Source organism: Calonectris borealis, chromosome 15, assembly GCF_964195595.1.
Source record: "Calonectris borealis chromosome 15, bCalBor7.hap1.2, whole genome shotgun sequence".
In the NCBI taxonomy this organism is placed as follows: domain Eukaryota; kingdom Metazoa; phylum Chordata; class Aves; order Procellariiformes; family Procellariidae; genus Calonectris; species Calonectris borealis.
Window position 1 is genome coordinate 6606418 of NC_134326.1, and position 125025 is coordinate 6731442.

The 125025-nt window shown below is 45.5% G+C and overlaps 3 protein-coding genes across 7 annotated transcripts; 1 reads left to right on the forward strand and 2 right to left on the reverse strand.

The window, feature by feature from the left end:
* The first annotated feature begins 12288 nt into the window (after positions 1–12288).
* On the forward strand, positions 12289–22121 carry LOC142088621 (rho GTPase-activating protein 7-like). Its single transcript, XM_075164112.1, has 7 exons — positions 12289–14094; positions 14544–14714; positions 15433–15592; positions 17557–17755; positions 19444–19663; positions 21463–21577; positions 22038–22121. The coding sequence occupies exons 1-7, from the start codon at positions 12617–12619 to the stop codon at positions 22053–22055; spliced, it is 2361 nt and encodes a 786-aa protein (XP_075020213.1). The 5' UTR covers positions 12289–12616; the 3' UTR covers positions 22056–22121.
* Positions 22122–24977: 2856 nt separating this feature from the next.
* Positions 24978–43448, reverse strand: RARS1 (arginyl-tRNA synthetase 1). Of its 5 annotated transcripts, XM_075164109.1 has the most exons (17): positions 43381–43448; positions 41426–41525; positions 37574–37708; positions 36873–37061; positions 33080–33191; positions 31956–32056; positions 31343–31464; positions 30895–31015; positions 30454–30583; positions 30019–30123; positions 28910–29088; positions 28265–28374; positions 27440–27545; positions 26413–26585; positions 25894–25965; positions 25498–25745; positions 24978–25125 (listed from the first exon to the last, which is right to left on the reverse strand). In XM_075164109.1, exons 4-17 carry the CDS (start codon positions 37023–37025, stop codon positions 25016–25018), a joined length of 1842 nt encoding a protein of 613 aa, XP_075020210.1. In that variant the 5' UTR covers positions 37026–37061; positions 37574–37708; positions 41426–41525; positions 43381–43448; the 3' UTR covers positions 24978–25015. The 5 variants fall into 5 exon arrangements, with proteins under 5 accessions (XP_075020210.1, XP_075020212.1, XP_075020208.1 ...); XM_075164111.1 differs by lacking the exon at positions 25894–25965; XM_075164107.1 differs by lacking the exon at positions 41426–41525 and having other exon boundaries at positions 43381–43440.
* A 973-nt stretch (positions 43449–44421) lies between these two features.
* On the reverse strand, positions 44422–117797 carry WWC1 (WW and C2 domain containing 1). Its single transcript, XM_075164116.1, has 23 exons — positions 117592–117797; positions 84356–84465; positions 78321–78524; positions 76523–76599; positions 75520–75599; positions 74452–74581; positions 73740–73886; positions 72599–72672; positions 67101–67343; positions 65536–65625; positions 62625–63163; positions 58348–58456; positions 56498–56578; positions 55484–55570; positions 54532–54724; positions 52139–52291; positions 51429–51529; positions 50486–50633; positions 49618–49782; positions 48071–48163; positions 46986–47216; positions 45698–45819; positions 44422–45166 (listed from the first exon to the last, which is right to left on the reverse strand). Exons 1-23 carry the CDS (start codon positions 117708–117710, stop codon positions 45100–45102), a joined length of 3363 nt encoding a protein of 1120 aa, XP_075020217.1. The 5' UTR covers positions 117711–117797; the 3' UTR covers positions 44422–45099.
* Between the last annotated feature and the right edge of the window lie 7228 nt (positions 117798–125025).

Here is a 125025-nt window from a genome sequence, read left to right on the forward strand (position 1 = left end):
GGGATGCAGGGATTGAGAGCAGCCCTGCCGAGAAGGACTGGGGGGTACTGGTGGATGAAAAGCTGGACATGAGCCCACGATGTGCGCTCGCAGCCCAGAAGGCCAACCGTACCCTGGGCTGCATCACCAGCAGCGTGGCCAGCGAGTCGAGGGAGGGGATTCTGCCCCTCTGCTCTGCTCTGGTGAGACCCCCCCTGCAGTGCTGCGTCCAGCTCTGGGGTCCTCAGCACAGGAAAGACATGGACCTGTTGGAGCGGGTCCAGAGGCGGCCACGAAAATGATCAGGGGGATGGAACACCTCTCCTATGAGGAAAGGCTGAGAGAGTTGGGGTTGTTCAGCCTGGAGAAGAGAAGGCTTCGGGGAGACCTTATTGCGGCCTTTCAGTACTTAAAGGGGGCTTATAAGAAAGGTGGGGACAGACTTTTTAGCAGGGCCTGTAGTGACAGGACAAGGGGGAATGGTTTTAAACTAAAAGAGGGTAGGTTTAGACTACATATAAGGAAGAAATTTTTTATGATGAGGGTGGTGAAACACTGGCACAGATTGCCCAGAGAGGTGGTAGATGCCCCATCCCTGGGAACATTCAAGGTCAGGTTGGACGGGGCTCTGAGCAACCTGATCTAGCTGAAGATGTCCCTGCCCAGGCAGGGGGGTTGGACTAGGTGACCTTTAAAGGTCCCTTCCAACCCAAACTATTCAATGATTCTATGATTCTATGAACGTCTGCACAGCCAGGTATCCTAGGTAGGCAGGTATCTAGGAGACACCCACCCTGCGGTCCCGGCAGCGCCACGGGGTGCGGTGCAGCGCATCCAGGCTGCCAGGAAGGGACCCGGGACAGCTGCAGGCCAACCCAGCTCACCGTGCCACGCGGGACCGACGTGGGCGCCCGAATCCTGAGGGGCGGCTCCACAACCCCTGCCCTTACAGCCCCGACGGCACCGCAGCTCGGAGCGCAGGGCGGAGCGAGTGCGGACGCCCCGCCCCGCCCACCGCCGCCCCGCCCCGCCCCGCCCCGCCCCCGCGGGGCGGGGCGGGGCGGGGCGGGGCGGCGGTGGGCGGGGCGGGGCTGCGAGGAGGGGGCAGCTGTGCCTCGGGGCAAGAGGGTCCGCCCGCCGGAGCGCAGAGCCCCGCGGCGGCGGGCGCAGCCGGCCGTGCTGGGGCAGATGACATCGGTAGGTGAGAATTCAGGTGGGTGCTGCGGGGACCTTCCGTTCCTCCTTCGTGGTGTTGGCTTTATTAGCGTGGCGATAGTTCCCCGCTTCAGATCGTGCTCTTCCAGTAGCTGTTGCTTTTGCTTCATTGGATACATTTGGGAAACGCTTAGGAGGTTTTCTGACTTTGCTGCATATCTTTGAATATCAGCAGGCTTCGTCAGGGTACATTGACCAAGTGAAAGATTGTCCGTTGGCCTGGACTCAACAGCTGTAAGCAGGCTCAGCACAGCATACCCGCAGCAGGGCTGATAAACTACATTTCTTTTAAATATAATCACTGAGTGCCCAGCCTCTGTTGGGTTAAATAGTTCCTAATATGTAGGTTGAACCTATATCACACACACAGAAGTATTACTGGCATTTTGTAGAATTAAGGAAAACTTAGTGCTACACGATGAAAGAGCACAGACAATACACTTGTTTTGGGTTTTGCTACTTCTGTGCTATAGGTTTACTGATACTGGCTCTGTTGGAAACCAGCAGTTACCCTTCCTGATACAGTTCCTCCTAGGAATTTTACATCGAATATTTCTCAATCATGTACAAGGGTCCTGTAAAAAAACAGCCATAAGGAGCTGCTGCATCAGAGAAATCTTGTACCTGTTCCTGTTTTACAGCCAGCAGGACCAAAGCATAGAGAAGCAATGTATCTGGGATTAGCCTCAGGGACTAAATCCCCTGTCTCTTACTCCATTTGCTTGGATAAGAATTTTCAAGTGTGGATTTGGAAATTGGAGGGTTACACTCCCATTTCTCCTAAAGCCGAAGGGAGTTAGATAGCTAATTCCCTTGAGCCCTTTGAAATTCTTGTAGAGCAAACACTACCTTCTCTAACTTATGTAGAAGCAATTAAAAGATCAGCCAACACTGCCAAGCTAGTTAATGTGGTCTGCAAAGAAAACGCCTTTAAACTTGTCTAGGTCCCAGTAACCGACACGGGAGGCTAATCACAAGGGCCCGAGTAAAGATCCTAATGTCAGCTTGGGAGTCCTAGTAATCAGCTTGGGAAGCTAACGCCAAGGAGCTGGGTAAAGATGCAATTAAGGTTGCCACAAAGTACTGGGATACATTGCAGCTCCCAGCTGTGATAATTGAAGAGTTGGCTGTGGTTCCAAAACACCAGCATGACAGTAAAGTAGGAATGAAAGGACAAATATTTTGGCCTTTTCGTTTTCCAGACATTTATATTCACTATCTGCATGGAGCCTAAATTATCCTGGAAAAATTCCAAGCAATAATCTCTTTTTTTTTCTCTCTCCAGTGGGTTAATAAAGTACAATTAGACTTTTCTATTTTGCATTGCACAAGGGATAACAGAATAAACATTTCCACTTATTTATGATCCACCTCAGCTTTTTCAGTTCTACAAGTCCCTGACTGCTTACCCTGGTCAGCGCAAACACCCTGCGTTGAAAGCATCACATTTGAGCCTTCAACACTTCAACAGAGTAGGCGACATGTTCAGACTCTCTCTTTAAGTAAGAGGAGATAACTTCAGAAAAAAAAGTTCTTGAAAATCCTGTTGCTGGTATAATGTGGTTCTGAACATCCTCGGGAGATCATAGTTCGAGCACAGCAAATGCATTTTTCATAGAGGGTGTATAAAACGAAATATCTTATTAGCAGCTGTAAGTCATAGGGAAGTAATACAAATTTTTATAGCCCCAGGAAGATACACAGAGCAGAAAGATGCAATGAGAAACTCGTAATTTTATCTCCAAATGGACCCTGAAAAAGCCTTGTCACTTCCACTGCTGCCAGCACACCCAATAATGGCAGGCTCTAAGTCACTGTGTAAAGGACTTGCCAGCTCACGACGGCCCGTGAGCTCTAGGAAAAATGCATTGCAGGGTTTGACATGCGGCTGCCAAGCATGTCTGGTGCTTGTTGACTCCCGTTGCGGAGGAGGCTGCGGGGGCCGACAGCTCGGGCTTGCTGGTGAGGAGGGGAGGCAGCAGCACCTCGCTGGGCTGGAACCGTTGGCCGTGCTGTGCCAAGTCAAGCAGGTTTTGAGGCGGGGGCTGCGGGCGTCTGCTGGTCTGTTGCTGTTGTAGGAGGATTTGTGCCATGTGGGAAAAAAATCTTCCTATAATGACGGGAAAGAACAAAATTCTCTGGATTTTTTTCTATTTCCTTTCAGATTGGTGTAATACGTGGTCACATTCAGTCAGTTCAAATTCAAATGAGAGTCAGTCCTACCCTCTTGTCTGCTCTCCTGTCCGTACTCGCGTGGCACGGGGAGGAGAGGCTGTGCCAGTGCCTCCTAGCTGGCACGCTGAGAAAATCTGTTCCTTTTCGCACTTGCACACTGCAGAAAAGTGGACAAGTGGGGTCCTGGAGTAACTAAGGTAGAGGTGCTGCAGACAGCCAGAAAACCTCCCAAACTGTTAGCTCACTGGCGTGGTTTTGGACAATTCAGACTTAAACACAAATCCCTGTAATGAATTAAGACCTGATCGCCATGTGATTCTTATCTTTCAAAACTGGAAAACGTTTTGTATGAAGAGAGAAGTAAAAGTAATGCATCTACCATGGTTTTTAAAAATATCCTAAAAAACCACTTTGAAAATAGGAGAGCTGCAATGAGACCTCTGTGAAAAATGGTACCTTTAGGGTAAGGCTCCGTACTACGCTGAGCTGCCCTAAGCGCAGCTGCGTGTTCCCATGCTCTCCCCGCACGTGCCCACCGCCGCCCTTGTCTTGCCGCTGGTGCTCATCTGAACGTGTGGTGGCCCACTCAGGAAGCTAAAGCGTCACAAACCTGATCATGCCAAAAAAAGTGAATCGTTTCTTGGCTGGCCGGGCCTGCTCGCACAGGCTGGGCCGTGGCGGTGGGGAGGGGAAGGAACACGCAGCCAGGGGAGAGAAGCAGGAGTCCTGCTTTGGCAGCAGGTCTGTGCCGCTGAGAAGTCATGCTGCAGCCTGAGAATAAGGTTCGTTGTACTTACGCTTCCAAACAGAAGTTTGCATTCTCCCATTTTATTTAAAGGAAGCATTTTTAAAAATTTGAAGTACGGTTTGACACTTTTCTTTAGTTGAAGTTTGTGATCATGTAGTTAACACTGGCTGGCCTCTTTCATGTACAGCTTCTCGTTGGGCTCAGTTGCTGCCTCTGCCTTGTTGTCAGGAAAGTGCTGCTTCTTGTGAGGAAAACATCTCAGAGGGAATGCCTAAACCTCAGCACAGATGTCTCTTAATTATTGCAAGCGTTCCTGTTAACGTTGATGTTCGTTCTGATCGGGGTTTAATCTAACGTTTAATCTAACGTTGTAGCATCTGGTTTCTAAGTACCTGATGAGCCTGGGTTTGCTCTCCAGTCTGCAAACAGGAGAGTGCTCAGATGGGGGAACGTGGTTTTTCAGGTCTTAAGCCCACGCGGATGGAGGCGAGGAGGTGTCAGCCAAGCTGATGTAGATATTGGGGCCCCGGAGCACAGGGGGCACCACAGGGGAGAAGAAGGAGGAGCAGCAGCCGCGGAGGGCAAGGTTTGCGGGGGCCGTTGGGGCAGGCAGGCTGTGGCACAGCCATCGTTTTGAGTGCTGTTTTCGGTGGGACTGGGCTGAATCATCTTCAGCACAGATCGGCCCTGTGCAACGGAGTGCGGCCATCGGATTGCACAGCTCACGGACTTGGGTATTGTTTCTCATAAACATCTGGTAGTAACCTGTCACCCGTAGCCCATGGGGAAACAGCTGGCTTGGCATGGAAATTTTGCTGGCAGCCTCTAATCTAAGACAGAATATTAAGCTTTGGAGGAAATGAATTTTTTTTCATCTGCTTAATTATGAAATCAGTTAATGAGAAGGAGGTGGCATGTTTAGGTTGCTCTGCTGTTTCAGTTGCGCAGATAGCGCCCAAAAGATCCGTTAAAAAATTGTCATCCTCTTGTATGACATCTAGCTCACAGGCAGATACGCTGCATTGCAATAGTATTTGGGGGTGCAGCTTCGTACCGGCTTTCTGAAGGCTCCCCCGTTTCCAGTTTCTGTTGAGGAAGCACTAACTTCTCTCCAACAAGCATCTGAGCAGCTATTCTAACATCAAGAAGGACGAAGCAATTGCTGCCGGCTTGTGTCTATTAGTACATCTACTAATAGATGGGTAAACCTGGAAGGTTCTTTTCTAGTGACTGTGCGACTATAGAAATGGGAAAGCAAATTCTAACCCGTCGGTGAGGCTGGGTTTGCATGGTGCATGTCATTGCATGGCGAGGCGGAGTAGACAGGCTGTGAAGCCAAGCTAGGATCAGAAGCTAGGAATGGGTCTTCTGCACAAATGGCTCATCGGTACTATTTGTCTTGCCAAAACAATAGTGTGAGGGTCCTTTCAATAGCTCCAAAGAGTCTTCAAGAAGGTTGTCTCTGCTTTTTGTGAAGGAATCTTACATAGGAAACCGAACTTTGGCCACTTTTAAATGCATGCCTTAAAGCGTTGTGCAAGTTGCCAGAACTGTGATCGTTACTTTAGCACCTCCATTAGGGCAGGTTCTGTAAGTATCTGTTGCACGTTCATAACAGTTGCTGCCCAAGGTGGATCTGTTAGTGTTAGCCATTAATCTACTCATGATTATTGCTCTTCTTTTACATCTCTTTTGCGTCTTCTTTACGTGACTTTTATTCCCAGATCTTAAGAACTCTCCGAAGTCCCTGACGGAGAGCACTGCTGGGGTGCTTCATCTGTATTCTGCCGTTACTATCTAACGAGTTTTCACTTGTCCTTCAGGCTGCACATGCCATAAAAGCCAAGCAGTCTTGCACGTCAGTACTGAGTGCAGCCCTATGGAGAGCAGTTACTTCTTTTTGAGCAATTATTTCTTATTTTCTTTTTATTTCCTCCTCCCACATTGATCATCATCATAGTAATACAGGCTGGTCTGGGAATTTCCTTTCATCAGAGGAAAATTCCCAGGCATCCATTTTCCCTTTATGATTTCAATTTCCAGTAGGATTGGGAGGAGGCAGCATAGACGTCCCTGAAATACAGCGGTTTCAGTAGGACACTTTTGGTAGTTATATTAACAGTGAAATAATCACCGCAAATCTAATGGCAAATAATTGTAGACATGCAGGCCAAGAAATTAGTAGGGCTTCATGTGTGGTCTCCTAACACAGCAGTGGCATTGCAGCATGGGGCTGTGCAAAGGTGTGTTAAAAGGCCTGAAGATTTACATTAGCAAAGAAAATTCCCCCAGCTCCTGTGTCCTTGTCCTATGGAAGAGGCCACCTCTAAGTGTGAGAATGTCATTGCATTTTCAGTCATATGCATTGAAAATGTCATCACTAGCTGCAAAATATTTTCTAGCCTGTTCTTATTTGCATCACTGTGCGTGGCTTGGTTTGCTCTAAAAATAGAGTTGTACTTTTACCGCGTTGGGGACTGGGGAAGCTTCACCTCTCGCTCTCCTGTGTGAGCTCCGGAAAGCGTGCGCAGGCTCCAGTTGACTGGTTTAACGTGAGGTCTGGCATGAGGACAGCTACAGTTTCTCCACAGCTGAGCTGGTTGCGTGAGTCTACTGGGTTTTTCTAAGTGAGAGTCACTTTGTCTTTGTGAAGACTTTCGCTGGTCATCCTCCCGGCTCTTTTTGACAGATTTTTTTTCTTTCCTGTTTTGCTCTGTGAGTACAATGCTTGGGTTTTATCAGTCCCCTGTCTTGGTATTCAGTAAATGCTGTGGTATGATAAAGATTATGATAAATTACAGCACTAAGTATAGTAATAAATGTAGGCATAGTGTATATAGGCTATTGTGGAAGAAATTAGTTTCTGTTCTGCAGTTTGGGAAAAATAAGGAGTCATGCATCTGTTTTATGTAGAAATTTCCTTATCATCCTGTGGTATCGCCTTATTCTCAGATGAAAAAGCCATAGAGTTTTGTGCAGGAAAGCCTTTGTTACGGTTGGCATTGTCCAAATGAATCAAGTGATAATGGAAATAATTTAAAGTTTAGAAGTAGAAGAATAAAATCATGGAAGTTCTGCAAGTTTTTTGATGAGTTTCTTCAGTCTGTTGCAGTGATGACTTACAACTGAGAAGGTAGAGCAAAGCAAGCAGCGAATTTGAATAGGTATGTATGTGAACTGCCTTGGAATCCTAATCTTTGAGTGTATGTGCAAAGAAAACAGTTTTAAGAAACAGGTCTGTTTCTCTAGCCTAGCATGCTACATTTTAAGGTGCTTTAAAAACATTTCTCTCTACTGACCATGCTTGATTTTGAGGTACTTTTAAAACATTTCTTTCAAAGCAGTCTTTGCCTTTTGGTTGGTGTCTGTTGTAACGTGTGCTGGAGTTAATAGAACTCCAGGCGTACAAGAAGTGTAGTATGGGAATCCTCTCCTCTTCAACAGACCCAGTGATTTCTAGTATTTGCCGAGTTTAGAGCCTGCTGGCATGTACTCACGCTAAACATCTTTATGTTTTTGAGGCATCTGGTGAGTGTGCTGTGATTCTGTGAAGTTATATTCTGCTCCTGTTCCTGTGGGAATGTTACAGTATTGGCCGTGGGGCTCTATGGACTGTCACAAAATGAGCGGTTGATTCTTGACATCTGCTGCGCTGACGTGACTGCCAAGTTGCGTTGGTAGTTGGCAAGGAAATAAATATTGATAGACCCTAGCAACAGGTACTCCTGAGAACTCTTGTTCTGGGAATGCTTAGGCTGTGTCCAGGGTTATTAATGTTGTGATAGCATTTTCAGCTTATTTATAGGATTTGTTTGTGTCTTGTCACCATCTCTCAGAACTGGAATGCATGAATGGGCTTTGCTGCGCGAGGGCATAGACGTGTGTCATACGCCCTTCTCTGGCGATTCTTTCGACATATACCAGATGCTTCACTGCCCAGATCTCAGGGGTAGTTGATGCACACCGATGTATGACATCTCAAGTATGCACTCACATCTAGGCTCTCGTATGTGTGCTATCTATCCTGTGTTGGAATGACTACTCCAGAGCTATGTACATATAAGTGTATGGGATACAAGAATTTCTTTTTAGTAATGTATTAACAAAAAAGTCATATAGAAGAGCCTCTGAGAATCCATCAGATAAAATTAGCTTGCTTTTATTGTGAAAGCACTAACTCTTGTGAGCACTGTAAGCGAACAATTTTATGTTCTCATTGCAGAAATTGAAGCCAGAGAAGCCTGCGCCTGGCTGAGAGCTGCTGGTTTTCCCCAGTACGCTCAGCTATTTGAAGGTATGATCCCAAAGACTTGTCAAGCAGCTGACACTGAATTCAGGTAGAATTGTTTACGTAAATAATCTTTCAGAACCTGACACTTTTGATGGAAGCACTTCCAAATTCTGCAATATCTTCATGCAAACCTGTAGAAGAAGAGTAACCTGGTATGTGTTCTTGCAGAAGTGAGATCTTAATTAGGTTAGCATGGACTCAGTAGAATTCTGTAAAGGACCAAATCTTTCCTGGTTATTACCATAGACTGTAACTCAGTCAAATTTCTGCTTTTGTGCTTTTTAGTTGCTTATAATTTTCTCAGGCTCTTTTGCTTGGAGTGTTGGGGGTTTTTCCGACTCACTGATTGCAACCAAAACTCATCTAAGGCTCCCCAGCCTTTGGTCTTGAGCAAGATTGTTTTCTATTGAAGAAGAATGTTGGAAAAATCATCTTGCAATCATAAGTTTTTAAAACAGATACTGAGAAGCAGCCAGCCACAGTCAAAGAATGCAATTTCAGCATGTTTTCGTGTTGTTAAAGCTACAAAGAGTGCTTATTACTTGTGTGGCAGATAGGGCTTTGTTGAGAACGGCTATAATTTTCAGGCATTTATGCTTATACCTTAAAACTGTTCTTTAAAATACGTTTATTGTTACAAACATTGAATGTAACAAAAGCTAATCTATTTTTAAGAGAGATTTTATCAAAGAACTACAGTTAAAAGAACAAACAGTAACTTCTGCCTGCTCTCATTCCCACCTCCCCGGTTCACTGCAAAATTAAAAATTGGAAGTCAAGCAAGAAAGCCAAATTTGAAAGCTGTATACTATGAAACGTGATGTCTCGTGGAAATGCTTCCCGTCTGACTGCAGCAGATTTTATTACATAAGCTGTCAATCTTACAGCTTGTTGGAAATGTACGTTGTCGTGCTTCTGGATAACGAATCCCCTGTATTACCTTGCTGTTTATGCAGTGTCCTGACTTGACTAGGTAAATTATGTTTAAAAAGTAAGCCAAGAAAATACCGATGGATCTCACTGGTTCCCTCATCTGCAAGGCTAAATCTCAGAAGCTGGATCATTCAGCTCTCAGCTGGTGTGTTGATTAGCTTCAAGCACAGGCTCACTACACCTCAACGAGCATGTGTCACCTTACCATCGGCAAAAGCTCATGTCAAATACTCCTAGTTTTATACTGTACTTGAAGGCAGAAGGTGCAGAGAACCTAACCAAAGTAAAACTTTAATTTTGTATTTCTTGGCTATAGTACTTAGTCACCGCAGGCTCCTGGAAATGCAGCAAATGCTTGTCTACCTGTAGCTAACAGCAAGCAGATACCTACTTCTATTCTCCCACTTGCTGTAAGGAACCGATCCTCACTTGAAGGACATTTGTGTAAATATATAGCTATAGAAATAGATTTAGATTGATTTCACCTACGATAAATATGTTGCAAAATTCAAAGTCTCTGCAATTATAACTCAGATTTCAGACTCGACTTCTTTTTGTTTACAGATATGCAGTTTCCTATTGATGTAAAAACTGTGAGGAAAGATCATGAATTTTTAGATGGAGATGCGATTGAATCACTATTCAGGTAAACATTAATTATGAATCATCTTTAATACCTCCAGGCTCCATAGTTATTTGTCATTCGTCTTCCATGCCTTAGTTTTTGTCAGAGACTAACAAAGTCACCAATGCTACGACTGAAGGAAAATGCTTAAGCCCATACTTTAGTTCCACTGAAGTTGGTTGTTTTAAGAATTTAAAGGTAAAGTAAGCATGTGTCTGCAGGTCGTCTTCAGCCAAGGTCTCAGTGACGTTATACTAAGCATCAAATCTGTATTTTCTGTAATGTGAAATGTCTGCAGGCTGGGAAAGAATAATCAGTTCCCTGCAAGCATATGGTCGCATGACAGTTTGCTCTTTAGAATTGCATATTACAGAGTGCAGGGATTTCCTCTGACTAGCGAGCTTCCCCAGAGCTCTTCCAGGAGATAAACAGCAAAAATGATCTGCACAAGAGACACATCTTCTGTTTTGTTTTCCTGAATATTTTTTTGAGTGAGAAGCAAAGGTATTTGATTTGAAATTATTGTTTTGCCACAGCCGTTCACAGCACACAAGTGAAATTGCATCGTCAGTGCAAAGTCAAACTCACTGTTCTTTGGACTTTCCCCGTGGAAGAGTGCCAGGGTAGGGTAGAGGCATTCTACATCACTACCTACTGCAGTTGGGGAAGCCTCCTCCTTATGCGATTGTTTAGCAGGTGAGGTGAACTCCAGACTGTCCGTGCCACACCGCGTGGCTGATCCAAGGGACGCAGTAAGTCTTTCTAACCCTTAAGGGACTGGAAAGTTCCTCTTCTGGCAAAGTGGTTGGATCCTTTTCTGTATTGGTAGGCCACCTGAATTCAAATTCGGCTTGTAACGGGGGCACCAGCAGGAGCTGTTTGCATACACATCCCTGACGCGCAGCAGATATTAGAGAAATTTGGATAAGTTTTGTTTCTTGATATGACTTCTGTCCTGAGTGTTCCTTGAAGGCTGCCTCCCTGTTGACACCACATACTTGTTTGACAGATAAGTGACTGGCTAGTTTGGGGCCTTATTGATTCCACGTGTTTTAATTAAAATGATAGATAATAAAGTCCTTCCAAGGATACAGGGTAATGTCTTCATTTTTAAAATTTTTTTCAGAAGCCCACTCAGAGTTTCTTTCATTTTCAAAATCTTAAATCAATATACAGTTTTTCACAATCATTAAAGCTCATCACATGATTTTAAATTAACTGATTAATTATGGTCCTTTTCTCTAATTTTAAGATGGCAGAACTGGAACTGTGAACATCATGGGGTTGTTAGTTGGCGCTGTTTTTGGCAAAATGTATGGAGAACCTCTAACAGAATGTCAGTCTTTGACACCAATAATGAAGACTCTGTGGTAGAAGTTCACAGCTAGTTTGGTGCATGCTTGTTTTCAAGAAATAAAATAGTTTAAATTTAAAACTTCTGTCTTTTTTCTTATACCCTAGGCGGTTGAACACATTGAACAAGTGTGCATCAATGAAAGTGGAAATAAGCCGTCAGAGGAAACGGGTATGTTTATTAAAATGTATTATAAAATACAGTTAATTTTCTCATTAAAAATGTGTTTAGCTATTATATCAAAAACCTTTTAAAAGGTCTATAAAGGATTAGCAGTTTCTGAACTTTTCTTTCTATTCTTTTCCATCCTGCAAAGCTCTTCCATTTGCATTTTCTGCTGAAAAACGTAGTAATGGAGATTGAAATTATGTAATGTTCATTTTGTAACTTTGTAAGGTAGGTTAGGTGTGGGTTTTGAAACAGTTTTTAAAAATAATTTGACACACGTTACTGTCCAATAGTTGCACCAAGGCCCCACCTCAGCATGTCTTTTATTGCTTTCCTGAGTGGTTTCATATCTTATTTAAGGACTGAAAGTGAAATTTCGCTCTTATTGACTGAATGAAGGATAAAAAATTAAAATGGACAATCCAAATAGTGTCAGCCAATGTCAAATGTCCAGCCAATAGAAGCTAGATAGGTTTTAGCTTTGTCCTCTCCTGCAAAATTACTGTAGATAAAAGAGTTACAGCCACAGCTTGGCTGGTTAACACCAGGATCATAAAGCGTCTTAGGTACGGATTAACTGCAGGACTAGCAAGAAAATAAGGTCATCTTTTGGAAAAATGTCTAGTATTTTGGAAAGTTCTGCTCTGCCGTCAGGAAAGAATGGGGCAGGGTCCGCAGAGGAGAGCCAGGTCATTCCCGAATCTCTCACAGTTTGCTGGCCAGGCGCTCACTCGGAGGGGGGACAACTCAGCAGACGGAGCACCTGGGGGAAATGGCCGCTGGGGCTGAGGTCTCCAGGAGGGTGCTCCAGGTATTGGTGCGGCCACAGTCCCACAGCCAAATGCTTCTTTACCTGAAAATGGGTGAGGTTTAGTCACAGAAGCGTGAAAGAGTGTTTGATTTGTTTGGCTTTAGGAAGGGCCGTGTAAACCCAATACAATTATCTTTCAAAACCTCTGGATTTGCCGCAAAACAGAATTTTTCATCCTCAGATCAAATCTGTCATCTTTTCCTGTGTAAACTTACCAGATTTGTCAGCATGCTTGGGAGTAATTTGTCAGCATGTTTTTCAACTAACAGAACAGAGCTCAGGGCAGACCTTCAGTAACTGAATGGTTACGTTTCCATATGTTGTTCTTGGGGGTTTTGGAGGTAGGCAGAAAAATTAAGTCTCCTTTTTTGTTATGTTTTTTGATAATTTCAAGTTTGCCAAACTTTGCCCTTGAACTGTACTTTTTTTTTTTTCTTCCTTCTAAGAGTGATGACTCTGAAGATGATGAACCTTGTGCAATAAGTAACAAATGGGCTTACGAGAGGTGCAGTCAGAGATGGTGTCGTATCGAGAGCCTAGAAGGTTTCCCAGGAGAGGAAGGTGCTAGTGCCTCCGTCCCAGGCAGCCCAATACTGAAGAGCATCAGCAGCGAGGCTACTATCTTTCTGGATCAGGGCGAGAAACATGACGCGTCCTCAATTCACAGTGCTAGCAGTGGTGACAGTGACGTTGCTAGCTTCCCAAAACCTTTTGAAGATGTGGAAACCAGCACGAGTTCCTCAAGATGTTCCTCAATTAAGGTGGCTTCACTGGACTCTACCTTTAGTTGTTCTCCTCCCCCAAGTGAATTTTCAAGTATCGCCAGTGAGGAGAAGCTTTTGGATAAATCACCATATAAAAAGAGGAAGAGCCTTCTAAAGAAAATGGAGAAGTTGCACTTAAGGAGCTGCAACTTAAGGAGTGGTCAGTCAAAGGCCAAACCCATAATAAGTGAACCTGTTCTTCTGGAAGGACTTAATGAAGAAAAGATGAAGATGCTGAACTGTGTAAATATTTCCGATCTCTCTGGCATCCAAACAAAGAACAATTCTTCCTTTTCTCCCCAGAGTTGCAATAGCAGCAATCAGTCTGAAAATAGCAGCACAGTGAGCACTCCAAGTCCTGTTATAAAACCACGAAGCCACTATGAAGGAAGAGGGGGGTATGCAGAGGGCTTGGATTCTAGCCAGCTCTTGCTGTGGAATGATCTATCTCAGCAAATCCTAAAAAATGACATGAAGTTACGAATGAACCAGATGTTTCAAATACCACAAGGCCATAAACCTGGCACTTTCCCCAAAGCACTTGCAAACAGTTCCCTGTCTCCCGTAGACAACTCTTCTGTCAACTGGAGAACTGGGAGTTTTCATGGGTGCAGAAGGAGCCAGAGCAGAAGCAGTTCCAAGGACTCCAAAGCCCCCAGGAGCCCCCTTTCATGCACAGATAACAGGCTAAGTGTATACGACAACATGCCCAATATTGAACTTGATAAGCTGGAGGCAACAGAGGTTGGTGATGATGATGTTTTTACAGAATTGAACAATGTGATAGAAGATGTCAATGGTCTCAAAAAGTTGGTTGATCAGTGGACAGAGAAGTTCTCAGATGATGGGGGTTTGGACTTTGCCAGTGACTTGACCTCTCTGTATCCATCCGCACCTAAAGAAATCTGTCTTGAAACAGAGGGCTCAACAGCAGACCTCCCAACCACCGAGGGAGAGAGCAGCTGTGAACTGGGCAAGGAGATCAGTTCTGCAGACCTGGCTTACATGACAGACTCTAGAAAGACCAACAGGTCAGCCACCCTTGGGTTTCCCTAGCAGACTGCCCCTCGGGAACCTTTCCCCATTGATTCTCCCCACGCAAAACGTAATTGCTTTTCCAGAACAAAGGATTCTTAAGCGAGTCTGCTCTGGTAGCAGCGCGGCACCGCTGGTGCCAGGTACTGCTGCTCTGTAGGCACTCTGGTGTCTACGTCTGCCCTGAGCTCTGTGAAAGCAGGGCGCTCACAGCCTGCATGGGCACTTAGACATTTGGAATCAGACTTTATGGCCAGCTTGCGGTATTTCTCATTGAAATGTTCTGTGTTGCCAGCGTAGCTCCTGGATGAGAAGCGCCTTGTTTAAATGCTACTAACCCTATGGTGCTTGGGGACTGCAGGTCGTTCAGTCTTCACAGATGCAGGCAGAAAACTAACAGGGACAACGGAAATAGTCCTAATATTGTTTAATATTTATCCCGTAGGCACGGGAAGCGACACTGGCCTGTGGAGGAGAGCGTGAGCTTGGGAAGCCTTCCCATCCAGGCTGACGGTCAGTCAGCTGCCCAGCTCGCCCGGACACAAAAGCTGGCCTTGTTGAAACTCACTGCTTTAATGGACAGATACTCCCCTTCCAGTAAGCAGGGCTGGAACTGGTAAGTTGTCTAATATTAAAGCAACCTGTGCTGGAAAGAGGATTTGCTGGAAGCAGCTGAATTTCCTTGTCTGCCTAGATCACACATGTTCAAGATGAGGAATTTCATCCTGTTAAATTGCTGGCAGCTTCCTGGGTATTTCAGTGGCTCCAGGATTTCCTCTGCTATGGACTGCGCTTCTGCTCCTCGCTGGGGGTCATGTTGTTACTGATTTTAAAGCTCGTTATAGTTTCCTCTTTAAATTTGCCCATTTGCAGGTCCTTCAGAGGTCCTTCTGCAGGACCTGAGGTGAGAGCTGGCTGGGCTGAGAATCCATCTCTTCAGTATCAAGTCCCAGTTTGAACTAAAACAACGACAAAGTCAGTCACTCGTAGGACTTTTACTTAGAAATATCAGTTAGCATCTTGTGATAGGGGTCTGGTACCTGAATATAGAAAAAAGTGAAAAAAGCCTGCAGTGTCCTAAAGGGATGGAACGTATTTCACATGAGGATGCTTTATTAAAGCTAATCTCAGTTTTGAAATGAGGAAGTCATCCCTGTAATTGCTCTTAATGATTTTCTCTCTTTCTTACGACGCTATGTGTACAGGTATGTGGCAGGATTTGGGGATGTGGCAAGTATCACTAAATCCTTTCCCATGCTAAAGTGGCTAACTAAAGTAGCAGGCGGAACTGGGCTGGAGAGCTAATAATTGGATGCACTGGTTTTTGTTTTCAGGACTATACCAAAGTTCATTAAAAAAATAAAAGCCTCTGACTACAAGGACAAAAATGTGTTTGGGGTTCCTTTGCTTCTGAATGTTCAGCGAACAAGCCACCCACTGCCCAACGGCATACTGCAAGCACTGGACTATCTAAGGAGCCACTTTCTTGACCAGGTATGAACTTGAGGCAGCCCAGAGCAGCTCTGCTCCATAAACGGATCCGCTCCAGGGAGCCAGTCTCTGCTTCCAGCTTTTGCGAGGGACTTTCTTGCCTCCTAAGGCTCTGAATAGGCAGAAGGGTGTAGGTCTGAGCAGGTGGCCTGTGAGGAAACACCAATGCTGTTTCCTTCTGGGGATGCCTTTAGTCCTGTATTGTATTTTTGTGCCTTGCCCCACTGAAATCATCTGCAGTCAGTTCTCGCGGTGCAGGAGGTCAAGCTGTCTTCTCCTGGTGCGGTGGCATGTCTCTGCTCCCTGGGGAAGTAAATCTACCACACAATGTCATTAGTCCCTCTGTTCTGTGGTTGCTGGTAGTGCCAGAGTAATGTGATAATTAATCTTGTTTCAGCTGAAATGTACCACTAAGTAGAGATAAGACATATTAGAGGAGTGCTGTCCTGGCTTCAGCTGGATAGCGTTAATTTTCTTCCTAGTAGCTGGTCTAGTGCTGTGTTTTGGATTTAGTATGAAAATAATGTTGATAACATGCTGATGTTTTAGTTGTTGCTAAGTAGTGCTTACGCTCGTCAAGGACTTTTCAGCTTCCCATGCTCTGCCAGGTGCACAAGAAGCTGGGAGGGAGCACAGCCAGGACAGCTGACCCAACTGGCCGACGGGGTATTCCATAGCATATGACGTCATGCTCAGTGTATAAGCTGGGGGGAGTTGGCCGGGGGCCGGTGAGCGCTGCTCGGGGACGGGCTGGGAATCGGTCGGCGGGTGGTGAGCAATTGCATTGTGCATCACTTATTTTGTATATTCTATCATCATTATTATTACTATTATTATTTTCCCTTCCTTTTCTGTTCTTTTAAACTGTCTTTATCTCAATCCAGGAATTTTATTTTTTTTCTGATTCTCTCCCCCATCCCATGTGGGGAGAGCAGCGAGCGAGTGGCTGTGTGGTGTTTGGCTGCCGGCTGGGGTTAAACCATGACAGTGCCTATAACATCTTTTTCTGGATCTCAAATCCATATTTATCCACTAAGTGGAGGTGTGTGTGTGGCAGTGAAAGTGTGTGTTGCATGTGCTATTTCCGTAGCATAGGTGCAGAAATAGGAGACCCCATGACACGAGAGATCCTAGTTAAAGAAAGGGCTTTCTTTTTCTGTGCTTGGCAATTGTGTAGGTGTGTAATAGTACAAAAATGTGTGCATCCTGTGAAGTTACAGTGCAGTTTGGTGGCACATACTGGAGTGTGAGCAGTCAGTTTCTTACAGAGGGAGTGTGTTTGAGGTCGTGGTATCTATTCGGTTAATATAAATAAACCAATGAATGTAAATACCGTCTCAGTGGCACACAGTGAAACTTTCAGCAGAAGCTTTGTTGCGGTCAAGTTCATGGGGAAACTTCTAAATCTAGGTTTTGTCTGAAACTGGATTGGCATATTAAAAATAAAATCATAATTTCCCTCGGAATGGCAGTTGCCCTTTGCCAACCTGTAGCTGTATTAGGTGTATCAGACATACCAGATGTTCACCCTGAACCTTGTGGCTCTCACAGTCTGAGTTTGTTTGCTCCGCCACGGGCATCAACGTACATTTGCTTTTGGATGAACACACACTGGTGCACTAGAAACTTGCCGTTCTAATGTGTGAACATAGCCTGCTCAAGCAAACTGACAGATGTCAATAGTAATGATCTTGAAAGTAAAAACGAGTAATTTTGCATTAAATAAAAAGCAAGCAAACAAACATGGAAATTGGTGTGTTTTTCACAGCTAGTTCTGTGGGCAGCAGTCATGGTTTGCCTGGGAGGAATATCCGTGCTGCTCTAATGACACAAAAATGTTCTGGTGTTAGATCCCACTACCATAGGGTCTTAGCTATCCAAAGGAAAGTGAAGGATCAATTATTTGTCAAGAGTTTTGATTCCTGATGAGTCCTCTCTTTGTCTTTAATATTTTCTTTTACCTGTAGGTTGGCCTGTTCCGAAAGTCCGGTGTTAAATCCAGGATTCTGTCTTTAAGAGAGATGAATGAAACCAACCCGAACAACGTATGTTACGAAGGGCAGTCAGCATTTGATGTGGCCGATATGGTGAAGCAGTATTTCCGAGACCTTCCCGAGCCTATCTTTACTAGCAGGCTCTGTGAATCCTTCCTCCACATCTACCAATGTAGGTCACAAAAGCTATAGTCCTCCAGTTCCTTGAGTATCTTAATATTCAGCTGTACAAGGCAGTGGCCAGTGCCCTGTCCCCTTGTAGTCAGAGGAGACAAGTCAGGCAGGACGTTTCTGAAAAGATGAGTTCACCGTGGCTCCAGATTTACGAGCTTCACATCTGCGTCCTGTGGGCCAGCTGTTTTCTAACATTGGTCTCTTCTGGTCTTTAAAGGATGAGTGTGATAACAAACGTAGCAGCCCTCCTAAACTGTGTTTTTAAATGGTCATTTCCTTATGCAAAATTAAGAAAGAATCCAGTCCCCTTGTCCATGGTATGAAATAGCTCCTTGTGCAAGAAGTCATGTTATATTGAAGAAATTGCTTTATTAAGGTGCCCAAGCACAGTTGCTGTGAAACATCATCTTTGCCTGGAAACACCAGCAATTTTCTGCCTGTGCTCTCGCTGTTACTGTCCTTGAGACTCAACCTGGAAGAGAAGGGACCGTGAAGCTGGAATCTAGCATTGAATGTAGTTTTAAACAGGTTCCATCTCCAGTACTTTGCCCACGAGGAATTCATTTTCAAAAAGCAGCTGGGTTGGGGAAGGAGCTTGCTGTAGGGACTTTCGATGATGTTGCTAGAGGCAAGCTGCTGCTTCTTTTGAGAAAAGGTTTTGAAAGTCCAAGTACGGGATTTCTGAGTGGGCTGGTTTTCAGCCTGTTTTATGTTACTTTTACTGACGTGAGTACATGAGCTGCTGCCGTCCTGTGTATGGTGCAGGCTCGTGAAAGTTTGGTGGTTGTTTTTTTTTTTAACCTGTCAGGCTTTTAGAATTTTGTCTGAAAACGGTTTATTTGTTTGAAGCAAGTTTTCTTTTTACATCCACAAAACCTTTTTGTACGGAGGTCCATAATTCCTATGTCCAATGGATGTGGAACCGTTTTCTTCCATTTATTATAACCTGGCCACTGTCCACCTCCCGTCTCTTGTTTTGGGCTAGAAACAGCAAGTGACTGAATTCTACTCCCCCTAATCACCCATTTTGTGCCAGGTGTGACGTCAGCAAGTGCCCTGATTAAATTACTATCTTTGGAGATAAGAAATGTGCTGCTTTCACCAAGAAGCGTTTTGTGTATTCTGCTTGAATACCGCTTTGTAGCGGTGTAAACTGGCGAAATCCTCATGACGGGGCTGCGTGGCAGGCTGAATCATACCTGCTCTCCCGCAGGAGCTGTTTGCGCACACAGTCTCAGTGGGTTTCAGTGAGAATTCAAATCTCTTGGCAAAACATTGTTCTCTCGATTGAGTTATCCGAGAGCATCTGTCCTCGTCATGCCTGAAGCTGAAAGGGAAAGACAGTAGAGTAGCTGTCTGCTCCAAAGTGTCATCCACAGTAGTGTTTTATGGGGAGACAAGCCGTTACTTGGATTGAGACCAGAGCTGTTCAGGAGTTCATTAGCATGGCGTTCAAGATCAATTGGAAGGCAAGCACCAGCACCCGGGTGTGAATGTGCACCCTGACAGGCAACAGGAGAAAACCCTGCTTGTGTGCGGTGACTGTGATAATGGCCTTTGTGCTGTCTGTTCTGAGCTAGAGCGGCAGGAGGATGGGTGAACCTACAATGCCCTGCTTGGGACCCTGTTGGTGGATGCTTCCTCTGCGAGTCACATGTGATTTTCATCATTTTTTTCTGTTTTCAGACGTGCCGAAGGATCAGCAGTTTCAGGCTGTCCAGGCTGCTATTCTCCTTCTCCCAAAAGAAAACCGAGAAGCTTTGAAAATCCTCCTGTTCTTTCTACGCGATGTGGTTGCTTTTGTTGAGGAAAACCAGATGACCCCAACCAACATTGCTGTCTGTCTTGCACCGTCATTGTTTCACCTCAACACCCTGAGACGGGATAGTTCCTCCTCCTCCACTAGGTATTAGCATCTTAATGCTGGCATTGCTGCTGTCCATAGTGTTCCTTGCTGGAACAATCTCTCCTGGCCTAGGATCAGTGTCTGCTTTTAAGGGGGAAATCGTGCAAGTGTCTTGGGGTGTGTCTCAAATACGGTTGTTCAGGTCCAGCAGGAGCTGACCACAGCGCAGCAGCGATCCAGCAGCTCATTGTCCAGCGCAGGGAACAACGGCAAGGCCCCGTTGTCACGCTCCTGACTAGCCTGCACGTGAGCTCGCCTGCCTCCCCCACAGCTGCTGTGCTCTTTGCCGTTGCCCACAGGTCCAGCGGCCCAGGAACCCAGCGTGTGGCCACTCTTTGCATTCAGGTGGTGCTGGCCATTGAAAATGTAGCTCCTGCACTGGCAACCTAAGGCCAGGTGCAGCTTTAAGGCCCTGCAGATATCTGGCAGAGTGCAGCAGTTGCTGGCACTAGTTCTGCTGGGTGATAAGGGGATCGCTCCTGCCAAACGGAGCCACAGGGATGCTGTAAATTTATCTGAATAAGTAAAAGTATCTGGGTTGCATAACATCCCGTTTGTACGTGCAGGGAGGAAGGTGCCCTTGGGCCAAAGTAGACAAATAATCTCTGAGAGCATTCATGCCTTATCTGGTCTCCTGAGGCAGGGCTGTTTGCTTTACTCCATGCTCCTGTGTATGGACAGACACGTATCGGGGTAGAAGAGGACAGCTGACGTTGATGGAAACATTGTGCACCACCAGAGTAGTGAGTTCATCACCTCACATGAGGACTGGTTCCAAAGCAGAAGCTGTCAGATATGCTATTGGCATCTTTGAGGATAATAACGCAGGCTCTGGATAGCACGGAGAGGGGAAAGAAAACACTAAGGACTTTTCTTTGAATGGCACCAAACATCTGGAAATGCCTAGAGCCCAGGGCTGAGCCAGCACGTGGCCGGGAGCCGTGTGGTCGGTGCGAGGGCAGCTGGGGATGCGATGGAGCTGTAGTGGCAGCAGGTCCTTCCCAGATGGCGGTTGCGTTTGAGCACCTGGGAATCATACTTTGAGAGTTGTACCTCTTTGGTTTACATAAACATTATGCTGAAATATTAGGACCAAAAATAGAAACTGAGTTTTCTCTTTGTTGTCACTGCTTAGAAGCCAGGATGCTTTGAAGTTTCAGCTTTTTTGTAACTGGGCATTAATGCGGTAGTGCAGGGTTCTGACTTCAAAGGGTAGAAGCTGACAGGTCTGACTTTGAGGAGCAGCGCTGAGGACTCTTATCTTCCACCCAAATTTCAAGCCATTTGGCAGGAATGCACATAGATAAAAGTATCAGAAGCCAGGATTAATGATGTCATATAACGGTTATGAATTAAGAGGGGACTGTTTTCGAAACGTGTTTGGTGTGGTTTGCGCCAAAGGATTTAGAACGTGCTGCATTGGCTTTGCAGGGTATCAAAGGAGCTTGGTATTTGAAGGCTGCACACAAATCAGTTTGGAGTCCTGGCTGTCTTTGGCCAAGTGTGTGATGATGTGTTTGGGGAGTAAAAAGCCTTGACTTGCCTGTCTTGGCCCTGTATTACAACTGGTCAGTACTGCCCTGGGCACTTTCGGGGTGTGCTGGGAGGGAATGCTGTCTATGGACCTCGCTGCAGTAACGTAACATGAGCCCCTACACGGCACGTAAGGGTCCTTCAATGCAGCTGCAGTGTTTTTACTGAAGCTGCCGGTTCCAGCCCCGGGCAGAGTGGGCGTGTTGTACCTGGGGTCCGCAGCACCTTGCTCACACAGCCTTCCTTTCGCCTTCCCCTCGCCGTAGATCTAGTCAGAGGAAGTGCAGCTTGGGGAAGCCAGACCAGAGGGAGCTGAGTGAGAACCTGGCAGCAACGCAGGGCTTGGCCCACATGATAATGGAGTGCAACAGATTATTCCAGGTACGTCACTTGGTGTAGCGAAGCAAAAGCCCTGAGCAGCCTGCTGTAGGTGGCCGGCTTTGAGCAGCGGTTTGGACCAGAGCCCTGCAGAGGTCCCTGCCAGCCCAGCTGTTTCTCTGAGCCTGTGATAGGTGTGAGGCCTGCTGACTCCGGTACAGAGAAAATTAATGTCACTGCAGAATTTACCACAACTATTTGTAAAGGCTGTGAGAGCGTTCCTCCCTCCAACCCCTCACTGCTATGGGGGTTTGACTCCCTGGGCTTGGGGCCAACTGAGAGCGTACCTGTGGGGCAGAGGCTGCCATGTGCTCTTGCAGGAGGCCCCGGCCAGGGCCGACCACCCCTTCTTGTGGGAGCGGGTGGAAGTTGAGGTTTTGCTGCTGGGGCCTGGCTGGAGCAACAGCCATGCCTGTGCTTGGCCACGGACCCCAGTAATCTGGACCTGGAACTTGACCCACAGACTGACTTCCCGGCTTGATCTCGGCCTTTCCTCATCTTTATGGACTTGCCTGGCGATCACTAGACTGTGGCTGACCCTGGTTGCTGTCACTGGACCTGATCCTGACCTCCCTTACTGACTCACCTTCCTGGCTCAACTTCGGACCTCATCACCATGGATCTGTCTGACGATCTGGACTCTTGGCTGACCCTGGCTGCCATCCCTGGCCCGGCTCAGGTACTGTGGGACCAGGTGGCTGCCCTGCCAGCCCACTCGACTCCCAGCCCCTTTCCCTCGGGGGGGTGCCGGCCCTTGGTGCACCCGGACAGTCAGCTGGGGCCTTCTCGCGCTCTGCTCCAGCACCTCAGCTGGGCAGGAGCTGATGCCCCGTGGCTCCCCTGAACTGACACATGGCCCTGCCCCAGGGCTCCCCCAGCACTGACCCCCCCCAGCCAGCCCCTTGCTTCTGAGTGACACCGGCCCCCCAGCCCCGCCTGGGGTCAGATCTCCCCTGGCATCAGTCTCCAACCTGGCCAGGGCTCCTAAGTGACCCTCTTCAACCCCAGCCCAACCGTGCGTCCCCCACTTCCTCAGTGGTGGCCTGAACCCCTCCGCCCAGCCCTGAGGGCCCTTGGGGTGCCCTGACGCCTGCTGCGTGCCCTGCACCCTACAGTCAGCCCTGGCAACATGGGAGCTGGCCCCATCCCTGGCTGCATGGCCCCCCGGAATAGCCCCACAGGGACTCTGAGCTGCCCTCGGACCCGCGGACCTCCTGCACGCTCCTGCCACGACCAGGGCGCCTCACAACAAGCGCCGCTGACGCCAGGCCTGTGAGCTGTGGGGTTGCCCCTCCCCGAGGGGTGCTGGGGCCCTGCTGGTGTGCCCCCTGCCCGGCCAGGGAGGGTTTAGTGCCGGCACCCAGGGACCACCTGGGCAGGGCTGTCCCCCTTGCTGGTGACCCCGAGGAGAGGCTGCAGGCAGGCTCAGCCATGCCCGTACCTGGACACGCACCCGCTGCTCTGGACCTGGACCCTGACGCTTGGCCCTGCCTGGTCACTGTGGCTGTTGCTGGCCATCGCCGGACTGCGGCTGACGCTGTCACCGCCACCGAACCTGACCCTGCCTGGCTTGGCCTCGGCCCCACCTCGGCACCGATGGCTGCACCTGTGACTGGGCCTCTCGGTTGGTCGCCACTGCCATTCCCTCAGGTACGGTGGGACGGGGTCCGGGCTGGTGAGGCGCTGCCCAGCCCTACCCCACGGTACTGCACTCAGCGCCCTGGCCCCCCGAAGCAGCCGGCCCCTGCTGCTCCCTGACTCCATGGTGGGTGCTCCGGAGGGGCCTGGCCTCCTGCCGGCACCCGGCCCAGCCTAGGGAGGAGGGAGGGCACGGCCACAGCATGGGGGGGGGTGTGCACAGGGGATGGCCAGGTAGCACAGCACGTGGTTTGGGCAGTTGGTGAAGCCCCCAGCAGCTACGGCTGTCATGATGTTGCCAGCGTAGCATCAGAGCTAGGTCTAGTTTTGTTTGTGGGCATTGCTCAGCCAGCCATCAGGAGCGCATGTTTGCACAGGTGTGCGCTTGTGTAAGTGCCAGACCCATGCCCATTAGGTGCTAGGCGCTGTCTAGCTGTCATAGCTGAGCCCTCCCCGCAACTCTCTAGGGGAAGGAACCTGGGACATCAGCTAAATAGATACCTTTTGTGTGTGTATATATATATACACAAATATATATATATATATATATACACACACACGCATATGCCAGCGAGCACCTAAATCAAGTGCAACACCTACTCTCTAACTCTCTAATGGTAGCAAAGCTGCATTTCTATGCTGCTTTACCTCGCACAGCAGAGCTTCCAACAAATCCCAAAGCAAAGGCAGGAGCCACGGCCCGCTACCTTGCAGTTGGCCTTGTGGTTACTTGAGATAGATACGCACCCAGCAAAGAGGTTTGCCAGCTCTGTAGGGATTCAAAGCATTGCTGCTGCAGGGAAAGGCATTTCCCCTGTGTCGTCCTCTGAGGGAATGTAGTTAATTGATCTGCTCCTCCCCTGGGCTTCCTGCTGCTCCAGGTAAAACTGCTGCCTGCCTGCCTACACCAGTGCTGCTGGCAGCTGCTGGTGCTGCTCCCACAGCAGGCACCCTCACGCTGCTGTCCTCTGAGAGGCTCTCAGGAAGCCACCCCTTTTTTGAGGACTGGTACAGGCCACCTGCACAGGGCAGTGATGTGGATGTGAGCGTTTGCTTGTAGGTGGTACACGCCACAGCCTGTACTCCATCGTCCTGCTAAGTGTGTGTTGTTTCACACCTCCCTGGTGTGTTACATTAAAGTTCAATCCTTGAGTGTGATGTTCGATCTCTTTTGCAGGTACCTGACCGTTGCCTGGATCAGCTCACTACCACCTTCCAAGAGACAAGCACCCTGAGCACCAGGGCCTCGCGCTGCTGGGCTGGGATGAGACTGCTTGGCTCCCTTGAGAGCTCTGTGCTTTGCTGAGGGATGCCAGAGATGACACCAAAAGCTGGGTGATCTGCTCACACCTGGCAAATAAGGTAAAGAGGATGGTGGGAGTTATCAGAGTAAGGTTGGCTCTGCAAGTGTAGTTGGAGGGTTTCTTGGAGGTGCTCTTGGGCATTCTGAGTTCTCAGTCCTTAAACTCTGCAGACTGAAGCAGAGCAGCCCTGGGCATGGGCCTGTGGGGTTTGGTTCCTGCGCAGAGAATTGCTTTGAGCTGTGCCCACGGCCCCTCTTGTCTGCCTCTGTACCTGCAGCTTCTGCAGCCACGCTCCTGTTCTCTCCCTTTCTTACCTTCCTTCCTTCCTCTCCCCTCCTTTCCTTCTTCCCTTACTTCCTCCTTGCCTTTTACCTTCCTTCCTTTCTCTCCTAATGGGGTGCCGCTTCCCTAGAGCCTCTTCCCTTATCACAACTCCACCCCAACAGACACAGACACCTCCAGTTGTTTAGTCCCTTTATTGTCACCCCACAGGGAACAGCTACATCCTCTGCACAGGCTTAATCCCCAGGATGTCGAATCCTTTGGCCATGATGGTGGCAGTGGCTTCGCACAGCAGCAGCCTCCACATGTTCACCTTCACGATCTGGCCTGCAAAACACCAACAGAGGAGCTGGAGCAGCTGCTCAGAACAACTAACGCTGCCTTCCCCAGGGAGACCCCATCCGCCCACAACCTGGGGCTCGGCACACTGAGCCCCCTCCTGTTCTCCCCAAGCCAGGCAGACTGACCAGCCCTCGTGTTTCCAGGTGCCTGGTTGCTTGCAACTCTCTACTCCACCCTCCTGCTTCCCAGGCAGATGATGACACAGGCTGTGCCAGCCACCTTCAGTCCTCCCACATGGACAACGCTTGTTCTGCAGCAGCAAGTAGCGTGACAACGGCCTTCCCAGCACAGGGAACCACCCTGCAGATTGCTGTACCGTGACACAGGCACACGCAGTACCCCTAGGCTAACACTCACCACTCTGCCTGTCCTTCTCAACGCAGTAGCAGTTGTCGTAGAACTCTGTGAAGGTGGTGGCCAGCTCATAAAGGTAGTCACAGAGCGTGTGCAGTAACAAGTCCTCCAGGATCTTCTGCAAGATCTCAGGGAACCTCAGGATGCACTTGCCCAGTTTCCACTCCTTCTCATGGTCAAGGATGAGCACCTCCTCCCTGGCTGCCTTCCGCAGCATCTGCTCGTCAATATTGGCCAGGCGAGCAATAGCCCTGAAATGATCCAAAACACAGCCTGCTTGTGAGGATCTCACTACTCAACCTGCCCCGGGGCCAGCTTGCAGCTGGTCACGCGTGTGGCCTGTCTCACGGCTAGCGCAGGCCACCCACCGATCTCCTCACTTGCCCAGTCCTGAACTACCAGGCCAGAAGAGAGCAATCAGCCCTGGGAACGCAGGGGGAGGCGCTGCCCGTGGAGCAATCCAGCAGGGCACTGCAGAGGAAGAGGGAGGGATGTGCTGTGGGCATGTGTGTCCGCAGGGACAGCTGATGCTGGCAAGCAAACCAGGGCTCAGGGTGCCAGAAAAAATGTGTGGGGTACGGCGACACCTGAGGAGAGAAGCTGCTGGCACACAGGCTCACCCCTCTCCAACCACCTAAAACCTCTAAGGGAATTACCAGAAACTCCCACAGTTCCCTCCCTGCTAGCTAAAAGCCCGGGATGCATGTTGCACAGAGGAGCCCTGTTTCAGATAACAGAGGACACCATTTCCAATGACAAATAAAATCTTGCCTATGGGGCCTACCAGTGTAGCTTGCTTCTCTTACCAACTACCCCTAACAGCACTAAGTAACCCCTTTCCTCACATCTCCGTTTGCGATAAAGAAGCAGAGAGCATCAGAAACCAACTCCAAGCGACCCCCAGCACACTCAACCTACCTGATCCGTGTGAAGGCATACAGCAAATATGCAGCTGTGTTTCCTCGGTCATCCAGCATCTTGTCAAAGGAGAATACGTAATCGTTTAGTCTGTTGTGGGAGAGATCTGCATATTTAATACATCCAAAAGCAACTGACATCTGGGCAGCTTTCAGCTCTTCTGCCGTAAGGACCTGTTGCAATTTCGAAACAGATAAGAGTCATGAGGAAGAATGCAACGTTGGCATCACAAACCGCAACACGCAGCCTTGGCCACTCAGCACGGCTCACGAGGAAAACCCAGGCTGTGAGGGGATTTTACCCACGCAGTACTCAGTGAAAGGCTCCCACCCACTTCTCCACCTCGAGACACCACATAACCCCTTATCCGCCCCTCACTTCTCCTGCAATCAAATGGCACTGCAGCCCTGCCCCGGTAAAGGCTGACTCCCCCTAGTCCTGCAGGACTTCTGTGCCCCATGATGCCATACAGGTTTCACACTCACACTGTGCTCCTGCTTCTTACAAACCGCACATACACATAACAACCACTTGGCCCTCCTACCCTTATAGAGCATTTTGGGCAGTCCAAACACTCACAAAACCCCTCTCTGGTGGAACAGCACCATCCATCACCAGAAGTCACCGCTAGCCCAGCAGGCCAAGGCTGCAAGTTTATATTCTGCCACCACCTGCTGTATCCTGGGGGAGTCACCACTGTTGCCATCACACCAGTGAGACCTGATGGTACCTGCAAGGCCAGCTACCCTGCCAGGCCCTGCTCTGCAGCACCAGCCAGAGGCCAGCGTGCTGCCTGCAGCTCACATTTTCTCACTGCTATGTACTCAGGGATGCTCTTCTTTCCCCATGACAGCACCTTGCCTGAACTGCTATCAAATAATCACACTGATTGTGTGCACAACCCAAGGTATCTCCTGGGTGGTTTGGTGGCGTCCATATTCTCGGCTCACACCCAGAATGCAGAAATCGTAAGCCTGTGAACAAATCTGGGAGTTCTCAGGAAAGAGAAGCAATTTGTCACAACTACCTTGTCCCGTTCCTTGTCTTTCAGCTTGTCCATGGCTCGTTTCAGCCCTTCTTCCAGCAGATCTATAAGACGCACTGTATCCCCTGAACGAGTTTTGAACTTCTTCCTGAAAACACACAGCTAAAATGACCATGTGCGTAAGAGGCAAAACACTCCCACAAAACATGGGAATCTCAGAACCCCCATGGGGCGGCCGGGAGGGGTGACCAGGAAGGCTCCAACAGTCAGAACTGTCCCAGTTCCAGACATTAGGCAGGACCCAGTGCCTGACCCCTGCCCTGCCCAGCAAGTCACCTTTACTTTTGTAACAAAGCTACAGCAAAACCACCCAGTCCGCAATGGCACGTGACCGTCAGAGCGCACTGGTTTAGCCACACCTTCACAGAGACACAAGAACACCTCTGGCGCACAAGGGTCTGGCTTACAAGACCAGGACAGAGAGGTTCTTTTCCAAACGTTCATTTATCCACCATGAGGCAGGTAGACAACAATGGAAATCATGGCCTTTACAGTTTCCATCTCCCAGTATTCACATCAGCTTCCACTGCACTTCCACCAGCCGTTCCCAGTGCCCCTCCCCAAATGCCAGGCAGCAGAAGCCAGGCCCAAGAGGGAACCTGACCACAGCACCAGTGACTATGTGGATCAAGGACCACGACACACAATGAAATGACACAGTTACGAGTAACAGTATGGATGTGGTACTTCTTTTTTTTTTGGCATGCCACAAACATACTTGTCAACAAACAAGAGCAAGTCTTCTGCATTCACTCAAACAACCTCTTCAGAGCACATATAGAGGAAAAACGATATCCAAAGACTTACTTGTCTTCTCCCAGCACCACTCCGAACGCGGCATGGGCCACCCTGGTTACTTTGGGATCATACCAGCCAATCATCTGTCCAGCTGCAAACACCGTTTGTAAATGCACCGACTGCAAGGAACAAATACCAACAACTGGTTCTCAACCCACTCCTCCAGGTACAGTTTTTTTCCCAGCTTTATCTCCTTCACAATGCTGCTTTCACAATGAGACTTAAAATGTTTCTAGCTCCACAGGAAAATTCCACTTCAGAAAGTTCAACCTTTCAAAGAGTTTTCCTGGCTTAAAGAAGCAGAAACCAGCAAATTCCCATCACTGCTCTGACACAGAGCTGACAACCTTGCATCTCCTCAGGTAAGGAGAGACCCAAGTATAAGCAGTACAAATCTCATTCCAGATCTATTGAGATTTAGGCTTCACCCACCTGCAGTGGTAACTAGGTCTCTCCTAATCAATCAGTTAGAGGGGCTCTTCATGGAGACCACCAGCCACCAAACTAGTTTCACCATTACACTGATAAGGACAAGAGTACATATACCACACTAAAAACCCTATGGCGTTCTACCTATGTTATTGTTGCATCTGTCATTTAACACACTTTCTGATGATCTGTACCAGCAGTGACAGCAGAGGTTGGCATACTCACCTGGCCGCTATCGACAACATAAATAAGGATATCAGCCTTCTCTTCACACAGCCTGTGTTTAAGAGCAGCTAAGTCAGATGTGTCGTATGTGTAACCTCCATCCGATTTCATGATTGTCAACGGGACAGGGAAACCTGGGACAAACACGATCTTCCGGCCATCATCGACCTGGACAAATCCTAAAAAAGCAATGGAAAACATTCTGTGTCGTATTGTAGGGGGAGGTTTGTGGGCCAGCACAGGCAGAAACACTTGCCTTCCCGCATGCTACCAGAAAGGCCATGCGCTCACATTATCAAATAATTAATGGCTCAAAATATGAAAAAAACTAAATGAGAACTCCCTCGTCAAGCAAGTCACATTCTGTACTGCACTTCCAGAACTCACACTATGCACAAGGAAGCGGATCTGTACAGATCTGGCCTTACCAGAAGAGACCTAATTGGATTTAAAAAATCCCGTCACTGGCATCCCGATCCACCTTTACAGCCACAAAAACAGCATCACAAAGTATGGCATTAAAGGCAACAGAAACTCTACGGAGATGCAACGAGGCATCAAAGTCTTTCAGAGATAAGGCTAGTCAGAACACTTCAGATGGTGAGATTCAACAACTGCCAAATCCAGACAGGAAACACATAAAACCAGAGACTTGTTATCGTCCATTTGGCTTCTTGCCAGTCTCAAAGTCAACAAAATCCAAAAATGCCACTGTCTTCGCAGAGATTTCTGAGACAAAGTTCCCATAAAGGCACAACATTAAGACCGGGAAGTTTGTCATATATCGATCCGTGACTACTAAGGATACAATAAAATCCAGTAGTACCTCATGCTATTGCCTACAAATATCACAGACAAACTGCTTTTGGTGTCAGCAAGAAAGATTCAAGCTTTCTGGAATGAAACATACAAGAATCAATTCTGGTAATGCTCCTCTGGGAGGAAAGACCACAGAAGATCCACTCAGGAAATGTGGCTGAGAAAAAGAGCAAGGGTGGGGAACATGCAACTTCAAAAACATCAGTCCTAAGCCTCGCTCAAGAGGGGTGAGGTTACCTCGCTCATCCTGACAGCTGCAGAATTTCTGACTCTGAGACCAACAGCCTCACCTTTATCTTCAAATTCTTTCACGATGTCTTTCATCATCTCGTGGTAGAACGATTCCCCTCTCTCTATGAGTGTGATGTCCAAGCAGTTGTAGATTTTCTGGAACTCTTGAGGAGGGAAACAGAACAAAATACTTCCATTAAATGCACACAGGGGAAATTAGTGGCATATGTTTACCAGTGGGCACAGCAAGTCCCTAAAGGCATTTTCCTTCTCTTGGTGAAGCCATCAGACTAGCACTCGGGAGACAAAAGATTTAGCTGAAAGCCTCCACAGACAACCAAGTACTTTGGTTGTATCAGCATTTTTCTTTAAGCTTCTCATAGCAGTGTGGCAGTGATTTTCAAAAGAAAACTAGAGGATGGACTCAAACATAAAGGTGAGGAAAGCCACACTGTTCTCCTGCTGAGACATGTTTCCGAATCTGGCAAAGTCACCTTTCCGCGACACGTCACAGATCAGTTCCCATGCTTTAATGAAGTCTGGGTTTTTGCTCTGCAGCAGCACCACACATTGGTAGGCACGTTTCTTAAATTCCTCCTCTGTGTCAAACCTCCTCTTGGATTCCTATGGTAAAACACACTACATGAAAAAGCACCTCTTTCTCCCCTGGAACAAGCTAACATTCATACAGGTTCTCCAAGCATACTCATCTCAAAAGATAGAGAGGCAGCATGCTTATAAAGTCCTTTAATCATGCCCCATACAGACAACTCAATACCCGATACTGCAATTCTTACCCAGCGGCAGGTTGTTGCAATGATCTATTAACATGATTCAATTCTTTTGTTTCTCCAAAACTATGCTGCAATTTGTAAAGCTCCTCAATCTGCTTTTCAGATGTTGACATAAATATCACACTTATTTGCTACAAATACCTTGTAAAAAGCTTGGAGATCCCCAATGGGAGGAGAAACAGTTAAATAATCTGGAAATTTGTCTTGGAGGTGAGCAATGAGCATTCCAAACTGGGTGCCCCAATCTCCTAAATGGTTTAACCTTGAAGCAATCAAAGAGCACAATAATAATGATTTCTCAAACGTATGCTTTAAAATACATGCATTTTAAAAATATATATTCTAAAAGAAGAAACACACATAATATCAGAAATCAAAAACAGGCAAGCCCCCCCAATTTCACTGTAATGAAGCTGCTGCCCATCTTGATTCCTAACCCTGCTACCTTGCTCAGCTTAGTATCTTACTACACATAAAGGATTATTTGTTATGTGCTTATAAAAAAAGACCAATACAAACCAAAGCATAGAGATAGGTATTGCATAAATTTAGTCAAACAAGCCCACCCCATCCAAAAGTCGACTCTCACCTCAAAACATCGTAACCTGCAAATTCGAACAGTCGGCACATACTTTCTCCAATGATAGTAGACCGCAGGTGGCCAACATGCATCTCCTTTGCAATGTTAGGGGATGAAAAATCCACCACCACCTTAGACACAGTACCAGAGGAAAAAATGAATAAAAGGCAGCAGTCATTACCACACCCCGTGTGTTTAATCTGGGTTTTGCTGGGGGGCGGGCGGGGGGAACAAGGCTCGCTTCCGCTGACCCTCACACCCTCCTTGCTGCCAACAGCACACAGCAACAGAGAAGGCCCAGCGGGGACACCAGAGCAGGCTTCCAGCCTGGGGCTCTGCTGCACCCGCCAGCAGAGGGTCAGGGATCACTCCCAGACTGACCTTGGCACAACACGCTGTCCCCGGGGAGCCCTGTCCCTCACCCACCAGAGACCACACCAGGTACACGTGGCCTACCCCGTGGCCCCCAGTCCCTAAATCACATCCCATTTGCTCTGCTGTAACAACCAGCTGACACGGAGATCTGCTCAACAAATCGCTTCAGGGGGAATTTCAAAGCTACCTGCAGTCCAGCGCGTTTCATCTCTATGGGAGCAGAATGCCTATGCGCTTACTGCGGTACCTTTTTCCTTTTGCCAACAGCTGGTGGTTGAACTCCGTTCATCAATAAACTGCTCAGCTGCTTCGACACAAAATCCTTTCTCAAGTGGACATTGATAAAACCTTTAGAGGAGAAAACCAGCAGTGAGTGCTGGGGCTGCACAAGTGCCTCAAACCACTTTTTGTTTCCTTCCCCCTTCGATTTCTGTTTCCTCGCGTCAAGGACAAGAGCATATGAAGTTAGCTTGACAAAACAAAAAATTTTTTCACAACAGGACAACAGAGTTGTCAGTAGAAGACAATTTCTGTTCCCAGATTACAAGAGTCTGTTTCACACCGCTACACCACTATAGCCTTTACTGTAGGAGTTAGATTCTGCAAGCTGGTCCACTGAATAACTCCTTTTTGCACACTGTCACTCAAACGTGAATTTATAAAAACATTCTTTTATGAGAAAATAAATGATCTTGCCAGGGTTTGCAGAACGCAAAAGCAAATCCTGCTTTGTCTCCTTTTTTTAAATTAATATCCTAAAACGTAGTTACACCCGGGATAATCCATGCTTGTGGAAAAACACTGTTTTACTTCTCCTGCTTCACAGAGCTAATGAACGAGCTTCTGCCCAAGCACCTGAAGGGCTGCGCCATGTGATTTTTGTGTTTATGCTGCAGCCCTAAGGAATATGAGCCCTTGTATTTCTTCCTGGGTCACAGGGACAAAACAGATGCAGCAATTAATAACTTCCTTGCTACTCCAGCACCTCAGTGCTGAGAGGACAAGGTCTCTTCACCATACAAGCAACAGCAAGAAGGGCATATTGATTTTTCCTGTTGATTTCATGACTGTGGCCTGATACGCATCACCAATATTCGAAGGGGAAAAGCTGGTCCCTTAAGGATCAGTGGAAAAATTGCTAATTAAAGAGCTCAGGATTGCACTTGCCAATTCTAATAGAGAGGCGGATTTTCTGCGGCTGCACAAGTCTGAGGGCTACAAAGCTCACCAAGAAAAAGCTAGTTCACCCCGTAACTGCAGTTTTAAATCACAAAATAGTTAAACTCAACTCGGCTTCCGTGATCACCATCCAGTATAAAATCGCCCTATCAGCTTTAAACATACAAAGTGTGTACCATGAAACTATCTTACCAGGACCGGCAATTTCAACCTTCTCAATGCATTCGTTGGCAGGAATATTTTTTGATATTTTCTCAGCGATTTCTCTTGGGCTAACCTTCTGTTCCTTGGTTTTGAGCAGTATCTGAAAGACAACAAGAAGATCAAGTAAAATTCAATCCTCCAAAACATTCTACAGAGTGAAACAGAAAGCACAGGTACTGCGGCATTGAAAGATCCTCACGATCCTTTAGCTTCATAATGCAGAGACACACACAAAGAAAAACATCTCTAGCAAATTTTACAGATTAGATCAGCTCTTTCTACACAGCAGAAGCCTAATTAGACCAAACATGTTCACTCCCTTCTGCTAAGGGCAATTAAAGGGTAGTCTGTATGTCAGAAGAAAATCTTCCAGGCCATTTTTCAAAACCTGTTAAGTGGTTTGGCAAATTTGTATTTCTCTAAGCTAGTAAAAGGGACAAACTCTTTAAAAATCAACATAGCTGGCACAGTCCTTCACATTGCTTCAAAATCCTGTTCATCAGTCTCACGGGTATCCTCAGCTCTGCCAGCATTTATATTTGAAGTTTTGAGCTGTGCCTACAGTATATGCTGAGTGTGGTTTCAGAGCAAGTCTGCTGATCTATGATTAAGAGCAACCAAAGCAAACAGCCTTCAGTCCTAACTCAGACTCAAACTTGATAAATAAATAAATGAATAAATAAATAAAATCCAACAACCCAAGCAACCAAAGATAATCCTAACACTGCCCCATTTTCTTCAAAGAGCATCAGAAAAACTGCTGGTAAAGTAGCTCTCCTTTTCCCTCCAGACATAAATGGCACACTGTGAGGAACTCCAATAACACGACGCAAGTTCACATACAATGGTAGAATCAGAATGGTTTAGGTTGGAAGGGACCTTCAAAGATCATCTAGGCTGCCATTTCTCTGCCCATTCCCAAAGCATCTTCTCACATAGCTTTTTGCAAATCTTAGAAAAACACCCTTTAGGATGATTCTGTGAGCTAGCCCAACCGATCCCTTGCAAAACACTACATTCACACTGTGTAAAATTACCACAACTACTTGTTTTGGAGCACGTGATTTTCCATTCTTTCTGCGACGTCTTTGAAAATAATCTATCACCTCCCGTCCATCAAGGCCACAAAGAGCACATACCTCTTTGTCAATTCGGAATTTGCACTCACTACTGCTTGTATTTGCCGCAGTCTGCCGCGAAATGTGACTTGTACTTAAGTTTCAGCTTCCTGTTTAACCTGTTGTACAGTTGATCATAACAGGACCCTTACAACATGGTAAAGGCTTAGAATGGGCAAGAAAAGAAAACCTCTGTAGCCTTTAATGCTACTCAAAGTGCAAATTACAGGAAAAATAAATGCAAAACCAGATTACGGGCATGTAACACCAGATTACAGGCATGTATCTGAACCATTCCAAAAACAGTCACCATACTCCTATTACTCTAAGGAGCAAGCAGAGCTCCTGGCTCAAACCCCAGGCATTAATATGCTAACGAGCTCCCAGGAAAACAATATGCATTTGTGAGGGCTGTTTCCACATCGGCGCATTGCAGGGAGAGGTTGCTGCCTGGCACGTACTGCGCAGGGGACACCTTGGGGGAGCAAGGCTCTACGGGGAGACGTGCACCACAGTGAAGTCCCTAAAACTTAGGCCGACGGAAAGTACATAACCTGCTGCTCTCAGAGGGAAATGAGTGCACTGCATCCCCTGGCTCTGCTGCGCTGATACACTCTGAGTGTGCTGCGTGTGCGAGTATTGCCAAGCTCAGGCCCAGCTCATACGGCGTGCCTTTCCAGGGAACAAAGTCTATAGCCAAGCCCAGTACTAGGAACCCTTATTCACCATTACAGCTGACAATCTGCAACCTGAAACCCTGGCTTGAAGGGGACTGTTCAGACACTGAGTTATGCAAACAACACCAACACTGGGAAGCCAGGACTGCTCCAGAATCCCAACCGCGACTTAATTGGGGTAAAGCAGCGGTCAAAAAAATGGCAAAGCTCTGAAAGCCCATGTCAGTGCAGTCACCCAGGGTGCTCCTCCAGTCACAATATGCTAACGAGACCAAGGGAAGACGACACGTATTTGTGAGGGCTGTTTCCGCCTTGGCACTTCAGACCAGGAGCCTGCTGGCTGGCACGTATCGATGCTGCCCGGGAGTCAAACTCATTGTGGCAGGAAAACAGACATAGAGGCTGCAGAAGACAACCTGGGAGAGTAGAATTCCATGCATGTTGCTGCGAGTTCGATGTCAAGATTACCAGTCTAGGAGATTAATAAAGGAGAATAGAGAACAGAACACTTAAAAAAAAAATGTTGCTTCTGTTGAGATTGCAAAATAAAAAGATTTGTAATTACAAAGAGTCTATCTATTTACTCAAAGGCATCAATGCATTGAAAGTTTGGGCACTTTAGCACCTACGCTAGAATGCACTACCTTCTTTCTCCCCCACCTCCTGGTTTTACTTCAGCACAGTCCCTGCCCACTGAGCAATTCCTGAAGTGTCTCTTATTCTGTGTGGGTCATCTTTGGCCTAATATCTTCCAGAAAGCAGCAATGCCATAATTTTCAAAGTAACTGTTGATACTAGCCAGGTTAAAAAAAACCCATTCCCTCCTTTCCACACATTTAACAGGTGTTCTGTAAAGTGGAACCATTCTTACAGTTGCCTGAAAACCTCCAAGATCAGAACATCATAAAAACCCCCCATGTTTCCTGCCTTTTGCTCAGTTATAAGAAAATATAGATGCCACCAACCATAAATGTGGGGATGCCCACACAGCCTCCCCTCAGCAAATGCTTGGATAACAACAGCCAATAGGACAGGAACATGAGCACAAAAGGTGTGTGGAATAGCACACTCAAATCCGTCTGAAAGAGCATTTGTCACAAAACTGAAAATGCTTAAAGGAACACAACACCAATCAGCCAAATTCAGCTGTAACCAGGTAATTAACAAGACACTTTTGAAACAGAAGAGTCAGCTAGAGCAGCACAAAGGACGGTGCCTGAGCAGCAGCCTCTGCGCAGGCCCGACAGTGACCCGTGCCATCAGGTGCCGCGAGTGGCCCGCGCCGGAGCTCGCGGAGGGCAGTTCAGGATGCAGCACGCAGGGACCCGCACCCCACTCGGGTGCGCAGGGGAGCGCCCGGGCCCCTTCTCACTGCCGTGTGCGTTAGTGGGCGGTAGGAAGCTGCAGCACCCGCACCAACAGGAGGAGTGTGCAACGCGGGGAACCCACGCTCCCAGAGACGGGGCGCCTGTTTGTGACCCACCTGCCCTGTGAGAAGGAGGCGTGTGCACATAACGGAGCAAATGTGTGTGGGGACATCATACTTCCCTGGCGTTACAGAGCATTTAGAGATTTGTAGGTGTTTATCAACATTCTGTAACTGTCCAGAATTGTGATTTATTGTTTTGTTGATATTAGTTCCAAACATATAGCTCACTAATTGGTAGTTAATTGCACATCATTAGTACATCAATGCAGCACTTAAATCCTGATTTGATTTAGATCCCACGAACTAAGCAGTTTTTCTGTGTGACACACATGTAACTCTCATAACCAGTCATCCAAACAGAGGTTTAAAGGTCTACTCTGTAAAGGCCAATGCTTCCCCTAAAATGCCATTAGATACTCACTGAATTCTCAGCCCAGAGGCCTGCAACAAGGCTGAAACAGGACCAATATTGCAACTCTCATTGTGCTGTCTATCACCTAGCTTCCAACAGACATCATCCCCATTTTTTCCTCTCTTTGTAAGATATTCAGGTTTACCTGCGTTATGCCCATGGCGCTGTTACACTGGTAATCCCCAAATTTGGGCTGCTGACTGGGCGTCACCACTAGTGGAGGGTTTTCTAAATCTGGGTAGGCAGCCTGAATAGCAGCTCCAAAAATCTCCTGAAGACAACTGTTGATATTAATCATGCTTTTTGCTGTTTTACTTCTTTCCTCTTGAAGGCTCTGAAAAAACAAAATCCAGAAGGCTAAATTCACAACATCTGAGGAGTCGTTACATCCCACTTTTTCCCTTGGCTGCCTGGCAAAGCATGGCTGACAGCTTTGGCTGACACCCCTAGGCAGAGGAGCAACATACAAAACATAAAAATCATGTGATTCAAGAGCTACTTCTCCCTTTGAACCTCCCAGCACAAACACTTCCCCTGCATGCAGGGCTGCTTTACTTCTCACACCTTTGTCAGTGATCCTGGTAGAGACCTCAGCCGGGCTGCCCATTACGTGACTAGCCAAGATGTGACAGTGTGGGCTTACTAACCTACTGCCATTTTTCATAAAGTAGGTTTCTGTTTAAGGAACCAAGAAATATCTGACGTGCCACCAACAATTAAGGCGTCAGAATGCAGCGTGAGCACGCTGTCACACATCACTAGCTGTAACAAACTGACATCATTTATTTAGCTTGTCTTAATGAGAACAAAAACACATGCTACAGCATTAATTCTTTATTCCCTTACCTTTCGAAGGAAATTTAACCGATACTTAAGTTTTGCGTTTTCTTCTCGCAACCCTTCCAAACTCGGGGAGACTCCCAAGCATCCAGAGTTCTTCAGACGCTCAATTTCTGCAGTTAACAACTTGATCTCGTTTTCCTGAAACGCAAATTAAATTGTCACACAGTAATTCTTGAAGTGGGGGGACAGAAGGTGAGGAGTTGCAAGGTCTCAGGTACAGTTCTAGTTTTGCCTCATAAAGGTAACAGCAATGACATGTAAATTGAATAATTCCAAACAATTAACGTTTAAAGGTGGTTTCTATTTGTGTCAAAAACAGGGATTCTGAAATATTCTTAGAAAAAGTCAGTGAGATAATAATCTCACTAATATCAAGACAGAAGTGCAAGAAAGACAACAGGTCATGCTAATAAAACACATTCCCAAAATAAGCACTTTCTCCAGCTTTTTTAATCTAATAAAAATGTCAAATGTTTTGACTCAAAATTCCCTAAAGTCTCCTTCAGCCAGTTTCACCATCTCACGGGCCCCAGTTTCTCTTCCAGAGGATGAAACCACAATCACTCACACCCCAGCAAGCTCAAACGCCAACTGGAGACAGAAGTGCCAAGAAGCACAGCATGCTGCTTCACAGGGGAACTCGCAGGGCCATTCCTGCAGCGAACGCTCACTTCCACCTCGCCACACAACCTTTCCTTCCCTACCTCCAGCTGGCTTCTCCCTTAAAACTGGCATAAGGCATTCAGGAACAATCAGGAATTTCAGGTGGACCTCTATGCTCCGAATAAACAAACTTCCCCGTGCTTCCCTGTGCCCCTCCAGACTTCACAGCCCAGCACACCGGGCAAATGCTCCAACAGGCAGTCTTAGTCCAATGGTTGGAAGCTGCTGCAAGGAGCAGTAATTTTCCTCACCCCATTGCCTAAAGGAACCAAATATCCGAAACATCACCTCTATTGTCCATCTCTTGTCCTCCCCCATAATAGGCTTTGTGCCCATCAGCCACAAACCTGGCTCACAAACAGCAGTCTGGAGGCTATTGAAAATTTAAGCGACTCAACGCGGCTATGGAGAGGCAGCTAGAAGAGGCAGGGAGTGCTCCCCACCCTGGCTCGCCAGCCACTCCTTCAGGCTCTCCTCTACCAGAATTCCCACAGCAGGAGGCAGTTCAGGCTATTGCTGTAGTCAAATGGGCCACCGAACCTTAACAAAAAGGGCTCATTTACTTTGTTGCTCTTGAAACAATCAGAATATTTAAGTAAGGGAAAAAATTGGGTCACCAAATCTTCTAGTTTTATATGTCCACCTGAACAACAGCTCCCATAAATGCCACTATAACTAACTGCAGATGCTCAAAAAACCTAAGCTGAGCCAAAACAATCTTAAGATTGGGCTGTTTGTGGAGCAAGCTCAAAATGAGTGCTTTTGAGGTCATTCTTCATTTGTGCTTCAGCTTCCAGCACACTTTATAGCCTCAAGGTCTCCTCTGCTACAGCAGAACAGGATGCTTCCTGCAGGTTCAGATGTGAAGGAACAGGACTTTGAGAAAAAAAAAGCTTTATCAAAATGTCTGGTTTGGCATTTAGCCAACTAAAATAATTGAACAGCACAGATGTATCTCAAAAATAACTCACTTCAAATAGTCCATCGCAGCTTTTCCTTTTGCAGCCTATTCTTTTTTTAACCCAAGGCAGACCCCCCCAAAATCAGACTGTTTTTCTCTCACATACATATACCACCATATAACCAACAGAAAACATATTTATTTTCGACTTTTCTTACTGGCCTGACCTGGTAGCATTTCTTGTAACAATGAGCAACCTGATCTAGCAGAAGACGTCCCTGCCCATGGCAGGAGGGTTGGACTAGATGACCTTTAAAGGTCCCTTACAACCCAAACTATTCTATGATTCTGTAACTTACAGACCCATTTGAAAAATTTTCAGGCTGAACTTCGAGTTTAAAATAGCGCAAAAGAGATTTCATTGCATTATTTTACAGTTGTTTCACTGTAAGTTTAAGTAAGCATTATTGCTACAAACTGACTGTGACATGCATAACTCATTGCCCCCCACTCTAGAATGTGCTTTAAGAAAAGCACAAAGATATGTTCTATTCTTAATATCACATTATCTGTCTCCACCCAGCAAGTCACCACCTTCAGGACAGGTTAGCAAGTCAGACCCTTAGAGAGTTTTGCATTGAGGACAAACATTGTCCAGATCCAGAAATCTGCATTCTGCTTTTGAAATTAAAATCGCTACATATCCAAGCCAACAAGCAGCTCACATTTATTCCTCCTGCATTACAAGATTCCTCCAAAGCTACAGCCACTGAGATATTTCAGTACCATTGGCAAACTTTTCAGAACAGAAATTCGATTTGGATTTTCCTCCACAATCACAAATGCCTCTGGCCACCCAAGTTAAGACTCGCAGGAGGTGAGATGACCAGTACCTTACTGGAGCTTCTTTCCATATTGTTAGAGTACAAAAGCGGATGAGGAACGAGGTTTATCCATGTGCATGGCCGGAACCCAGAACAAGGGTTCTCAGGAATCACTGACCCCTGGGGCACACATCTGGCCCAAACGGCTTTTCCCTGGATTTGGCCAGGAGGTAAAAAACTTTAAAACAGTGGCACAGTTCAGTAAGTCTCATCTACTTCTTCCCCATAACTGCACCAAAATAGTAAATTCACAGCACAGACACCTGCAGAAAGGAGGCATTCAGGCTGGCCCCAATTCAGATCTGACCAAGCCCAACGCGTCAGCCCAGACTGGCACATCTTCCTATCACGTTTTGTGCTCCTCTTCTGCAGAAAGTTTCAGCAGCAGTCTTTATGTTACTTGAGGGTGAACTGAAAGCAAAAGGTTTCACCACGGTGGTCCAGCTGCCTATCCCAATATTGCTGCTGCCATTTAAGTCTCCCTTTTTGTGCTCATCAACAGCTAATACAGATGATGAAACGAACTTTTCATTCAAAACCACCCAGCAGAAAAGCCTGAACTCAGCAATGATTACACTGACTTCCAGAATCGATGGGGTTAAGATCACAATAGCTGGGCTGGGAGAGCCGCACGGCTGAGTACAGCTAACAGCTCCAAAACTGGCAACAGGCAACACGGGCACCCTGGTTCATGGGCCAGTCAGGAGGGGAACGCCAGCCACAACCCTCCTCTCTCTGGTGACCAGCAGGACACGAGGAAATGGAGTGAAGCCACGTCAGGGGAAGTTCAGATTGGACATTAGGAAAAGGCTCTTCCCTGAGAGGGTGGTCAGTCACTGGAACAGGCTCCCCAGGACACGGCACCAAGCCTGTCAGAGTTCAAGGAGCGTCTGGACGACAGTCTTGGTTGTATCGTTTAGTTTTAGGTAGTCCTGTGACGAGCTGGGAGTTGGACTCAACGATCCTTATGGGTCCCTTCCAACTCACGATATTCTATGATTCTATGACCCCCACACCCACAACCATGTTGCCGAGCTCGCATGGAAGAAGGTCTTTAGTTTTTAGATGTTCACATCTTGCCCCTTATCATAGCAACCTGTGATAAACCTAATTCTCTTAGCAAATCACCTATGAATGCTAGGTGATTATTAAAGGGATATTATGAATTCTACATTCTTTCTGAAAAACAAACTACCACATTGAACTACAGATACCCCTTGTAACTCCTCTCTCACAGTACCATCCAAGTGAGGAAGGGAGACACCACCAACATACCTCTGATCTACAAAACGTGTAACTGAGAAAAGGAAGGAAAAAGCTGCTGTTCAGAACATAAAGTTTCACCCCCTAGATTATTCTACCTGCACAGCCCTGGACATATCACAACTTGTCAGTAAAGGGTCATACCTGATGACCACCTCATGAGAAGCTGCGGGAATTACATGAGGCCATGCTGACATCTCCAAGGGCTCTTTGGTCAGCTGAGTACTAGAAATCTTCCCCTCACCTGTGAATACAAAAAAACTATAGCTTTTTCAATAGGACCAAAATCATCCTTACATTTTCCCTTAGCACGTAAGAATGTGTTCCAAAGACCCCACTGAATTAACATGAAACTTGTATAAGCTTCTGTCTCTGGGCTTTAATGTGATAGAGCTTTTCTCCATCACATTTAAAAAAAAAAAACAAAAAAGAGAGAAAATGCCCTGGGAAAGCATGGCAAAGTGGTCATAGAACCTCTCTTCCTTCCCCTCCTTCTTGTCTCCTGCACAGTTTTATCTCTGCTACTACTCCACCAAGCCTTTGCTGAGCCGGTTCAGTGCAATAACTCGGGACACGCTCTTTGCTCTTTGTTGGGTTATTTTCCTAAAGAGCTAATGATTCCTGCCAGCCGGCTCACAAAGGGCTCCAGGGCATGCTGGAGCTGGCACCAGGGAGCACAGTGGCTGGGAGCGAGGTGATGGGTAGGTTCAGGCTCAGTAATTCCACATGGCCTCCTTCAGCCTCCCGGAGTTTAAGAGCTGAACACTATCCCTCTTGCTTTGCTTCAGGGTGACTGGAATTTGTTTATGGACTAAAGACCAGATAGCAGCGACGGCAAAGGGAGAACCACCTTGCCAGAATACCTGAGATGCCCTTCCTCTCCTAGCAGCCACAAAGGAGAAACGCAAAAACAAAAGCAAAAAGGAGTTGCAGAGATTCAACAGTCAGATTTATTATTTTATGGCAGTGCTTATTGTATGTTTGAATTGTGAGTACAGAACATACTGAAAAGTTGCTTAAGAATGTGTACGGGAGGGAAAAAACCACAAGCCAAATGTCCAGAATCTGTCAGTGACATGCTCTTGAGGCAATATATGAGAAGTTAACCTGTAAGATTCAAAGTTTTCCTGAAGCTGCCTCTACACTCTACTGTCAGTATCAGTCATTAGCTAGGACAAACCTGACAGTTGGATTATTCTTTTTAGTCACTGAAAAGGGAAAGGGCTGTCACCATCTTTTTCCCCAACCCTAAGCACCTTATGGCTGCAATAATCTTGTTCGAGAAAGCCAGGACTGCCATTCGCATACCTGCCCTCCAACGGGTCCTCTGAAAGCGCTCCCCTGGCTGCTCTGGGCTCCAGGACCCACCGGACCCGGTGCGGCCCCTCCCGAGGGCGGGACACCCTTCTGCCCATCACCCCCCCTGGCCAGCAGGGCGATCCTTGCAAGGCAACCACAGCCAGCTAAAGTAACAAAGAACTAGGGCAGTAACACACAAACCGGGTTTGACATCTTCCTGTTGCCTTTTTTTGGGAAGTTTTTTGCAGAAGTTCATCTTGAACCCTCAGCCTCGCTGAGAAGTGCCATGAACTGAACCACACCCCCGGCCTCAGGACACAGGCTCTCAGGAACGAGAGACTGCTTCTACTCTAGTTTTTGTCCCAAGAGAAACGGAGGCAGCTGCGGAAGGCGCTCCAGCCCCTGCCCGCTTTCTGCCCGCCCGCCCGAGGCCAGCCCTGGCCTCCCCTGCACCCCCGAGGCACAGCGGGGCCCTCGCTGCCGCTCAGAGGCCCGCCTCGGGCTCTGCTGAGGCTTCCAGGCAGAGCCGTCAGGTGGGAGCCTCCCCCCGGCCACACTAGCCAGCCCGGGGGCTCGCCCGCCACCTGCGCCCCCCAGAAAGCCCCGGAGACCTTCCGCGCCTTCCCCGCCGGAGCCCTCCGGGACGCGCCGCCAGGCCCTGCTCTGCCCCCGGCCGAGGCAGCCTGCACGGAGCCGGTCCCGCCGGGGGGCCGGCGGGGCAGGGCCGACCCCGGGGTGGTCCCGGCCGCCCCGCGCCGCCCCGCGCTCCCCCGGCCCGGCCCGGCCCGGCCCGCCCGCACCTGCCGCGCCAGCCGAGCTGCGGACTGCGCCACGCGCGCCTCCATCCTCGAGCGGCCGGAAGCGGAAGTGGCGCGAGGGGAAACGGAAAGCGCGGGGGGAGGGGGAGAGGCTCTAGCGCGGCGGTAGCGCCCCCGGGCGGCGGGGAGGCCCCCGGCAGCGTCCTGCGTGTGGGGCGGGGGCGGCGGGAGCCGGCGGCGCTGCGCCTGGGCCCGGAGGCCTTGACGAGGCGCGGAGGTGGGGTAACGGCGCGGTGCTCCCGCGGTTGCTTTGTAAAACCTAAGGGGAGTAGAAGAAGTAGCTCCGCACGCCACGACAGTTTTTCAGAGGGGAAAGGCGCACCCAAACCCCCCAGCCCCCCGGTCCAGTGTGACCAGCCAGCGCCTTCGAAGGCGAAACACTGATGAGGCGCTTCCGGCGGGACGGAGGGCTGACTTCTAACGTACCTCCTCCCCGCGGCCGAGGGTCGGCTCCCCAAGGCTGCCCGTGCCTCCTTCCAGTCAAGAGAGGCCCAAGGCACCGTAACCGGCACCCCCAGCGGGGCACGGTGAGCTGCTGGGAAAAGGCCGGGAATGGACAGGGGCAGGGAGGAACAATAACAAATGCTGTCAGTTACAGTGCCTCGTGCGACACAGCCTTCGCAAGCCTTCGGGGCGGGGTGGCGGGGAGCAGAGAGAGCCCCGAGAGCAGCAAGGAGAGGCTTGGTGCAAAGATGCTGGGGCCGGGGTTAGCAATGCATCAAATGACTCTTACCCAGCGATGTGCAAAATAACATTTTTCTGTTACAAACCAGGGAGCAGGTGAGTTACATCTCCAGCACCTTTAGTAAAACCTGTATTTGGAACAAAAGGGAAAATCCCAGGAGCACCCAAGCTACTCCAGAGTATATCCACCAGCTACCTCTCAAAAATGCTTGGTCTGAAGGATTTACAGAGCAAGACACGTTAAAAGCTATATAATTCCAGCTAGTGACAGAAAAAAACACACAAATGAGGTGCCAGGTGATGAGAAGATTCACACAAGACAAAAAGGGAGAAGGCAGGTTTGTCCAGAAAGGTCACTTTATTGGAAAAACCTAAAATGGACTTAAAACCTGCAGCCCTCCTCCCACAGCAGTGGTTTCAATGGGCTCCCCAAGTTACCTTAACAGACCCATTACAGACATGAGCTGCAGTACAAGTGTTAAAAGTGCAAGTATTCTGAACTTCACACCCACTTTTATGACCTGGCAGGAAACACAAACGCTTCACAGCTCACAGCGAATTCGTTCACAGCACTGGGGAGTCACAACTGGCTCCCTGCATTCCCCACAGGATACAAAATACATCACTCAGAGGAGAGTCCGATGCAGAACATCATAGAAGGTAGGGGTGAGGTTCCTTCAAATGTATTTTATTGCAGTAAAACCTCTAAAAGGTAGAGCTGTACAAAAAGTCTAAACAGCATTATTTAAGAATAACAGCACCTTACGCTGCATTTGTTCTTATTTAAAATTCTATTTCCCAAAAATACATTCCTAAATATACAAACTATACAATCTTGTCACTTTAATGCTGGTTTCTGTGATGATATAACTTTAACCTAAAAATCTTCAAAACATCCACATACTGACAAAAGCTCTAATATACAAATGCCTTGGTACCTTCATAAAACCACATAAATAACTTCAAAACCCAAACTGCATTTGTAGAATTGTCCAGAAAGCAAATACTTTATGGTGATCACACATCGTCCGCAGAGAGTGTTGGAATGTTTATCCTTGGCCGTGTGAAAAATGCCATTTTCTCTCTAAAAAAAGATGATCAGTTGTTAATGCAATGGAAGTCTTGCCAGAAATGTCCATCATCCCCATTAAAATTTATCCCACCAGCTGTCACCACAAGGAGCAGCAGCACGTCCTCTCACAACCTACACCTCTTATTTACATATCAGACACAAGGCATCCTTACAGTTAAACTCACAACACTGACCTTATCAAAAAGCCATTTCAGAAAGGCTCGGGTTTTTGGCTTTCTAGGCATGTTACTTAGGGAAGCAAAGGGCTGCTTCTGTATTAAACAAAGGATTCGTGAATTTGTTGCCAGGTGGGGAATGATTCGGAGCACTGCCGGTTGCTTTGAGGTCACATGCAGTGCTGCAGCTAGTTTCCCTGACTCTCAGACCTCATACTTTGATATAAAAATACAGAAATTTTTGTTTAGGCAGAACAGTTAACTACTTCTACAAAGATGAGCTTTCCTCATCAGCATCTTAGTCACCCACAGAAAAATCGTGGTAGCAGTCAATTTTTCCTTCCCTTTACCAGTGACCCGTATTTACCTGAATGACTGCACTTCCAGAGGCTCCTTCCGACTCTGCCCTCGCAGCCTGTGGACGTCCTTGGCAGCAGCTCTCATCATTTTATCAGCTTTAAGCTCACACTTTTGTTCTGTTTTTTCCACCTAAACGAATAATGGAAAAAAGCTGTTTGTGTTTCCAGGAGGAATCATTTTATCCCAACTAATCTCCAGATACAGCAGGATTTCAGCTGCAGGTCTGAGGGGCTTGGAAACTGTTGACTCTGGAATCACAAGCCACAGAAGCTAAACCGAAGGCTTGTCAGCTAACCACTGTAATGGAGAGAGCTTTTTGTAAGGTCTTCTTCCAGCTCTTTGGTAAGAATCATGGGTGCTATCTGCACCTTTTTTGCATCTTCTTGATATTTTTTTTTAAGCCAGCAGATCAGCTCATGCAAGAACCTGGCAACCCATGTTCCAGCTGTGCCCCAAAGGGCACCTTGTATCAACTCACTCCTACACCTGGTGCCCTAACAGCTTAGCTTCTGCCTGGTGCAGAGGTGCTGACACCGATACATCACAGAAGTGGAGAAGGAGCCCTGTACACGAGGGACAGTATGATGTAGACAGAGTAAGGTAAGTGCTAACCAGGACACACCACAGCTGCTATGGATTGGGAGGCTGCACGTCACGAAACAGACGGCATTTGTGACTTCTCATGTTTGCATCTGTGCTAAGGCGGGAAATCTCTGTGCTGGTAAATGCACGGGTTCGGGACTAACAGAACTCTACAGGAAGTTAAAAAGGGTTCAAACTCCAGCAAAAGTGATAATGCTTTCAAAGACAACTTTCATAAAAGAAAACAAAATTGTTTAATGAACTGTTGTTGAAATTCTTGGTAATTCTGTCTCCTTTCCATCCCTGCCCCGCAGACCACCCTTCAAAAGCAGAATGATAGATACTATTAAAGCCAGAAAGTCTGCTATCATCTGACTTGTATAAGGATCCTATTCTAAAGCCAAGTGTCATCCATGCACAAATTTTATGCAGCCATTATTTCTCTTAGAAGAAGCAAGAGCCATAACTGCTATCTTCCTAACCCTCGTACCTGTGGGAAGGCAGGCACGGGCACTGCAATTTGTAAATACCACACCTGAGAATAGCCAGACACTCAAGGACTGCAGCTTCCATCGTCAATGCTTGATGGAGCCGTAAGTAGAAGACATGAGTGACTCTAGTGCTAAGCTTCATTTCCTGACTGTCCAAAGTACCCTGTTTCTCAAATCATGTTTCTCAAAACGTGATAAAATCCAAGGGCAGGTATTACTCACTCTTTTTTCCACTAGCCTCAGCAGCAGTCGAAATCTCTCGTCATCCTTCACCCACTGCGGCAACTCTTTTTCACCCTGACTTTGAGCTTGTTCCAACTGTTCCTTCAGTTCTCTCAGCACCGAGATCTCCTGAACCAGCCGATCATGCCAGGTTTTTGAAGCTTGCAAGTCCAGCTCCAGGTCTAGCGAAGTGCGGATTAGGCGCTCCGTACCAAAGGACTTGATTGAAGGCTAGAAAAGAAGGGGTGTATGAACACAGTGATGAGAACTGTCCCAACCACTCCCCCAGGAAGGGCCAAATAACATCATGAGACCCATTTTTCCAGAACTTCTCTTAGCACAAAGCATCTCTATTGATCCTGCTTTCCAATCCATCTCAAGACAGAGAGCACAAACTCAAGCAAGTCTTACAGATAAGCCTTTTGATTTTGGTGTTTTCACTAAATTTCTTCCTTGGCAGCTTCTCCAAATCAAACAAGTCTTGCTTGCACACCTTGCTCCTAAGTTTAATGTCTCATCCTTAGATGAATCCACAATGCAGCAGAAAAACCTGTGTTCGTTTTTTTCCAGTAACATATTATGTTGCCTTCTGCTAGTTTCAAACACAAGCTGCCTCAAGAAAACCATCTCCTTAGGAGGTCAGCATCAGTATCCCTGGGGAATTTCAGTGATTGCCATCACAACAGGCACAGGGGTTCACTGTGTGCCACAACAGGGTCACCTCAGCCTCTGAGACATCATTCTCCTCACCCTCTTCCCCAGCTCCTCACATTTATTATAAGTACTTCAGGATCTCGCAACAATAAGCACAGCAAAACTATTTGCGCTACTTGAGCTCTGACAAGATGGAAAATACCAGGAACCATCTTCCTAAATTGATTGTTCTAAACAAGTTCCAATTTAAACGTTCCTGTCATATTCTGATACGTCAAAGTAGCCTGGAGAGACTTCTCACACACAAAGAAAAGGTTGTGAATGAAATCACGTGGCAACTGGTTTATGTTTGCAAAAATCTTCCTTTAAAACAGTTTTCCATTTTTTGTTAGTGTCTATGCTAGAAAAAAAAAAAGTGGTGACGTTTTTACCCGTTTCACTCTGACACTTCGTCTCTCCATTGCATTTCGAACGAAGGGGGGCTTTTTGGATAGCGTTGAACTGTCACTATCACTGCGATTCAGCTGAAAATGAAAGTAAAACCCACATAGTTTTCATGAAAGAAATACAAGCAGTGCATACATACATTATTAGCAAGATCAGAGGGTTCAGTAAGTGATTATAAGCAGTGATGTAAGCAGAACTATGAAGTTTTGTCAAAGGCTACAGCGGACAGCTGCCACCTCAATCTGAGTGCACAACATGCAACCCATTTGGCACAGCCAAATCCTGCCACAAGCCTTGAACTCTGTCCCTTTTTGGGAATAGACTGCATGGAAAGAGAGACACTAAGTTAGGGTATAATATGGGACTCTACCCCACTGCCCTTCTCCTGTGCAAGTAACTAGGCTGGGCAAAACAGCCTAAAAAAATAAGCTCTAAGTAATAAAAAAAACCCCTCTTTTCTAGCATCTGTAAAACATAGGGCTATTTTACTAGAGATTTCTCTTTTCTAAAATCACCTGTATTTTAAGCTAGTGGTGCAAGAGCTAGGTTTACCTGTAAGCTATCCCCCTGGGTTTTTCAACTTAAGAGTTGTCGTGTTACACACATACAACCTGCCTTCTTTTGTGATTGTCTCTAGACCCTTAAAAAAAGCTCAATTCAAGTAGGGTTTAGTTCCCTTCTCATGTTCCTTCTCAAAGTTGGGGGGGGGGGGAACAGGCGTGTGGGATCTGCATGTGCTGGGAACACAGTACCTCTACCATCCAAGCACAGGCCACAACTGCAAATTAATTAAGGTTTGTTTCTATGGAAGCACCTGCTTCTGAATCGGAGAAAACTTGCACATCAAATCTGGCTCAGCTGTATTAAGAGCATGCCCACTTAGGACAGGTCATGCGTGATAAAAGGCAGTGCTTGCTTGTTTGCCAATTCAATTTAAAAGACGAGTTATTTATAGTTTAGGCTGACCCTCAATCCAGGAAATAATTGTGAACAAACATTTCAAAGCAGTGGAAGTGACATCCTGACCCAGTAGGTGGCCTGTTCAGTTCCTTCAGACAAAGCACACTGGAGACTTTCAAGCTTCCACAATTTTTTTGCTGACATTATGAGGTACTTACCTTTCCATTTCTATCAAGCTTTCATGTTCACCTCATCTAAAGTCAGGCAGACACAGCTAACTCAGTTCCAAGTTAGCATAGAACAGTCTTAAGGCAGCAGGAAAGGGTTCGATATGCAGCTTATTCATCACTGTCTTACAGCAGCCCTTCCAGGTTAGTTTGGGCATCTCAATATGCTGCATGTACCACAAACATATGTGCACATATATATTTTATGAATTTGTGCTTAATACTATTAGTTCCAAGGAAGGATACTGTCTAGGACGTGAGGACAGAGCAACTTCTGAAGTCAAAGGGGGAGAGAAGAAAGCAGTGTCACGTCTCCGTGAAAAATTCAGACTAAGTGAACATTGATATCATGCATTCATTAGCAAAAACCAGCATTTATAACCTCAGGATTGCATTTTCCTTACCCGACACACATACTGACTTTGTGGTCCTGGTGAAAATGTTTTTGAGCGGATGATAGTGCTACCTCTGACAAACTGAGTTTGGGGTGGATTTGCTGCTCTTTTGTCTTTTGGACGAACTACGGTAGAAGACTGTGCAAGGGTCTCTGTGTTTGTCTCTTTATCCACCTGAAAGACAGACACTGCAATGTAAATGCCAGCTTGCCATCTTACCGATGACACGTACCCAGGGCTGTCTGACAGCCACCTGTGATACGTCTCTGCTTTCAGTCCCAGCGGCATCGCATTCAAAACCAGATATTCTTTAGCCCTTTTCATGCAGTGTGTCCTGACACTTCACCCTTTGAACTCCGAGGCTGCTATATTAACTGTATCGCTCCCTAAGGGCTCTGCATCCATTGATCGCTGTACAACACGATTGATTCCAACGAGCTTTGCCTGTTGATCCAGTACGTCAATGTGACCTGGCAATCTTACACAGAACAGAGGTCTGATTTTAAAGACCATTCCCTTACTTCTTGTGCATCTGCAGCAAAGATCCAAATCGCTGTATGTACATGCGCAGAGAGCATGTGTACAGCACACGTTTGTTAGACTACAACTACATTCAGAATTAAACAAGGTCACAGTCACATTAATGAAAACAGTTTTCATGAGCAGCAAAAAGAAGGCATGAAATGATGCTATATTAACTGTGGGACAAAATGGTCGAGTAGAGTTATTTAAAATATTTCAGGTAGATAAACATTTAAACATCAATGATGAACTTTCAAATAACTGCTGTAAGCCTTGCTCAGCTCAAGAGCAACCCAGTCAGCTGAGCAATGGTAAGCTTAACTCATCTTTCTGTTCAAAAGGCCCTTGACTTTACCTTCACTGCTATTTCCATGTGCAGCTGGGAATTCAGACTTTCTTCTGTTTCCCAGAGCGATTTTCCGGCACAGAATTCTTCCTCCTCCTCTGCTTCATTTTCACTGATCTCGTCCTGTTCTTCCTGATCAGGAACCTCTTCGTCTTGCCTATTAAGAATAGCTTTGTTATTGAACTGGCTTATTGTGCACAATACTCTGGCCTGGCAGCAGGAGTACCTCCTGTAAGCTGCTGGACAGAAACACGTCCCCAAGGCAGCCAGTTGTACCTGGCAGGTCCTGTAGCCACTGAGATTACGCAAACACAGGCTTATAAGGGAATAATTGAACCTGCACCGAAGCTGCACCAGAAGGCAACCATTACAGCCAAAAACTTCATACTGATCTTGCCTCAAAAGAAGCAAGCTGAGGGTTCAGCTATGTGGTCTGAGCTTCAGATGAGTACATCTTAAGGGGAGCTCTCAGGATGCCATTAATCTTAGTTTAAAAAGTGATGCCGGACAAAATTGAAGCTTTGTTTAAACATCCTTTCCAGCTCCTTTGAACTCACAGCTGGCTTCTCCATCAAACCCATTGGTCAGGCTTGCTTTTTATTTCAAATGTTGGGCTTCATTAATAAAATCTGAATCTGAACCATGTAAACAACAGCCAAAATTAATATTCAAGCAAAGCCTTGCACCATACAGTGGAGCTTTCTTGGACATCCATAGAACGTTGTACAAATAACAAAATTAGCATAGTGCTATTGACCATTTTCAACATTTATCAGCTTTGTTCCCATTTCCCAAGCACAACCTCCCAAACAGAAGACAGACATTTTTCACCAAAACAGAAAGAGACAGAAGCAGCCTCCCACAGCTCTGTATCATCTGCTTTTTTCTCTGCACATGAATCCCCAGATGCTCTGATCATCCCACAACGCTAAGACGGTGGGATGCTACCTACCAGCTCTCTCCGCTAGTTAAAGTGCTTCTGCTTTCCTCCAGTTTCTTCTCCACAGCTTCCAGTTCAACAGCTGTCTGCTCTAAGAGTGCTGAGACAGAGTCCTGAGGAGATCAACAGGTTTCTTGTGAAGATACAACTTTCACAAACTGCAAAGCGCCCAGCCTTTCTGGTCAGAACAGCCCCTATTGTTCTTCCTCTGGTGGCAGGAGAGAGTCGTAGTCTCTACACCCGCGTTGTTCAAGCAGCCTACAGTGCACATACAGTGCTCAGTCAAGCCTGTGGGAGCACACCTGGCCCACCTCCCCCAGTTACACCAGCATATGCATGTGTGCAGCTATAGGCTGAGCATATTGCATGCCATGCACGTGCAAAGGTAAGTCTGTATCTTGACTTGTTTGGCAAGTCCATTGCAGCAAGGTGAACTGTCTAGTGGGAAGAAAGGCAAGAGCTCGCACATCACTTACACCAGACCACATACCACATCCCTCAGCTTCGTGAGGAGTAGATTTCAGTAAGTATTTAGCCCAGGACAAGGGCATATCTGTAATTGACATGTTAATTATTTTGCTGCACTTAATGACATTTTCAAGTTCTAAATATAAACACACCAGCCTTTACTTCTCATCTATTGTAACAGTCCTTCAGCCTCATAAACCCTCTCATTAGTACTGTTTAGAAGAGGTTGGTTTGATTTAAGCAGTTGTTCTTACTGTTTTTTCAGTGCAGGGTACTTCAAAGTGAATGCTTCCTTGTTTACTTTTCCTGTTTTGCTTCTGCAGATACTTATAACTAAGGAGGTTATACCAACGGGTTGATTTCTCTCCGGATCTACATATTTCAGCAAGGCTAATTTGTGCTCCACCCTATTGAGAGGAAAAACACAGTTTTAGTGTAATACTAAAATAAACCACTACCACACCAGTAAGAAGAAATGAGAGCAAAAATCCAGGACTACTTGATTTCAGCAAGTTTGCCCTGTTTATCCCCATTTCAACAGCACTAGTAATGCTTTATGTTTAATTATTTTTAACATTGTCTAAGACTTCCAATCCAAGTTAGCAAGTGCTTCACTACAGCTCTTGTGTACAAGAATCCAGAAGTATGAACAGTGCTACTGCAGCCAGGATAAATTACAGCCAGAGCTTCAAAGAAAAACAGAAGGGAAGTGGAGATGAAGACTCCCTTTCAAGAAATCTGCAAGGCTGACAAAAATCACTGCCTCAGGCTGCGATGCTTTAGTTTTGTATATTCCATTCCTCTTCATCTGCCTTGTCATTTTTTACTGTGTTACATTTAGTACACATCCTGACATATTCAAAACCAAAGTAAAACTGATTTGCAATTTATTTAATCCATGTCTGAGTGGACTCCATTGCACCAACCCAGTCCAGCAGACTGCATGCAGAGCACGCCTGCTGCAAGTTAGTGTGCTCCCACCTGGAGCTCAGGTACTGTAGGATGTACACGCTGCCAAAAAAGAAAAATCCCATTTGGAAAACAGATGCTTTCCTGAACCAAAGCGTGCTATGCAAAGCAAGTGAAGGAAGAAATGCAGAAGCACCATAAAACATGTATACCTCCAGCCAAGGGAGATGCTACGGAACACATGCAGGACAAAACATCAACTTCTGTGTAACTTCATCATTGCTTATAGAATCATACAGGTTGGAAAAGACCTCTAAGATCATCGTGACCAACCGTCAACCCAACACACCATGCCCACTACACCATGTCCCTAAGGGCCTCATCTACACGTCTTTTAAATACCTCCAGGGATGGTGACTCCACCACTTCCCTGGGCAGCCTGTGCCAAGGCCTGACCACTCTTACAGTAAAGAAATTTCTCCTAATGTTCAATCTAAACCTCCCCTGGTGCAACTTGAGGCCATTTCCTCTCGTCCTATCACTTGTTACTTGGCAGAAGAGACCAACACCCACCTCGCTACAACCTCCTTTCAGGTAGTTGTAGAGCGTGATAAGGTCTCCCCTCAGCCTCCTCTTCTCCAGGCTAAACAACCCCAGTTCCCTCAGCCGCTCCTCATCAGACTTGTGCTCCAGGCCCTTCACCAGCTTTGTTGCCCTCCTCTGGACACGCTCCAGCACCTCCATGTCCTTCTTGTAGTGAAGGGCCCAAAACTGAACACAGTGTTCGAGGTGCGGCCTCACCAGTGCCGAGTACAGGGGCACGATCACCTCCCTGCTCCTGCTGGCCACACTATTTCTGATACAGGCCAGGATGCCGTTGGCCTTCTTGGCCACCTGGGCACACTGCCGACTCATGTTTAGCCGGCTGTCGACCAGCACCCCCAGGTCCTTTTCCTCCGGGCAGCTTTCCAGCCACTCTTCCCCAAGCCTGTAGCGTTGCCTGGGGTTGTTGTGGCCGAAGTGCGGGACCCGGCACTTGGCCTTGTTGAACCTCATACAGTTGGCCTCAGCCCATCGATCCAGCCTGTCCAGGTCCCTCTGCAGAGCCTTCCTACCCTCGAGCAGATCAACACTCCTGCCCAACTTGGTGTCATCTGCATCATGTCCCAGCTCAACACACCCTACTAATGTTCTGGAGTACAATACTCCAGAAACAGTTCTATTAAAATCAACTTGCTCACATAATACTGAGCAACAAAAAAGCTCTTCTAACAATAGAGGGTGGCTGGCAATGGCAATACGAGCACTCAAAAAAACTATACTCATATAGATTTTAATAGTATAGATTAATAGCAGTTTTTTAAAAAATCCTTTAGAGATCTTTAATATTCTACAGTGGCTTCAAAATTCCTGTAAGAAGTCCATTCTCAATCACATTACAACAAATGTTTCCAAAAGGAAGAAAAATAGGTAGGGTTTCACATTAAATCATGAGAGAAGGGAAATCTAGTACTCTGACAAAGTTACCAGTAGTTCTGTAACAAAACATTTATCTAATAGATTTTTTTTTTCCCTGATCAAAATAGTTATTGCAAAGAACACTATCTGGGAGAGATCATATAGCTAAGGATTATCAAGCAAACTTTCATAGAAATTGCCATACTTCAGAGTTTAAGATTTTGTCTAATTCAAAAGAGAAAACAAACACAAAGATATTAAAATAGAGATTAATACTAACCAAACATTCTTCAAGGTGAGACTTATCTACAGTGCAAACATCGACTCTTAAAGTCTTCTGGCGTAAAGCCGGGTAAGAGATAGAAACCCAAAATACTTCATTGTACACAAGATTGTCTGAAGCTTCCACCGGTCTTGTGCGAAACAAGCAGCTTGTGCTTTCTGAACAGGGCAGGACAGCCACGCGAATGTTCCTATTGAAAAAAGCGATGCAATCAGCGTTACTGTACAGGTTTGCAGTTCCCTCCACTGCAAGAGCTCCATAAATCTGTAAGTGAAATTCATCCTAAGCACTGTGGACATTACTGTCCTATCCTATTCTTTGGAATATCAGTCAACTGAGAAAAAAGGAACATCTCATCACAACATCAGAGACATGAAGTGGCATGAGTTGCCATAGACTTCATCCTTCTGAACTTGTAATTGAACATCATGGGATTATGTTTTACATGGTTGTTTACGTCTGTGCAACTTGTCACGCTGCTAACATACCCTTTTGTATGTTACGCTACGCAAAAATGAATCAGATTTTTGTCAGCTTATTCAGCACACAGCTGAATTTAAAAACCTTGTGCCTAGAATGAGTCTAGTAGAAGCTGTACGTTCCCCCACACATGCATCCGTGCAGGTGTCCCAGGATGTGTTCTGCAGCAGAACGAACGCCCCCTCTCCACTCGATGCAGTTGCTCTGGGCACTGCTACAGTTAAGAACTTTGCTGGCTAGTGCTAATTCCAGGCAAGTCTTTTCCTAGCAAATACAGACCTTTGAGGAAAAAATTGTATCTTATTTCAGTTTATGGGTTTATTAGTTCATAAATATTGCTACACATAACAAAGTGTAGAAGCATTTCAGAAAGGGTAAATTTTTAAGAGTGTGAAAAAATAAAAAACAACATCTCTTTAATTCCCACTGGAATACAAATACTTCAAGTGTGTTTATTTCAGCCACTTACACTTTTTGATCTTGTTGTAACAGCAGTGCTGGAACATTACTCAGCTGGATCACCAGTATTGCAAATTGTTTATTTTTGTCATCATATCTGAATTGGAAAGACACAAAAAAAGCATTACTATTGAAAAGTCTGCCTTGGACTCCATGAATGAGTATTCCACTTGTTTCATTAACACAAACATCATTAAAAATTTACAAACAAGACAAAACTATAATGGGACCATGGCTTGCCTATAGTTTAAAACAAAAACCAGTTGCATATTACATGAAGTTTTGCTACCAGAATATCCAGAATTTAGAACAGTCCAGAACATCCAGAACTTAGGAATTCAGATACAGTGGACTACAGATTTGACCTAACACACATTGCTTTTCCTGGGGTCTAGCTAAATTGCTGTACTGTAACTAAAACCTTTTGAAAGGCCTTATATAATGACTGTAATATAAAAAAGTTACAAGTAGAAATACCTGAAGTACAACAGTGAAGATGTTATGGGTAACCATTGTTTTACTGTTGATGGCTGTGACAAGAGAGTTTTGCACTACTTATTTTTCCTGAAATCATAAATAATCTTCCACAAAGTCGTTTAAACAAGATGCCTCTGTGGCTACCTTCCTATGCCTTACCCACTACTTGTGGGATTCAGGTTTGGTCAATGATTATGAGTGCCGTTTTCTCTCAGCAGTTTTTCCCCCACAAGCTGCACGCTACAGGAGACTGCAAGCCAGCAAAAGGCTTTCTCCAGCCCAGCACTGTCAGTGCTCCCATGGCTAGTTTGCACCCTCATACCACACTATCACCAGTTGATTTCGACTGACATGAAAGAGGATAACTGGGCCAAGGACCTCCTAGAGTTGAGTGTAATCCTCAATTACACTACAAAGAGGGCATTAGTTAGTTAACACTAATAGGACAGGATAAACAGGGTAAGAAAACAGAAAGCACTCTCTTTTAAATCCCATATATCATTCTTTCCATTTGAAGGAAAATCCAATAAAAATGTGTAGTGCTTACCTCATTGCAATTTGCACCTTAGCTGTCCCAACTGCTTCTGTATCATCGCTGTCAAACACCATCACCTCTGACACACATGGTCTGAAAGAAATCAAAGACAATTAAGGACTTGATTTTCCTCTTATTGAAGTGCTAGCATTTAGGTGATACAAGATCTTTTCCCTTCCATTCAGGGGTTGGGTATATGGATTTTGTAAAATTGGCAGCTAAAAGAAAGCCCATTTAAGAAGTAAGTGCAATCATCCTTAGAGGTATGTATTACAGTGCTTATCAGCAGAAAGTCATATGCCTTTCCCCTTCACTGCCAAAAAAAGCCACACAAAAGACTGTGCAAAAATAAGGCAGTGGGGGATTTTTAAAGGGTTCCCCTGACTGGATTTTAGTAAAGACAGCTGACTGCCCAGCAACAGAACTTAACAACTGCAATCCTGCCCTGCATCATGACAGCAAAAATTCTCAAGTTTGATTAGATTTAAGTCATTCCTTTGTTTCTTTAAGAAATCAAACTTCCCTAAGCACATTAAAAGTGACAGAGTACACTGACTGGTCTTCCTTGAAACAGCTACTTGCATCGTATTCCTCCGAGTGCACTCCTCCTCCAAAGTTTTATGCACTGAAAGTCCCCAAAACTACATTCATTGTCTAATTGACTCAGAGACTATGCTTAGCACATCAAAACAGGATCAGCATTCTTCTCTTCCAAGTATTTTCCATATTACTTAGCACTCTCTTGTATTTCATTACATTTCAGCTACAGAGGACAAATGTATTGCTCATCCTACCCTCACCATTTATTACAGGCATCAAAATGATACTGTAGTCATTACAAAGGTTGGTAAGTCAACAACCCAAAGAACACTAAGTAACATCAGACGTGCGAGTGTGCATGGGATGCCTTCTGTAATTGTCACACATCATCCCTCCTCCCCTCTCTGCAGAGCTCCTTATCCCGTTGAGGGGACATAGAGGCCCTAAGACACCCCACTGTCTGACTGCCTGGCTTGCGCCCATGAGGTCTACTACACAGAAGCATTGCACGTTCTTGTCAAAGTGAATTGTGCTGTAAACATAAAAAATTACTCATTTATCTAGAGAATTAATGAAGATAATGAATGGATGGGGGGAGATAAGAGATGAGCAATTTTTCACCTCTGCAATTGTGTCTTGCAACAAATGACCCCATAATTCATCTCAATGCCAATAAAATAGTAAGAAAATCCATGTTAGATGCCGCCAAACCAGGTATCAATAAGATCAGTACCTTCCAGCGAACTTTCTGTCAAACCACCCCAGATAGCTTTAGCAAGCAGCAGGAGCAGTGACGCCCAGCGCTGGCTATAAGCTACGCACTTAGGGGGAGAAGTCCCGCAGAAATCACATACTGGATCCAAGCACTCGGGAGCTGCATCGCAGCACGTACACACCCGTGAGGCAGCTCAAGGTGCTTCTGCTATCTTCCTTAAACATCCCAAAGCCCTCTCATGCTGACTGAGGGCTGTCATTGACACCAGAACGGCTGACTGACAGGAAGGGAACTTTACACCTGCCAGATGGCTCCGCTACCCCCGTCAACGCAGCAGTCGCAGCTTACCAGCACTTTCACAAATAGACCAGCTGTTCAAACAGTTCTCTGCGAGCTTGCTTTCGGCTACTTCTATTATGGGAAGCATGGGTCATTTTCATAATCAAATTCAACCTGCTCATAGTTTTTTCAGAAGTATTAAGAAATCTGAGATTGAGAACTTTAGCCACCAAATTACAGAAAAAATCATAACCAGCATTATTCCAGCTGACTCCTGTGTCCAAAGCTGAATCATTGGCTTCTTGCTAGAGAGAGATCTGATGTCTACCTTTGTACAGACGCCTCATATACCCCGCTATCTCCAGCAACAGATTCATCAGACACTGCAGCTGACACACACGCCACCTTCAGTGCCGTCCCGCCAGCTGTATTTATACCTATCGGAAAAGCACAGAGGAAAATCAAAAACAGGCGTTAATGAAAACGAACTCTCTGAATCAGGAGCAGCTTTTTTCTTATCCTCCCCTTGTATTGCATTTTTTCCCCACGCAAGTATTGTTAAGCAACAGCACGTTTCTGAAGACAGAGAGGACACAGGTAGGCGGGCTGTGCTCAACAGCCACCGTCAAGTTAGTGCTTCAGGAACGTGCCCGACTGCCCTGGAGAACAAAAAGCCCCTGGGCAACCAGAGGAACAGCTTATCTGGTGGAGGTGAGAGCAGGGCTTCATTGCACAGTCAATGCCCATTTAATACTTGGGTCCTGCAGTAGTGTACCCACAGGCTGAGGTTACACACCGGTTGTGCTGGGTGCCTTACAACTGGCCACCCCGGCACCTCCATGGGTGCAGGTCCTCGCAGGCAACAGGAGCAGAGGCTTTCAAAGCACCTGAAGGGCAGGGAGGTACCCATGACAAGATAGGCAACATGCAGAAGAAGCAGAACTTGTGAATTCCAGTGAAGTTATAAATATGAACCAATAAAACAGTTCTCTGTAAATCACTCTTAAGCAGGCAGTCGGCCTTCTGGTCCTAGCTACCCAGAGAGCAGCAGCGAGGCGAACGCTGCTGCCCAAGCTCTGCCCAAGCATGGATTATGCTGAGGGGTATATCCCACCTGGAGAGCTTATAGCAAAAGTTTAGCTTCAAGGAGGGGAAACAGCACAAAAAGTACACCCGCCTACCCCTGAACTCAAAAGGACGTACGCAGGACAGAAGATGGGTCCAGAAAGACCAGGTTAACTGCTAAACACGGAGAGAAAGAGACATTATAGGATTCAAAGTAGCAGCCACATGCAGGAGTGCAGGGAAAAGGAGATAGGGAAGAGAAACTGGGGAAGTTGAAGCAAGGAGTTTTGCATGGAGGTGTTATCTCACTTTGATGTCTTGTGCTACAGAATGGGGAAAGATATGCCCTGGAAACTTCAGTAAATTCTGCATCTTTTCACTTGAACTATCACATTTCTGCAGAGATATGCTTCAGCTGAGAGTCTGGCGAACTCTGTCTGCCAAGGTGGCTAACGAGGGCTGGGACGCACCCAGCTCTCGGCTCCCCCTCTCTGGCAGGGCTTTGGGGCACCCGCTCCAAGGGCCCGGAGGTGCTGCCTTGTCTCGCTGGGAGCGGCAGTACCCCATAGCCGGTGTGGCAACGCACTCCTCTCCAAGGGGCTTTCATCTTTCAGATGCGGTCCCGTAGGAAAGCACCTGCCCCCAAACCAATATATGGTTTCCACCCCATATTTTCTTTATTACAAAGCGGTTTGCGGGGTGTTTTTTGCACGGTCTCAAAGCCACTTAAAGAATTAAAAACACGTTTGAAAAAACATTGGTGCAAAAAGTGTGCAAGCTCAACATAGGGTTATGGAATAATGTAAGGACTTTTTCGACAGTCAACAGTAGAGGGTGCTACAGGTAACCCCAATATATTGAGTGCACGTGCAATTTGGGCCCATTTATCCATGTTTTTGACACCACCGCTGAATGGTATTTTCATCTTGGTATTCCCATGGAACTGTTGGACATAAATAAACGTCCAGACCTTTTCCCCTTGGGTCAAACCACATGAATAACAGTTAGCATCTGTAACACAATATATGAGTCATTAACTGAAACAAATGGATCCATTTAATACCGGCATTCACAGTTTAATCCATCCTCCCTCCCGCCGCGTGCAAGGGCCTGGCCCCTGCTGTACTCCACTTACCCTGGGCTCTGCTGTAGGTATGCGGGCAGAGTCAGAACTCTGTCACTTTTTTCCTCAGTGCCGCTTTGTACCCCCCATTCCATGGTTTTAATATGAAAATGATTTCTTCCCCACTGGCTGGCTTTCTAGATCAAGTTGAGTTTTATGCACTGCTCCCAGAAATGCCACTCCAGGAATCCCTCTGCATCAGGCTTCCTTTCCAGGAAGGACACCGCAGGTAAGACTCCAGCAGGCTCAACTTTTTCTCCTTCAATTGCCCTTGTCATTTCCTCATTTCAGCCCAGAAAGTTTTCATTTTTGACCACTTCAGCCAAGAACCTTGCGGCCAAGGGGGGCGAATACAGAGGGTGCACAAAACCCAGCAACGAAGTGGGTATGTTTGTACAGCAGAATGCTGAAGTGTAAACCCGAATAAAGATGAACGGGTTCCCTGAAAAGGATTCATCATGCAGCCATCCTTTTCCTTACCTTTTTTGCAAAGGACTTGGAAGCTCAGCTCTGCAAGTCTTACATACACAGAACCTGTAACTTTTTCATGTGGCTAATTAACACAAAATTTGGATTTTCTAAGTCTCTAAAGAGGTACCACACTAAAAAAAGGTTATGGAAGAGTTCAGAAATGACTCAACTCTATTCTATATTTCCAAGCAGGCAGATAGCACTTCCTATGTTTTTTCACCTTTTTTTCCACTCATATCAAGAATTTAAAGTTTGCTCTTCGCTTGCTGCCATTTCCCCTTCCATGGGCTCTCCTGGACACACCATGACAAGGCCTTGAAGAACCATGTCGTGCACTGTCCTCACATCTGCGCCATTTCCTCAGAGAATGCCAGACTCTCCCAGATTCCAGGTTTTGCTATTAGTTTCACCTACATCACTCGGGTATCACTCAGGTAAGAGAGGAAACCTTATTTCAGCCTCAAAGGTACAGGGACATTTTCTAACAGAAACAAAAAGCAAATCTCTCAGACATATACTATTCAGCTCTACTTAGAGGAACACGTGAGCGTGCTTTGCCCACGAGGCCAAGTACTGACCACCCCAGATCCAGCCACCGTGTTTCGGGTGTTACACTGAACCCCCCACAAAATGCCTGAGGAGTAAAATCTCATCTCATTATTGCCCTGAAATAAACTACTTATGGTGATTATTTTGTCTGCTGACTGGCTAACAGTAATAATCACTTAATCTCCTTAACACCTGAGCCTTCACTTCAACAGCCTTGACAAATCTTGAAGAGCTAAAAAGGTTAAAGCTAATCAGCACCCAGTTCTAATAAGAATAATTACTGTTTCCTACTCAAATGCATAATACCTTTGGCTTGTAGGAAAATGGTCGCTCAAAAGCGAGGAACTGCACTCATGTCTTTTATTGTATTTTAAATAGTATCAGCCTAATGCAGAAGGCAGTGGTAACATGGTGCTAGTTCCCTTTATTCACATAGGCTGTTTTATAATCCTTTGAAAACCAGAAACAAACCGCACTGCTGGTTCATACGACTACAGTCTGCACGTTTATACTGCCTTTAAAGCTCTTCTTCACTGCAGTTACAAATCCAGTCATTTCACTCATCTCCATTGGATTTAACCCAACTACAGGCGCAAGGGCTTCAGACAGGCCCTAGCACGAGTGCCCTGGCTGCTGCCTACTGCTTTCCACCCACTTCAGCAGGGCCATCGTTCTAAAAAGGGATGAACCCTTCCCACCCACCAATAAGCCATATGCATGTATGAGAACATCCACTATCTCCAAATGTCTTATTTTATCCTGCTCACAATCTAAACACGTTTTTGTTGCTAAGAGACCATCCCCCTCAAAACAGCAGAAATGCAAGCACAGCCTTGACATGTCTGCTCAGCTGAAGTTAATAAATTCATTGCCAATGATTTACTGGGAACCAGAGCAAGATGTTGTGTATGCTGAGGTGGCAGGGAAAGATTTTTATTACCATTTGTTAACTATTAAACTAAATGCTTTTCCCAGTCTTCCTCAAAAGCTTGGTCAAAAAGTTTGTGTCAATATGGCATTACATGCCTCCCAATTTCAGACCCAAAACACTAGACGACATTCTGAATAGTTAAGTGCCAAATTAAACCAGGCATCCCACCATAACCACTTATATTTGCATATTAAATCCCTGTAATTTCTGTACACATGCATACAAGTACACTAAAACCACACCTAGATACAGCCTTCTGCAAGACTCATCAGATCAGCAGCATTTTTTGTGTACAAATTCAAATAACTCTTTCTCCCAAACAAGGCAGAACACACAGTTGAATACACTTTTCAACACAAAGATATGAAGATGACTGACAGCTTTTGAAATACTTGCTTCTCAATGCTTTATAAACTACATTAAAAATAAATGCATGCATGTGCATGCAAATAGTTTGTTACCATACCTTGACCTAGATGTTTATCTCCTGCTCTAGGCTCTTCCAGTCTACAGTTGCCACTCCCAGTGTTTAGGGTGAGTTCTGAGAGATTTGTACTTATCTCTGCATCATCAAAATCCATATGGCTTGAAAAGGCATCACCAGTTAGGAGTGGGTCTATCACCAGTGGAGAGCAAGGTGGAGATGGAGAAGAGAGAGATGACCTTGGAGATAGCGATGTCATGGATTTTGGAGTACCAGACAACGATCTCAGAGCCTGTATGCGACTGGTGGTATCTGCTTTGTGTGTTTTCGCTACTTCGTTTTCATGAATAGTGGTGATACAGCCTGATGGTCTAAATCCAGTGGCTCCTTCTAAAAGCAAGTCAAGCTTGTTTTGATAGTCCGAGTCCAACTGCTCCAACTGCTCCAGGTGCTCGTAGTAGAGATCAGTGAAACTGGCTGAGGTGGACGAGTCCTGGCTAGAGGTGGCAAGAGATCCTCTGCTAGATGCAAGAGAACCAGGGCTGCTGCTCGAAGACAGGGAAAGCATGCTGGTGGAGAGACTGAAGGAAACAAGTCAGAAAACCATTACACTGTACCTCCTGATTTCTCAGGAAAACACTGCAATGTCACCAAATCTCTAAGCCCATTTTGCTTTGTTAGCTTAGGCCATATGCATTAGTCCCCACAACAATCCTGAACCGCAGTCTACCCAGTGGAAAAGTTGGGTCACTTTTCAAGAAAAATAATATAGTTCATACACATTTTTCCACTCACCATATCAACCTCGTAAGAGTCCTTGTTTAGCCAAAACAACTCTAAAGAATTGTTTCAGATAAATTAAAATTAGTGATAACGTTCTCCTCCCACATCTGTCTGGAAAAAAATCTCTAATTCCTGTTAATCTCCAAAGCAGACCACAAAAACCAACAAGGCCCATGCAAGAAGATGAAGTTATTGCCACCAACTGTCTGTCCGTATGGAAATTTTCTTCCATTTGCCTCAATCTTGGAACCCCAGCCAAAAGGCGATATCACAGCTGCCTGGAGCTGGCCCTCAGAGATCACAACAGCCAGCAGTTACCAGAAAACTGGCAGCATTTACCTACGTGAAAGACTGCTACTGGAATCCAGGGCCAGGAGAGCAAGGGAAAGAGTTGGGGCTGGGCTGTGAAACCAGTTTACACAAATTATTTATCTCTAGAGATCCAGTTTCAGAACATAACTGACAGCAAAATTAATTTTAAGCAGGTGCTGAATAGAAGTCTGTTCAGATGAGAAAGCCCAGACACCACAGCACACTGTTTTCTGCTCAGAAGACCCAACATATCCTGCAGTACCGACTACAATGTATACCATCCCTAGAAATTCCATTTAAACCAATGCTCCTGCTCCAGATATTAAATACGTTGCTCGTTACTGACCGTTTAAAGATTCTTAACCCTCACTCCAGATGTGGATTAGCTATTGAAAATTTTCTGCATATGTATAAGTGGCTTAAGTTGCCCCACTGAAAAACAGTGAGGATGTTAATAAGCCTAATAATCTCTTATTTATTATTTATGGGGTAAAAGCTAGAAGCTGCATTCGTATAATTATGCCCATGACCTTATGTGAAAAAGGCAAGTATGCAGAATTTAGTATAATTTTGGCACAAAATGGCTTCTGCATTTGTATGACACATGTGCACTGCATGATGTTTGTTCAAAAAAGCTTTTGGGTGAAACATGACAAATGTTTTTGCATTTTGGCAGTATATATAGATCTGGCAAGGACTAATAAATTTACAGCTTGACAGTGTATTTCACAATCAAAAAGGAGGGGTTTTTAATTAATTTTTTCCCTATCAACAAACTGGGCTCAACTTCATTTTGTGCATACCTTTGAATGCCAGACATTTTGCATTATGGGGTTAATAACAAACGCTTATTCTTATGAAGGAGCATGCCAAGAACACTGGGCACATAGTTAGGAAGAAATTAGTTTCACATGCTTCTTGGTCACCTCAAAAGATCCCTAATCAGCTAGACGAAATGAAAATATGCTTTTCCACTGCATAAGAGCATCACAGATAGCTATTCTCCATGGTGGCTTATTTACATGTCAGTCTTGCACTATGATTTTCCAGTCTTTTTGGTGTCATCTTCACAAAATGGAACAGAATCCAAGTGGAGCAGAAGCTACAAACAGAGTAAGTTCAGTACACTCTAATAGGAAAAACCTCAACCAAACAAAAACCCCACCAAACTTTCTTCCTAATCAAAAAGATAAAAATATAGTTTTAGCTAATGATGATTTGGACTTACTGTCTGCAGTCATGCATTTGTCTGGAAACAGTAATCCTATGCTCTTCCAAAACTACAGCCTGAACAACCAGACCACATTACGACTGCAGAAACATTTCTATATACCACATGCACCGCAACAGACTCAGGGATATCTCAATACATTGCCTACACTGCAAGCAACAGCACTTGGAATTAATTTAGAGAAATATTATCATGACACTCATACATTAACGAGTAGTTGCATTACTAAGATTCACTTCACTTGCTGCGTGAAGTGTTAAGCTGTCTTTAACATACTTATTAATATAATACTTCAGTAATTCAAACATTAGTAAAAAAATCTCAGCTATCGTTAGTCACCTAAACGTTACATGTCCAAAATAGAAGGGATTGCGGAAACTCCTTCTGTTGTCATACAGAGGCACCACCACAAGGTTATTTATCCCATTCTAAAGCATCCATCTAAACTGAGTGGGATGTATAATCCTCGAGGCTTCTCTTTCCATTGACTACACAGGGGTCTTACGTTACAACTACACCTGAAAGGCTGTTTAGACCTCTCAGCTGGGAGATGAAATGGTTAGCAGAGAAAGGCAATTACACCATGTGCAGTTAAAGCACCTACAACTTCTGTAAAAGGTTACATACCTTTTCAGCTGAGTGTGCAACATTGCAACTAATCGTGTTGTTTCTTCCAGCTCTCGGACTAGCTGATTTCTTTTGCTATTCAACTTCAATCTAAGACAAGATAGAAGAAAAAGATGAGCTAAAGCAGCATTTACTATTTAAAATGAGGAGTATAGGAAAATTCTATTTTTTCTATGAAATCCTACGAAAGTTAAGAATAATACATAGTATAACATGGGACAGAATTTGGTCGAGATGCGTAGGTATTTACCAACTTCCAATACTCTTACAACATGGAACTCAATCCTGCAACCGTTCACAACAGGGAAAATAATTACAGCTAGTACTATAAAAGTTAATGTTTCTAGGATCAGGCCTTAAAAAAAGTCCAGCAGATTTTGCTTGCTATACACTATTGTGTTCTTATACCTACTGTGCTAATAAAGGTGTAAATGCTTTCATTTGCTTTCAGTAAGGCCCATGGATGACTCAGGTTTACGTGATTTAGTTATTAACCATCTCATTACAGCTTTACAGACTTTAGCAACATCTCAGTTTTATTTCACACCTGAATTGGTTTGAGACACAAACATGTGCACTTGGGTGCTCATTCTCTAACTTAACAGGCCTTCGGACAAGAAATCCTTCTCCAGAAACAGGCCATTTCTTTGGCACACTAGAATAGGACCATATTCCTAAAAATCACAAATGGAAGTGTTCGTCTTGCAGCAAGACCAGAAACATTTATCAAACTGCAGATACTTCAGGCTGGTAAAAGTCCTGCAGCTGAAACATCTGGGATGCCTACATTTTTTCCAGCCTGATAAAACCATGAAAAGACTATGTAGAAAGTTGGTGTAGTCTGGACACTGAGCTTGTAGAAGAAATGAAAATACGGAGCCACAGAGCGAGTGAATGCAACACGCCTATTCCCTATATATTCAAGAGACTGCAGCTAAAAGTAACATTGCCATAGCCACCCACATTAAAACATCCAGACTGTAAAGCGCTTGTAGACAATGCCTAGTGCATCCTCACTGTACATTCCCATGAGATCTTCCCCTGCAACACAAGTAAAATTAGGGAGAATAGTTGGCATTTTTTCAGCTACTTCAGATTCACAGGATATTCCATGCAACTCCCACAGCCCTGTCAAATACCAGTTCCTACAGGAATCACATACAAGGATGCTCAGAACAAACAACAAATTTTAAAAATTTAGAATTCCATCTGTTGACATTTACCAAGCTCCAGACTGCACAAGCAACTGTAGAAGCTGCTGCGAGGAGCTGGCTGCATACAGAAACATTATAGTACACTAACATTATTCTGGGCTATTTTGAGCATTTCTTACATTCTCATACAGCATCCCTTTGTAGGAACAACAACAACCTTTCCCCACTTCGGGAGTAAGACTTGCAGGCGGTTTCTTTTGGGAAATGATTTCAGAAACCTTGTAAGTAGAAATGGTCTCCTGGAACTCTGAGGGCACACTGCTATCAGCATTCAGCCAGGAGATGTTGCTGTTTGTTCCCAGTCACCTCTTGTCCAACAAGGCAAGCTCCGTCCTATGCCCAGTAACCTACCTCTCAGTTAGAGCTTTGCTCTGAGTGTCTCTAGCAGCCTGAAGGTCCTCCTCTAGGCGCCTTCTCTCCGTCTCCAGTCTCTCCACCTCTCCTCGAGTCCATTTTCTGGGGCTAATAAATCGCATTTCTTTTAAAAGCTCCTCCTTCTCATTAATTAATATTAGACGATCCCGCTCAGAGTCCAGCACACCAGGCCAGGCCTCGCTGTCAAGCTTAGCCAGTTGTATTTTCAGGTTTGCTATTCTGCAGCAAAAAAAAAAGCAGTTATTCCATGAGAAGTGTCTGAGCTACCGCTCCAGACACACAAAGGTGCACCACGACCAACCACATCTTCCATTGCCCTGAAGAAGACTCTCAGCTCAGGGACAACTACCCTCACCCTCACCCTCGCCCTCCTTACCAGGGTGCTGTCAAGTGATGGCACTGCCAGGAGGCTGACACGCAGAATGGGATTTTAACTCAGGTTTGCTCCCAATGGTAAGCTAAGTCTCTAGCTAACCTGCAGAGTCCACCAGTCAGGGAATAGTATAACAGAAATTCTGGATCTCGAAAAAAGCTGTCAGATATACCATAGGGTGTTTCATAAGTCTTACAGCTCATAGTACCTCGTGTGGAGAGTATCATGCAGTAAATATCTGATCTTTAACCAGTTTTATGGAAAAGAACTGTACACTCTCCGTATACGATTCAGATAGGCTGATAAAGATCAGTGGCTACTCAAAAATTTAGAAACTAATTTTGTCTCTACAATGAGCAAGTTAATCATATGCATGTTGCTACTAGAAGAATCCAACTATTGACTCAACACTAAGCCTTTTGGACAGATTAAAGAGCTGCACTACTTCTGGTGCAACATGCACCTGAGGAGGCAAAGAGTCGAAGAGGCAATATGATCCTGCCTAAATCCAGAGCCACTTATTTGCATGAAATTTAAAGTCTATTTTCATTAGAGGTATCATTCCAGATTTCACTTTAAAGTCTGTATCACTAATCCTTCAGCACCACACTATCTCAAGCAGGAAGATGACTACTAAAAGCAACAGCAATACAGATTTAGAATTTAGCAAGAGTTTTGATTGACAGCAGAGGAGAGGACAGCTCATGGCAGGTAAGGAGGCTGCTCACTCCAACTATCTGCCTATTCCCAATTTCCCAAATATCTGAACTGCTCAGTTAGCTCCACAAATGATCAACTTTGCAATGCAACATACAGAGGGAAGCAAAAAACCAGCAGCAGGCCAGGATACAGAACCAAAGGCAGTAATGTCAGTTTTCCCAAAGGACGCTGTCTGCTTTGAACTCACTGACCTACAACTCCTCATGACCTGATGGGGTGATCAGGGAAGTTTGGTGAGAAACAACAGTACAGCTGAAGTTGAGTAAGAGTTACCAAGGACTTGCATTCTGGAACTCACACAACCAAAAATGATCGAGTGGGGAGCAGGGAATGGGGAGGGCAGAACGGGCTGGGGTGCAGAAATTACAAAAGCTTAGAAGGCAAACAAGGAGAAAAAGTATCTTGCAATATGAGGCAAGATATTTGCAAAAATAATTCACCTGACTGAAGACCAGAGAGCCAAGGCGTATATGCCCCTTCATGTGATTAACTCAGGTTAATCTCTCACTCAGGTTTAGTAAATACATAAGAAATGGAAGTGAAATGCTGTACATGTAAAATGAAAGTCCCATATTCATCTCCCTTTGAAAAGGGCTTTGTGATCTGGTGACAGAATTACTGGACTTAAATTGGGCACAACAAGTAGTTGTGGGTACTAATGTGGATTTATCTCTTTCTAGAATTCGGTTTATGCTACAGAAGTACACAGGACGGTGCACACTTCCTCCAGCAAACCAGCATACATGCAGGCACAGAGCAAACTGAATGCCAACCAGCAAAATCAAAGTGTGTGGAGTAAGTAATAAGATGCAGATCTGGGCAGCAGCAGCTACACGACTGCTGAATGGCCTTGAAGAATAAAGCTTTGTCTTCCAAGCTCCGGAGGCCAAGAGGAACTCGAGCTCCGAGAGAGCCTGTGAAGGATTAGGCTCACACAGACTGACCTGCCTCCTCCATCACAAGAGATAGACTAGAGATCACCTTTCTGAGGAGAAGCCTCATTTTCTGTAAACCCATTTCCCACAGCAGGTTGCTTATTCTAATTAAAGTTCCATAATTGATAGATATTCAGCTAAACTATTTTTAGGTCGTCTTAGGAGCTGTTTTGTTTTTGAGTGCCTGATTAAGTGCAACACTGTGCTCCGATGAAGAATTAACAGTGGCATTAATTCATAATCCAAGAATTCCTCTGTGCATTTTGAAGGGATATGAGTTTAAGAGGATTGGTTGGCATTAATCTGATCACTTTTGGCATTCATTTGCATGGATATGGCTTTTCCACTGGAATTTGTTCTCTATGCATTTCCGAGTCTAACAGCTTTGTTAAAATAACCTCAAGTTTTACCCTTTGTAAATGATCATTCTTTTTCCCCTTCTCAGTTAAAAGGAGGTTTATGTATTCTATTTTTCCAATAAAACAGCATCATTATAAAATAAATGCTTTGCAGACTGTCTGGCATTTGGCTGAAAACTCCAGTCCTTCAGCATTCACTGACCGAGTCTGAACTATGTCATTGCTGAGCCATGCTAGGTTTGCATTGCAAAGAAACCAGCAATACTGGGCTCAGGTCACACAGTCTTTCTGAATGGCCACTAGCTTGCAAGACTGAACAAAATACAGAACAGGAAGCTCAAGTTTTATTTAACTGTTTTCTTCTTACCTGGAAAAGATAGTTAGATGATTTATTCATTGTCATATCAAGTATCATTTTTTTTTTTACTGGGGAAAGTTTATCTGTGATATAGGCATAACACAAAATTTTTAGTCTCTTTGGAGATCGTTCAGAGCACATGCATCTCCATAGAAGTGTACATTAAGATATGCATCCACAACCAGTATTTAATGATCCTATATCAGATCAGGCTCTGTTCTTCAGAAAACAAAAAATCAGAGTGGGAAGTATGGTCTAAAAACTGACCAGTCAAATACCCACCATAGTTGCAATGCTGCTAAATGTGACATCGAAATATTCCATTTTAGGAGATTATAAAATATACTTTTAAAAGCCCAGAGTTACCACTAGTTCACACAAAACCCAAGCTGAAAGTTTAACTGTTGAAGGAACTAAAACAGTGCACAGAGTGCAAATGCTACTCCACTGAGCTACTACTATATGTCTGAAACTGTACAACATAATTTAGTTGCATCTCTGATTACATTTATGCTGCAGTAGCTATCTCGGTGTTAAGATGTAGCACTGACATCTCTTTTGACATGATACCCATTATCAGCTTCCAAACGAATTAAGCTAAAGGTTTGTCACTGTGGTTGCCCTTTGTTCTTTTTTGCGTGTTTAACATTATCTGCCCTAGGGCTCTCACCTCACCGAGTCGTGAAAGAAAAGAACGTAGTGGTGGGTAAGGGAACACGCAGAATTGTACCCTGACAGCTCTGGTGTGGGGAGGTTCAGCAGGATATTCACCTACACCTGTGGCTTTAGCCTGGTCCACAACAATACTATAAACAGTGTCTGCTACAGTCCACTTTCAAAATCACCAGCCCTTTATAAATCTAGTCGTTCCAACCTAATCAATATGGGATCACCTTGATTTCAAGGCCTTAAGTTTTACCTTTCTGGATAATGCAGAGCTAATAAGACAAACGTATTTCCACCATTTGGCTCCCTTCATAATACATGCATGGGCAAAGTACTTGCTCTTCTGTTGTGTTTTTGGAACATTTTAATATTGTGCTGTGGGGACAGGAAACACTTCTAACATCACAAGGAGGAATTTTCACAGGAGCAGAAGGTTCCTTGTGAGTCACTATATCCACAGTATTGTTCCAGCTTAAAACCAGTTAAGGTATTTGTTTCTGCGGCTCCTGCTAAAGACTACGCCAAAACCACAGTGCTCTGATAGCGGAAGATCTTTTCATTTTAGCATCGATTATTCATGCCTATTCAGACCCATCTTTCTTCATGATAATGTTTTTTTAAACTCTGAGAAAATCTATAGATAATCTAAGACAGACATGAGGTATCAAACCTTCAACTGCAAGACGGTGTTATATGCCCTTCATCATTACTTCAAATGAACTATTGTGCTGCCTTTATAAAGTCTTGTCTCTTTTTAAAGAGCATATTAATTATCTTCTCAGGTTTGTCATTATTCACTCGCCCCTCCTTGGAAAAGATATAGGCTAAAGTAAGAGTGCTCCACTTCAATCTCAAGATGTAAAGTCAGTGTGAATTAAACTGCAATCTTGAGCAAAGCTTTAAAGTAAAGAGCAGTTTTAACATTGAAAAATTAACTAATGCCTTGGGGGGGGTGTTAATAATATTAATGTTGTTTTAAAAAGACACAGAAAGATTTGAATGTCAAGGTAGATGTTCATCTTGCATTGGCAAAATAGACAGTTCTGATAAAATTGCTCCACCTAGGAAGAAAAGTGTAAGCTCATGTCAAAAAGCAGCTGGGCACACACAGTCTTTGACAACTGCCACAGATACAGATCAAATTTGATGCCACTGAGAAACATGGCCTATTGACCATGCCAATATACTAAAATGAGAACATTATGAGTAACCTCAGCCTTAAAGCTCTTATCTCTAAGCAGAGACTGGAGAAAAATCCTTCTCTTCACATCGCAAGTACAGATTGTACCATGCATCTGAAGTTTGCTTTTCTGGAATTGCAAAGTCCCTTTAGAGCAGTTAAAATTGAAATCACCACCACTGATGGTTACATCACTGAACAACGACTAGCCCAGCCAAAGTCTAAATATTGCTTGGTGGTTTTTCATTTAACTAGAGTATTTATCCATAAAAATACACGTACTTTCTAAACAGTTGAGTTAGCTATTATCTATTAAAAAAGTAAAGCCCAGAAAACTTTTGCCTAAATTAGTCTGCTAAATAGATATGAATTTTTAAAATCTTTTCTTCATTCATCTCAGATCAGAGGGCAAGGGTGAAAACTTACATTCTTACAGATAAGCAGACAAGCTTTGAAATTGCAGTCATTGACCATATTTTGATATGTTAGGTGTTAACACAATATACGTTTCTCCTTATCTGACTTAAAGCCATGCAAACATTCATTTCATTTTGAAGAAGGTAAGGAGATGCCTTGCAGTACAGTCTCCTTGTTAGGAATGGGGAAGCATTGGCAACAGGCAGCAAAACCACTTATGTCCCCACAGGTGTGGCCAGACTGAATTCTTCATGTATTAGTCACTCCTCAGTAATTTCTAGGATGGTTATTTGTTTCTTCAATGATAACGTTGGCCCAGAAAGCCTACTGCCTCACTTCCTCAAAAATTACCATGTTTATTTAGCAATAACGCTGGGTTTCAATCTGAGTGGCACCTTTACTAGTGAAACGTATCTTCAGAATAAACTGTGTGACAGCCAAAAGATACAACAGCCCAAAGAATTACCTTCTCTTTGCTTCTTCATATTGAAGGCGTAATCTCACTTTCTCAGCCAACTGATTATTGCTGCTGGTAATAAACTGAGATACAAAATACAAAATCAGCAAATTAGTAACCACTCCTCTTTTGATATTCCCTATTGAAATTGATGATGTTACAAGTTACACTTGCTCTTGTCAAACTCATTTAGTAGTTAAACCAAACACAGAATAGGAAAATATTGCCTTTGATTAAATTTTTCATGATTGCTTCAAATACTTAAAACCCCACAAGATTCAGAGGCTCTTTTTGGCCTAGTTTATCCAAAAAAGAAAATCTACCACATCTATCTCGGGCTTCTATTTTCATGCACGCACAAATAGCTTTGTAATCTTTCTTCTCAAATGCTGTTTGCAATCTTTAAGTGCTGCGTTGCATTTTGTTTTGGATGACATCTTGCTTTGGTTGTAAAGTCTTAAAGACAAGGGACATCCCATCATGCCCAAATCTGCAGATCTTAGTCACCTGTGTGGCCCTGACTGAAAGTGGCTGCAAACGTTTAAGTAAAGATTCTCTCCCTAAGAAAAGGAGAGGCTTCTGTGATGTCCTGGAGACATACGATGTACCCACAGCGCTGATCGAGTCCTTGCTGAGGCTGGCACCAACCTGACAGTTATGATCTTGTTGCACTTGTGGGACTGAAGGTTTATGAGTACTCACGTTTGATGGCATCAAAATATCTGCACATATGCTACCATTCTCACGCGTAACACACTAAAAGCCAAACGCACTCTTAAGGGAAGAGTCCTCATTAGAGCTTAGCCTATACGTAGTTGCTGAATGTTTCTTGTCTAGTAGCATATCACTGCTATAAAAGAGCTTAGGGAATATTTGTACCATAAGAAGCTACACCTACAGGCAAAATAAAACTTCCTTCCCTTTTAGTCCCACCTGGGTTGTTCTAATAGAGGCAACGTGGGGAAACAGCAGGTTGCCTTTAGATACATTAACATTGCACACAAAAATGAAGGTCACACTGAAGTTTAAACCAGGAGAAGGCATAATTTCATAGGTACTTGCCCATGCTTGGGAACTCGTACTAAGGCAGTACTACATACAGTTCACAGGAATGTCTCCACATGCACGTGGTTTCTCATGCATTACTCACATTTCCCGAAACATCTGTCTGGGAGCTGACATCCAGGTACTGCCGGGGTAACGAAGGGCTGGAGCTTTCCACGCACACGCTGCTGGCCCACAGGTCTGACTGGGATCCTCTGTCATTCACAAAGCTGTCTTTTAATCTGGCTAAGCTCTAAAACCATAAAAAGTCATGAGGTGAGCTCATTTCTGCTCAAAGTACCTCAGCAGCTACACAGCTTTAGCCTAAACTACAGATTAAGATCTGACCGTGTTTACTGTGTGCACTCAGACCCCACAAACATGAGGTCAGGCACGGCTGGACTGCACCTCCCACAGCACGAAGCAGCCCACAGGCATTAGCACGCCGTCTAGCCCGGACAGACAGGCTCTCTGCTGGAGGTGGCAGACCAAGTGGGCCACACTCTTTTCGTGGCTTCTCCAGATCTGCTCTTTGACAGCTGTACAGTCACACTGGTTCATCCTTGACCAATAAACCCCGAGACGAACACTCATCTCTACGCAAGTGCTTACTACTGTTAGTTGCTATATTTTATACTTCTTATTTCCAGGATCGGAAGAACAAAAAGGCTGCAGTCCAACCACAATACAGAACTAATTTATGTTAATAAAAACCTCAGTCACACATCTGAAATACAAAATACTGAAATTACTTCTCAGAAATTCAATCTGATAGCAATGGCGACACAAAATACTATAAAGTCATCCTGTTTCAATACCTGAATGAGGTCTTGTTTTTCCTTCTCCCCTGATGTGATGGCCTTCTTGAGAGCTTTCATTTCACTTAAAATGGCTTGTGCCTCATCAAGTTTGTAGCCACCTTGAGTATCAGACATTTTCATGTCAATTCTGCATGGAAATTTAAAAAAAGATACAGTAAGCTAACACTTCATGAAGTCCAGTTAATTTAATCATCCTAGATGCACGCATCTTGACATTAATTTTTAAGAAAAACGCACTCCGAAGTATAACAAAGACAACAGAAAGAACAAAGAACCCCACTCATCACTGCCTAAATTAGTCCACTCAGAAGTACATTAAGCTTCAGAACTCTGATTTTAGCCATATCATCTCTTTGACTCCTCAGGGAGGACAAAGATGCACACGAAACCCCCAAAACAGTATGTTTGGGCAGACTGCTGCTAGTTGCCTTGTTTCTAACCCAGGGAGGATCAACTTAGCCATCTACGAGAATTACCTTATTTTCAGTCATGATTTCAAAAACCAGGCACAGACCTCACATGCACAGATGTATTTGCTTGCACAACTTAATTACAAGCTGCCTCATCCTTCCCTCTTCTCAAAGGAATTCCACCACATTTGACGTTTATAACAAATAAGATATTAACCAGTGACATTACTTAAAACATGCCAGATGTCTATTCATACAAAGGTAAGTACCTGAAACTTTTCCTCCCCTTCCACTCCACCCCAAATTTTTCCTCAGTGCCTTAAATAAATAGCTCTTATAGTTAAGACAATAGGCTGTACTGTATCATCCATATTGAGCAATACTGAGTAAAACAATACCATTTAACTGGCGAGATCCTGGTTCAAAATCTTTTTGCCATGAAGTCAGTTCTGATGTGGTCAATCACACACAGGCATTCATTTGAGAGAACTAACCTCATGGCTGTGTACTGCTTTCAGTTGCATATGCCTAAAGATAGCAGCAGCAACATATTTCAGCTTACGTTATTTAGGCAGCTATTTATAAATGTAGAGGGGGATGCACTGCAAGCCAGAGACGTTCTACACTGAAAATAAGATCTAGAGAACAAACTTACTTCTTCAGTGTTTGAAATCCATGCTCTTTGTACTGGAGCTCTTGCTTCATGTGAGCTACTTCTCTTTTGAGTTTATTAACCTGTAACAAGGTGTCACATTTTTAGAATGATACTTTATACGAATATTTAGGTACAGCATTACCCATTCAATTCAAAACTTATTCAGTGTAGACAGTACTCTAGAAGAAGTTTCCAGACAATCAGTTCATCTCAACAGCAGCTAACAGCCCTGACTGCATCCTCATCAGGACATTACCACTGCTAGGGATTTATCCAGTACCCGGGTATTACACCACTTAATAAGGGGCTCAAGGGAAGTTCCAACCTCATAAGCAGAAAAGCTGAGAAAAATTCAAAAGAGACAGGAATGGAACACGTGCTGATTTTACTCAGTAATGTTTAAAACCTTCCCAGTCATTAAGAAAAACATTAAGCATCAGGACAGGAGTTACACTGCAGCGACAGAAGCCATCCTCCAAGATACCAAACTAAAAGGCCCCACTGCGTAAGTAACACAGCAGGATGATAATACATATTGTAAATCCACTGACCCTACAGCTTGCTGTTTTATATTCCTCCACAGAGGCCAGACTGACCTACTTTACTTTAGTCCTTTCTTCTTCCCAAACTGAGCTCTGCATGAGCCGCTGCTAACAACCCGCACTAAGCCCAGGACAAAACAGCTGCCAGTCTCTGGAGAGAACTCGCAGCTCTCCAGCGCTGCGGCACACCGAGGAGCCAGCAGGCAGCTAAATACCCCACGGCGTATCTGTAAGCAGTAGGTACTGCCAGCTTCCAAGGAAGTCTAAAGTCCACGGGAAAAAAAGTGTTTCAAACTCTTAAGACAGCAACGTTTGAGAATTCTGATAAATTATCTCCTAGATTAAAGATGGCAACATGAGCTCTTTCAACTGCTTTGGCATCTCCTTTTAATATTTGCCATGAGGTTTGGAAATACCTGAAGATTACTCGTGGCAAGCAAAGGTCCGTTTGTACTGCTTACCCTGGATTTTGTAGTAGCAATCTCCGCTTTGAGGATCTCCGGGTCATACTTCGAACTTGACGATGAGCCAGAGAGCACTAGAACAAATACAACACCCAGTTTAGCAGCTCTACCTTCCTCCCTACTCTTCTACCAGCCCCACCACAAATCAAGACCTCCCATCACTCCTGCACACCCAGATCTCCCCACATTGCTGATGTAGGCCTTTTACCCATTTTCCAGATCTCTTTTCACCCCTCAAAGGCAGGGAAAGGCAATAGTGCAGCCAAGTACTCCACAAAAAGTGTATACTAAAGAGGCCAGAGCACGTCCTGCATCTCCAAAGTCCTGATTTGTTCCAGGTTAACACACTTAACTCAGACTCCCAAACACGTTCACTCCATTCAATAGTGGCTTTCTGCATTTCCAAAGGCATTTAACAGAACTGAAGGGACAGGCATTGCACAAAAGTTTACTTTATTTTTTTTAGACTTTCTCATTGAGTAAACAATCCACTGAATGTTTAGAAACAAAGAAAAGCAAAGAATGAGAAGAAACTGAAAAATGCGATGCAAGCCTTCTCACAGCCTTGAGGACACGACCAATCATATAACGTGTCACACCAGATTAAATCAATGTCCCATTAAGAGCAGAATTCTCTTCTCAGCAGCGGTTAAAACCCTTCTGCTTCAGAAGGTACAGAAGCTCCCCAATGTGCAATGTTGTTAGAGGTAGCTGTAGGCAAGGGAGATGTTGTGATCCTTGCAGCCATCAGTTTATGCCCTATAAAACATGGGAAAGCATTTCTAGTTCTTTCAGTTTGGTTGTATTTTTAAAGACAGATTGCATCACGCCAATGTAATTCATGTTCACAGCGTTCTTAGTGTACTGCTCTGGTATACCAGTACTTAGGTAGAGTGCTCTTAAGAAAAGACCCAAAACTGTACTTCAGAGATGATGGACAGGACCCTAGTCAAATAAGAATCCTTCAGTTGACAGAAAACTACTTAAATACTTTTTAACATCAGGCACAGGATTAGCCAGTGGAATTCACCACCATAAGATACAACTCAGCAGGAGTGAAGCGGGGGAGGTCAGTCCGTTGATGTGGCTAGCAAGAACATAAAAAGTTTGCAATACTAAGGATTATAAAAAAAAAATTCTAGAAGACTTGCAGGAAATAAATCCTCCTCTGGACATTTTCCAGCTCCTAAGTAGTTAACAATTAAGGAGGAAATTTGGCCTTCTATAAACATTTCTACACCAACTCTTGAAGCAACAGGTATTGATATTTCCTGTGTGACAAAGAATGTGGAGCACAAAACAATGTGCTTCATACACAGAGAGATAATCCACCAACGTTAGCTTTTACATGGCATAAAATACAGACCCTTAGCTCCCCGAAACAGTCTCTCAACTACGTGGGATGTTAAACTCCAGCAGGGCCTGGGAATGCTATCTGAGATGAGCCTTCTCGCCTCGTTTCTATACTTTGGACAGGGGAATCAAGGAATATACCATATAATTTCATTTTTTCACATTGAGCCAACCACCACATTTTTTCATATTTGTTGAAGCCCATGCTGAAAATCTGCACAGTGACTCCAGTGACTGAGCCAACTGCAATAGTATTTCATAACAATTATCCTTTACCAAACAGGTGCTAGGCAGCTATTGCTTTTGAGACAAACTGAGCAAACGTGGAGTGACATGGCATAACATCCCAGTGCTCTACCAGAGGACCAGCTTCAAGCATTTTACTGTCCTACTGGATTCATAACTGAGAAAGTCACTGGATAAGAGTTCACTAACGACTCACAGCTGGTCTGAGAGCCCAGTTTGTGCTCCCAAACATCATGCAGCTGCCGATATTCTTGCTGGGCCAATTCAAGCCTCTGCTGTTTCACTTGATAGATCTCCTTCTGTGCAGCAATCGCCTCCTGGGCCAGGACAAGATAGTCTTTCAGCATATGCTCCTGCTCCCGCCGCCATTGCACACGAGGATCTTCTATCTGTGTAGTTTCTTAGAGAGAAAACAGAAGGAGGCAAGATCAATGGAAAGCAAGTTTGTACTGCTGCCTGGAGAAGCTCCACCATTTATGACAATATTTTAAAATAGCCCCTTGCCCCATCCCCTAATGAGAAAGTGGAATAAGGACATTTTCCTTTTTTCTTAGGAGGTGACCATTGATCCACAATGAACTCCAATGAGCTCTGCCACGCTGAATCACTGGATAGAACAACTCATGACGAGATCATCGTACAACTCTCCAACTCCTCTGCTGCTGGTTCTGCTTCTTAAAACATCCACACAAGCGTATCAACACACAAGCTCTAAGATACTGACATTGACTGTTAAACTTATCTATATCGTAACTGCTTTATAACATTACTAATAAAATACCTCTACTATTTCACTGATAAAAAACTTTCAAAGAACATCATTGCCACATGACTGCATTATACTGCATCTGACAACATGAAAGCAATTACAACTCTGCCCGTCCTCTTTGGCTGCCAAGTGGCTTTTATTAAAAAGGGGAAAGAAAACCTTCTCGCTCAGATTCCATAGGTAAGTAAAAATAAAGACTCATTAAATCACAGAATGTATTCATGAAAGCATCTCAGATTACATTATATAAACAGCATCTCAGAAGGGGAGTAAACATTTCCTTCACTGAAAGCAGGCACAGCAGTAAATCACTGCAGAATACAGGAGGCGGAGTTTAAGAAAAATATTTTTTGGTAACTTAGGCAACGCAGTCATGAACAGCTACACCACTTCCACCTCTGTTACCTCAACACAACCAATACATTGCTTTTCAGGTTTCTAATCATGAAAAAGGCATAAGGTCACAGACATGCAGCTAGTCCTAATGCTAATTAGGCAAATTTATTGTCAGTATTTGTCTCAGTTTTGTGAAGAAGCATCCAAAATATTTTTCATTTCTCTTTCAAGGCTATTATATGTTCTTGCTTGGAACAAGGTTCCAATATTCAGTTGACTAAGTGCTCTAAACTGTCTAAACTACTGTGCTTGAATAAGGATGCCTAGTTACCACATAATGAATAATTAATAAAAAGGAGCTGCTTGAAACTATCAGTAGGAATCTAATCTGCATATCCTAAGAGCCTCTTTAAATATTTAGTAAGAGCTGCCACAGTGGAAGGTATGGGCAGCTCTTAAGCGAGTCAGGCATAAGACTAACACCGCAATACACAGGACGTAGGGAAGAGAACAGTTTGACAATAATCCTAGGAACAGGACTAGAAATAAAGGATTTTACCCAAGGGATGGACACTCAACCATTCTCACAAGCTGTCCATGATCATGCTGAGGAGAAAATTAACAGGATACTCCAGCAATAACTTGTTTTTAAATGCAAAAGAACACATGGCATTTCAAGTTACATAGCAAAACTTAGAGAAGCTGCAAAAGATGATTAAAAAAAAAAACTTTTAAGACACTATAGTTTGTAGAAGCATTTCAACAAAAAGTTGTTTGTAGGTCCTGCTAGCAGAAGCAACATCTCAGCTGATGTAATATTAAAGCTAAGCCTGGACCTGAAAAACTGCCCCAAAATAATTTGAGGAAAAAGCAGCTACTTGTGCTAACTGTAGGTGCCGGTGCCCTCCCAGAGAGCACTATGGTCTCCCTTAGAGGGAGCAAAAGAAAAGTCAGGAAGACACAGCAGCGTATCAACTGCGTAAAAGGCTGAAAACCCCAGGCTCCTGTCTCTGTTCTTGCCCCCAGATCCGATTTGCCAGATAACCATTACCCACACCCAGATGGAGTAACTCCTTTTACTCCATAGTGGAACCAGAAGGGGAAAGTCTGCTGCCAGTGTCCCAGAGAGCTGCCCCCCATATTCCCAGACACGCAGCTTCCCCAGACCAGACTGCATGAACAAGCACCAGCAGCCATGACTCAGGACTCTTAATTTCAAGCTTAACGAATACGTTGGCAAAGTACCCACGACTCTTGAAGTCTCATTCAGGACACTGGGTCAAAATTCTACCTGCACCTATGGCTTCTTCAAGCTTGGTTATTTCCAGTTTTCCCTCAAACTAGCAGCCCATTCTTCCTATAATCGCAAGAAGGGCGGTGGAAGCTGCTGCAGGGAAATCCCTCTGTTACAAGCAACCAGGAGGAAGACTATAAAAATCTACACCTCCGTGAGGTGGTGAAACACGGACACTGCCCCAAACACACACACCGCCTGACAAAGTGAACACTTGGCAGCCAGCTCTTGGAGAGGATGGACAACACACTTATGTACTGAAACTGCCTTGTTCCCATTTTTCTAAATATTCACCTCAACCTTTTCAGTAATCACAGCACTAACTGTATCCCCTTGATTGCAGCTTTGAGCTTTGATTTTGAAACATGTAATAACAACCTTTGAAAACGTTGGCCAAGGGCTCTCGATCTGTCCCAGCTACTGAGGAATGCAAAATACCTTCCAAAGTCAGATGAAAGGACTACAGAAATGCAAGCTATTACATCATTTGTTGTCTTGTGAATTTTTAATTTAATGTTGAGCTTGTCATAAATAAATCTGATTGTTTCATGTTTGAAGAATGTAGTCTTACTATGCTTGCATCAGCACCTGGCAAGAAAATCATCGTTTCTTTGTGCAAATCAAATTCCAGAGAAGTTCTCCCAGAGAGAGACACTCAGGGCTATGCATTAATACTGTATTAGGAATATTCTGGGTATTCAATTAAATTTAATTGTATTTATTTTGCCTCAGAGAGAAGGTTAGAAGTGTTTTCCATCTCACTTTTTTAAAGTCTCATGGCTTTAGATTTAATTTAGGTCTGTCCTTGGGCTTGTTTCTGATAATTAGTCTCAAATACTTCAAGTGTGCAGCAAGAACCAACATGCCTCCATCCCCTTCACACCCTCTGATGATGGCTCCTTCCCGCACAGGGAATCTGCAAGAGACCTTGGAGAGGAAGAAGGTTTTGGACACTCTCCAGAGGATACTTCAACATAAACCACAAAGATGAGCTTCTTGATTAGCTGAAGGTAAGTGGATACGGTTTGCTTTATCATGATTTGGATTAAAGCTGGCATAAGAAATAGGGTCATGAATTTGTTTCTCTTCTTTTTAACCTTTTAATTGAAATTCTAGGTCAAGTCTTGTAGCCTCTGGCATCCCACAGAAGTGAAACTTTTTAAGAGCAACTGCTATTAAGCAGGTGTCAGCATGGTTTGAAGCCTTCTCTGCACGCCCTTGAAGCCTGTCGTGCTTTTGAGTGGCACAGACCAGAGGTAACCGCCCCAGACCATACAGGGCTCAGACCTGCAACTGGATCTTTGCGCATTCACCCTGGGGCCAACTCAACGTACAACTAAGGTCATGTTTGGCTTGTCCCACCTCCATGCTGCAGTTTCTGCTAGCTGAAACACTCAGGAGGTCCGACAAGCTTCCATGTCCCACAGCAGGCTTCAGATCAAGGTTTTTTCCTGTACCTGAACTGTGTCCCCCCAGGATCACAGCTAGCCATCCTTGTTCAGGATGGAGTAAATTAATGCCCCAGCATTGGCTAGGAAGGGCCACAGTGACAACAAGCACTCAGCTTTCTCCAGTGTGGATAGGAGAGGAAGACAAATAAGAAGATAAAAATACATCTCAAAGAGATGAAGAGAAAGTTCAGAGGGGACAAAGAAAAGACTCTTGGAAACATCCTCTCATTTTACTTGAGCCAAGTTTTTCCTGTGGTCAGAAGTGACCCTGATGTTCACTTCAGAAGGTAGGCTGAAGATTATTTCTTTTGGGGACAATGCCAGCTCCCACAGCACCTGCAGAGGCTTACAGCTACTGCCACAGTCCACGTCACTGCCTGATAAACCAGAGGAGGGAAGCAATCCAAGGGAAAAACCACCAAGCCCCACAGATGTTTCACTAGGAAGGGACAGGGAACAAACAGCTTCCCCAAAAGCACTGTACAGGGAAAACTGAATTGGCAGGAACCTCTTAATCCAACACTGCTGCCTAACACAGCAAAGCCCTTCAGAGTCACGGGAGGTGGCATGCCCCTGTCTCTGGGCCTGGAGCCCCGTGGTAGGCACCTCCACATCCCAGCGCCTGATACAGCAAACCAACCACCAGAGAAGGGAAGAGAAGTCCAACCATATTTTTGACTCCTCTGGAGAGCTTGCCCAGGCTCTTCTCTCTTCCTGGCTGCTCACAGTCATGAAAACAATAAATCATTCAGAATGAGGTATAAAGAAGTCTTAACAAGACTTCTAAACACAGCTCTTACTCCTTTTGTAAGTGTGGTCAGCACAGAAATAACCCAGACCCAAGTGAGACTGGAAAAAGCATTAAGATTCAGACTGTCTTTAAAAAGCAACCTCATTGTTAACTCTCCAGAGTGCTTTCTTGTGGAAACGAAATGGACACAAGACTTGGTCTTATAGACCTACAGGAGACCCCAATTTGTGTCTTGCAATTTAGCACCTTTCTCAAGCAAAGTTTGTCCAGTCCTCTCCCCTGCAGATCTCCCTTGTGTGATCCTGTACACTTGCCTACCCTTTCTTCCCCACTATCCTTTCCTGTAAAAAGGAGAATCAACATCCCCTGCCTCACAGAAAAATAATTAGGATAAAGCCATTTAAAGATATGTAAATACTGTAATAAGGGGATGACATAAGCTCTAAATAAAAATATTTGTGTCACCTTCACATCTGGAGACATTTGATCTTTGTATTGCAGAGGGCTTTTTGAGAATAGGCTTTTTTCATTCTGCATTTTTAATAACCAAGAGAAGCTGCCAAAACTTGGAAGGTGCAGTCTCAGGCCAGGTGAAAACATAGCTTTTCTGAAAAAGGGAAGGGTGTGAAGCTAGCCAAGAAAAAACAGACAGACTTCCACATTTTTATTTAAAAAAAAAAAATCTTGTAACTTGCTGAAAAAATTTGCCAAAGTTCTCAGTTGAAGTCCTAGAAGCAGATTTTAAAAACAACAACAAAAACCCCAAAAAACTTCATGGCACTTTTGTCTTTTAAAAGTTTTTCTCTTTGCATGATTTACAAACACCCCCAAAAGGGCCTGGGCATGGTTCTGCTGTGAACTTCTGGGCTGCAACTGGAGCTGTTCTGTAAAGACAACCAAAGTCACTGATTTATTTTGTTTATTGCTTTTTTTAGGGGATTTGTTTTAGCACAACCCAATACACATTTCCTAACAACATCCTAACAATATCATGTAATGATATATCAAGTTCTGTATTTTCTTATAATTCAAATGAGCTTATAAAGCTTAACACTTCTGGTCTATCAAGCAATCTAACAAAGACAGTAAGCAGTGGCTTAGTTTGAGGATACAGAATAAAAACGCCACAAGCCTACACTTAACTCTTTTCCAACTTGCACACCTCTCAGGATATCCCAAGCCTACTTGAGAGTTTCCTCTCCAGTAAAGGCAGTGCGAACTGCTGCAGCTCAGGGAGCTCATGCAGTTTATCCCTGCCAGGGGAATAAACACAAGACCTTTGCACTGTTTCCGATGGTCTTGCCACAAGGACAAATTCCAGACTAAGAACAAACTCCAGATCATTGCTACCTAGTCGGACTCCTCAGTAGAGCCAAATCTTACAGAGGTGTGTCCATAGTATCAGCTTGAACGTGACTGTTGATTTGAAGACTGAAACCCAAAAGGTCTCAAATTCCTGTTTTAGAGAGGGAAGTAACTTGTGCGATGGAGGACAGGATTTGATTTCACGAGCTGCAGACCTCATCTACTCTAAAGCATGCTGTTAGCGATTTTGTGGTTTTGTGTGCAGTATATTTTAACACAGGCACAGAACAATCACTCTGTAAAAATACATTAACGTGTCACTTACTGGTGTTGTGGTCTATGTAATATACTCCAACCTGAGGGTCATAAGCTTCTTCCCATCCTAACGGCAATTCATCACTAATGCAGTCTGCAAAGGTTAGTGGTTTAGTATACCTGAAATGCAAAATAATATTTAGGATGAATAAAAGAACGATTCCACATGTCTATTCCAAGCAACCGACCAGAAAACAAGTACCACAAGGGCTTCAGTATAGAAAACAAGGGAAGTTGAAAACTATTTTAAAGCTTTTGTTCCTATCAAATAATACTCCACAAACTCTTCCCTTTCTTCATCTGAAGTTACAGCAAGATGAATTCATTTTGACAGAGCTCCCGAGCCCTGCCTGGCTCAGCCAGTACTTGCTCGACAAAGGAACATTAAGAACTTTGCCAGAAACAATCCTCGTCTCTCAACTGAAAGAACAAGACTATTTGCAGGCAAGTCCTGTATCAAAAATATGTAGACAAGAAGGAGCAAGATGAGAAATGCAATTTGCATAGCATGAATAATTAAGACTGCACAATCAATAGCAAGTGCTGAGGACTGTGGGACCACTTGTCATGCAACTCCACTCATTTGCATTGCAATATGTTCTGTTTCATTAATGACAAACTAGATTAGTTTCTCAGTATCATGAAAATGCGTAGCCCACTCTGTCCAAACGAGGAAGTGTTTCTGCAATACTGCTCTGATGAGTTTTTCTCTTAGAGACCACATCCAGCAACAGTCTGAAGGCTTGTATGGTTAAAAACAAAGCTTAAAGTACCCACTCCTTGAGTGACCCCACAGATTTTAGTCACCAAAACCATGCCCCTTTTCTCCCTTTGACTCCGGGCTAACGAGGTTCAGCTTGCACCAACAAAACTACTAACCAAGGGTATCACTGCAGGGAGGCACAAGCCAGGAAGAATTAAGCTTGCAGGTATCTCACATAACCAGCTGCCAAAAGCATAATATGCCACAGGCCCACAGATCCATCACACAACCCCAACACACCGCACATGGCCCATCTGGAAGGGGGGCCATGACTTCGTGTTGGGGCCCGTGAGTTGGACTTACCAGAAGAGCCCTTTGGGCAGAAAGCACAGGACACACCGTAAACCACCACAGCCCCTCTCTAGCAGTTATGCTGCACACACTAAGAGCAACTCGGTCAAAAAGCCATGGAACTGTACCAAACTCTGCCATATATAAGCAGCATGCCACAGGTGGCTAAGAAAGCAATTGTCCAACCCACTGCCAGAGACCGAACTGCAAGACTTGCAGAAAGCCTTTCATATCCAAAGGTAATTCAGCAGGGCTGGCAGTTAGATAAGACTTTTATTAAGTTTTGAGCACACTTGAGCATACTTCATCTGGAGGCACTGAGCAACCAACTGGTAGCCTCATATTAACATCTTACAGTCACTTATTAGTGTAAAGCGGAATTTTAGGAAAACGTCTCCAACCATAAGAGGTTCAACATAAAATCAACATTTAATGACTAACATAATTCTCCCCCCAAAACATGACCTGGAAGTCTAGTACACGGTAAGAACGAGGTGGAAATATTTCTTCAAAAGCTACGTAAGCCACTAAGATCTCTACTTACCTGCTGCTGCTTTTCACTTTCAACACATTGCCTTTGCCATCTGAAGTAGTGCTTGAATCACTATTTTCTCAGAAAATTTCAATTTAATTTAAAGCTCTGCAGTGCAAAAGAGAACTCAGAGCTTCACAACATAGAACTGTGAAACTTTCCCAATAAAGTTCAGCTGAAAGGTTTGTTTTTACTGTTCTTACTGTTCTTAATCTAGACTGTGTACCGAAAGCATGTTTGTATGGAAAATAGAGATCACCTGAAAGTAAAATAGAATCTCAATACTTCTGATCGCTGTCCCTTATCCCATGTTTTTTCCCTGTGGATCAAGCTGCTTCCTCAGCCCAGGAGTACCCAGTATGTGCTGCTCTGAGTTGATCAAGTCAAAGATGCACAAGGGTAAAAATGCAGAGCAAGGTCAGGTACAAGCAACTCTCTGGAGATAACACAGATGACAGTGCTGTTGCAAACGTGTCAGCAATTTTAGCTTAAACACTAGGGTTAGCACTTTCACCTCTCTGAAAATTGAATTGCTAATATTAAATACAAGCAAGTGGAAGCAGGACAGGTAGAGAAGAGGGAAGGAGCAGTGCTGAACACTGGACTCCGGAGGACCTGCTCACCCCTTAGAGGGGCACAGACCCGCTGGGACGACACGGCAGGTAACAGGGAACACAGCTTGCCCTGCCCTGGCTGCCCCAGCACCTCCGCTGTGCCACACGGCAGGGCACGGCCGCAGCTGAGCTCCCCTGGGCAAAGCAGGTGCTGCCTGCAGGCACAGCGGTGCCCCTGAGGGGGCCTGCTCCTTCAAGCCCATCAAAACAAATGCAGAAGAACCTCAGTGCCTTCAGGATGGTCATGCATTTGCAAAAAAAAAAAAAACAGAACAAAAGACAACCACAAGAACTGGTCTCCACTTATTTTCTTGCGACTTATAAATCAAGCTGATTTTTAAAAGCTGCCTAAGGGCTGTTCTCAACTTCACACACATCAGGAAAACCAGCTTGATGATACTTCAACGTAACTGCTGAGGGCTTGTGTTGTAGTAATTATTTTGATTGCCCTGATAAGCATGACATTGCTCTTCCATGGCCAAATATTTTATAAAAAAAATTCAGTGAAAAATTTTCACCTATAGTCCATGATAAAGCCTTGATTTAATGCTTATTAGATGTTATTTGGAACAAGGGAAAGGAGGAAAAGTTAGTATTTATTTATTTGTAAAATATATTTAAAGTCAGCGGGGATAGTGTGTGCCATCTAGGCCACGCAAAGTCCAAGTGGTCTCTTCCAGTGCATCATTTGATTAGTAACACTCAAAATATTGCTGTGAATTGGTTTTATGATTGCTGTTTTGCTACTTCTATAGAGAGCTTTGTCAGAAGAGGTGTCATTTCATCCTGGGTTTGCACGGTCTCTAACCTTGTACACCAGCTTCCATTCAGCCCTATGGATTGATTAAACCAGGAACCATGCATTCCCCATGTCCCAGCTACAGTGCTCAACATTTTCCGCGAGTGATCCAAGCAAACATCCCTTAACATGGGGCAGCAATTAAACCCATGCTAAAAGTGTATTAGGTGAGGGTGTGCTGCAGGTATAAAACATACCTCAGTAACTTAATTTGTATTACACACTGAATGGAGTTTTCCGCAACAGAATTCTGCTCAAGAATCACATCTAAGTTTAAAATCAAACTTTTTTTAAAAAAATAGCGCTGAGCTGCACTATCAGCCCCAGGACTTGGGTCTGCTTTCATCAGGGAATGGCGCTGTAGTGCCAACTTCGATGCTCCAAAGTTTAATACCAAACTCATAAAGCTTCTGCTCAGCTTTTGTCCAGTCCTATTTTGCTAGAAGCAGCTGGATTCCCTCTAGATGTGCTCAGGAACTGTCAGACTCAGTAGGAAGCCAGGACCAAGCAACCGAAAGATGGTTATTCCTATTTTCCATATGAAGTGTAATGCATGAACTACATCCAATCAGTTCTTTCAGTTGGAGTTTTGGAAAAAGGGGAGAAAAAGCAAGGCAGGATCAGTGTGCTATAGCAATGACACAAGCCAACTGGAGACTTGCCAGTTACTAGGGCTCAGAAACAGACAATAATTTCACCTCTGAGATTCAGATTTTCAGCATCTCTCACAAGCAGCACCCACCACCAAGCACGGACTAGTGCTGTTCTCCCTGGCTGATCGCAAGCTTGCAACTATCCCATTTGTACAGAGGAGTAAGCATTCATTAAAGGAGAAATCTGTCATTCAACTAGCAAACAGAAGAGTAATTAGCTTTAGAATTAAGAGAGTAATTCCATTTATTACAGACAACATATGTCATATAGCTATTTCCCCAAATAATTGCAGCTTCATAACCAAATTACTTACTCTCCTAAACTCCTTTCCCTTCCTATTGTGGGAAAAACTGGCACAAATCAAAGAAGCAATGCTACAATTACAGATGAAAGACATGCATGTCTCTCACACAGACATGTTGTGTAGCCAGACTATGAATAACACCAAAAAAAAAATCTTGGTTTAAGATATGATTTTAGAGGTTGTTATGAAGACTGAAATAAACCAATTTTCCAGACAGGGTCCAAAACCAAGCATCTCCCTAGGCACACTCACAATGTGGCATGACTGATTAAACGAGCAAAAGGTAAAGTTTCTTTCTCACAGCAAGACATGATTCAGTTAGTGTATTATTTCTGCATAGGAAAGTTGCATTTGGGAAGTTAAAGCTAGGGCACATCTGCGGAACTATTTCTTCTGAAACGTCTCCTTCGCAATTCACAAAGCTTCCTAGCAGCCTTGGAAAAATCTCATCAACTCAGTCAAACCACATTATCATACAATAGGTCCTCTCTGTACCTAGACTCAAAGCAGCAATCGAGAAAACTGGACCCCTTTTACCCACTCTGCTTATAACTAAGGAAGGAAACCTACAAAATGATTTACGCATTCCTTACCCTCCTCCGTTAGGGAAACCTCCAGATACATTACTCCAGCTTTCAAAAGAAAGCAATGCACCCAAAAGTTCAGAAAATCCTGACTTTAACTTCTGATCTCCACTCACAAAGAGGGAACCAAGGGGGGAAAAACTTGAAGTCTGTAGGTATAGCATTTTTTATTAAACCCAAACTAGTCTAGTTAAAACAGACTACACTTTCAGACATATGAGTTTGTCTGCATCTTCTAGCCGTGCTGGCTTTCCTCTAACACCCTTTAGAGCATCAGTTAGACCAGAACTACCCGTGAAGTGCTTCATCTGCTTCTAAGCTGGAGGCTAAACTTGGTATGGAGTTCCTACAAGAGAAACTAGCTTGAGCTAGAGAAGATATCTGTGAATCATAGCCTAACTCCAGCCTTCTAGTCACCAAAAAGTAACCCACGTGTTCATCTCTTATCAACTCACTTGTATCTCATGTTCATCTAACCTGTGACTGCCCTTCCCCCATTAGCTAAATTTTAATCAGGGTCATTTTTAGGAATATGTAGTGTTTTGAAAAAGACACATCAACCTAGATTTATAAATTTCCGTCGTATTTTCTTAGTTTTCAATACGTTATTTTTTAATTTGATTTCATTCAAAAATTCAAATTTACTTGAGCAAGTGCAATTGCTCATCAGGACACCTCAGAAACCACCACACACAGCAAGTCAAGAACACCGTTTCAGAAACTAATCCTGGTAAGAGAGGTAAAGGATAACAGTATCACCCAACTTCCTAACCTGAGGAGTATCTTACAGTCTTCAGGCTGAGGAGAAAGCCACTGCCCACCCACCAGCCAGCACCGAGACACTTCCATCTTTGCGAAACGTTTGCCCCCAATAGCTCGAGTATTTGAACAGCAAATGATGTTCAAACCCCGCTCCCACAGTAGGAGATAGAACGTTAGTTTCCTAGCTCTAGTTTATAAGTCACATCATTTTTAAATGAGAAGGGTTTCCATATTTCTTATAATTTTTGATCTATCACCCTCAGCTTCTTTCACAGATAAAACTGGAAGCCAATGTTATCATGTGCAAACACTATTAAATGGAAACTTGCTCATCTCAGATTCAGAAAGCCTTTCTATAGCCTTTAACTCCACTGCTGTCAATCAAAAACCTCATTACACAGGAAACTGAAGGCAAATAATCCTTGTATAACAAGTTTTTGATTGACAGAAGGTTTGTTAAACACGGCTCTAAGATCACAGAGGTTCCTAACAGGAGCAGGAGATGGGTGAACTCTGCACTTACAAATCTGGAGTTAATACTACAAAGGTAACAGAAATCAATTCTGAACTTCTTAAAACAGGAAGTGTTATTTTTGTAATTATTGGATTTCAGTGCCAATTGGTGGCCTACAGCAATCTAGCAAACCCACACGCAGCGTTTCAGTTAGGCTCATGGCTGTGAGTACATATGTGCATGTACGTATATGCGCAACAGCAAACAGTGCGCTTGGGTCACCAAGATGTTAAGCATTTATAAACCAACAGTGGATCGCCAAGGTTCTATGCTGTACGTAAACCCACTTAATCCCTGTGTTTGCAGGGTTCCTCAGACCCCCATAACACAGTAAAGCCATTTAAACAGCAGAGCCTTATTTTAATCAGTTCACTACAGATCACGTGGCCTTACACGAAATCCTTCATGACTCTGTATGGGTGACACTGCAGACCAGGGGATTTCCTACAGTTTACTGTACCGACAGCCGCAGCTCACTGCAAGGGAACAAAGGTAGCCCCTGGATCACCCAGGACCTTCATGTCAGCTTCTCTTACAGCTACAGCATTGGCCACCAAAACTTAACGGCGCTTAAAAGCTCCGTCCATTTCTCCCCTTCCCTCCTGTCTCACAGGTACACAGCGAGTGTATGAGGCATACAGGTTTCATGGGCAAGTCAAGCAAGACAACAAAATTATGAGTTCTGGCAGATATTTCCACTCACACCATTTCTCTCGCAAAACCAAATACTTTAGTTTTTAAACCCAGCATTTTGTGGAAGAAACTTGGAGTCAGGTTTTCTTTTCAATGGCTTCTACTTCAATTCCTCGCCCCCCCCCCAGCATTTCAAACGACTAAAACTCACTGCTCACTATGTGCCAGGATGTGCTACACAGACCGGGACAGAGAACGGGCTAAAAGCACCTCGATTCCAGCTGCGACACTGGGGTAGCTGTACACAAGATCCCCGTGGGTCTGAGTTCTGAAGAACCTGTTAATGGGTAGAGCTCCTACTGCATCTCAGAAGGCTGCTGCAAGAATCGCTGCCAGGAGTCTCGACATGATGACATACAAGCTTCTTTGTTTTTAATGAGGTCATCTCATTCTCAAGACAGACCATGATTATTTTTAAACTTCAGCACAGAAAAACCTATCACTTCGCAGACAAATTTTCTAGGACTACAGCAATCTCCTCCTCACAAAAGCTTTTAAAAATAGACTCCTACACATTTATTTCTCAACTTGGTGATCCAGCCCTCAAACACACCAGGGCTATCCGTCACTATAGTAACTATTTTTCCTGGGAGCATCTTCTCTCACTGCAGGGAGAATTGCCCTTGGAGGCTGGAGGTGTGGCAGCCAAGAGGCCCTGTTTTATGATCTTGCTGGCAAAGCTTTCCTCACCCCGTCACCACACACCTGGGCACGATGAAACACTCCCTTGGATTCCCACTCCAACTGCAATTTAGGGAAAAGGTGAAGAGAACAGCTCATCCCTAACAGCCGGTATCCTCAGAAGTGACACAACAGGCAGCTCTGGGCGGAACGGCACCCTCAATTGCACCAAAATCTCAGCAACTGCACCAAAACCTCAGCAACTGCAGTGGTTTTAGAAAGGGAGACCTCCACACCGAGGGGAGAAGAAAGGATTAATTCAGGACCACCACGAGCAGATAAGAACTATGATTGGGAAAGTGCTTCCCAGGTAACAAGGAGAAGCCTTTAAGAAGTGACCACAAATTTGGGAAGCTTCTTAACTGTGCTCCAAGGAATCTGATGAGAGATCAACTTCAACATTTCAAAGTTTTGGAAGCCAGACATTATTCCAAGACCCACGCAAAGGCACAGTCACCCTGAACTTCTGGTTACCCCAAACAGATGTCATTTCAATGCCCGTCAGTGTGTACGGCATTGTAGCCTGGTCCTGGTCTTGCTGTGACAAAGGATAACTAGGAACAGAACTACACCCCTTACAGTAAAAATGGGGTCAAGTCTGAGAAAAAACAGCTTATTTGAAGTTGTTGCTGTAAACCAAACAAATTTGCTTAAACTACAACCTAAACATCACCACCAGCAACACAACATCTCAAGCAACTCAGACTGCAGAGCTGTTTTCTTTTCAGAAGTGGTTTCCTCTGTTGCCATGGTTATCGAGCACCTTCTCAGCCTCCCAAAGATCTCTAATCTCGCATGTCCTCCTGGCCCCTGACACTCCATGCATTGAGCCACCTCTGGGATAAGCAAGCCCAACATCTATCCTCAGAGCTTATTTTCCAAGCTATCTTAATTTTAAACAGTTTTATTGACACTCAAGAACTCAGTGATGTCCTCTACTGCTCTTTGGCCAGCACATGAGAATAACCCCTGCACCGCATTGAAGTGATCTTGAGTTGTATGTAATTTGCCAGTTTAGACCCTCTACTTCTTTTGCATGAGCGGGTAACATCCAAATTCTTTTTCTACAGAAATTAGTCACATGCTGCCCAAGTAGATTCTACACAAAGCAGATCAGGAGACATCAAAGACACCTGAAGTCAGGTAATAGCCTGTATTTCAAGCATTCCAAACACAAATACATTTATACCTTTAATAGTAATATATTTTTATTACACAGATTCACGGAAGCATTGAGCTATATAATACACAATTTACCACCCCACCATCCACAACAAGCATGCCTAGTACGTATCAGTCTAACAGTTAGCTGCTTGCTTGTCCATTTTGAAAAGGCGTGCATGTTTACAAGCTCTACTTTGCACACACTGACAGTCTATTTGCCCATGCATTTCTTTTCAGTACAGATCACTTACCCCTGGAAGCAAAGAACTACTAAGTTATTTGCGAGCAGAAGACTATCAAAAACCACTTACTGATTTTAGATCATTCCCAGAGATTAACAAACTGGTTCTGCTAGCAGGAGAGAGGCAGGAGGTCAGTCATACCTTCTTAATCACTCAAATGCAAAATTCCTGGGATAGTTCAAGGTTAAAGAGTCAGGAAAGGGGATTGAGGCTTCTCACAACATTAACTTGCCTGCCAGCCTGTATATCCTGCATGCTTTCCTGAACCAATTAAGCAGAAAAGATATAAAAGAGTAAGGTACAACTTGATGAGAACAGTGCAACACTACTAAACTAAAAGCATGCAAGAGTTGGAATTTAACCATGCAAGTAATTCAAATGTCTTTAGTTTTAAATAGTTGAGGTTGTTTAAGTTTGCCTTCAGTTCTTTTACGATGAGAAGCAGCCTTGCCACCTGCACAGCCTGAACAGATTAACTAAAAGCAAGTCAGCTCTCTCTTCACTCAGAGGTTCGACTGTTCTCGAAGAAGGGGACTGGTCACTTCACAGTAAGGGGTAAATTGTCTACCAAACATCCAGACAGAGTAGTTAGACTAGTTTCTTGACATATTTGGGAGATTATGAACTGGAAGGCTTGTCTCTGTTCTTGCAGCCTGCACTCCTACTTCTCTGAAAGGCTGCCTATAGTGTGGGTGGCAGCAGTTTACATTGGCAAGATGCCTCAAGATAAAGAGGTGTATAGGACAGACTGCTCCCCCCAATACAGCTCCTATAGCAGAGAACGAATAGCTACTGTCAGAAAAAGATAAATATTTGAGATTTTGGCAATGAGGCAAGTATTGAACAATTGCTGTACCTCAGCATTCAGGAACACGTTATCCCATGGACGGCGGCACGCAGAGGCAGGCAGTGGCAGCAGAGTGAGCACTGGGCTGACCGTTTGGATGTCTATAACAGGGAACGGATTTGTGGTTCACCCCACAATCTGATTTCATCCGGCACTGAATTTTCACTTCATGTATGGTGATTAAAAACCTTAATTCTTTGAGAAGCAATGCATGTTGCTATATTTCTTACTGTGAAAAAGAGCAGTATGACAGTGATGATCTCCTGCACCACTACCAGCTCCTGTGCCCTTTATTCACATGGCATTTGAAGTGGGAAAATAGACAACTCTAGGATGGCACCACTGGACTCATCTAGGCTCCCTAGTCTACCCAATGTAGAAACCAAGCATTGCTAGTATGGAAGCGTATTTAGAGAGGGGCAAGGGAAGCACAGGAGGCTGGTTTTACATGCACGTAGTTTCTATGCTGCTCCCTGGTTCACCTCCTAGCACTGGGCTAATTGCTAACTCCGTACAGCAGCTTTAGTAGGACTGCCTGCTTGCTATTTCTGCATTGTAAATGTTCATATTGAGTTATATAGCTATGTGATGTTCCCGATCCCAAACAGCAACATTAACAGGCTCCTTGTTCTGCATCACTTGCAAAACATAGTCTAAGCAAGCAGCAAGGCATCACCACAGCCTCTTCTGCTCTTTGCCCTAAGACAGATCTGTTGCAGCCACTTTGCTTTTATGCAATTCCTAGATCAGGTCTGGAAACATTACTTCACTGCTCTCTGATCTGACAGCAGCCTGTCAACTCAGAAATCTTGTCCAGATAGAGCAGAATCCAGCTACACATAGGAAGCTACCAAGTCAAACAAACCCCAAAGAGGCCTAAGTGCAGTCATAGGAGGACATGGGCCCCTTCAGAGCCACTGTAAACTCAGCAGTACCAGGTATGAACAGTATTTCTGGGTGCCTGTAAGAACCAGAGGGGATGCCTGATCAAGATGATCTTGGAGCAGTAGAGAACACAGAACAACAAAAATTCTTCTAGTTGCAACACAATTGTGAATTCAAGATACAGAACGCGTACTTAAGCCTAAGCATTGCCCTGCAAACTGTAATCCATGCCATATCCTTCAAGAGGGGCAAACCAAAACTATTTCAGACTCAGCTTTGAGGGTTAGCACCGAAGACAGCCTTTGGAAATGAAGGCATGGCACCTCACTTCTGCTCCAAAGAGGAGAAAGCCCAGGTTACACAGCACTCAGCTCATGGATGCAGCGACTGCTTAAGCACATAAGCAGCTGGAATTCACAATATCAGCTTTACTATCTACTACTGTTGCTATTAGTGTTGATGCAATGCCTTCTCAGTTCCTGAAAAGTCATACTGTATAAAAATAAACAGAAATGTCAAAACAAGAACAGATGTCTAGAACAACCTCGGGAGAGTAAGGCTTTAGGAGATCTAAAGAATTAGAAGCGTAAGATAAGAGTGTAAAGCTAATAGGTTTAGTACCATTTTCATCCAAAGTAACGAAACCTTGATTTACTACGTAGTTAAGCCACAAAAAAATTATTCCAAACTGCATTTATAGACAGAACTGTACCAAGCACAAAACTTAGCTCAGTACTTCACGCATAGCAACAGAGTCAATACAAATCAACAACTATTGAAGATTGCTCGCTCATTTGAGGACAGCAAAAATGAGATTTGCATCACCAAGTGTGTTTAATTGATTTACTCTTACAAACATCATTTATCTTGAATGATCCACTATTTTGCCAACAGATTAAATTTGTGTTAACATAGAAGTTATAACGCCACTTGCTCTTTGCATTCCCCTTCCCCACCTACCTCACACAGTTCAAAGCCCACTTGCAGTCCTTCTGCCAGCGCCGAAGTGGCACAAGCAGCCTGCCGAAGATCTGCATGCCCAGCACTCAACTCAGGAAGAAAGAAAATAGTCCATCTGCAGAGGGGCACAGGCCAGATTCAGGGACCACAGCTCAGATCAAACTGGGAGAAGGACCATGGTTTTGGTACTGTCTACTTTCAAGACTCTGGAACAATGCCACTAAGGTGAAAGCCGCCTTCAGGTTCAGGACAAACATGCATTTCATCACAGGCAAAGCCAAACATATCAGCACCATGGTACCTTGAAACTGGGATACTGCTTGTAGCACCCCTTGCAATTCCCAGCTGCCAGGTCCGGGGGCGGTGAGGGAGACCCCCGTGCACAGGGAGTCTCCACAGCTGGAGCGTGTGTGACAGCAGGAGAGCTGCCCACTCCCTCCCGACACACCGGCCCACAGCCAACAGTCTGGGCTCGTGGGGGACCCTTTCCCTCTTCTCTGCAGAGAATTTACACAGCCACAGGAAAAAGAAATGAGTTTTCCTAAAGCATTCTAGATTGGTGTATGAGACTGAGAAGGGGGACAGTAACTCTTGAATTCAGCACAAGTTTCATTATACTGAGCTGCCTTGTCTCCTGACCAGGAGGAACATTTTAGTCTTACTCAAAATATAAAAAATTTGAGACAAATCCCAGAAGCAACATGTCATTTTTCAGAATTCAAGGGAAAACTCCTTATGAAAAACTCATTTCCCAAGACTGTTTACAAGTCAAATATTATTGCAGGGAGTATTATCTGAGGATCTCTATGAACACAAGCTCATGGATGCAATCGGTATCAATTGTCCGAAGAGGATGTAAGTAGAAGGGCTCAGCAGTTAAGTATGAGCAATAGACAATATCCTGATCACAAATTATAACTGCTTGCCAAAAAAGCAAGGTGGCAACTTGAAACGTGTGCATGCATGTGTGTGAAAGTGTCGTCTTTTACCATGGGGTAACTGACAGTTATTTTGCTGTAAAGGGCTTGTGGAGAAGAGACTGCTGTATGCTTTGGCCGGAGCAGGCTGTGGACATGTGGCATATTCTCTGTAACCCAACTAGATATAGCACATGCCAGCCTACCAATCCCTACAGCTCCACCACTCAACAGGACCAAATACTACCTCCATGAGAGCATCAGAGGTGATGGCAAGACTACTCATCGCACTCCTCAGCAAGTCGATTCAGCTCATTCAACTGGGAGACAAGTCTTCACATACTAGAGCAAATGGACTGTCCCAGCCAGCAGGGCGAGCCAAGCTCCGTCTCCCTGAGCAGAGGCCACACCATTCCACAGTAGCTAAAAAACAGGCTTCCCAAGATCATTAGCACACATACAAATTCCTAGCACACATCTAGATCCTCTAAAACTGAAAAGGATCTGAATTTGATAAGCAAGACAAGATTTTTACCCAAATGCTCTAAGCTAAGCATTTAGAAAGGAATTATCTAAAAGACACTGGCAAACACCTGAATTCCTCTAACAAAAAGCACACAGCACACAAGAGTAAGTTCAGATAACCATGGATAAAGAGAGAGGTTTTTATTCTATCCTTGTCAAGAGGAAAAAAAACCAACAAATTTTAAGTATCTGCTCCCAAAGTTGCAGCACAGCCTCAGCAATAAAAGTACCACAGTCAAGCTGTAACGATACTTAGATTTCTTCGGGAATGCAGCATTTATCATTTTGCAGCACATATTCATAGTCGTAGTAGTAAGTGTTGAATTCCCTTCTGCACTACAAGGGTTGCTTTATCTGTACTGTGACACTTACCTGGGACATGCTTCAGGATTAAATGCACTCAAAAAGCATTTTAAAAAAAGATCAATTTCTAGGCAATGCAGTTTCTTAACCTGAATCAGCATGTGACTGCACAAGGACACGTGCTAGTACAGGGGAGAGAGGGAGAACTGTGTCAGATCCACAGCACAGACATCAGCGACTGAGCCAGGATAATGGTTTGTTGCTCCCATAAAAAGCATCTCTCCCATCTTCCACTCCACACACCCTTTCCTTGCTCCTCTTCCCAGTCCAGCAGCTCTGCTCTCCCCTATCGCACCCTCCAAGCCCTCCCACAAACTGCTTCCACTCAGTAACACAACACAAGAGTATCCAGACTTTTCTGCCGAGTGAATTTGCAGTTGGGTTAGCGGGACTCAGCAGTCGATAGCATGCCAGCAGCAGAGGAGTGTCAGGAACAGGAGCAGCACTGGGGAAAACCACATCCCTCCTTGTTGGTTGTGATGAGCTGCCTGGCTGCTCACCAGATTCCTAGGCACCAAACTCACAGATGAGCTTCATCTGCCATGGAATCATAATTAAAACTGGTCCTCTCGAGTGACCCATCTTCTCTAGCTGCCAGACTTTGCCTTGCTACTGCCTTCAGACTCATTATCATTTATAAATTAAGTGCATAGAAATGGTCAACTTTAGAAGCCGGTCCCTTAGATTTACACACACTCTTAGACCACGCCAGCCCTGCCACGGGACCGACGGACGCCCTGCCGCCGACTGCGGGAAGCGATCTCCTGAAGACATGACAAGGAGCAGTTTGTTGGAGCTCTGTGCAGCCGCAGCGCCCGCTGTCAGCCCAGCCGGGCGGCACACTGTGCGCAGCCGGCGGAGGAATGTGCTCGCTGACTGCACCTTTTCATCTCGATAAGGATTTTCAAGGTCATGTTCGCTTCCCTGCCGGCTCCTCCCCGGCTCCAGTGAAATCCCAAGCACGCAGCCCTGGGCCCTGCTATGCGTTCCCACCCTCTGCGTCTCCCGGACACCGGCACAACCTGTCGCATTCCTCTGCAGCAGTAAACCCCAGCCTTCCTACTTGCTCGCAGCCAGCTCCCTGGGGTTAGCAACACCTCTCTCCCAAGAGCAAGCAGGCACAGCACCGCAGCAGCAGCTGCTTCGCCAGCAGGCCCAGCAGTTCCTGCGCTGCAGGGTCAGGATAACTCTGCAATGAGGCTTGTGGCCTCCAGGATCAACATTTCTGAATTAAATATTTCGTATAAAAACAGGTTGCAGCCTGGGCCAAAGCCTAATCAAACTCACAGCCCAAGACAAGGGCTCACGTTGTGCATGCTAAAGCACATGGCTACACGATCTGGTGAATCTGTCTTCAAGGGCACTGCGTGGCGGCTGCCCTGGGGACAGCCCCTGTCACCCTGTCCCCACACCCACAGAGCAGCCAGCCAAACCAGCCCAGCGTCAGCGCCAAAGGGGAAGAGCTGCCTGCCAGCCCAGGGCTCAGAGGAAAGGCAGAGGTGCTGGTGCCGGGCCTGGGAAGCCCCTCTCCTCCGGGCACCAGGGATGCAGCCCCCGCTCCTCCGCCCAGCAGTCATTGGTGCATGGATACAAGAAACTTAAGGACCCGCAGATGCTCCTCACACCACATAAGATTTCTAGATAACTACTGAAGAATCATACATGCTGCCGGCTTACAAAGCCAGCTAATTATACAATCTGTTAAGCATGTATGCACACACAACGGTGCTTTGAGTCATTAGAGGACGGGATTTATACTTCACTGCACGCATCTTGCTCTTTGTGAGTGCGTGCCTGGATACAGCCAAAACGAACACAAGTATCTGGAATGTCTGCAGCTCGCCAGCCAGCGCATCTGAATACAAAGCTGAGCCCTGCGAGAGTGACTGGCTGCGTGTGACCCCAGTTGCACATATTGCTTCCCCAACAATGTTTAAAAACCCTATTCCCTCTTTTACCACTCCAAGCATCTGAAAGCAGAGTACGGCATAATGTTTAAGCCATATTCTGAAGCTGTAAGAGCGGTATTAGCGAGGAAAAAGCAGCAGTGCAGGTGATGGGTTGTGAAGACAATGAGCTCAACGTCGGAGCCAGCAGCTCTGCCTGCCGTAATGCGGCTGCCCCGGGTTTAATCCCAGCAGAAGGGCGCTGGCGCTCGGCAGGCAGGGACCTCTGTTCCTATGGCAGCAGCCACTCCTCGACGGCCAAGCCCGCGCCAGATGGAGATCCCCGTCCTAGGTGTTTGCCAGACAGATAATGCCGTGGCACATCAGAGATGCCAACTCTTCCCTCCAGTCATTTTGTCTTCATTTATTAGTGCCCGATTTTGGTCCCACCGACTTCAGGCAGACCGACTGCAACGCAACAGCCCTCTCCAGAGCACCCCAGGCGAGGCGCCCAGCAGCCCCAGCTCTGCAGCGCGGACCGGGGCTCCCTTCCACGCTGCACATGGCCTCACGCAGCAGCAGCTGGCAAGGCTAATGACAAGTGGTGCACAGCACAAAACCACGGGGCTGCACAGATCTGCCTGTGCTCAGCACTTTAGTCGGCTTCTCCTTTTGTTCCTGTACTCATTAACAAAGATTTGGGTGCTTTTTATGTAAAAACAGAGAGCAATAGCTATGTTTTTCATGGATTATATGATGTTTCTGGCATTTCTTATTTTTAAAAGAATTTCTTCTGCTGAGGATTTCACTTCAACTTCCCAGATCTCCAAATATCCAACATTACCTGCAGGTGAGCTCTACCTCCCTCATTCAATTGGCTTCATCCCCATAGCATGGCTGCATCCTATGGAAAGCCCCATCCTAAAGAATCATATACCTATACCTTATGCTATACTTTCAAAGGGATGTACTTGGCACCAGATTTTCCATTTTTACCTTCTATGCATTGCCATTTAGCCTGATTATTTAACATGAATTCCAAAATAGATGGATTTTAAGCATTTGGTGCATAAGGCACAAAGTATTATTTAGGGGCTTCGTAATGAGTCAAGCCAAACCACCTCCATTTTCACACGTTTCTCTTCCCTGCAAATCAGGAAAATACGAGTTGATCAAAATAAGCTCTTAAAATCTAGCAGAGACCAAACAAACCTAGCTAGGTACAGTAGGAAATCACATCTATCTTTATGCTATATCAAGCCCCAGCACCTGCTCGTCTCTAACAGGGTATTTTCTCTTTCAGTTTTTGATGCAGGGGATGTAACCAGGAAAAGAAGATGGTGTAGTACCCCTATGCTCTCCTCACAAAATAAGCCCTCCTTGTAAAGCAACCTAGCAAACAAGTCACAGTATCTGCAGGTGCTTTAAGGCACAAGACATTTCACTCCCGAGATTTTCTTGTGGGGCATGAAATGCCCCGTGTCACCAGGGACAGCAGCCAGAGCACACCCTGCCTTTCCAGAAGGAATGGGACAAGAGGCAGCATAACTTTCAAAAAAGCCATGCTTAAGAGCCAAATTAATTAGCAACACAATTGCTATGTTCAACTCTTTTATACATCCACCTTGCTCACACAAGAGAATACTAACTAAATTTGACCACCTAACACCTCCACAAGGATATACTCACGTGTCAAGAGATGTCAAACGCCAGAACAGGATGTCTCGCTATACATTTAGGTTGTTCTCATCTCCAGTTACCTTAAACAATACCTTTCCCTGAAATTTAGAGAACAAGGTTCTGAAAAACAAATTACTTCAGACCCAGTCTTCTCTATGCACAATCCAAATCTGACATTGTTAGAAAGACATCCTTGTCCAGCTTACCTCAGTCATGTTTTCCCTTCTTCCACCCATCCAAAAAAAGGAAAAATCTGGGGTTTTTTTTTCAGACAGTGTAAAATACTATTTTGTTCCAAGATCCCTCAATAACACTTCTTCTCCATAACTATCAGTTTTCATAGCCTTTATAGCTGCCAAAGGCTAAGAAGCAGCTGAATGAGTAAAACCCCATTTTAAGTCTTACTCAGTGAAAATCAGTATTTGTAGCAAGACACTTCAGGTAAAACTAATGCAGCCAGGGAGGTGGGAAGCGTTATTGGAACCAGACCTCTGTGGGTACACCCCCCCGTAAGGGAGCTCAGGGCAGACACCAAGGAGTACAGCCTGCACACTCCACGTGTGCTGCTCTCCAACCAAGTTATGCCAGGCACTGTGCAAATTATCAGTTGCCTGATCTAGCCTCAGCTGTAGCTTGTTTGTAACTTACTGAAGCTGTTAGAATACAACCATCACTGTTGCTCAAGGCAATTACCTAAAATATCTCAGCTATTCACTTCCATCCTTCTTTTTAAGTCAAAGCTGTGTTTAACGGATCTGACATTGTGCCTTATAGCACCATACATCTGATCTTAAGCAAGCCATCATGAGAGCTCACAGGTTTGAAATTTGCTGCTTAACTGAGTACTACTTCACCATCAGCACCTGAATGAAATGCAACGCCCATGCCAGTAATTTTTTCAGCAAATAGTTTCACTGTATTATCCATTTTATTCATTTCTACCCAAATGCTGATCTACACCATCAATGCAGAATTCTCAACGTGTATATTAACTTAGTCCTATCAGCTCAGCTAAATAAATCATTATCCACACTTCAGCTCACCTGCAAAGACCAAGCTGAAATTCTCTGGCATACAAAATACTCCTGTTGCCCTTGTCTAGTATCTTTAAGCTAACCTACAGACGGATCCAGAGAAGCAACTTGCTATCAAGTTCCAAAATCAGTGATGAATCTGCAGAACTATTAAAAACACAGACCTTACTGGCAGAGGTCTTTGAACACACCTCCTTTCCATTAATAATGTCCTTTATTCAATGTCCTTCTAATAATTGCCAAATCAATGGCATAAACAGATGCCTCTACTGTTCCAGACCAGAGAAGACAAAGGACAGCGATATTGCAGAAACTGCAGTGCTTGGGATGAATGAAATACGACACTGAAATTCTGTGTAACAGCATTTCAGAGAAAAATGTTGAGTGTTTTGCTAGGCTCCTGAGCAACCACGTGCTGAGCAAGGCCACCACGCAGGTAAAATGGTGCCTCCAGTTATGCATGCAGAAGATACAGGGAGGACATCCAGAAAGCAGCACACACCTTTTTAGGTGTCACCTTCACAGTGTCACAGCAGATGGAATTACAGCCCACAGCGCAGCACTGAGACAGCATCAATCCGATATTTAAGCTGTCTGCTGTGAAAGACAAACTACAAGTGACATGGCTGCCTTGCTGAACCCATGCTCACCACCCGCGGTGCCCGGCAAGCACAGCACTGCTGCACCGACTGCAGCTCAGGAGCAAGCCATGGCTTCCAGGGGAACCATGTTTTGCAGGAAGGTCACTCCCACCCAGCAGGTCACTGCTGCAGAAGACAGTCCTTGGGCCATTTCAACTTACTGCAGCAGCAGAAACTGTTCCCAGAAAAAGAGGGAGCAGTTTTCTGAGTGCCAGCTAGCTTAGTGAGGAGACGGATGGGCACCAGGGCTGAAGGAACGGCCACCTCCCACGGCAGGAAGGCTCAGTCGCTCCTCAGCCTGCCCCAGCCCTGCCAGTGGGGCTGGTGCTCAGGCCCCCAGCCAGACCTCCAGCAGCACGAGAGGGCAGGATTAAATGATGCACTCCAGCCACAACCAAGCTCCAGGGCAAAGCTTTTTACCTTTTCCACCAAACATACAAGCGGTTACAATACCGTAAGCAATGGTTCACTGCACTCTTTTGAGATGGATCCAGAGGCAATCACTTACGGTTACTAAAATGGGGGGAGGGAATCAAATTCACATCCCATCCAGCCTCCACCTGAGCAACGCTCATTTAAAAAGTGAGGCTTGTTAATAAATTAATCTCTTCTATTTTTCCTCATTAACATATAATACAATATACTGGCATAAAACCAGCTCATACAGCCTCACAGTAATCAGAAACATCATGCCTCACACATCAGCCATTCCCCTGTCTGCACCTGAACTCCTTGATAGGCGAAGTGTCCACCGTATAAAACCAAGAAGTCACCCACTCAGGGATCAGTTTAAGAAGGACTGGGTTTGTTTTCCCCAATTTTGTCCTTTCTATGGAACTAAACCAATTCATATTCTTCAAGTACCCAGTGCTGCATTTTCATCCCCTTATGTGACTAGCCACCAGCTTAGACACACTGATGCTCTGACATGGCAGACGATAACAAATTCTCAGGGCTCATTGTAAAAGCAACAACTTTTCACAGTTACCTGGAAACATTATTTCAAATCAACCAAAGTACAGCTTTGTACAGCAGAGCCCCTAAGCACCAAAGGGACATCACCTCCGCTTCATGCCTCCCTGATCACAACACAAGACAGCAACGGGGAATCCAGGGCTCTTCTCTCATCACCAAGGAGCAGAATCTACCTGTGACCAAATGCGAAAAACAAGTAAACAGGACTAAAAGGGCAATTTGTTACACCTGTGCCAGCCAGGAAAATGCATATATAGTCCTTAGTGAATTGAGTGCATTGCCCTGTTTTCTTGTTCAGTTGAATCACAGCATCCCAGAAGCAGGCTGTTACAAAACAGGAGCAGGAAAGCTAAATCAGACAACACAACTTTCAAAGAGGGACTAACCTCAGTGGGGACGAAAGAACACGAGAACTTCGCTGGCTTTTCCCATCCAGCATGGATGTACTTTATATTCTTCCCAATGCAAAACTGATGCGCAAATGAGAAAGAGCTCATAAAGCTACAAAAAGGAGCAATTCCAAGATGAGCCATCAGGAACACCAGGAGAGCGCGCAGTAAGCACTTTGCAATGGTCCAGGTACAAGAATAAACCTCAGCTTTCCCAAAGGACAAGAGAATTTAGGTTGATGCAACTGAACATGCTTAGGTCCAGTTTTAAGAACCGAGCAGAACTTTAATCCAAAAAAAAAAAAGTGGTTCTTTAGGAACTGACTATTGCAATATAGAAATATCTGCCATCACCGAAGTCCAATGCTGCCTGGCCACCAGTGCTGTGCAAGCAAAGCAGCTGGTGAACCGGGAGAAGACACAGGCCTGCTACTTCCAGCTGTGAAAGGATCCCGAGGAAGGCGAGGGCAGGCACAGAGCATATAACGCAATGCCATGAAAAGTCGCAACCTTATCTTACCACGGTAGTATTAGAGGTATATGCTGAACTCTGTTTTTTTCAGCAGGATGCCTGTCAGTTGCTGTCCCTTTCGCAGAGTATCATTTAGCCCGATGACTGAAGGGCAAGATAAACCAGTCGCGTCACCCCACCCTACCCAGAAACTCTGCATTGTCACAGAGCACTCACTGGCCATAACAACCCAAGTTGCAGGAAACAGCTGTTCCACAGCAGTATTTTTCCCCATTCATGATGTTGGAAGGTGTGTATTTTGTCTATAATACTTCAAAGCTTCTGAAAACCAAAGCATCAGCAACAGTGTTTTTATATTCATTTTTTTAGTGTTACATGAAGAACTGAGGCTACATCCTTTAAAGGCAATTCGCTTCCCTTGTACAAAGGCTACTTCGTTCAGACATGGACACTCCAAGCTCTATTACTCATCTGCCCCCTTCCTTACCTACAGGATGTGAAAGTTTAGACAAAGGTATTTGACATTAAAATCAGTTGAGAAAAACATCCTAACAAGTTTCCAAGTCTGTTTCTTTTCCTAGCATGATAAGCTTTACAATATTTCTTGCAAGTCTCTGCTTCACATGTTTTGTTCAAGACTTACTGATTATCCTAATAAAATAATGCCCAAAGCACACCAAAAATCTTTTAATAGAGTGAAAATTAGAGTATCAGATTTATTACATCACCCAGCCTTTCCTCTCCACGGGAGAAGCATTAGAGCCTTTGGACATCTCATTTCAACAAGAAGGTTATTTAGTTCTAGAGTTTGGAGTAAAGTATTTAATCGCTGAAGGATTTGCAAATTACACATGAATATGCATGTAGCACTTCTCACCATGACATAAATCCTATTGTATATTTATGAATGGATTGCTTTGCCTCCAGCTTCTACATGTATATAAACACAGGTTTTAATCTTCAATTCCTTCCTCCCTCCCTTCTTTTTAAGGAGTTGCTTAAACAAATTTGCATTTTTGGAATCTATTATCTACAGTGTATTTCTTGCTTTTTTTTTTTTAAACTCTGTAAACCTCCCTCTCCCATCAGGCAAAATGCTTACTTCATGAAAGGCTTTAAAGACCCTGTAAGCATGGCCATAAGAGAACTAAGCAACAGTGTTATACAGGTTGTGAGAGAGAAAGTAGAAGCAACAATCGCTGGAAAAGGGAGTGCTCTGAGCATCAGAGCTGGGAACACAAAGGCATGAAATGACAGGTCAACAGCTTGCCTTCCACTGCGAAGACACTAGCTAAGGGAAGTAAACCCTCCATAAGCATCTAGGAAGCAACATAAATAACAAAACTCTTCTTGTAAAATCCTTAATTCATACTGACATAACTCCATTATTCTCTACACCTTTCATCAGGTATCCAGGCTGGTCACGAAGCAGCTGGACCACAGCAGCATTTCAGCCTGTCTTCAACAACGTATTTGTTAAGAGGCACTACTGTCATTCAGAGAGGTGTTGCCACACATCTGCCCAACTACTCCAGGGAAGTAATTCAAACAATAATGCCTTTAAAGGTCATTGTTAGAATGATTTAATTCAGGTTATTTCACTACAAATCTATTCTGTAACAAATCTGATTGCAAAGAAACACCAACATGCAGCACTCCATCAGAAGCAAGTGTCACAAGCAGATTTCCAAGCAGAGCAATTACGGGTGTGAATTACCACTTGGACTGTTCTCATTTTTGTTACTACACAGCAAAACCCTAAGCACCAAGGAGTTAACTGCACTAGCTGCCTTCCTCCTTCAAGGACCTGGTGTCACTTGGCTCTGTTCAGAAAACGGGAGCAGCCGTCGAGTCCCAGCCCTCATCTTGCTGCCTTGCAGTACAGAGCACAAGGGCTCTGGCAGCAGCCACAGAGACGTGACGGGACACGGCCTGACACAAGACCGAGTCCTCCCACACCCAAAGAGTCACTGCCTGTTCACACGTCTAAACCAGGCTGTGAACTGCAGCATGTGCAGCTACAGTCATGTCTTCCTCCAATAATTGAGGGATCTTTTCCCGATGGGAAGGAAGAACCACACAGCACCTGACTCGAAACCCATAGCGACCACACCAGAAAGGACCACCAGCCCATCTAAGCTACTAAAGATGCAACACAACCTGTCAGAACTACCATCCAAACTGCAGGAGCCTGTCTCTGGGAAGCCGACAGAAAATAAACCAGGAAGCACTATGGTGTATTAGCTACAGACTACTGGACAAATAGAGAATAAAGATGAGAAAATTCAACACAGAACATTTGCTTTAGGGATAAGAGTGGCATTTACAAAGGATGTGTGAAAACAAGCCTGAGTGGAGGACTCTGTGTGACCAGTTCAGTTGCAAATTTGTCTTTGCAAACTGAGATTTTTATCCATGCAACCCTTTTGCAAATGACCAAGCCAGGTTCCTCGGCCACATACCCCTCCCTTTCCACCCACACATTCTGCTCCTAAAAAGAAATCTTAAAAAGGAAGTGAGGAGTAGAGCTCACTTTAAGAAAGTATTTACATTCAGATTATGCTTCCCTTAGCATCAAGCAAAGACCGTGATGGCAGATACCTTCTGAATTGAATTACTAGTAAGCCGGTTGCATGAGAAACTAGCAATGCCACACAATCGTCTATGAATAATTAACAGATGACATATGACAATATCTCTACCTTTATTCAGAATTATAGACCATCTCAACTGAAAAGATACCACATTGATATTTGACAGACTGGATTTAGTTAAATCTGGAAGCTTCTACATCCAAATTTAAAAAGCAAAAAATAGGAAAGTTAGGAAGTCTAAGATATCCTGCAAAACCTTGGTGCCACAGGAAGCCATGGGACATGGTAGCAGCCATGACATTTCACTTTCCTGCATATATAGGTTAAAACAAGACAGAATAACACTCACTGAGGACTTTAAGGAGATCTCTTTATGGACAAATCTGCCTACGTCTAGAATATTAGAAAACTTACTTTTTGACAACTAGTTCTTAAACAGCCTAAAGCCGCCTATGTATGTGTCCACATAAGGATTAAATAGTCAGTGTCCCATCAAGGCAACAGATTGTTTAACTTTGATGCTTAGATCTTGCAGTGTGAAATACTCACTAGTGACATAAGAAAAGACAAATTGCAAGTCTGGCTTACTGCCTTGCTGGCTGACAAGCTATTTAGGTTAGCTAGATGTAGAGATAACTTCAAGGAATTTCAGAAAAATCTAAACAAGTGGGTGAACTGACAACTGAAGTGGAGAGAGATCAGATGTTGAGAAATGCTGAATAATATACTGAACAGAAGAGTTTAACCTCCTTATTTTCTGCAGGGTTAACACACACCATTAATCAAATATACCCAAGCATCACTACATACATGCTCCAACAAAACAGTCTGTTCAAAGTGCTGATTTGATTTAAAGTTTAACCATGCCAAAACTCTGCAATACAAAAATGTTATTCATGTCAAGGATTTTTTTTTTAAACACAATTCAATATGAATAGCTCATTTGGAATGCTATATACAGTACAGGTCACCCTAATTTAGATAAGCCTTACCATTTTATCTTAAAAGTACTTCCTTTTCATACCAAATTCTCCCATGAGAAAAGTTCCCATCCTTGTTATACAGGAATTCATTGAGAGCAACAGCAGTCAATGAAGCCGCATCATTAGCACCACTCCACTAGTCACAGGGAGCATCTGGAAAAATCCTAAAAAGAACACAGAAGCTGCTGCGGCAGCAGAGACCTTCCAAAGAAGGAAGCCATGGGTCACGGTAGCAAAGAAGGTCTCTGGCTAGCTGAGCCCCTCTCTTCCCATCAAAACAGCAAAAGTCATAAGAAGACTGAACCAAAGTCACATCAGATGCTGAGGAACAGAAGTGGCACCATTCTGAACAAAGGTCGGGTCTGAACAGCAAAAGGCTGTCTAAAGAGCATTGCAACAATCTAACCGCTGTTAAAAACTACAGCAGCATCACTAATGGGCATGGACCTTACCCTCCCTGCGCTGTTGCAGCAGGACTGCCACATCTCCTGGATCAGGGACATAAGATGCAGAAGCACAGCACACGCATGCTGCCGCAGAAACCCCAATAAACCCCCAGTGAACCAGGGGAGCCCAATGGAGCAGGCTGAAGGTTTCCCCTCCGGGAAAGCAGCACTGGGGCGAGCAGAGGTTTCAGGGTTAGAGCACCATGAAACACCCAGGTGCACTACTGCAATGCAGGCAAGGAGGAGCTGACCCTCATCTGACTGCCCGGTCCCTGCCAGCCCAGGACAAGAGCTGCCCCGTTCCTGGGGTGCTGCCTACTTCCCCACTCCCACCCACACACCCCCTCCCTTGCATTTCAGCAGCTGCAGAGCAAGCCAATTCTACCACATGAGTATGATAAACTCCACCTCCCAAAGGCATTACTACGAGCTTCTCCGTAGCCTGAATCGGGCTGACTGACCCAGCACCACCCAAGACAGGCCACCAATCCGAGACACTTCACAGGAAACAGACTGGATAATTTGCAGAGCCGCGTCACATGTGACAGTCAAATACTTTCCACTATCATCCCCACCCAAATTCCCTTTAAGATAATCTGGATAAGCAGCTCAAAAACATACTCCATCTTTCAAATAGTCAAACTACAAGAACTTCAAGTGTCCAGGTTGAAGCTGTCAGTGAGATGACTTCAGGGGTTAGGTGCCACGGTCCAACAGATGGCTGCTGCCAACCCGTGGTGCCAACGTGCCTGAGCCCCTCAAAGGATGTCCCGCAGGATTTGTGCACTGGATGGCTTGGAGGCTGCATGGGCAAGGGGACAGCCTGCGCAGCTGGGCCACCAGCATGTCTTCTAGCCTCTGCAGCTGGCTCAGATGCCACGTGAAATCAAAAGTTGTGTCAGGCACAAGCAAAATTAACTGCAAAGTTATCCACAGCACAGCACACCCCAGTTCTGGGGCTACCAGTGTTTTCCTGGGCTGCTCTATGGGTCCAGAAGATTATTTTGACCACTGCTGTTCCTCCACAGGCCACCTGCCCTCTGGTAGGGTTGTGAGGGATGAAAGAGCAGAGAGCCCTCTCCTTAGCAGGGGACTGCCCTGGTTCTGAGTACAAGGCTATTAGGGCAGTTGTAAGTCACACAAGACATTTCCAAGTTGTTGCAGGGTCATTTAAGCAATAGTTTCACTTACATTTTAGTTCAAAAGAGTTATGTGACCACCTTATATCTCAACTCTCCACAGAGCAGTTATGAATGACTGCCTCTTGCAAATCAATACTGTTTATTGCGTGCTTTAAATCAATAAAGCTTTCCTCCACAGAGCAAACTCTTCTAAAACAGTGATTAGGCATTTGAGGAGAACTAAATAGTTTCACTGAACAATACCATTAGTCCTGAAACATCAGCTTGACATCCCAGCCAGAAAGCACTTTGTCAGAACTAATTAATCCCCACAGCACCTCTCTAAGATTGAGAAAGCAATTCATCTGCTTTTTAAATGTGTTGGGTACTTATGTCGCAGAACATCATGGCTGGGGTGGAAGCCGTAAGTACCAGCATAAACAGAGAACAAACCAAGCCAGCAGAACCCATCCAAAAGCATGAAAAACCAGAGAACACTGACAGCTGTAGGATTTGGCTTCTTTGCATCTTCCTGCTGCACACCAAACCTCCTGTGACTATCCAGAGAGTCTTCCAGATGTCACTTGACTGGATGAATGGCAGTGAAAAGCAGTTATTATTCTATTGGGAGCAGTTTTGTCTGTTGTTTGTTCAGCCAATTATCTATGCATGTAGCCTAAAAGGGAGGGGGGAGCAGTAACCTTAGGCTCTGTGAACAAGAACTCTGGGTTTTATTTGAGCAGTTAAAGCTAAGTCTTCATTTCCACAAGCAAAGCACGTAACCTTACTAAACAGGTCTCATGAATGGCAACCAGCCAGCAAAAAAAGTTTTTCTCTCCAAGGAAGTGGTCGATCTACATAGCTCTCATATATGTGTATGTAGTAGCACTAGTCTACGTATCTCCACCTGACGTTGCCTTGCTGCTTCCCCCATGCTTTATTCATTTATGTTTTCAGCTAACACTTGCCCTGCTGGTGGGGCACTCAAGGCCACCAGGTTCAGGCAGCCAGCCCCTGCGCAGGGAGAACATCAGCAAGGCTTTCCCAAGCCCGGCAAGGCTTTCCCAAGTATAATCTCTCCCCCTCTTTGAGAAAGACTTGAAGTTCTCCCATACTTGACATAACTGAGTGTCAAGACAAGCCCAGAGTATTTCAATCCTGGCAGACAGCGAGATCAGCAGCGTCTCCATAACGCGTGCAGGACCGCGTTGTTGGGTGGTGATGCTCCTCAGCATGCTGAGCAGAGTGCAAGGCTGGCCTTGGCAGTGTGCAGTCACCTTCAGGAGCACAGAATATGAATCAATCATTTACTAATAGATTCCTCCAGTAACTGAGATAAGAGCCCAGTCTGAAAAGGCAGTGTGGCAGGTCAGTGACAGGACCGCCCTCAGCCACCTAGCCCACATCACTTCTTTACGTACAAGTTATTTCATTTAACTTTTTTGGACAAGTCTTCCCATGTCTTCTAATAAATTTTCTGGCACAAGCTCGAGGAATTTAAATCGGATTCAGACATGGAAAAGTTTGCTGCAAACTTATCTTTCCATAACTGTGCTAGTTATGAAGACACCAGTGTGAGTTACACCTTTAGGAGCTGCTGGTTTCATCTGGGCTCCAGCAAGTGAAAATCCACTCTCCCTGTAAAACTCGGTCAGAAATCAGAGGGCAAAGCTAAGCACCTCCAGCTCTGGGAACACCTTCTCGCCTGGGCTGGCAGAGAGCCTGACCAGGTGAAGTGCCTGGGGACAGTTTCACAAGTGCACCCTCAGCAGCATTCCCGGGTTGCCACCAGAGCCAGCCCCACTCCCACACCTCCTCGCCTCCCGCTCAGCCCCAGCTATGCCAGCACAAGTTTCTGCACAAGCATACACAACCTGGATCAACTGTTTCTGTAAAATAAATCCAGACAGTAAAATAACATTTTTCAGCCAGACCGGCTCCCGGACCTCGCTCCCTGCACCGATACGGAATTTTACTCTGGCGGCAGCAGCAGCTCAAGGTGCCCCATCAGCAACACCACCGAGCACCCGCCCCAGGAGACCAACACAGCAGCCACCTCTCACCTGCCAAACCCACATCTTCTGGGATTTACTAGCCAATTTTCTGCCATTCTGCTGGATGGAGATCAAGATAACTACTTCAATATGAAAATACACGACCTACATAGGGGTGAAATGGGTGATGCCCTTGCCAAATAAGTTTCCAGTCTGTGGCAGTGTCACTAACTTCACAAGCTGTCAGTCTGAGGCAAAATTAAAGGACTGATCTTGTGAGCAAGATGACCTTGCCAGAGCAGAAGACGAAGCTCAACCTACATATTTCTAAACAATGTGATTTACAGAGATTTCTTCAAAAGCAGTTCTGATCTTTTAAGACTCAGAATTCCTCAAGATGCATTAAAAAGCTGCTGAGCTGAACAAAGCTTCACATTTTTCATTTTTTTCATGTTCCATAGGGAAGTAAGATAAAATAATGCTTTTAGTAGTTCTAAAGTCACAGCCAACATCCTCTGTTACTACACACGTGTGCATACCACACCTCTAGCCGTGATGTCCTTGTTAAAAAGGCATCATACCTGTTGTTTCCAGCTCCCCTCCCCAGTTCGAAGTGAGTTCACCCAAGTGAGGAGGCACACTGGTCTGAAGGCAGTCCCTGCAGTCTCCAGAGCGATCAATACATCCTACCACAGGGTTTGTCTGGGGAGTCTCAGAAAAAAAACCCAAAACAATAAAGTTTGATTTTTCACAACTGAAGAGGACTGATTGATTTCAGCTCCAATACGCTTTTTCCAATTACAGGTGCAGCCTATGTTAATTCATCTTGGAAGACTCTTGATATTAATAAATTAAAAAAATTTCAAGTGTCACAATAATCTTACTTGCTGTCCTTGTCTCCCTATATATTAGCACTTATATAAACCAATTAATTTTCATTTACTGGGGAAAAAAAAATTTAAGAACAGCACAAGTCCTACACATTAAGACACCTGTTCCCAGAGATGGCACTTAGATGACTAGGAAGACTGCATTTCTGTCACTCACTTCTGTACTCATGGAAAATGGTTATCAACGGCTTCTGTGACACGGAACTGCCTGTTCTTTGGAAAATAATCAGCTATTTTGGGGAATGTAAACATGAGAAAGCAGCAGATTCACATACATATGACAGGGTGTTTGGCTAGCTATCAGCAAAGGCAACAGCAGGCATCAAACTAGCAGCCTTCACCTGCATGACCTACACTGCTGCCAGCGATGAAAGAAAAACCTAGGGAAGAGAAATGCTCCATCTTTGAGAATTTTTCTCTCTTCTCCTTACGCTTACTGATTTTTGTCTACAGAAAAGTACAGCTCCTTTTATTCTTGCTGCTTTTCATTGCCCTCCCTTCTCTTTTATTTTGGAGAACTCCCACATTTAAGTTAGCTATATTTAGCTTTATTCCAGCGATTATAGTTATGCTATAGGCAACTCATCCAAGTGGCAGACAGTTACATAGGAAATTGTAGCATGATACTCACATTTTTAAACCTTTAATACAGGAAGTTTGGAGACCAAGTGTGCAGAGCAGACTGGGGATGAAAAGCTTCAAGATCAGAATAATGCAGAGTAGAGAAAATACTCTGCAGTATTTCACATCAAGCCTAGAAGGCAGTCCTAAAAGGGCATGGCTAGATGATTGTGCTCTCTGTATGACATGCCTAGCTTTTCTTCAGTAAGATCCTCAGGCTCAGCAAACCTGAATCTTCCTGAGTAAACAGGTGGCCCTAACTATTTTAAATGCACAAGGTCTTCTACGTGTGACAACACATACATTGGCATATATTGGCCCTGAACCTTGGCAAATCTCTTCCCTAATTCTCTTTACCGAAGCTCTACTTCAGAGGTTCAGACTGGAAAAATCTCCATATGGAGTAGAAAGGGATTTCGGGGAGCAACTGCAGAATCTGGGCTTTCATTTAATAAATGTCTCCAACCCTCTACAACAATAAGAGCCTTCAAGAAATGAAGGGCCATCAACTGAGGCACTGCTGCCTCCCAAAACTGAAAACATCTGCTGCTGTTTAGTAGCTTCACCAAACCTAAGCTAGAAGGGCTCCTATTTCACTAGCTTTCACTCTCAACAGGAGTCCAGTGATTGGGGTAAAATGAGAAGTTCAGTCAGTTCCATCTAAAATAATCTAGAAAAAAATGCTTACACCACCATGCCAGCAGGAAGAGTACAAGAACACAAATATTGGAGAGTGGGACACGTTATCAGGCATCTCCAAAACCTCAGTGCAATCAGGAAGCTTCAGGATTGAAAGACAAGAAGTGAAAAAACCTATCCTCTTCCAAGATAGTTTGAGGGAGAGTAGAGGTTCCCCTAAACCCTGTGTAAAGAACAGCACACCCACCAGAACCCAGAAACCCACCTCTAACCTTCATGTCTGATGAAAGCAGACATCTCATTCAGGGCACTCTGTTGGTGCAATTCCTGATTTCCCACTGATGTTTAAGAACAGCCAGCAGCTGGTGCTAACGTTCTGAGATGCCATTCCTATTTTCTGTTTGGTCATCAGCACAGCAGCTTACAGTGCAGACGCACCCGCTGTGTTAAGAAAGCAACTGGGACAACTCTCTGGCATGTTTTACCAAATGGTATGTAGTGGTGCATACCTGAAAGATCATGCCTGCTTTTAAAACTAGGAGTGACACATTTCTTCCCCTCAGTAAGGTTTGATCTGCCATTACACTGTATCCAAGTCCTGAATTATCTAATTTCAAATAAATCTACAAAAAAGTCAGCTACGTGAGCTTCCTTTTACACAAGGAAAAACACAGTAGGGTTTTTTTTTTTCCCCACCTGGTCACTAGAACTGCCTTACAGCTTTTTAACCTGAAATTCCTGCTTACAAGGTACCTGGATTCTTTTCTGTTACACCATACCACAGGTACAGCAACAGTTAAGTCACAAAATTCTTCAGATTTAACCTCAGATGACTTCCCAAAATGCTCTAACATCCACAGGCTTCCCAGGACTGCCCTGAAGTCTAGTATACCCTTAAAAGGTGCAAGGTCAAAGTGCTCTGACATGCAGTTGCTTCAATCAAGATTTCAGGAATCTAAGCCGCACTCAAGTCAGCTTTTCAGGAGAGTGAGATGCCACCAGGTGCCAGCGACTTCCTACTGGCAAAGTCTAATGGCCCCTCTTACCAAGAGCCCATCTGCAGGACTGGTGTCACGCGTTACACGAGAGCTGGAAAACCACCAGCCCCACTGGCTTCATCAGCCCAGCTTTTGATTTCGTGCAGTCCAAGGCCAGCCGAGGTCCCACCTCACAGCCCCTGCTGCCACCACCCCTGCGTGCCCCAGCCAGGTCTGCTTCCCTAGCAGCCTATTAAACCAACCTCAGTTAGCAAACTCGGACTACAAACCTGACACCAGGTTTTTTGTCACAAAAACAATGGGCAAGCCCATGCCCTGAAGCCAGATGGTATCCCCGCTCATGTTTATTTCCACTAAATTAAGCTAGAATGAAAGATTTAGGGAAGATTTAAAAACCTGTGCATCGCATCTTTAGCTACCTGTTGTTGCTCCCTGAATAAACTGATCAGGTATTACAAAAGTACAGTCCTACTGAGAAGCAACTGGGTTCAGAGTGAGCCCTAAGAGTGATACATCTTCCTCCACATCCCTCAAACTTGCAGTTTTACCGACGTGTTTCCCAATATCTGTGGCTTTTTGCTGGGTAAAAGACAGCATGTGTAAGCACAGCACACAGAGTGCACTGTAGCAAATACACAAACCAACCTCTCAGCTGCAGCAATTTTAAAGATGACTTGTAAAAGGCTAGGCTTACAAATATTTAAACTTAAAATACACTGATAAATTTCAATGATCAGTGCATAAATCCAAGTTCACTACCACAGGGAGTAGCTATCTTATGACTTGAGCTGATCAGAAATTCCCCATCAGCTGGTTTTCACAGACAGTGGCCATTAGTTGAAAGAGAAACTTCTTTCCTGTATGTCAGGGCAGGGTTTTGACTCATGCAAGCACATGGTCCCCCAGGTGATGAGTAAATGCAGTGTCACACAGTTGTTCTAGTGTTGGACCAAATGTTGTGTCGCACAGTTGTTCTAGTGTGGGACCAATACACCCTTCAAAACCTCGAGGATTTTCAGGGGGAGGGTCTAATTCAGCTTGTCTTCTTGGTAGCCCTACTGGAAGATGACTCAGATGCAAAGCTCGTCAGGGCCATGTGTATTCAGGTGTATTTCTATGTGCACAACAAATACATTCTGTGATACAAGTTATCAGTGTGTGTTTGAATACTCTAACAGTGGTGAGTAGGTAATGTTTCTGCGACAGCTCAGTACACACGTGTAAATAAGGCACCCATTTAGTCATTTCTGTCATTTTTGAATCACTAACCAAGGACAGGTGAGAATTTTTATAAGCCATTATTAGGCCTATTAGGTTTCTCACTTACCTTCATTCTCTGTAACAAAACAGATATGCCAGGAAAGCACTCCTAATTTAAGCTTCTATTGACTTACGAAGGTTAAAAAACACACCTTGAAACAACCGTGTTATTAGCTCTTCTTGACCACATCACCGAAACAGAAGTCTCAAAACAAGTTCCAAACCCCCAGCCCGCAGCAGGTTACATTTGTGTACAGTATACACAAGGATTATTCCTGGAATGCAGAACACTCCTTGCAATCTTGTAAAATTGGACAATCATTCACTTCCATGCTTAAAAAACCATTGAAGCAGAACTGGAGAGAAGGCAAAGTACTGACATCCCACCACCGATGGAAGCCCATTTTCAAAGAACTGATTGCTGGGGCAAGGGGAAGAAAGGAAAACAAATTCAGAAATTACACTAGCTCCCCCATAACAAGGAAAACACTCACTGTCAGATGGGGGAAGTGTGTAAAATTTATCAAAAACAAACCACATATCCAGATTGCTGGATTTTCCAGCTCATCAAGATTGATTTTTGAGTTGCTGTGTCCAGGAACTTCCGCTAACAGAGCATGTGAAATTTAGACACTTCTGATTTCAACGGCTACCCAGTAGTCGAGCTTCCTGCATGCCTGAGTTACTGTATGCTGGCTTACCGTAACCGCCTTAAGCATGGAACTAGAACGTGCTAGGACAGAGTGTTGCTTGGAAAATAACCTGGGTCTTGAACAGTAGACTGTTTTCTGTTTCTCTGACTTTTTCAAGTGAGCAATATAGGGAAAGAGCTCCTCAGAGCAAGTAGGAGCAAGAGGAGACTGCTGGGAAGCAGGAGGCAGACAGGGGTGATCAGAAACACACCCTGAAGTCAGTGACCTCCGTCATCGCCACGCTCACCAAGGCCACGGAGCTGCTTGCAGAGGTGGGCCACGATGCAGGATGCGACCCACCGACACCTCTCTGACCCTACTTTGTCAGTCCCTCCCTACTCCACTGAGCCACCGCTGCTCTCCTGGGGCGAACCGGGTGGGCTCCGCACCCTGCCACGGCTCCGATGCCGGCTGCGTTACACACGCGCTACGGGCAGCGTGCAGTGCAGATCTGCAAGATGTCTGGAGGCAGAAAGGAGGTAGGTAGGAAGATGAGAGGACAAAACAACAAAAAACCTCACCGACCGACCTCCACCCCTCACCTCCCGAGCAGCAGGCAGGCGCCCGTGCCCTGCCCGGGCGGCGGGTAACGAAACGACGGCGCCGTCCTGCCCTCCCCTCCCGCGGAGCCGAGCTGGAGGCAGGCTGGAGCCGAGGGACGGCAGCAGCCACCGACCGGGCAACTCGGGGGCGACGAGAGGACGCGCCGAGGAGCCGCGCCGGGGTCCGGCGGGCGGCAGGCACACCTCCGGCCGCGGCTGTGCCCCCGCCCGCGGGAAGGGGAGAAGAGGGCCCCGGAGCGGCGCCCCCCGCCCCGCCCGCGGCCCCGCCGCCCACCTGTCGCGGGGGTCGACCCAGCTGGTGGTGCGGCTGCCGTGGTCGATGTAGTACACCTTCCCGTCGTAGTCCCGCGCCTCCTCCCAGCCCTCGGGCAGCGGCAGCTCCTTCCGCGGCATCGTCCCCACCGCCGGCCGCGCTGCCCCATCCACCGCTCCGCTCCGCGCCGGGGCGGCGGCGGGGGCCGGGCCCCGGGGCAGGGCCGGGCCGGGCCGGGCCTCCCCTCCCGCGGGCAGCGAGGAGCGGTGCGGGGGCCGCGCCGGCCCAGCCGCGCAGGGAGGCGCCGCCGCCGGGCAGCCTCACATGCCGGCCCCGCGGCGGGGGCGGGGCGCGGGGCCGGCTGAGGCGGGCCGGGCTGAGGCGGGCCGAGGCGCCCGGCCCCGCGCCGCGGCGGGGGCGGTCCGGGGAGGGCGGCGGGCGAGCCCACGGTCAGCCCTGCGGCGCGGGAGGCCCCGGCCCGCCCGGCCCCTCACGCCTCCATTTCCTGCTCCCCCGGCGGCGGCCCGGCGAGTCCCGGGGCGGCCCCGCCCCCTCGGCTGGGCTCGGCTCCGCCCACCACCGGCGCCCCGGGCGGGGGATGCCGGTTCTTAAAGGCTCCGCCCGCCCGCCCCGCCCCGCCCCGCCCCGCCCCGCCGCCGCACGCACGAGCGCGCCCCCTGCCGGCGGGGAGGGTGGGGCACCTGCGGCGGGGGCTGGCGGCCCCGCGCGGGAGGCGGCGCGGCGGGGGGTGCCCGGGGAGGGGCTCCGGTGTTCGGGCGCTCGGGGGGCAGCGCGGGGCGGGAGCGACGGGGCCAGAACCGACGAGGCTGCTGGTATAACCGCTGCCTTGCACAGAAGGGCCTGCGGCTCAGCTCGGCCCCCCTGAGGAGAAACACAAGAGGTGGAGGATGGGGGTGCGACGAGGGTCTGCTCGGTGCCCGGGGAGAGCCGGGCCGCTGGGTGTCGGGGAGCCGGCGCTCGCAGGGACAGGCACAAGAACTCTTCCCCGGCCTGGGGACGTCCCTCGGGCTGTGCGGCCCGCGGCGGTGCAGGGCCTCCCGGCGCCGCTGGCTCCCCGCGGGGTGCCCGCCGCCAGGCCGCGTCTGCTGGCCGTCAGGGAGCAGCCGGCGGAGCTGCCGCGCGGGTCGCCGCGGGGGTGGCGCTGGTGACTTTGCCGTTTGTGCGGCTGCAGGAGCGAGGGCGCTTGGCAGCTGGGTGCGTCGGTGTGGTGCGACCCTCACCAGAAGGCAGGGTTGTACAAATCGGTGAGGGCGGCACAGCGAGTCCCAGGTGCGAGCCGTGAGCCGGCGCGCGGTGGTGGTGGCACGTTCCCCTCTCCAGGGCAGCTGCTGCCGTGGGCGGCTGTTGGCAGTGCCCGAGCACGGCTCTGGCATAGCTGCAGCGCAGTGTGGAAGGAGCTACCAGGACGCGCCCTCCCCCGTCTTCTGTCCCCAGATTTCAGTAATTTCGGCTTGAACAGACTGCCCGTGACAAAATGCCACAACAAAAGCTCATGCAGTGGCATGCGATCAGGCCATGAGCTCACGCGGGTACCTGCACAGCGTGGCGATGAGGGGAGTTTTGCGTGAGGTGGCGTTTTCCCCGGGGAGCACCAGCCGACACCGGTTTCCTACTGTCGAGGGTGGGGGAAAAGCAAGAAGTTTTGTAGAGCTCCAGCTATTGAAACAGCAGAATGGAGCGGGGATCCCTGCCAAGCACAGGGGTGGAAAAGGAGACGGGAGGATGGGAAGAGGGGAGCCCCAAAGGGCTGGAGAGGGAAAGTAAAAGCAAGAAAGACAGTTAGGAATAACATCTCATTTTTGTGCCAGATTTTGAGGGTAAGATAACTTCTTTCAGGCTTTCTGACAACCTGCTGGGAGTCAGAACTGCTGATTCTCCGGAGGCCAAAACAGAACACAGTAGCAGTTGGCTGATGAAGTGGTTGAGCAGGGAAGAAAATGAAGACAAGTAAAACTGAAAGTGAGGCATTTGGAAAAGAGCCTGATTTAACCCCATTTTATCTGAAGCCAAACTTGGAGGGGCCACTAAAGGTGTTGCTTTTATGAACAGGACCATACACAAGGCTTTTAAATTAATAATAAAGCAAGAATAAGGGAATAAACACTGTATCTGTCCACCACCCTAAACGAAGCTTGTGGCTTCTTTTGGAAGCGAAGACTGGGAAGACTGGGTGCAGTGCCGCTCCAGCGAGCAGACACCAGGACCGCTGCGAGTCCTGGGCCGACGCCAGCGGCGTGCAATGGATTTTTGCAGAGCGCTGGGCTAGTCACTGCGGCCGTCATTTTCTCTTTACTGCTTTTAATCTCGTGGATAATGGTGTTTCTCTCTTCGTAAAACACTCAGCAAAGTACTTAAGACGTTTAAAAGGGGGAACTGTAACAATAGAAAAAAAATCAGCAACAACTAATGTTTTTAAATATCATAAGAGAAGAAGCGAATAACAAAGTGATAACAAATTAATGTGTATTTTCATGTTGCTGTATTTGTGGTCTTATGTTCAGAGATACTTCCAAAAGGCATGTTTCCTTTTAAAGTGTTTTTTCAAATTTTCAGAATGTGTGTAGATCATATAGAGAAAGGCTATATGTAAAGAAGCCGACCAAATACCTTTTCCAGATGTCATCAACTGTGTTTATGAAGAAACTAATTGTGTGATTTTTTTAAAGATAATTGCTTTTGAAATAAATATCTCGGAAAATATTTGCAGGTAGTTCTGACTCAAGTTGAAAGATCTTATTTTTCCACTCCTCTTTATTTTTTAACTCGGAAAAAAAACCCTCTCATTGAACCATATGAATTTATGAATGTAATCAGGAATGTGCATATGGTAACTTACTCCCTTTTACCGCTTACACTCACAACAAAAGAATTCAGCGTTATCAGAGTCTGTTTGAACTGTAAAGCAATAAACAAACAGGTGATTGTTTTCTCATGAGCAAAGAAAGGGAAGGTTCGGTTCCTAGGTAAGCTCTTACCTATGCGAAAAGGAAGAACAGAGCAGAGAACAAAGTCTGCAGAAACCTCTTTTTTTTTTGCCCTGGGGTCAATGTCTCCAGCATGACCTCATGTGCTGCACACTGCTGTCCATCCAGCTTGCAGAGTCCACAACGGGCCGGGTAACAAATTATTCAGTAACAAGAGCAGCCATTTTCTGTTGGTGATTTCTGTTTCGGACAAGCTGGTTGCTTGCTGCTTGGGGTTTTTTTTCCTAATTCATTCAAAAGTCTGTATTTTTGTACTCAACACTTAAAGCTCTATTCTTAATTGACTGCGAATAACAAAACCACAAATGTCAAAAGCTACTAGAGCACAATATTGGTCTCTTAGCCAATATCTTCAGGTGTCTGAACTGAAGGAGGAAAAATGGGTTTAAATTCAATTACCGGGGAACAATTACACTTACCTGACATACCACATTTTTGTTAAAACCTCCAGCACTGTTCAACTTGAAGCAATCATATTGTTTCTGTGGAGGGTTACCTTATCCTTCTAGAAGGCCTCTTCCCCACCCTGCCCACCCCCAAACTGTATGTCAATTTTTTTCAGTTTCCAAATGTCATTTTAGTTTTTAACAAAAGTCAAAACCAGGTTTGGAAAGATGGAACGTTTCATTTTGGAAGTAACCCAAAGCCTTCCTGCTTTCAGAAGCCATTTCCAGCCCAGCAGGAGGAGCAGAGGTGCCCACAAGGCAGGGAAGAGCGCGCACAACCTGCTGTACTTTCCAGTCCCAACATGAAAGGCACTTTCTGTAAACATTGGCAAAGCCGCTTCATTGTTTTCTTTCAAACTGCTCCTTAAAAGACCCATTGCTGGAGGCCTTCAAAAAAAAAAGCAGCTGACATCTGCAGAGCCGTCCTGTTGCTCTGGCAGGTATTGGCTGCGTCTTGCCCGGTGTCCCGCCGGTCCCTGCACCCCTTGTTCCAGACGAAGCATCTGTCGTTTTGTTCTGTACGCACGCAGCGTTTGGTACGATGCTTCCTGAGGCACAGTGCCGTGTGGCCCAGGTGAGATGTGAGGAATGGTGAGGGGATCGGGCTCGTCTAGCAAGGTGACTATTCAGTAGGACCTGTGCAGCAGGCTGGGTTTCCCACAACCCTGGGACGCCTGCTGGCTGGGTTTCTGCTGTGTTTTGGCCTCTCGCAAGCGGATTGTAAGAGGTCCCTGACTGGTTTGTTTGTGAAACAAGACGCTATGGAATCGTTTAGGTTGGAAAAGACCTTTAAGATTAAGTCCAACCGTTAACATAGCGCTGCCAAGTCCACCACCATGTCCCTGTTTAACTGTGCCCTAACTGGGCACTGTCTGGAACAAATCACTTCACCTGGGACTTGCTCTTTAGGAAATGTGCTGATCACTCTCCCACAAAGTGCACCCAGGCAGGGAGATACTACTCCGGTCAGGTTTGGTACATGGGCACATCCTCAGTGATCCAACAAGGCTGCTTAACTCTTTGACGTTGTTGTATGGAAAACAAAGCTCTGGGATATTTAGTTCCTTTAGGCTATAGTTAAGGTCTTACTTCCTGACAATTTATTTTTTCCTCCTGTTTCCCACCTCACATTACTGAGGAGCAGAGCTGGGAGCACTGAGGGATTTCAGTAGTCCTTCAAAGTGTATTGCGAGAGCATACAACCATCCTGCTGTATTAAAAACAAACCCACTTTTTATCTTTTATTATGTTTTCTGATTTATGGTTTCATACATTCTTTGGTGTCTATGCAGGAAATAAAGCACTGAGGTAGTTGTTAGCAAATATTCTTGAACATACCCGAGGTACTCTGGTGTAAAAAGGCCCTTGTATCTCACTCCCAAGCTCACCGTAGAAGGGGAAGACCAAAATGTACAGAGGCACCAGTTGCACCAGGCGTCACGCAACCAGACTTGGAAAGCTTTGTGGTTCCCAGGTGAGGAGTTCCCGGTCCCTTTGGTGGCAGCACCTTAACACGGGGTTAAGAAGCTCCTATCCCTCCAGCTTTTGTTTCTGTTCTCACCCTTACTGCCAGCTCCGGCCACCCTAGCACAGCTGTGCGTAGGAAATACCGCCGCTCCCCTAGACAAACCACCCGGTCCTTGGTCTCTCCGCCAGGAGTTGCTGCTTTTTTTTCTTCTATTCCATCATCCCGGGTTGCAGCGTGACCCACCAGACACCTGCACTTGCACAGTGAAGCAGCCAACAAACTGACTTAAACCACACAGGCTTCTTCAATGGGCTTGTGTCAAAGCTAACAGAGAGCGGAAGAGAAAGAGCGATCAATAAGGAAATTCTAAAAATTAGATAAAATAAAAAGGGCAGCTGGAAAATAAGTGTGGGAAGGTTTAAGACCTGCTCGTCGTAAGCCAATCAAACTAAATAAAGGTTTTTGACAAAGAGGAAAGTTTAATTCAGCCTTCTTTTATCAAAGCCTCAGGCAGCGGATTCTGGATTTCTAATGATAAATTTCAAGCTACCTTTGCATGCTGTTTATCACGAACAGCATTAGTAAACATAATGCAGTTCTTCATGCTACCCTAAGCATTGAAAAAATTGAGCAGAATCCCTCACATTTGTTTATTAAGTAGTAAATACATGGTTTTGTGAGTGCATAGGGTAAAATTGTGTGTATCTAAGGGCAAAGTCAAGAACTGTCACATGGCAGCTAAAACAAGATTGAAAAGTAAAGGCAAGGGTCCTAGGGGTGAGTCTGGAAGCTACAGCCTTAAGAAGCCCCAGCCACTGCAAGCCTCGTGAAAATACAAGTGCATTTGCAGCACCAAGCCTGTGGGACTCTCTCCAAATTGACCCCTCCCCAACCTTCAAGCCTTGACCACCTCATGCGACGCAGGAGGGCGCAGGAGTTCTCAGGCTTGCACCGACCAGATGCTCTTGGAGCTACAGCTGCATCACTGCACACTTGAACAACGACCTGCCAGGTCTGAAATAATTTTTTCCAATCCTTTGCTCTGGGTACTTTTTTTGGTTACGCTGTTTAGAAGTAGCTTGCCGTGATCGGGAGCGGTAAGTGAGCGTATGGCGGGGCTGTTACACAGGGCTCTTTATGCAACAGGGCGAGACACTGCGGTCTGTAGGACAGTCCCCAGCCACTGCTGAATCAGGGTTCTCCCAAGCCACGGGTCAATATTTACACCAGCACAAATGTTCAGGCCACCCCCTGCACAGGCAAGGCTGGCTCTAACTCGGCAGCATCGTTAACCCCCAACAGGAAGGCAGGAAAACCCTCCGTCAGCTGAGCTCTGCCTCGGAAGAAGGGGATACGTTGCAGGACACCTGTGATAGGGACAGTCCTCGTGATTCCTGGGGCTGTCGGGGCTGCCACGAGCACGTCACTCAGCCATGGGTTTACTCTGTGCCGCCTTCACGATCCTTGGCACTTTGTACACCTGCACCAAAGATCTTTATCTTTCAGCAAACAAGCCTGCAGCGAGGGAATAAATTCCTAACTATGACCTTTGGGTGCTCTGAGATTTTTTTCACCTACAAACAAAACAGGATTTTTTTTTCCCAAACAACCCTTATCTCCGTTGTTTTATTAGACCCTGGTGTGCCCACTGGAAGCACTGCACTGCAATATTCCCTTGACATTGCTGGGAAGATCGGGCCTCTGTCTTCCCCGAGTGTGTGGACATCTCTTGCAATGTACACTAAGAGCCGAATGTGTGTTTTCTACCTTGCAATAATTGGGAGCTGCTTAACCTAAATGGGAGATGAGCCCCGCGAAGCTGGAGCTGCTGTCTTAGTGGTGAGAAGTTCCGATCCCAGCGTGAGTCCCTGTGCCCATCCCCAGGCGCTCGGCTGTCCCCAGTGGGGTATCAGCAGCTCTTGGCAGCTGCCACCCAGCTGCCCACCCAGCCGCTCGATGCCGCTTGGCAGCAGCCAGCACTGAGCTCCTCAGCAAAGGCAGAGGCAGGTCCGCCAGCCCTGGCGCTCGGGTGGGAGTTAGGAATGGGGCCAAACACTCAGTCACTCTCAGTTATATAAAAAAAAAAAGTTTAAAAATTTCCATCAGCCTGTCATGACAGAAAAATCAAGTGGTTTGGTATCAATTGCTATTTTTACTGGCCCATTATTTGTTCAGAAGTCAGGGAGACCTCCTCCCATAAGCAGGTTTCTCTTGGTCATTTGTCAGCTCACCAGCCGCAGAGCTGCCACAGCATTCACCTTTCTGGCCTGAAGATAGGAACTTTCGCATTACTGCCAGCGTGGCTTGGGATTCCCAAACCCAGAGTCACCTACAACCCCGTGCGGGTGTCCCGCGGCAGCAGAACGGGGCGGTCGGACGTGCCCAGGATGCGGCACAGCTGGAGCTCGTCCTTATCAAGTGTGACAAGTGCCTTTCGCTGCGCGCAAGGAGGGAATAGCCTGCACGTGCGCAGGCTTGTAAAAGGAAATGTGTCCATGTGCACCGATACCGGTCATCGGTCTTGAGCTGTAAAAAC

Bases quoted from the DNA above. Each gene is read 5' to 3' on its own strand.
- WWC1 (XM_075164116.1), bottom strand. From the start codon at position 117,710: ATGCCGCGGAAGGAGCTGCCGCTGCCCGAGGGCTGGGAGGAGGCGCGG. The intron at 75,600-76,522 runs GTAAGCAGTACA...ACCTTGTTACAG, and splicing joins TTGCTACTACAAAATCCAGG to GTTAATAAACTCAAAAGAGA. The intron at 65,626-67,100 runs GTAGGTTACTGG...ATCTTGTCTTAG, and splicing joins AGCAAAGCTCTAACTGAGAG to ATTGAAGTTGAATAGCAAAA.
- LOC142088621 (XM_075164112.1), top strand. From the start codon at position 12,617: ATGTTGTTCTTGGGGGTTTTGGAGGTAGGCAGAAAAATTAAGTCTCCT. The intron at 14,095-14,543 runs GTCAGCCACCCT...TTTATCCCGTAG, and splicing joins GACTCTAGAAAGACCAACAG to GCACGGGAAGCGACACTGGC. The intron at 17,756-19,443 runs GTAGGTCACAAA...TTCTGTTTTCAG, and splicing joins CTTCCTCCACATCTACCAAT to ACGTGCCGAAGGATCAGCAG.
- RARS1 (XM_075164107.1), bottom strand. From the start codon at position 43,425: ATGGAGGCGCGCGTGGCGCAGTCCGCAGCTCGGCTGGCGCGGCAG. The intron at 30,584-30,894 runs GTATTTGTAGCA...GTTTTACCATAG, and splicing joins ATCTCCAAGCTTTTTACAAG to GAATCCAAGAGGAGGTTTGA. The intron at 27,546-28,264 runs GTAAGTCTTTGG...GTGTGTTTTCAG, and splicing joins GTGGTGCTGGGAGAAGACAA to GAAGAAGTTCAAAACTCGTT.